Genomic DNA, 144179 nt, shown 5'->3' with positions numbered 1-144179 from the left:
TTTATTTACCGGTACGTTGTAAAATTTAAATTGTTAAAGATTATGTTTGTTGTTCAATGTATTATATAATGAGTGTATTTTGTATTGCATTTTTTGAGGTTTTTTTTTCAGAGATTTTTTTAAAATATATTTTTTAGTTTACCGTATGTTGTGACATTGTTTTTTAAAGATAATTTTTGTTGTTCAATTTAATATATTTCTTGCAGTTCAAAGCATCAAGTGTCTTGTATTTATCTTGTACTTACATTCATTCTTCATTTTTAATTTTTCTTAGATTGTTTCCTTAAATGAATGGTTGGGCTTACCTTGCATGAATTGACCAGTTAGGACCAACATAAGATCCTTACAGAGCCTACTTTAAGCCCATATGGGCATTCACGGTTGAATCCTGGTGCAAGCCCACTTTAAACCCCTTTAGGCAGGTGGGGCCCAAATGGGTCTGACACAAATTGCCCGGTTAAGACCCACATAAGACCCTTACAGATCCCACTTAAAACCCACCTGGGCATCCATGGCTGGCCGCCATGTGGATGCCGGGTGCAATCCCACTTTAAACCCCTTTGGGCAGGTGGGGCCCAAATGGGTCTGTCATGAATTGCCCGGTTAAGACCCACATAAGACCCTTACAGATCCCACTTAAAACCCACCTGGGCATCCATGGCTGGCCCCCATGTGGATCCCGGGTGCAAGCCCACTTTAAACCCCTTCAGACTGGTGGGCCCCAAATGGGTTTGGCATGAATTGCCCAGTTAGGACCCACATAAGACCCTTACAGATCCCACTTAAAACCCATCTGGGCATCCACGGCTGGCCCCCATGTGGATCCCGGGTGCAAGCCCACTTTAAACCCCTTCAGACTGGTGGGCCCCAAATGGGTTTGGCATGAATTGCCCAGTTAGGACCCACATAAGACCCTTACAGATCCCATTTAAAGCCCATCTGTGTAGCCATGTTGCAAAGCCCACTTTGGACCCCTTTGGGCAGGTGGGGCCCAAATGGGTCTGACATGAATTGCCCAATTAAGACCCATGCAGTACCCTTACAGGTCCCACTTTTAGTACGTCTGGGCTTCCACGGCTTGCCCCAATGTGGATCCCGGGTGCAAGCCCATAATGGGGCCCACATTTGCCGCCCATGAAGCCCTCATCTGGGCCCCACATGTCATTGCTGGCTGGGATAGTTTAGTCAAATAACATAAAAAAAGAACAGACCCCTCGATGCCTGCCTGTGAAACTTTTCTCCCTCAAACAGCACGCTAACGTTACTTCTACACTACAGACTACACACAACAATATAAACAACATATCTGAATGTTCTCACATCACATCGTTCTTGTAAAATAATAATAAGTAAATAAATTTCAAAATCACTTCGCTGAGAATGAAACACCATTTACCAGCTGCCGCGGTGTTGAAAATATCCCCTGGCAATTAAAAATGCACGTGCGGTGTGGGGAATCGTCCCGGTCGGATGAGGTCGTCATCGTCAGGTAAAATGTCATCATGTGGGTCATTTTATTTACGGCTAAATTATTATTAATACATTTTACTAATATTTAGACATTCACAAAAGGTCATAATAGAGGAAATTTTGCTATGACAAAAGGGCACTTTGAGCACCAAGGGGCAAAGGGGCAGGTGCTCAAGCTCACGCTATATTGCTGTAGATCATTAAACTGTTACGCTGCCTCAGAAGTCTGTCCGAAATCAATTTCGTGAGGTACCTTCATGCACAAACGCTGCCGTACAAGTCATTCTCTTATAAGATAGCGAGGCAGCAAGACAGCTACCTAGGTTTTCGGACGCAGCCGTTCTGTGCTTGACGCTTTGGCCGCTCTGAATATTGAGTGCGCGCGCGCGGCCAGGGCTCTCTCTCACTTCTCACAAGCAACTGACGTATCACGTACAAGGTTTTCAGCCAATCAACGATCAGAGAATACTGCAGTGAGAACGTTGTAAGGAGATGTAACAGCTGTGGGCCTTAAACTCCTCTCCTGTCATTAATACGCTGTGGTCTGTGGGGAGAAGAATGGATTTTGGCGTGACATTTCTTGCGTGTGCGTGAGAGCGTGAGATTGATGCTGAAAGCGTGAGTGTCACGCCAGATGCGTGAGAGTTGGCAACCCTGCCTAAATTTTCACCACTTCTAGCATTTGTGCAAAGTTTCATGAGTTTTCGAGCATGTTTAGGCCCTCAAAAATGCGATTCATTTCGGAGAAGAAGAAGAATTGACTGAACAATTACAACAGGGTCCTCACACCATTGGTGCTAGGGCCCTAAATATTCATTCTGTTTAAAAATACAACCTCTAATATTCAGCAAGCAATTTTCGGGCTATTTTACTTCAGGTTACAAATTCGCTTCAGCATAAAGACATTTTGGACAATTTCATGCTCCTTTGTAGGAACAGTTTGGGAATGGCCCTTTCCTTTAAGACATGGTACATAAAGACATGGATGAGCGAGTTTGTTGTGGAGGAACTTGACTGGCCTGCACAGAGTCCTGACCTCAACCCGATAGAACACCTTTGGGATGAATTAGAGGTGAGATTGCAAGCCAGGCCTTCTTGACAACATCACTGCCTGATCTCACAAATGTGCTTCAAGAAGAATGGTCAAAAATTCCCATAAACACACTCCCAAACCTTGTGAAAAGTCTTCCCAGAAGAGCTGAGGCTGTGATAGCTGCAAATGGTGGGCCAACTCCATATTAAACCCTACGGATTAAGAATGGGATGTCATTAAAGGTCATGTGCATGTAAAGGCAGACGTCCCAAAACTTTTGGCAATAGTGTATAAACATCTTTCATGTTCCCCTATTTTGTTAAAATTATTTACATTTTCACAGATTCTGCAAGTGGTTCACATACTCTTTCTTGCAACTGTATATATATATATATATATATATATATGAATGTTTATTCTACTGAAATCTTACTGATTTCACTTGCATAATAATTTGGAATCGTGTGTATACAGTTGCAAGAAAAAGTAGCATGATTTTTCACTTTTGGTTTGCTTGTTCTGTCCAATGGAATCGAAAAATGACACAGACTCACTTTCATAAGATGCATTTTAATATAAGCTGAAAAACAACTGCATGAAACTGTTTTTTCAAGATGTGTTAATAACAAATTAAGATGTGAGATATCTGTGATTAACAGTGCATGCGTTAAAACAACATGTTAATTATCATTCTTATTAGGACATCAGATTACAGCAGATACAACAATTACAAATTTAATATACATACAGTCAAAGTCTGATGATTTTTTTATTGTTAGTTTGAAATTATTCTGTACTTTAAAGGTTTGTTAGTGTGTTTGACTTTATTGTCTGTTCATATTTCCCTGAACAGAAATTCATCTTTGGCACTGGCATAAAAAACACATTGTAACAGACAATATGATTTGTCATCATAACCTGATTCATTCACCACTCTTCCAGGGCTCAGTTTGCACTGATGCTTTATCATAACTTTTGTCTATCATGAAACGAATCTGTACTCCAGGCGCAATGTCCAGTTTGGATTTGTACTGATAAATGTAATAATTCTCATTATCATCCTGCATCTTTTCAAACTTCACAGCATAGCTATATGTGTAATATTCATCATTCTTATTTTGTGAACTAGTGTAAAACCCCACCCATGAGTAGGAGAAAGCATCTTTCCAATCTGTGAAGGACTTCTTGATATAAAGCCGAGCAGAAGCTTTACCGTCTTCAGTGAAGAGCTGCAGACCAGCATCATCAAGCTCTGGTCCATAAAAGAATTCTGGGCCATTTAATTCAGGCTGAAGACTAGGATTCGGTGTGCCACAATCTGATGGTAATATTGTCACTACTTCAACACCCTCCCAGGGTGTAGTTTGTGCTAAAACATTATTATATTTTTTGTCCAGCAGAAAACGGATTTGAACTCCAGGAGCAATAGCCAAATTGAAATTGTACTGGTAAACATCATAATTGTGTGTAAAATGGTTTTCGGTCTTTGTAAACTTATAAGCATACTGATATGTGGAATAGCCATCATTTTTATCTTGTGAACTTTTGTAAAATCCAACCCATGATTGGTCAAAAACATCCTTCCAGTTACTGAAGGGTTTTTTGATGTAGAGTCGAGCACAGGCTTTCCCGTCTTCGGCATAGAGTTGGAGGCTAGCATCAAACCCCTTTATTCTAGTGGGGATCGCTCTATTAGCGCCATCAAACTCCGGTCCATACCAAATGTAGGGATTAGTGAACTGAAAATCGAAAAGTGATGGGTACAGTCGCAGTCGGGGTTGGAGACCAGCATTCAGGGAGACAAAAGTATCTAAATCCCCAGATGATTCATAAATAGTCAACCGTTTCCTGACCTCTGTATAAACTTCATTAGTATCACTGGAATAAGTATTTTGGCAAATTTCAGTGTGTACATATTTAGAGTTATCCATAATTTCAGCAGGTATCTCCCATACAAGTTTTGCATGTCCTTCCGTAGTTGCTTTTAACTCTAGTTTAATTCCCTCATATGTATTACATTGTAAATAGGGTGAGCGTTTTTTTCGGCTGAAATGACTGTGTATACAGTCAGTGCTGCTATATCCTGTCTTTGTCAAAAACTGGCGGCATCTGTCATATTCTGTGTCTTGTGTATTACGTGTCATTGTGTAAATAGTACCATAATTATTGTTCTGATCCAGAGTGCAGTTATAAGGGTTTCCGATCTGCAAGATCAGTGCAGGATCGATCTCATAAGTGTCAGAAGGGTTAAAGTCATTCTTGTGAAGGTTATGTGATGTAATAAACACTTTGAGTATCCTTTTTGGCTTATTTTGTTCCATCGAGACAATGAGCCTGTCCATGTTTCTTTGTGGGACATTGGTGTTTCTGTAATACCTCTGCACATAGGCTGGAAGTGCTTTGGCTCCAGGAGATTTTAAATTGCCAACTGAATAGTAACTCTGCAAAAAGCTCAATGAGGGGAGAATGCCCTCTTTATTTAAATACCGATGGAATCCATAGTCTCCTCTATGAGGGTCAAAATTCGAATCAAGGATGAGAACGTTGTTCTGATCAACATTCAGAACTTCTTGAGCAAACCAGAACAATAAGTGGAGTCCGTGACGTGGAGCAGAGTTGGCATACTTAATGTTTTTCAGGTCATCGATATTGTTAAGTTTTCTCACAGAAGAGACGCTCGCCAAGAAGAGGCAGAAGAGCAGGAAGCAGAGTCTCATGGCACCCATGGCAAAATCTTAAACAAAAATAAAACATTGTAAATATAAGCTGTAAATACAATTGGGCCATATGCTGATTTAATGGCAAAATATATTTTTATATTGAATTTAAGATTTTAATATTATTAATATAAAAAAAACTGAACATTTTCTGCTATTTTAATGCTTATATACTAAACAATGTTAACAATATAGAACTTCATTACAGTATTACATTTTTCTTAAAGGTGTGGCATATCTGTGGAGCTCCAGTCAGTAGACGCATAAATTTAAAAAAATGCGCAGAAATCTGCTTACAGTTATATCCACATTAAGATGGAAGAGGAGAAAATATTTTATCATCAAAAAAATTACACGCATGCATTTAACTTTGTTCATTTTAAATGTTAAGTACACATGATTCAGCATGATTCCTTTAATTGGCAATGTAAAGTCTAATAACTTGTGTTTGATATAAATGTAATATTTTGTATAAAATATCAAATTAAATGAAGGTTTAAATCAAAACAAACCAACTGCAGTTGAATTGATATTAATTGGAATGCACAACCAAAAAACAAGATTTTTGAAAAATTAAAAAAACGGATTTATCTCGTTTTGCAACGAAACTCTTCAAATATAATTTATAATCATACTTTATAGTATGAATTTATTTAAATTCTTTGACAACATCTATTCAACAGGCATAAACATTCATCCTACCTCAGATTGAAGTTCCTCAGTGGAAGAGCCTCTGCATCTAACACATCTCTTGGGTGTTTATTTATACTGGGACAGTACAGGGTGTGTCCCTTAGTTGTGGTCATTGGCGCCGATTTATATTTCTGCCGGTGGGTGCCCACACTGCACCCAACCTCTGCCCCACGTGCAAATATATTACCAACCAAATATAAAACGGGACCTCATTTGGTCTTGAAAGTACAGTAAATGTAAGTAAATTATATTTAACTTCAGTAACTCAGCTGCCACCAAAGAATTACTATTTCCTTCCTCAAAAATGCTCACTTAAAATAGAGAGTAATTCATGAGAAACTGAGTCTTTTGTGTGCTCACTTTTTAATGTTTAATGAACGTTTGCATGACTTTGAAAAAAATTTGAAGGACACACTGTCAATGATATGAAGTCACACATCTTCAAGTTAAAGCTTTCTGCAAATATTTGCTCTTTATGATTTGACTTTCACTTGTATTTGTTTATTTTATATAAATGTATATTATATACAGCACATCATATATTTTTAAAGTGGTATGTTTCTACAGGCCAAATATAAATTAGTTAAAATAATCAGAATTGAATTTGAAAAAATTACCCCTTTTTTCTAATCTTCCTAATTTCCACTGAATGTATATATTTAGTTATTTATGTTTAAATATACATTTATATACATTATGAGCTATACATTTGTTAAATTCTTGTATAATTACATTTTTTATCATTGTTCTGTGATTTTTTTTTTTAAAGAAGACCAGTCACAGCACCTACAATATGTTTTTTTTAAATTAATCTAACTTTTTTTTTAATTTGCAGTTGTTTTAAGAATTATAATAGTCTATTCTTAACATTTTATTTAAACTTTACAATATTAAAATGAGGCAATTGCCCTCTTTTAATATTTGTATTTACAGTCAGAGTTATTATGATATGACAAGCCATACACTGTAAAAAAAATCCCGTTGTTTCTACGGCAGCTGTGATTACCAGAACAATACTGTAAAAATGACATCAAACCGTAAACATACTTACGGAGTTACATGTGAATTTTACATTTTAAATATGTATATTTAACATTGGATTTCAGTACACTGTAAAAAAAAATCCCAGTAAAATTTACGGTAAAATAACATATTTCATTAGCTAATATAATGTTAATTTACCAACCTAATGAAGTACTAATATCTGTTTTGTATCTTTATAATACACTGACAGTCACCAAACACAGTGGTGATAAGAGTCACATGATGAATCAAAGTTCATCACAAGAAGCTTTTCCACAAGCTGAGAAGGACAACACTAACATATAGAAGGTGCACACAGTGTCATTCACACACACACTAAACACCATCATGGTAACATGCATGAAATTTAAAAAATGCAATAAACATTAATTTAACAACATTAGATGTAACATAAAACCCTAATGTACATGACTGATTAGAAAAAAATGAGAAAAGCTAAGAAGAAACAGTTATTTCAACAAAAATATATCAAATGTGAAGTGTCACGCAGGGAATTGTGGGAATGTCAATTTACGGTTTTTCACTGTAAATTTTACAATGAATTGTTATTTTTCACTTTCAAAAACTGTTTTTTACCGTAAAATTACATTAAATGTACCGTTAGATCTATTACAGTTATTCACCGTATATACGGAAACTTTCTATAAACCAATTGACAGTTTTTCACCGCAGCATTTTTACAGTCTTTTACTGTTAAAATCACGGTATTTTTTTACAGTGTACAAGTGCCTTTTTTCCCTCCCATGATGAGCAGGCTTGAGTTTTTCAGTAGGGCATGCATTATCATGGTTTTTATCCAGCATGAAACAAACTAAACTACAGGTTCAATGTCCAAATTTGACTCTTTGACTTGTTTATATGTGAAATACGGGTCATTGGCTTCTAGTGAACTGTAAAATCTGAGTTTTAGGAAACTTCTGAGGGTGTGGTCTTCTCAAAGATGAGCACCCTTTAGCGAGTTCAGAGTGACTTGTACTATATTTCACTGGTGACAGGAGTGGCCTCTGAAACAGGCTTGTATAATAGAACCCTAGTGAAAAAAAAAGTATACTTTATTGTATTTTAAATATATTCCCTTTTTCTATAGTACACTGCAAATATACTAACAAAAAATGTACTATCATTAAATATATAAAAAGTATATTAGTATCATATTTTCACAATGCAACTTTTAACACACTTTAAAATAATTGTACTTTAGTATATTTTCTAAAAAATATATTTTAGAAAAATATACTTGAAGTGTAAGTTCAGTTTATTTTTTAAAAGTGTATTTATTTGCACTTTATAAAAATATATTTGAGGTATATTTTAACAGTGTGCTGAAAATGATCATTGTAACAATGCACTGAAAGTATATTTAAAAAATACATTATTTAATATCCTGAAGTTGTAGTGTATCTAAAGTTAAATTTGAGTATATTTTTTAAGTTTACTTATTCATCCTTGGAATTCATTATATTAGGCTACTTGTGCTATTTATTTCAGTATGAATGCATTAAGCCCATTTAGTAAATGCAGTGTAGCCTATACAATTTCCAAATATGTGTAGAAATGTTTATTAAGTTTACACTGGCAGAATCACTTTACAATCGTACACACAAATCTATTAAACAACACACCAGCAGCACAAGTAGTTACTTGCGAAAAAATATGTCGAGTGGTTAAACTTGTCGGAATTCAAATGTCTCTTCAACTTGGTCTGTGACCAATCAGATTTTGTTGCTCACTGCCTTCAGCCAATCAGAGCTGCTGACGTCACGGTCGTCGTCTGAATCCCCTCGCTCAGCCACTCAGGTGAAGTATAATGTCGCAATGTATAATTTATTTAATAAAACACTCAAAGCGCAATACATCGCTCAATCTTGGGGATTCTTTCTGTCCAGTTCAATCAGGTGACATCACAGACTGACCGTGATGGCGACGACAACCGGCTAATCTAATGGTCTATGCGATCCTGAAAGAACCGGAGAAAAGTGCTGCTATTGGGAGGTGAATTGTAATCTACCAGTTAACAAACTTTATTGTTTTCTTTAACAAAAAGAGCGATATTTCGGCTTGATATCTCCTTTTTGAGTTTTTGTGTGGTGGTTTATGGAACATGTTTGAATGCAGCACCAAAACATTAATATGATTGGTCAAATCGGCCCGTATTCTGTACGATATTAATTCATAAAATGTTTTATGCTTGACTATGTACCTAAAATATCGATATGCCATTCTGATACAGTTCCTTCTGCTAATCCTCATTTACTGTTCAGACAGGCTATTGTAAACGTGAATAAAGGGTTGAACATATAAAGTGTCTTATATCTTTGTATATTCTGTCAACAGATGCTGTTCTTCACGCCATCAGACACAATGAGAAGCTCATCAGAAAATGGAATATAATGTGTAATATGTATTTGTGTACAGAGGGTCACTATGGTCCAATATTTGTTTTTTCTTTAATGAAAAACATGGTAAGTTATGCTGAATCTATGTTAAGTTTAAATAAATACTATTGGATTTGTCAATGAAATATGTCTCTTCATTAGTGATGTTCTTATATTTTATTTAATTGAATGGCCTTGAAAACAAATGCATTAAACTTTGGGAAAATGTGTTAAACTGTATTTAAATAGTAGCACAACTGTATTGTGTGAGATTATGTAATTCAAAGTACAGTAGTCAACATTTGAAGTGGATCAAAAAAGTTAGGACAACTTTGATTAAAGGTTTTGATCCGCTTCAAATGTTGACTATATTATACAAAGTATAAGTAATAACAAAGTGTATTGTTATTGACTGCAAAGTGTGTAATTTTTAATTTGGAATAAGCCAAAGGTGAAGACACTCATAATTATTTTGTAATGTACTTAAATCTCAAATAAAGGGTACTTATAACACAAAGTGTACTCATAACAGAAATAAAGTATACTTATAACACAAATAAAAGTATACTTATAACACAAATAAAGTCGATTTAATATCACTAATCAAGCATGTAATTAGTCCCTACACAGACATATACTTAAAGTGTACTAAGTATACTTGAAGTTGTTCCAATTTAGTACACATAAGTATACTAATACTTAAAGTTGTATTTTAATACTACTTAATTTCAACTTAAATATACTTAGTACAAAATTAGTTGTTTCAAAATAACACACTTTAAATGAACTAATCATTAACACACTTGAAATATACTAATAATTAGTCTTGCTGCAAGTATACTTAGTATACTTTTTTTCACTAGGGAAGTCAGGATCAAAGATCAGGATTCAGATTAACTAAAGTGTACTCTTTACACTGAACTTGGGACATTTCACAATTCATTAGCACTGCGAAAGTTATTGTTTTTGCAAACAGCCATGACGGCTATATAGTTTAGTACATTACACGTAAAGAATGATTTATTGGACAAGTTTTCATACATGCCTATAATTAAATTCTGGTTATTTATTTTTCCAATCAATTAATATTTATACATTAAAACAGTTATTTTTTTAAAAAAACATTAATCTCCACAGTGTTGGGTAAGTTACTCTAAATAAGTAATTCATTACACATGCTATATTTTATTGTATTCCAATGTCTATTTAATATTACATCTAAAAACTTATAGGCTATAGGCAGGCATGTTGCACATTAATTGTACTAGGAACTTCAATGCATATTTAAATGTTTGTGTATTTTTGCTACTTTATAATTCTGTTCTAGTTAAGGTCATTTGCAAAGTAGGTATGGCCCCAACATTAATTCAAGCCCGGGGCTCCCAGCCCCCTCAGTCCTGCCCTGGTTGTATTTATTTGTGCTATTGCTTGTAATTTGTTCATTTGTCCTTATATTATTACTAACTGTTTACTTGTTTTATATTTATTAAAATACTAATTACACTCTAAAAAATGCTGGGTTAAAAACAACCCAAGTTGGGTTGAAAATGGACAAACCCAGCGATTGGGTTGTTTTAACCCAACTGTTGGGTTAAATGTTTGCCCAACCTGCTGGGTAGTTTTATTTAACCCAACTATTGTTTGAAAATGACTATATGGCTGACTTAAAATGAATCTAAAATGAAATTAAAAGGTTCATTTATTAAAAATATTAATAAATGTTAATTTTCAAGATATTTTGGGTTCATTTTAAGTAAGCAATACTGTAATTTTTAAACAATAGTTGAGTTAAGTAAAACTACCCAGCAGGTTGGGCAAACATTTAACCCAACTGCTGTGTTAAAACAACCCAATCGCTGGGTTTGTCCATTTTCAACCCAACTTGGGTTGTTTTTAACCCAGCATTTTTTGGAGTGTATACAAATAATTTTTGCAGGGGAAGTAAAAATCTGAACCAGAATGAACCTTTAGCATTGAGATCTATAAATAGAGAGTCCCTTTCAAGACTGCCTCTTTTGTTATAAAATAAAAAAAAAGTTTTATTACATGGAAAAAATAAAATAATGTTAATTCTGGGCCCACCAGGAATTTCACTTACTTCCACCCTACATATCAAAGCTGGAGTCGGGCCTGCTAGCGACTGACATTAGAGGCTGCAGTCTTTAAAGTCCTTGTTAGTACATCTGCCTCTCATGCCAGAGACGCCGGTTCAAATCCCGCTCAGAGCAAGTCGATAGGACCAGTTACACATTCACATAATGCATCTCATAACTTTGTACTCCAGTTATATCAGATAAAAAACACATGACTACGTATTGCTTGAAACTTTATGAACAGCAGCTACACTAATTATTTTCCATTTGCTATTTTGTTTCTATTTAGAGATTACACAGCTCCAGTTTGGATCCAGCAGCCTCTTATGAAGATTTCAGATGACCCAGTACTTGTAATGACTTCAGATCACACCAACTCTGAATCAACATGCACCATTGCCATATTTTCTATATTTTGATGATGATCACAACTTGTAATAATTACTTTTATGAGCTCACTGTTTCCGTCTAAATGAATACACAATGTTTGCTAACTGCATGATTTGTATTATCTTAGAACTGTACATTTGGACATTACTTTGACACAGTCACCTCTGATAACAATGAAAAATGAACACAGGATTATCAGATAAACCCTCCTGTCAGTGCAGACTATGGTAATAACGCGTTGCACCATACAACTTTATACTGACACCTGTTCATCTGTTTCAGTCTCGTTGTAATGTGCTGGTGGCTGTAATAAAGCACACGGCACATGGAGAATTCAAATCAGTCTTTAATAAACAAAATCCAAAGGAATCACACAGGAGAATAAACAGGAAATCACAACTACTACAGATAAACGTAAACAAGACCAGACAAATTAACAAAGGAAACTCAGGTCTTAAAAACATGAAGGATGATTAGCGTAGGAACACGTGCGAATATAACCATGGAAACAAACTAGCAAAAGGAACATAGGCAAAACAGGAATAGAACATAGAAAACCAAACCAAAACAGAACTATATGTGACAAACATTTACTACTCATCTACCATGTTTATGACCATCAGATGGGCAAAGAAATTACAGTAAATACAAAAATCGCCTCGGTTACGTATGTAACCCTCGTTCCCTGAAGGAGGGAACGGAGACGTACGTCAGTAGTGACCGACGAATTGGGATATCGCTTAAAGAGCCCTATCATCTTCGTGTAAACTAAAACAAGCCAATGGAATTGGCGTGCGATATTTGCATAATGCGCACCGCCCCCGACAGGTGTATATAAATAGGAAGCAGATGCAATCGCACTCTGTTTTTCGCTGAGGAGACAACTGGTGTCCGCACTACAGCGAGGGTACAGAAACTGTGGCGACGGGACGTACGTCTCCGTTCCCTCCTTCAGGGAACGAGGGTTACATACGTAACCGAGACGTTCCCTTTCAGTCGGTCACGTTCGATGTACGTCAGTAGTGACCGACGAATTGGGATCCCAACTAAAGCACCACAGTTACGAAACCCCTTCCAGTGCCCAGCGCAAGCTCAGCCGCCCATAGCACCGGCTGGCGGTGAAGGGGGCGAGCTTACACCGAGAGAGTCTACTGCTGTCTACCACTACCCACTAAGTAAACTAGACACACTGGGAAAGCGAACCCGAAGGGACGCTGCGGAGACCACTACCTACCCAATGGGAGAGGAGTTTACGTGGGAATACACATATGGACTGGCCCGGGGGCAGTACGCATATGGAGTCCCTGGGATGGCTCCACCTGGTTAGGGAGACTCATCTGACAGGTGACAGCAGAGCTGGCTCTGCTAAGGGAAAGACACGGACTCGGCCCGTAGGGAGTTTTAAACCGTGGAAAATACACATATGGGACCGCTCACGTAGAGGGGTCACGACATATGGGCCCCAGCCAACAGACAGCGTCAGCGACGGATGTAGGCCTGGCATCAGACACTCCGCAATGTCCGAGCCGAAGGGGGAGGCGGAGGAACTCGACAGGGTTCGCCAAGCGGGGAACGCGACTGGAGTGAAAGTATGCACGTATCCGGCCAGAGGCGGGAATGGCATTGCAAGCCGACACTTAGAGTGGGTACAACACGTCTACCGACTAGTGGATGCGAGTACACGCGAGGATACCGGCTCTACACGTAGGCTATAAAACCTAGCGAACGTGTTAGGTGTCGCCCAGCCCGCAGCTCTACAGATATCTGTCAGCGAGGCGCCATGAGCCAGCGCCCAGGAAGAGGCCACCCCTCTGGTGGAGTGGGCTCTCAACCCGAGCGGGCAAGGCACGCCCTGGGATTCGTACGCCAAGGCGATGGCATCCACTATCCAGTGGGCCATCCTCTGCTTGGAGACAGCCTTTCCCTTCTGCTGGCCTCCGTAACAGATGAAGAGCTGATCTGAGGTCCTAAAGCTTCGCGTTCTGTCCACGTAAACGCGCAGAGCGCGGACGGGACAGAGCAAAGCTAGGGCTGGGTCTGCGTCCTCCGAGGGCAGCGCTTGCAGGTTCACTACCTGATCTCTGAAGGGAGTGGTAGGAACCTTGGGCACGTATCCAGGCCGGGGTCTCAGGATGACGTGAGAAGCACCGGGCCCGAATTCTAGGCATGTTTCGACGACCGAAAATGCATGCAGATCCCCTACCCTCTTCAGGGAAGCCAATGCAACCAGAAGAACCGTCTTAAGAGACATTAGTTTCAGGTCGACTGATTGCAAAGGTTCGAAGGGATGACCCCGGAGAGCAGTGAGAACCAGGGTCAAATCCCAAGAGGGTACGGAGGAAGGGCGAGGAGGATTCAGTCTCCTGGCCCCCCTCAGGAATCTGACGATCAGATCGTGTTTCCCCAGGGACTTACCCTCAACTGCATGGTGATGTGCGGCAATGGCGGCAACATACACCTTGAGGGTGGAGGGAGACAGCCTTCGCTCCAACCCATCTTGCAGAAAGGAAAGCACGGATCCGACCGAACATGATCGGGGGTCCTCTCGGCGAGAGGCGCACCATTCGACGAACAGGTTCCACTTCAGCGCGTAGAGATTCCTAGTAGAAGGAGCTCTAGCGGAAGTGATGGTGTCTACGACCGCTTGCGGGAGATCACTCAGAACCTCCGCATCCCGTCCAGGGACCACACGTGGAGGTTCCACAGATCGGGAGGCGGGTGCCACAGGGTGCCCCGTCTCTGAGTCAGGGTGTCCTTCCTCAGAGGAATCGGCCAGGGAGGTGCTGTCACGAGGAGAATGAGGTCTGAGAATCAGGTCCGAGTGGGCCAGTACGGAGCCACTAACAGAACCTGCTCCCCGTCCTCCCTGACCTTGCACATGAATAGTGCGAGAAGGCTCACTGGGGGAAGCGCATGTTTGCGCAGACCCAGGGGCCAGCTGTGTGCCAGGGCATCCGTGCCGAGCGTGCCGCCGGACAGGGAATAAAACCACTGGCGGAGGGCAGTTTCCGGGGAGGCAAGCAGGACTACCTGGGCCTCGCCGAACCGCTGCCAAATCAGCTGGACCGCCTGGGGGTGGAGCCGCCACTCGCCCGCAAGTAGATGCTGCAGTGACAGCTCGTCGGCTGCACGGTTGAGCACACCTGAGACACGAGTGGCCCGAAGGGACCTCAGATCCTTCTGACTCCACAACAAGAGATGGCGGGCGAGTTGCAACATGCGACGGAAGCGTAGACCACCTTGACGGTAGGTGTACGCAACGGCCGCAATGCTTAGTGAGCGGACTAGAACGTGCTTGCCTGACAACAGCTCCTTGAAGCGGGTCAGCGCAAGACGAACCGCTAGCAACTCGAGGCAATTGGTATGCCAATGCAGCTGAGGCCCCGTCCAAAGACCTGTCACTGCATGCCCGTTGTACGTGGCCCCCCATCCCGTGGCAGAGACATCTGTGGAGACCACAGCGTGCCTGGACACTCTTTCGAGGGGTACTCCGGCCCACAGAAACGAAGGGTCCAACCACCGGATAAGGGTGCGACGGCAGCTCGGTGTCACGGGGACACGGAGCGTGCCGCACTGCCACGCCCATCTCGGGACCCGGCCGCGGAGCCAGTGTTGAAGCGGTCTCATATGAAGCAATCCGAGCGGCGTTACCGCGGCTGCAGATGCCATATGCCCCAGGAGCCTCTGAAAATCTTTCAGTGGAGCCGCTGTCCTGCACTTGAGCGAGCTCAGGCAGTTCAACACCGACTGGACGCGCACCTCGGTGAGACGCGCAGTCCGTGCGACCGAGTCTAGCTCGAGACCGAAACAAGAGATCCTCTACCCGGGGGCGAGTTTGCTCTTGTCCCAGTTGACCTGAAGACCCAACCGGTTGGGAGCTACAACCATGTCGGGTAGGACTTTGTACTGACATGCCCGACCCTCGAACGCAGACCGACCTAGGAAGGGTCTGCGTCGAGGCAGAATCGAGACATGAAAGTATGCGTCCTTCAGGTCTATTGCTGCAAACCAATCCTGGGGACGGTCCAGGATTGGCCGTAGCCCACCGCCCTTTTACGGTACAATGAAGTAGGGGCTGTAAAACCCCGACTTCATATCGGCTGGAGGGACCGGCTTGATTGTACCCTTCGCCAGGAGGACAGCAATCTCCACCCGGAGAACAGGAGCACTGTCCAACGACACCGGAGTGAAGTGGACAGCCCTGAAGACCGGGGGACGCTGGGCGAACTGAATCGCATAGCCGAGTCTGATAGTACGAATGAGCCAACTGGACAGGCTGGGGAGCGTGCTCCACGCTTCCAGACACTGAGCCAGCAGGACCAAAGGCACCACAGACGCACCGGGGGTGGGGCAGCAAGGCAGAGAGGGACCCGACCCGGACGGCTTGGGGGCGGCCCGGAGTGGGGTCAGACTCTGCGAGGCAGCAGTGTGCATGGGAGACCGCGCACGGGACGCGGTCTGCACCATCACACTGCCACCTGCTGGCGAATGGGGGAGCTGTCAGCGGCGAGGTGGAGCCTGGCACACTGACAGACACCCCTTGTTGTGACCTGGAGTTTGAGGAAACTGCTCTTTTTGTGAAAAAGTGGGTACCGCTGGACTCCGGAGAGCCAGCGGCGGTAGACAGACAAACACAAATTCCCCCCGGCCCTCCTCCGGGGGTGGGAGAGATGGTGGAAAACTCTCCCGAAGAGCAAGATCCTTCCCCTCCAGGTTGCCCGTCTCAGTGCCGTGTTTTGCTCTTACGCTTACCACCGGGCTTAGCGGAGACGGGCTGGGCACCACGCCCGCGACCGGCACCCTGCTGTCTGGCTGGTGTAGGCTGCTGCTTTGCCGTCTTAGCAGGGGCGGAGGACGATGCAGGCGGGCGCCCTCGGCGACGAGCGGGCTGAGGCTGAGCCACGGGCGGCTGGGTGGAGGCAGCAGCGGACCGCCGTGGCATAACGTGACTGATAGCCTCAGCCTGCTTCTGTGCAGCGGAGAACTGATGGGCGAAGCTCTCCACCGCGTCGCCGAATAGGCCGACCGGGGACACGGGGGAATTTAGGAACCTCTGCTTGTCGGCATCCCGCATGTCCGCCAGGGTCAGCCAGAGATGGCGTTGCTGGACTACCAAGGTAGACATCGCATGACCAACAGCGCGTGCTGTCACCTTCGTCGCTCGGAGGGCGAGGTCGGTGGCAGCGCGCAGCTCCCCCAGCAGCTGTTGGTCAGGACCTTCCTGGGGCATTTCCGACAGCGCTTTTGCCTGGTAGACCTGCAAAAGCGCCATCGCATGCAGGGCAGAGGCAGCCTGCCCACAGGAACTGTAAGCTTTCTCAGTCAGACCGGCTGAGAATTTACAGGCCCGGGACGGGAGTCGCGGCTCACCACGCCAGCCAGCGGCCGTTGGACACAGTTGCATCGCAACAGACCGCTCGACTGGCGGGATCCTCGCGTACCCCCTGGCTGCCCCGCCGTCCAGGGAGGTGAAGGCGGACGGGGGGCCAGGCCTCGAACGAACACTATACGGTGTCTGCCAAGACCTGGTCACCTCATCGTGCACCTCCGGGAAGAAAGGCATTGGGGCGGGACGCTGGGGCTGGCCAGCGCGACCCGCCCCCAAATACCAATCATCCAGCCGCGATGGGCCGGGACAGGGTGGAGGGTTCCACTCGAGCCCGACACACAAGGCGGCCCGGGAGAGCACAGCCGAGAGTTCGGGATCCGATTCGGGACGGCAGCAGCGCGTCCGGATCTTGCTCCCCCGAACACTCAAACTCGCCTTCCGACGCAGCGATCGACATCTGATCCTCCGCCGGCGCACCAAAGGTAACGGCTGGACAGTCCGAAGAGGGCCCAGCGGAAACCAATGGCGGCAGGATGGGTTGCGGTGCTGATGAGGGGGCAGGGGCCCGCGGAGCGTTTCCGCTCGACGGGGGAGCCCTGACCGTTATCCTCAGGTCGCCCTCCCTATACAGCGCTGTACCGTCATTCCGGTTCCCGGGGCCGGAAAAAACGGTCGTACGCGGCATAGGAGAGGGGACTCCCGCTTCCTGAGACTTCAGGAAGGAGAGCCTCGACCTCAGCACCGCGATGGTCATGTTCCCGCAATGGGAACATGAACCATCCACAAACGCTGCTTCAGCGTGCTGCGCCCAAACACGAGATGCAGCGATTGTGCCCATCAGCAGGGACCAGGGAACGACCGCACCCAGTAACGCACAGACGAAATGACATACTGTCAGGGTTCGTCTGTAAAGCTCTTTTAGAAGGGGAAGTCAACTCACTCGTGCTGAAGCACCCAGGGAGCGACGCGATGTGTCAGGTACACCACTCCCTGACACACCGAGGAACCGGCCCAAATCGCTGCCTCACACACACTCTTTTTTGTGTTGCTGTGAAAACAGCAGTTTAGAGCTTATAGCTCGGCTCCTCAGACACTCGCGACCTCGCTGCACGTGCCCTCTTCACCAGCACCAAAGCTCGCTGCAGATCCTCTTCTGAGGCAGTGTTTTAGTAAGAAAAACACACGAAGAAAGGAGTCTTCTAAATAGGACACCAGTGAATGGCTCCGAAGCGAAAGACAGAGTGCGATTGCATCTGCTTCCTATTTATATACACCTGTCGGGGGCGGTGCGCATTATGCAAATATCGCACGCCAATTCCATTGGCTTGTTTTAGTTTACACGAAGATGATAGGGCTCTCTAAGCGATATCCCAATTCGTCGGTCACTACTGACGTACGTCGAACGTGACCGACTGAAAGGGAAATCAAGTTATTGTTTTGGCAAACAAATATAAATGTATAACCTCTATCAAGACAGAATTCACACACACAAATAAATAAATAAATAATGTAAGACAGTATTGAACTTTGTTTTTGAAACCAACATACTGTACAAAATCACTGCTAGAGAAAATATGGTTATTCACTTGTTCTGTCCTTTAGAATATCAAAGCAAGGACACAGACTCAACTTTCTTCAGATGCATTTAATAGATCAGCTATTTCATATTATTGATACATTTTTCTTAATTATACGTTATGATTTACATGTGAAGTTTATTGTTAACATGAATTTATCACATAGATATAGTATAATATTAGAATAATTAGTTTGGTAAGAACTCTACACAATCCTAGCCGAGGAATAAGAGTCGTATCTAGCGAAACGATCAGTCACACAGGAAAAAAAAAAATTACATTTATATACTTTTTAACCAAAAATGTTCGTCTTGCACTGCTCTGCGATCCGCACACATGACGTAATCACGTTGTAAAGGTCACGCGTGATGTATAGGTGAAAGTACTGATCCAGTGTCTACAAAGTGAACGTGCAAAGACTAGGTCAAACACCCTTTACAAAAAAAGATAAAACAACAATGTCAGACGATTTTGAACTTGGAGTAGAAAATGAGATTTTCACCCTACACAGCAAAATCTCCAGAGTTAAATCAACTCTGCTCGGAGTACATATGGTCCCTCTCTAAATAGTGTTAAAGTATAACACTGGAGCAGAGTTAAAGTTAATGAGATAATTAAACAATGATTGAGCATTAATGATGAACACCTGCTGTTAACAAGCAGAATCAACTGAAGATAAAAGACTTTATATATCTCATGATCTCAGAAGAGGAGGATTGTCTTTTCTTCAGTGATTCTCCTTGTTAACATTACTTAATTAATCTCTTACTTATCTCATTATATTTAACTCTGCTTTAGTGTTACTTTAACACTATTTAGAGAGGGACCATATGTAGTCCAAGCAGAGTTGATTTAACGCTGGTGATTTTGCTGTGTACCGCAGTACCTCCGCCTACGTCACACGTGATCTTTCCAACTTGATTACATAATGAACATCTTGGATGAAATGGCGGTGACTAAATTTTCAGGAAATTTTTATTCAGAAGTGAACTAATCCTTTAATTATCATGCTCATCAGGACATTGGCAGCAGATAGTTACAAATGTTGATGTACATGTATACATCACATATAAAGTTTCAAAGAGTAAAGTCACAGTTAAAAGGAACTTTAAAGTTTTTATGATTTGTCATCATAACCTGATAAGTTAATAAATGTTTTAACCACTCTTCCAGGGCTCAGTTTGCACTAATAATTTATCATAACTTTTGTCCATCAGGAAACGGATCTGTACTCCAGGCGCAATTGCCAGATTGGATTTGTGCTGATAAATATCAAAATTCTTGGTACCATCCATCATTTTTTTAAAATTCACAGCATATTGATATGCATCATATGCTTCATTGTTTTTTTGTGAACTAGTGTAAAACCCCACCCATGAGTAGTAGAAGGTATTTTTCCAGTTTCTGAAAGTCTTCTTGATATAAAGCCGAGTACAAGCTTTACCGTCTTCAGTGAAGAGCTGCAGACCAGCATCAAACTTTGGGATTTTAACAGGGATGACTTTGCTAGTATCATAAAACCCTGGTCCATAAAAGAATTCAGACCAGGGCGATGAGAGTTTAGGCTGAAGACCAGGATTCTGTGTTCCACAATCTGATGGTAATAATGTCAGTTCTTCAACATCCTCCCAGGGTGTAGTTTGTGCTAAAACATTGTAATATTTTTTGTCCAGCAAGAAGCGGATTTGAACTCCAGGAGCCATAGCCAAACTGGAATTGTACTGGTAAACATCATAATTGTCTGTGATATAATTATTAATCTTTGGAAACTTCACAGCATATTGATATGTGTAATAGTCATCATTTTCATCTTGTGAACTTTTGTAGAACCCAACCCATGAGTTTTTGAGAACATCCTCCCAGTTACTAAAGGTTTTTTTGATGTAGAGTCGAGCACAGGCTTTGCCGTCTTCAGCATAGAGTTGCAGGCTAGCGTCAAACCCATTTATTCTAGTGGGGATCGCTCTATTAGCTCCATCAAACTCTGGTCCATACCAAATGTATGGTTCGGTAAAATGATAATTGAAAAGTGATGTGTACAGTCGCAGTCGGGGTTGGAGACCAGCATCCAGTGAGACGGAAGTATCTAAAGCCCCAGATGATTTATGAATATGGAACTGTTTCCTGACAAGTGCATGAACTTCACTGGTATCACTGGAATGAGTGTTTTGGCAAATATCAATGTGTACATATTTGGAATTTTCAATAATGTAAGCAGGTATCTCCCATACGAGTTTTGAGTAACCTTGTGTAGATGCTTTTATCTGTAGTTTAACTCCCTCATATGTAATACAATGGGCAGAGGGTGAGCGTTTCTTTCTGCGGCTGGTATCTCTGTGTGTACATTCAGTGCTGTTATATCCTGTCTGAATCAGAAACTGACGGCATCTCTGATCTTCTTTGTAAATACCATAATTATTGTTCTGATCCAGAGTGCAGTTATAAGGGTGTCTGATCTGCAAGATCAGTGCAGGATCGATCTCATAAGTGTCAGAAGGATTAAAGTCATTCTTATGAAGGTTATGTGATGTAATAAACACCCTGAACATCCTGTTTGGGTTGTTTTGGATCATCGAGATAATGAGCCTGTCCATGTTTCTTTCTGGGACATTGGTGTTTCTGTAATACCTCTGCACATAGGCTGGCAATGCTTTGGCTCCAGGAGATTTTAAATTGCCAACTGAATAGTAACTCTGCAAAGAGCTCAATGAGGGGAGAATGCCCTCTTTATTTAAATACCGATGGAATCCAAAGTCGCCTCTATGAGGATCAAAATTCGAATCAAGGATGAGAACGTTGTTCTGATCAACATCCACAACTTCTTGAGCAAACCAGAACAATAACTGGAGTCCATGACGAGGAGCAGACTTGCCATAGTCAATGTTTTTCAAGTCATCAATATTGTTAAGTTTTTTCACAGAAGAGACGCTCGCCAAGAAAAGGCAGAAGAGCAGGAAGCAGAGTCTCATGGCACCCATGGCAAAATCTTAAACAAAAACAAAACATTTTAATTATAAGCTGTAAATATAATTGGATCATAATTTAGCAATTTAATGATGGCAAAATGTATTTTTATTTTGAATTTAATATTTCAATATTAACATTTAAAAAAAATCCATTTTAAACCAGTATAGGAGAAAATATTTTATCGGCCAAAAATGTACACACATAACCTTTAACACTTATATCCTGTTATTGGCAATATAAAGCCTATAGTTTAATCATTTTGTCTTAAATTTAATATTTTGTCATTTCAATAAATTCACAATAATAAATCATAATATGAATGTATAATTATAAACTTTGAGGCTATTTGTAATATTTAACAGACTTAAATTTAAAATGATCCTACCTCAGATTGATGGTCCTCATGTGGACAAGCCTCTGCATCTCTCACATCTCTTGGATGATTATTTATACAGTATGGAGGAGGCTGTACTTTACAGACAGTACAGAGTGTGTCTGAGACTGTCCCACAGTTGTACATCATTTTCACCTTAATGAACGATATTGCTCCAATAAACTGTAGCCTAGGTCTACTTGTTTTCTATAGAGACAACATGTCAATGAAGTATAGAAGCTTTTTTCCAACACAGAATAAAAAAATTAAAATATAATTACAACTTTTTACATGAGAAATAAGGCACAATTGTGAGATGGAAACTCACAGTTGTGAGGGGGAAAGTTAGGTTTGTGGGATAAAAAAAAGTTGCAATTACCTTTTTTTTTCTTTCTTTTTTTATTCAGTGGGACAAGCTTAGTGAAGACTTGAAATGTGAGATGTGATGTGTGAAAAAAAAATCAAATAATCAAAGTAATTATAAGTTAGTCAGAACATTTTTACTGAGTGTCATTTCTCAAGTTGTTTATCGGGCTTTAACTTTGTTTTTAAAAGATTAGTTCACAGGAACAAAATTTCCCAGAAACAACCGATTTATAGCCTAGTAATATTTGTAGATATATATTTTACATATAGATAGCCTATATATAAGCCTATCATATAGCCTTACTTTTATTTATCGCATTTAAGAAGCGTTTTGACAAAAATTCTAAACATAAGTGTCTTCAGAGGAGGAAGTATGAGCTCCATGAAGGTCACATCAGCAGTTTTCTTATCACTCAGAGTTTTAGTACATACTGAAATTTTAAAAAAGACACAATAGTGGTCAGATATGGCAACATCTAGTCTGTGGGTGGCTGATTATTAAGCCACATGAGATCACCAGATCGAGTGTGTGTCCATGTTTGTGTTTGGGGCCAGTTACATTTTAACAGTTAATCAGAGATTACATCCATATGGACATTATAATCACCAGTGATCAAAATATTCAAAACATATCATTTTTACCATAGGCTTTTTATAGGCTGGTTGTTTACACATCTGTATTCAAACACCATGTAAAAGTGAATTTGGCATAATATGTCCCCTTTAAAGTGTTGTGTTTCTATAAACCAAATAAAAATTAAAATAATCAGAATTTAATTTAAAAATGACCTTTTTTTTTTTTTTTTTTTTTTTTACAGTGCTCTACCTAATCTCCACTAAACTCATGTATTTCGTTTTTGATACCATTTTATTTTTGTTTATTTCATGTTTTTTTTTTTTTTTTTTTTTTTGCATGAAATAAACATTTATATACATTATGAAATGCACATTTGTTAAAATCTTGTATAATTACATGTTTATTGTTCTATGATCTTTTTGATTTTTAAAACTGTTGTTTTCAAAGAAGACCAGTCACAGCACATAAAATATAGAGCTCATCTTATTCAGTACATACATACTGTACATTTTGTACATGTTGAGGAAAAAAATCCATCTATATGTCTATCCAGGTACAGTTTTTTAAACTAATCAAGCTTTATACATTTTCAGTTATACAAAGAATTATAATAAAAAAGTATATTCTTAAAACGTTATTTCACTTTTTAAATATTTGAAGCATTGTATTTACTAAAGAGTGATTGTGATGATTATGATTTTTGCATTTAATTCATTAAATATTATATGTTAGAATTATATTTACCAGCACTAATATTATTTAGTGTCTAAACTGGTAATTTCATTGATGACACAATGATTACTTTAAAAAAGAAAGAAAAAGACTTTATTTAAATTTGATTATGTCACAAATTGGGATATTTAGAGGGATGGAATATCCCACTTTACAGCATACAAATTTAACTGACCTACTAATATTTAACACCCTGATTCTCCTCCGGCCTTCCACCCCCAGTGACACTGCCAAGTGGTCCACAGATTCCCCTCATCCACAAATTCCCCTCACAAACAGCTATATAATGTAGATTTTGGGGATGCTGTTCATCATCACCATCCTCAACATTGCTGCTACTGTCCACATAAATAACTTATCAAATACTTTTGATCAATTTCATTTTTCTGTTTCATCTATAAGTGTCTCTTATCCCTCTCATAATTAACAGACTCGTCCTGACGTCATTGACGATGCTGCTGCTGTTGCTGTGTGTCACTTTGAGTCAAATCAGTAAGTAAAACTGACGTTTATCATACATTCTCTTTGGTTTCAAGTGGTTTCAGAGCTTTGAATTCACAAGGCTATTCTTGAAATGCAACCATGCATTTTTAATATATTTCATTTTTACAAATTTGGGAAGGACACCATATCCCTGAGACTGTGCCATGCTTGATTATCAGGGCTTTTGCAACTGATTTGTGATGAATTTACATCCCAACTCAGAGGCAAATTGAATAGGCCTACTACTGTTTATCTAAAAACTTTGACATCTCTAACTTACCTGAGCTTCACTAACTTGATGTGGTTCTTTTTTTTTGTTTTGCAGTTGCATCACCTAATAAAATTTAGTCATTATTTACTAACTTTTATGTTGTTCCAAAACGGTATGTTGTTATTTTTTCTGTGCACAAAAAAAGTGAAATTTTAAAGAATATTAATTTAGCTCTTTTCTTCAAAATGGTCAATTTTGGCCTTTTTTCATAAGACTTGGTTCTAGCAATGTTATATTGGTTTCACAAATAAGTTACTATGCTTATAGAGATTCAAAGACAGAAACCCATTGGAATCAAATTAACATATTTTATTGTTAATTTTAAATGTACATGTATGTGTTTAGCAGATGCTTTTACCCAAAATGAAGAAACATAGGCAATTTGTCACAGAACCAACAATATCCATAATATGCAATGCCACGTTTACTACTAGGAAAGTGGGCGGTTTTGTGGATTAATGAAGCTTTGAATAAATCTATGGGACATGTTAGTTGGTCAGGTATCATGAACTGAGAGTCTGTCATGTGTTCAGGTCCAGTGAGGTGCTGTACCAAGTATTCATCACAGCCTTTTCCTGTTAATCGGCTGAAAGACTCCACCATGACCTGCAACATAGAGGCTGTCATGTGAGTAACAACTCTGGTTCTGTCTTAAATATATTAAAATTACATATCTGGGATATTAATGTTCTAATGTGAAAGAACAATCTGTGATATCTCTAATACTTAATCTAGAACATTCTCTCTCCTGCATTTTTACTACGATAAAGGACAGACTGAACACACACTTACATTTATGTTTCTTAAAAACAGTGTATATACTGAATGGCAGTGAGCACAAAACGTAACCTTAGTTGTGATTAAACGGGCAAACATAGTACTGATCCATTTCAAAGTTTTGTAATGTAATTATTTTTTAATGTCTTTATCTCCTCATGCTGAATATACTGGTAAATGAGAATTGAAAGTCAACCTAATGTCTAAACTGCCCCAAGCTGAACAAAGCAACTGTAACATAACTGATAACACATTGTTTACAATTTATTTTTGTAATTAATAAATTAATATGTTGTTCAACAACAATGTGTCTTTTTGTTCCCTTTCGTGGGAACTGTCGACGCTTCGTGGTAACGCATTGGGAACCTTCTGCGTGATGTCGTCACTGAAGCACTCATGTATCTAACCAATCGCGTAGTGAGACGTCAGAGACGGGTGACGTCACGGACCAGGAAACTATAAAGCATACCCGGATGCAGAGCACGCTAGCTTCTGTGTCTTCAACAAAGCGCTCTATGTTATCTTGTCTGTCTTATTTGGTGTTGTTTGTCCCGTATCATTACAATATCTCTTCGTCTGAGGACAAGAGTTGCAGAAACACACACATATATATATATATATATATATATATATATATATATATATATATATATATATATATATATATATAAATAAGACAATTGTAATGGCGGAGGAAAAACGTTTCAGGAAGTGTGTGCATCCCTGCCCCAGATACATTCCTGACGGGGACACACATGATATGTGCGTTTTTTGTCTGGGGCTTGAGCATGCCCAGGCAGCTCTCGAGGGAGCTGTCTGTGTGCATTGCGAGAGACTAACCCTCAGAGTGTTGAGATCTCGCCGAGCACTCTTCGAGGAGGGTGCCTCGGCGAGCGTTCCCCGCGGGTCGGGTCCTGCTGCTGCTGAGGCGCAGCGCCGGCTACTGTCGTGGGGTTCGCAGATGGAGCTGGCGGAGGGGGTTGAGACGGGCCCAGCCTTATCTCGCCCTTTACCCGCCAGCCCCAGTGTCTCTTCTCAGGCGGCGGAAGCACGCGTTGCGGTTTCTTCCCCCGGAGAGAGACACCGGCGCTTCACCTCTCTTCCTCCGAGGAGGTTGATGTGGTGAGCGTCGAGACTGGGGAAGAGGACCCGCCATCCTCTTCCCCAGCATATGAGGAGCTCCTGGAGGTAGTGACCAGGGCTGTGGCCAAGTTAAAGATTGATTGGCCAGCAGAGCGGGCAGAACCGAAACCAAAAAGTAAGCTAGATGAGCGCTTTCTGCCCGCTCGGTCGCTACCCCAGCGTCGGGGTTTGCCGTTTTTCACGGACCTCCACACCGAGGTGTCGAGGTCGTGGAAAAGGCCCGTGCAGCACCACGTATTCAGCCCCCAAACGTCTGTATATAGTAATATAGTGGGGTTGAAACGGCACGGTTATGCGGCGATGCCCCGGGTTGAAGAGACGCTTGCGGGCTATCTCTCGCCCGAGTCGGCATCGTCACTAAAAGCCCCGACGTTGCCCACCAAGCCCTTAAGAACAACATCAAGCTTGGTGGGCAAAGCATACACGGCAGCAGGTCAGGCGGCGGCATGTCTACACACCATGTCGCTGCTTCAAGCATATCAAGCAGACCTGCTGGGGGAGATTGATGAGAGCGGGGAGGCCACTTATGATTGTATTCAAGAGATCAGGATGGCAACTGATCTCGCTCTCCGTGCCACCAAAGAGACGGCCAAAGAAATCGGCCGGTCTATGGCAGCCTTGGTGGCTACGGAGAGACATTTGTGGCTGAACCTCTCGGACATAAGGGAGCGAGACAAAGCTGCCCTTATGGACGCGCCGCTGTCCCCTGCGGGCCTCTTCGGCGACGCTGTAAATACAGTCGTCGAGAGGTTCCAGGAGGCGAAAAAACAATCAGCGGCGTTCCAGAGGTTCATCCCCCGCCGCTCTATTCCCCCCGAGGCTGCTGAGCGGGAGCAGCCTCGGCCGTCCACGAGCTCCTCAGCGCACCACAGAGCGCAACAGAAAGTGAGCGTGGCCACTCGAGCTCCCCCACAAACAGCTTGGGGACCGGGTCGGTCCGCTCATAAGAAGCCTTCCAAGGGTAAAACGGACCTGCGGGCCGTTATCATCGCCAGGAAGGCTTCAAAGCGGTCCTGACATCTGTGGGTCAGGACCCAATGAGGGTGGTCCCCTCCGGAGGAAGCCGGGAAAAAATACATCTAATCCCCGCTTCCCTTCGGCACCCTCAGGGGGACAGTCCGTCAACCCTGCCACCCAGTGTGCGTCAGGGCACGGCGGTCCCCGCCGGTCCTTCGAGGAGGGCCGGCCACTTGATTCGGTTGTCTGCCGGCGCGCCGTGTCAGATCACCGAGCCAAGTGCTCAAAAAACACCAGAGACCAGTCTCGAGAGACTGGTTCCCTTAGTAGATTTTTTGGCAGAGTGGAAACTACTTCCAAATATATCAAATTGGGTGCTGCTCATGATAGAAAAGGGTTACAGAATACAGTTCGGGTCTCGCCCGCCCATATTCAATGGGGTCCTTCCCACAGTGGTGACCCCCGAGCAGTCTCTGGTGATGGAACAAGAGGTTATGACACTCTTGCAAAAAGGAGCTATAGAAAGGGTCCCTCCTCCCAGCAAGCTGTCAGGCTTCTACAGCCGTTACTTCATTGTTCCAAAGAAGGATGGAGGACTACGTCCTATCATAGATTTACGCGTGTTAAATCGCTCAATCCAGAAGCTCAAGTTCAAGATGCTTACACTCAAACAGATTATCCCACAGATCAGGTCCGAGGACTGGTTTGTGGCGATAGACCTGAAAGATGCATACTTTCATGTGTCCATCCATCCTTCTCACAGGAAGTTCCTCAGGTTTGCTTTCGGGGGCGAAGCTTTCCAGTACAAGGTTCTTCCGTTTGGCCTATCGTTATCACCCCGCACATTCACGAAGTGCGTGGATGCGGCTCTGGCCCCGCTAAGGCTTCAGGGCATCCGCGTGCTGAATTACATCGACGTTTGGTTGATTCTAGCTCAGTCAGAGCAACTGGCAGTCCAGCATCGAGATGTTGTTCTGCGTCACATGGAGAGGCTTGGGCTGAGGCTCAACGCAAAAAAGAGTGTGCTAGTTCCGGTTCAAACAATCACTTATCTGGGGGTAGTTTGGGACTCCACCACGATGCGGGCACATCTGTCTCCCGCTCGGGTGAGTGCCATTCTTATGGCTATGAAAGGGGTGAAGTTAGGCCAGTCACTCACTTTAAAACAGTTCCAGAGGCTGTTGGGTCTGATGGCAGCTGCGTCCAACGTGATACCTTTTGGCCTCCTGCACATGAGACCCTTACAGTGGTGGCTCAGGACCAGGGGATTCTCCCCGAGGGGAAATCCTTTTCGCATGATCAAAGTCTCACGACGATGCCTTCGTGCTCTGGTCATGTGGAAAGATCCCTGGTTCCTGTCCCAGGGACCCGTGCTGGGGACTTCTGGTCGTCGCGTAATGCTTACGACAGACGCTTCCCTCACGGGCTGGGGGGCGATCATGAGTGGCCATCCAGCTCAGGGCTCATGGGAGGTCCATCAGCTCTCCTGGCACATAAATCGGCTGGAGATGATGGCGGTGTCTCTGGCATTGAAACACTTTCTCCCAGACCTGAGAGGCCATCATGTGTTGGTCCGCACGGACAACACTTCTGTGGTCGCCTATATAAATCATCAGGGGGGTTTGCGGTCTCGCCAACTTTATTACTTGGCCCGTCAGATCCTCCTGTGGGCCCAAGGGAAGCTGCTCTCCCTGAGAGCAGCTTACATCCCAGGGCGCCAAAATATGGGAGCAGACGCCCTGTCGAGGCAGGGCCCGAGGCCCGGGGAGTGGAGACTTCACCCAGAAGTGGTGGATCTCCTATGGAAAAATTTCGGTCGAGCGGAAGTCGACCTATTTGCTTCGGGAGTGTCCACTCTGGTACTCCCTCACCCATCCAGCACCTCTGGGGCTGGATGCCATGGTACAGACGTGGCCGAGGCGGCGTCTGTATGCATTTCCCCCGATCGCCTTGCTCCCGGGAGTTCTGGAGAAAGTACGCCGGGAGGGGGTCAGCCTAATACTGGTGGCTCCCTTTTGGCCAACCAGAATATGGTTCTCGGACCTAGTGTCCCTACTAGACGGCTCCCCAATGGAGCTTCCCCTCAGACAGGACCTCCTGTCACAAGCGGGCGGCCGGATAATACACCCCCGCCCAGAATTATGGAAACTATGGGCCTGGCCTCTGAGGGGGCCAGGTTCGTAGATGCTGGTCTCCCAACTGAGGTTGTGGAGACCATATTAAACTCCAGAGCTCCCGCCACGAGGAAGCTTTATTTATACAAGTGGAATCTGTTCTCTGCCTGGTGCAGACGTATTAATGTGGACCCTGTCCACGCCTCTATTAGCCACGTGCTTACATTTCTCCAAGAAAAGTTCTCGGAGGGCCTATCCCCTTCAACGTTAAAGGTTTACGTTGCGGCTATATCTGCCTTTCATATTCCCCTTGTAGGTGGCCTTTCGGTGGGTCGAGACCCCCTGGTCACTCGCTTCCTCCGTGGCACACTGAGGTTGAGGCCTCCAGTGCGCACAAGGGTTCCGGCCTGGGACCTGGCCGTGGTTTTACAAGGGTTGGCCGAGGCGCCCTTTGAACCAATAGAGGAGGTTCCTGAGAGGTTCCTATTTTCCTACTTGCTATCACTTCTCTGAAAAGGATAGGAGATTTACAAGCACTGTCAGTTGCTCCCTCATACCTTGAATTTGCTCCAGGAATGGTGAAAGCATTCCTGCATCCTAGACCGGGCTATGTCCCTAAGGTCCCTACCCACGTTCCAGGTCCCATTGTGCTCCAGGCTTTCTGCCCTCCTCCTTTTAAATCTTCGGATCAGAAAAACTAAATCTGCTCTGCCCTGTGAGGGCCTTGGATACTTACGTCCACAGAGCTGCCCTGTGGCGTAAGACTGATCAGCTTTTTGTCTGTTATGGGTCCCCTAAAAAAGGGGGCCCTGCATCTAAGCAGAGGATGAGCAAGTGGGTGGTCGAGGCCATCACACTTGCATATGATGCGGCCGGACAGCCTTCTCCTCTGAATGTCCGTGCCCATTCTACGCGGGGTATGGCGGCATCAAAAGCCTTGATGTCAGGTGTCTCCATCGGTGACATTTGTGACGCGGCTGGCTGGTCATGTCAGCACACGTTTGTAAGGTTTTATAACCTTGATGTCGGCTCCACTCCGGGGTCATCAGTTCTGCCAAGATAACCTGGCAAGTATTTGCCGCTACGGCACAGTTGGGATAGCGTTCCCAATGCGTTACCACGCAGCGTCGACAGTTCCCACGAAAGGGAACGTCTCAGGTTACAGATGTAACCCTGGTTCCCTGAGTAGGGAACGAGACGCTGCGTCTCTTGCCGTTCCCCCTGCATACTTGCGAGCATTTGTCTCAGACTTATCCAGAAGCTAGCGTGCTCTGCATCCGGGTATGCTTTATAGTTTCCTGGTCCGTGACGTCACCCGTCTCTGACGTCTCGCTACGCGATTGGTTAGATACATGAGTGCTTCAGTGACGACATCACGCAGAAGGTTCCCAATGCGTTACCACGCAGCGTCTCGTTCCCTACTCAGGGAACCAGGGTTACATCTGTAACCTGAGACGTTTTGTCTGCTATTGTTTCATCTGCAACATTTCTAAAAAAAGGTTTGAAGTGTTTTCACAATACTTGATGTGCATAAGGTTTCTCTGGCATTACAACACTCTAAATAAATCTATACAGCAGTACACCTGGGGAAGATAGAAATATGTTGAATGTTTGAGAGGACACACACAGACAATAGGTGGCAGTATGTATCCACTTGCCAGTAGGTCAAAACCCAACAGCCCCCAAAATGCTTTTGACATTTAATGTTTTTGAATGATTGAAAAATTGTTTAGTGCTTGCAAAAGCATCTGTGTGGAGCTTAGTAGTAATTACTTTGGACTTTTTAACCAACTGCTCCCAGAATGTAATACTAGGAAAGTACACTTCATCAGTCTTACCCTGATGTTCCACAGGGATGTGTGTTGTGTCCCCTGCTTTTTGCACTCTTTAGTCATGTCTGTCAACCTGCCCATGTAACAAACACCATTGTAAAATTTGCTGATGATATAACAATCATTGGCTTGATCACGAACAATGATAAGTATACATACAGGGACAAATTACAAAATCTGACAGCCTGTTGCATAACAATAATGTCATCTTTAACACCAAGAAGACAAAGGAGATAGTGGTGGATTTTAGGAAGACAAAGAAAATTGCTTATAAATGGAGTGGCTCTGGATATAGTCCTCTGTTTTAAATTCTTGGGGTTGAACATTACAGAGGATTTTTCTTCAACTATCAAGGCTCTGCAACGAGTTACCAAAATGGCAAAGATATGTAGCAACTGTGGACGAACCAGACAAATGAATGATGATTCTTTCAAAACATAATTCTAATTCAGAATTGAGGTTCCGGCTCCGGACCGTCTGCAGATAAAGCCAGGCTGATTACTTTTACGACACATGCTTCCTGATAGCAGAAGCGACATACCAAAGGGTCACCCAAGAAGACAGAGAGACAATCCAGACCCTTTTGTTTCCTTACTTCACAGGAGAGCCAAAGAGACTGTTGAACAAATAAATCTGCTTCAAAATTGTTCCAACAATTTTAACGGACTTATCAAACATCTTTTAACTACATACATTTTGCATTATGTGTCCACAAGTACTACCTGTAAACAGTTAGGCTTTAGAAACACTCACAATTCATGTAAATGTGTTAACTCTTGACTGAATGACTGAAAGTATGCCTTATTTGGACTTAATTTGATTCTTTCTCCCTTTCCTCTATTCTGACTTGAATGAAATCTGTTTAAAATGTATTGTATTCCATTTAATAGCAATTATGTTAAAATGGCACTCTGCTAAAGCAGAGACAGACCGGGATGTGACACTTATGTTTTATTGGGGGCAGAGGAAGGCCCTCTTGAAACAGGACAATGTCTGATTGGCCAAGACTCCTCAGAGGTGTGACAAACAACTAAGTTTAAATGATCATATTGCAAGATAGTGAACGGAGAGAAGTTGGTTAGTAAACGAACTGGAGTTGGTTAGTTCTGGTAAGAGAAACCATGACCAGAGTACCAAGAACAATGGAGTAACAAGAAGAACAGACCAGCCGCTCATTCAAGCCATCCAACCTTCACTCACTTTTCTTTTCTTTACTTAATTTTCCTTTACCGCTGAAAGTCTCGTGTCCTACGTTTCGCCGCAAAGTTCAACCAACGACTTTTGCCGCTTCAACTCCAGCGACAAAGAGACTTCCTTCATTGTTCCACACGGACCTGATCTGGACCAATCATCGACTTGGGAAACCCCTCTCTGCACGACGAGGGAAATTCACCTTTAAGTCAACGCAAGCAAGTACCTCCAGACCAAAACTGAACTGGTGCATAAATGAATGATTCATGGTTCGTTCTGGTCCTTGAAATGCATTGATAGGAATTCGGTTAATCAGATCACTCTCTCTCTCTCTCTCTCTTTCAAAACTCTTTCTCTCTCATTTCCTTCTTACTGCAACGCGTATGAATGTGTGTGTGTGTATGTGCGTGCCTTTGTGTTAGATTAGTTTGTGTTAGAATAAATAAAATCTCTTGTAGATTTTAAAAGGAAAGTGTCTTGTATTATGTGCTTTATGATTTAATGTCTTAAACTGTGATCAAGTTACCGTGCTCTAATCAGTGTTTTCACGATTGTTGGATATTTATATCCGTTACAAGAGCTTATTACGGCTCGAGCAAATGAACGCTGGACGAATCAGTTGCTCGGTCGTAATCTAAAAAAACTCTTTATAATTCCCTAAATATTTCATTTGAGCTAATTTTACTTCCTAGGGTGTTTTCCCTACAGTAATGGTGGAGAATGCGGGCAGTTTAATCTAAATTTGGAGCACATATCAAGTCATTTTTCTTTTTATCAACGCAAATTATTAAACCCCTCAGTGTTTGTGTGACGTATGCAGCGCGCACGGCGCGGTCCGTTTGAACGAGTGCTTGAATGAGTGAGAGCAGTCTGCTGTCTTGTCTCTAAACTCCAGTCTGCAGTAAATTTAGATCTATATAACACATACTATAAGGTAAGAATTAAGCGTGTTCCTTAAATTCTAGAATGCCTTGTTTATAGCTATCCTGATGTCTGCGTGTTCCAGCGTCATTCAAATAGCTATAATAACGTTGTGTATCAGAGAGCTGAATTGAAACTAAACTGCAATAGTTAAAATACCTCTGTGTAGGACGAATACTCTCCTCACAGAACGGCAAGATTGAGCGTGTTCCTCGATCTGTTTCTATATATTTATAGCTAAAGTGTCAGTGCGTGTTCCACTGTACTCAATCTGCTATATTCTCCCTTTGTAAAACAGTAACGCTATACGCTTGCTTGTTTTATATTTATAGCTAAACTGATTATAGTGCGTGTTCCACTGTACTCAATCTGCTATATTCTCCCGTTTGCTAAACGCTACATGCTTGCTTGTTTGAGCTCCCGAGTGCAATTTAAGTTATTTGAAACTGATCAAGTGAAGCTTTTGAACCTGTTATATTTTGCACGCAAAGAGACCCGCCGAGGTCGCGATTTTTCCATCTATTACAGCAGAAAGCTATCACTTAAAGTTTAAACCCCACGTCGTAAAACAGCTACGAGTGGTGTCTCTTATTTATAGAGTTGAAATGCGCCGACATTTCACGTAACGCTTGATTGTACGTGCATGTGTCTTTCATTTGTACAGTTACATGTATTTGATGTAATTCACATGTTCGCCACTATCATTTAGTTTGGTCGCCATAGTTACAGTCGTGGCACGGAAGTCTTAACCAACGCTTCCGGAAGAACGTCATTGTAAACAAACCGCACGGTGTTGCTAAAGCTAACCTCTGCAGTTGTTTACATTGAAGTTCATATGATAAAGCCTTTAGCCTCGAAGCTAAGCTAGTTAACATCATTGTGTGAACGCAGTGTCTGTTTTAGCAACTAAGTGATTTAACCATTTAAAACACTTCAATTTTATGTACACTTGTTGGTCCGTCCTTCTTATTTTCCCCTTGACTTTCTCACTGATTACCTATATTTTACTTTAAATAGAAAAATATTGGTTTACAATTATTAATCGTTTTACCTGCATTTGACTTGAAAAAGAAATACTGGCTTACATTTTTTTAATTGTCAAATTTGAATTTAATAAAACTAATTAAATTTAAATTGAAACCCTATTTTTCTAGAAAGTAATTTTAAATGATTTCTACATTTCCAAATTTCCATTATTTCTAATTTCATAACTAAAATTATATTTTAGATCTATACTTCAGGTATGAATAAGCCTTGAACTTTAAAAGTTTAAGCAAACTTATTCCACCAAAGTTTTCCTAATTTTGACTCACATTTGTTCATTATTTTATTGCGTTATATCTTTCTTTTCCTTTTCTTGGTTATACACTTAGCCACTCTATTTTATTTATTCATTTACCTCTTTGTTTAATTCCCTTTTTCTTATCTCATCCCATTATTGTCATTTGTTTTCTCTTCCTTACCGTTTTCCTTTCCTCTTCGTATTCTAGCTTAGGAACGACACACCTGAGCCTCAATAGGAGACATTGATATCTTACGAGTTTCAAATCAATCAGAGACAACCCTCTCTTTACTAAAAATGTTATTCTCATGTGTTTAGTTGTTCATCAACTACCAATTCTATACTCGTAATTAGACAAAGGCTTCAGAGCCATTTGTGGATCTGGTCTCCTCCCCTTTCCTTTTCCTCACGTCTTTCCTGTTCTATCCTCCTTTCTTCCATCTTATTCTTCAGATTTGTAGGGATCAAGCTTGGACGAACCATCAATCAATTCTAAAGAAAGAAAAACACAATCTTTCCAAAGAAACAATTAATTAGGTATTTGATTTTAATCAAACCCTTTTGGGTTCTCCATACTCCCTGCATTTGTAAACGCAATTTAAATTTTGACATTTCCTCCAAGAACATTTAACAGAGACAAGTGTTGAGCAACCGTTGCCTTCACAGCATCCCTGGTAAGCAGTTCAACTGAAGGTGTGTGGTGTCAATCCTGTCAAACTAAGAAAAGAGGTATCAGCATTATTATTGTCTTATTGTCCTTGCGAACATAAACAATAATATATATATTTTCTTTTCTTTTAGTTTTAGAAACAGTTGTTCATTAATAGAAAATATTTATTTGAAATAAATATTTCTCTAAATTAAAAAAAAAAAAAAACGTACAATTTGTTTTAACATTTTCTCTCTTTTCCCTTTCTCAGTTGAGTGACAAAGTCCTCACATCACGAGTTGAAAACAGTTTTTCATTAATAGAAAATATTTATAGAAAATATTTCATCTATTGAAATTTGTTTTAACTTTTTCTCTTTCTCTCTCTTACTCAGTTGAGTGACAAAGCCTTCTCATCACTAGCCTACCTGTCTACACTCTGAGACCAACACGTAGCCATCACACTTCACGATTGGTGTACATTCACTGAACGACACTTAGCTGTTCCACCACATATAGGCTTGCACCCCACACAGATCTGTGTCAGTCTCTTCTCCCCAGCGTGCCAACATGTCGCAGACGGAAAACCCCACTGCCCAAGATGTGGACGCCTGGCTCAGCGGCATTACAAACTGCCTCATGCCAAAGACAATTGAACTGTTATTATTTTTAATAATAATCATAATTCTGAGAAGATTCCCGACGCATGATTCAAGCCAGAACCAAGACCACACTGAACTAGGCAAGATAACCAATTCTCTAAGCATTGCCTTCACAGCCCAGCTGAAACTAAGCGATAAGCACATCACCCACCTACAGGAGGAGCTGACACGTGCCCAGAGCCGCATAGACAAGCTGGAAGTGAAAGTCCAAGACGACTTCAAACGTCAGACCACTGAGTTCCTGAGAGAGCTGATGCACATCCAACGCTGCGCAGACCAGCACAAGGTGAAAGCTCAAGACAAACTTGTGGAGCAAGAAACAAAGGAACAAGTTGACAAGCTCCAAGAAGCCCTTGCAGTTGCGGAACGTGACAAGCAAGAATTAAAGACTGTCCAATGTCACCTGGTAAACCAACTAGAAAATGCCAATTCTGACATTAAAGATAAGAACTTTAAAATCAATGCTCTGGAAGACCATTTGAAATGGTACAGCACTGAAATGGACCATCTAAACCAACAATTAGACGATGCCAACGGCAAGCTCTACATGGTTAGAAATGAACTTAAACATGTTCACACCCAGAAACCAGAGTTAAGAAGGGAGGGGCCTCCCTCAGCATCACCACAGCTGAGCACAACAGAGTCCCCCATCCAAGAACTGCCATGCAACGGAAGAAGTGAGTGGCCACAACCCACAACATCACCGGCCTTCACTACAGAATTCTTCCCTGTCAACCAAAGAGAGCTCATCCATGCAGACCCCAAAGTTGCACACGAGATGACCCTTAAAGACCTTAACAAGCTGGCTAAGAACATCACACAGTTCAACCCGAACTCCATGGAGAACCACAACATCCAGACTTACCTCCGAGATATTGACTTCTACCTAGAGGTGAGACCCAATGTGACTGACAGAGACAGGTTGTATCTCCTCAGGTCCACATCCAGCCCAGAGGTACGAAGCTTCTTAGATCGACAACCTGTTCACGTTAAGCACAACTACCAGCTATTACGTGAGTCACTGATCAAAGAATTTACAGGCCCAGAGTCTGAACATGGACTGTTAGTCGCCTTGGAAACCAAACAAGGTCGACAAGAGACTCCCCAAGCTTACTACAACCGTTTCCGACAAGCCTACTTAGGTGCACATCATGAACCTGAACTTGAAGAGGATGTGAACTTCAAAACCCTCTTCCTGAGAAACCTGCACCCTGGACTAAGTCACCATCTTGGCGTCATGGCCTGCCCAAGCACAATGTCAATCCAACAGCTACGTGACTTGACACACAAGGCCTACATCAAACAGAAGATGAACTCAAAGAAAGGTTTGAAAACAGCCACAATTTCAAACTCCGGCAGCCAAGACTCAAGCCGTGCACTGCAAGACAGCCAGTGGCATGACAATGCCACAGCCTGTCATAAAGGACACGGAGAACGTGACCCCCATGCCACTGACAGCTTCCACACCGACAGCTGGAAAATGCCATGGGACCAGCCACACTTCTCAAGAAACCCACCAGAAAGAAACATCTGGGATCCAAACTGGACAGCCAAAGTCCACCAACCAACACATTCAAATGCATCCACTGTGGGTAAGCGACGGCGGAACCCACCTCTGCATCACTCAGTTAAACACAGCACTGAGAACAAGAACGCCCAAGAACAAGACAGTTCCACCTCAGAAGACATGGAACAACTGATGAGGCAAATTACAGCGTTCTTTGCAAACAACATAAACAGCGATGATCACAAGGATCAGTCACCCTCGTTATGACTAGAGACGGAACGGAAGGTCAGTGATCACCTGATCCACCTTCCAAATGGAGATGACTGCCACCTGTTCTACAACAGCACAGAACGAAGCGGCCTCTTGCAGCCAAACACCGCTGGAAACTCAATAGTACCAGAGAACACAGTTCTGGTCACTCATCACCCACCAATAAACCCAACGAGTTCCCATCTCAAGAACCATGCTTGTGCAACAGTAACAACAGTAAGCACAGAAGGTCAGACAGTCTGTCACAACCAGAAGGCATTACAAAAGGAATGCAACGTAGGAGACAAAGTTTTGCACCACAGCTCAGCACAGCCATGTCAAACTTCCTCCTACCTTCTGCCAAAGAACTTCCTGCCTAACTGGACTGACTCCCATCAACTTAGGGATGATCTCTCATCCCAAGTCCAAGATGCAAAGAGCCAATCTTCATCTAAGCCCTTCAAGAAAGGGGGGAGCAAGACAGACTGAACCAGATCTGACCATACATACACTGCACTACATTACATTTTACACTACATTACATTTTACACTACACTACATTAACATACTCACCAACATGCTCTTCCTACAGACAGATATTAGTTTCAGAACCTAGCTCAACATCGACTTAGCTACATTCACCATAAGAAACATGCAACCATCTGCCCAACAAGTAGAACACCTTTCATTAAGCTGGTACATGACATCTTAGATGCACGCAGTAGTGTTAGCCATACCAGGAAACACTTAAGTGTTTTATTTTGTTTTTTTTCCCTCTTCCTCTCTTTCCCTTCTTCTTTATAAGGTAAAATACCTGTCTGCCCCATAAGGGTCAAGGTCATGACATTAGGATTGACGCACCACGCCTAAGGTCTGAAAGCCATTTGAAAATTCAAATGTGAGCCCGAGAGAGCTCCATGATGGGTCACATCATTTTTACCACAAATGATGTCACCAGAACAACCTAGAACAATTTAGAAGATAAGGAAACAAACAATTTAAATCACACAATTTGATCCAAGCATTAACATACTGAGACAATGTAAAATAACAATCCCAAAATTGAACTTAATCCATCAGTACTCAGATAATCTAATGCCCTGCACCAGTATAGTGGTCAATCATGGAGGTGTTGTTTTGTTGTTGCTTTGTGTGTGTCTGCTTCTGTCCATTTTTCCACAGTGTCCGCCGATGTCTTCATCTCAACACATCGCCGAACAAAGGGGGGATATGTAGCAACTGTGGACGAACCAGACAAATGAATGATGATTCTTTCAAAACATAATTCTAATTCAGAATTGAGGTTCCGGCTCCGGACCGTCTGCAGATAAAGCCAGGCTGATTACTTTTACGACACATGCTTCCTGATAGCAGAAGCGACATACCAAAGGGTCACCCAAGAAGACAGAGAGACAATCCAGACCCTTTTGTTTCCTTACTTCACAGGAGAGCCAAAGAGACTGTTGAACAAATAAATCTGCTTCAAAATTGTTCCAACAATTTTAATGGACTTATCAAACATCTTTTAACTACATACATTTTGCATTATGTGTCCACAAGTACTACCTGTAAACAGTTAGGCTTTAGAAACACTCACAATTCATGTAAATGTGTTAACTCTTGACTGAATGACTGAAAGTATGCCTTATTTGGACTTAATTTGATTCTTTCTCCCTTTCCTCTATTCTGACTTGAATGAAATCTGTTTAAAATGTATTGTATTCCATTTAATAGCAATTATGTTAAAATGGCACTCTGCTAAAGCAGAGACAGACCGGGATGTGACACTTATGTTTTATTGGGGGCAGAGGAAGGCCCTCTTGAAACAGGACAATGTCTGATTGGCCAAGACTCCTCAGAGGTGTGACAAACAACTAAGTTTAAATGATCATATTGCAAGATAGTGAACGGAGAGAAGTTGGTTAGTAAACGAACTGGAGTTGGTTAGTTCTGGTAAGAGAAACCATGACCAGAGTACCAAGAACAATGGAGTAACAAGAAGAACAGACCAGCCGCTCATTCAAGCCATCCAACCTTCACTCACTTTTCTTTTCTTTACTTAATTTTCCTTTACCGCTGAAAGTCTTGTGTCCTACGTTTCGCCGCAAAGTTCAACCAACGACTTTTGCCGCTTCAACTCCAGCGACAAAGAGACTTCCTTCATTGTTCCACACGGAATTGATCTGGACCAATCATCGACTTGGGAAACCCCTCTCTGCACGACGAGGGAAATTCACCTTTAAGTCAACGCAAGCAAGTACCTCCAGACCAAAACTGAACTGGTGCATAAATGAATGATTCATGGTTCGTTCTGGTCCTTGAAATGCATTGATAGGAATTCGGTTAATCAGATCACTCTCTCTCTCTCTCTCTCTTTCAAAACTCTTTCTCTCTCATTTCCTTCTTACTGCAACGCGTATGAATGTGTGTGTGTGTATGTGCGTGCCTTTGTGTTAGATTAGTTTGTGTTAGAATAAATAAAATCTCTTGTAGATTTTAAAAGGAAAGTGTCTTGTATTATGTGCTTTATGATTTAATGTCTTAAACTGTGATCAAGTTACCGTGCTCTAATCAGTGTTTTCACGATTGTTGGATATTTATATCCGTTACAAGAGCTTATTACGGCTCGAGCAAATGAACGCTGGACGAATCAGTTGCTCGGTCGTAATCTAAAAAAACTCTTTATAATTCCCTAAATATTTCATTTGAGCTAATTTTACTTCCTAGGGTGTTTTCCCTACAGATATCATCGGCACACGGTTACCATCAGTTGAGGACATTTACTTGTCCAGATGTTGGAGCTGAACTCACTAACCCTGCACACTTCCTCTTTGATCTCCTCCCTTCTGCTAGGAGATACAGACGATTTACTCTCGTACTACAAGACTGAAAAATAGCTTTTTATTTGCCAGAGACGTACAACTACTTCCTGACTGGTTTCCTTCTATAAATTATACGTAATTGCACTGCAGTCTTTAAAGTCTGTTGCTTTTAACTCTACTAATTAGGGCCCGAGCACCGATGGTGTGAGGACCCTATTGTAATTGCTCAGTCAATTATTATTCTTCTTCGAAACAAATTGCATTTTTGAGGGCCTAAACATGCTCGAAAACTCATGAAACTCTGCACATGCATCAAAAGTGGTGAAAATTTACATCTGATATTGGGTTTCTGAATTAAGTGTGGCAAAATGGCTCAATAGCGGCACCTCCAAAATTTCAATTAAGCGCCCTTCACACTACGTTTCATGTACAGGTATAAAATTCGGTAGACAGATGTAACCCAATACCTAAAAAAAAAAATCCCCGGGTGCAAAATCTGAAAACCCAACAGGACGTGAGATATTTGGCCATTTCCAGACATTGTACTTTAACAAACTCCTCCTAGAGCTTTAATCAGATCAATGTCATATTTGGTCAGTCTAATCTAAAGGCCTTTGTGACGTTAAATTGCGAAGATCTAGAGTTTTCGCTGAAGGACGTGCCTGACAAGGTTCAAAGTTTCGCCATGAAACAGGAAGTTGTTGTAACTCAGGAATACAATGTCTGATCTGCCTCAAACTTCACATGTTTTATTAGAGTCCTGACCTGAAGACATCTTCATGACAATATTCAGTTACAGTCATAACACCACCTGCGGGAAACAGGAAGTGACATGTTTTACACTGTGATTAACTCCTCATAGAGATTTAATCAGATCAGCATAATATTTGGTCAGTCTAATCTTAAGGCCTTAGCGATGTTACATTGCAAACATCTTGAGTTTTCATTAAATAGCGTGTCCGTGGCGGCCTGACAAATTCTGATGTTTCGCCATGAAACAGGAAGTTGTTGTAACTCAGCCATACTATCTCTGATCTGCTCCAAACTTGACATGTTTGAGAAGAGTCGCGCCCTGAACATATCTATATGACAATATTCAGTTATAGTAATAGCGCCACCTGTGGGCAACAGGAAGTGATGTGTTTAACACTGTGATGCAGTACTAGCAACATACTAAAATATGCAATTGAGTGCTAAACATGCTACAAACAGTCTAAAACATGATAGCAACATGCTATTATCGTCATGAAACACGAAGTTGTTGTAACTTGAGCATACAATGTCCAACATGCCTCAAACTTCACTTGTTTGATAAGTGCCCTGGCCTGAAGACATCTACTCGCCAAAATTTAGTTACAGTCATATCGCTACCAGCTTGTAGCAGGAAATGTGGCAAATACAAATTACTGATGATGTCCTCCGATATTTATATACCTAAATGCATATTGCCCACCGTGCTCTGTTTTCCTAAAGCCACCGGGTGGTGTTGGCACGGGTGCGAGGGCCCTTTCATCACTGCTTGCAGCTTTCTTTCTTTTCTTTTCTTTTTAGTTTCCATGGTTAAAAAAGGAAAAAGGAATGGACGCAAAAGACTTTTTCTGCATTTGTCATCGAGGTTTTGTATTGTCAAGTACTGTTCTTATGACTTTCTGTTATTTCGTATCTCTTGTGGTTTTGGAAATTTGCCTGTCATTTGGATTTCTCTTTTGCCTTGCCCTTTGGATTATGTTTTGTGGATTTTGTTCTTACAAATAAAGCTGCACATGGATCTTTGTAAACCTAGTGTCTAAACAGTACCCAGCCGTGACACTTTGATACTCAATACCACCACAAAGTAGCCAAAAAGGTACTTAAGTACAGTAACTAATTACATTTACTTACTCAAATATTTTACACCTCTGCGTACAACTACTGAACACTTCCTGACTGGTTTCCATCTGTAAATTATATGTAATTGCACTGCACACTTTAAACAGTCTGTTGCTTTTAACTGTACTAACTGTTTTATCATATGTATCTTTTTAAAACTTTTAATCTATATTGACATTTTTATATTTATTGTTGTGCATTTTGTCTTTTTTTTTTTAAAGCTGTTGTTTTATCTGAAAGTTTGAGAATGTGGGATACCAACAATGGGACAATAACTTGTGGCCTTGAAACAGAATAAGTCTTTAGCTTTTACTCTGTTCTTCCACCAGATGTTGCGTTATTGGTTAGCATGATCACAACCTGCAGGGTGACAGGTCCAAACTGGAGAGCTGTTGTCAGCATTTTCATAAAACATCCTTGTTTTATGAAAGAGGTTCTTACAAGTTCCCATTACATAAAAAAAGGATCAGCATACTGAATGATTTGTAAGGGATTCGTCCAGTCAGCAGGCCCTTATTGCAAAATAACCCAGTCAGGATAATAAGGATGCAGCCACAATGGTGGAACTTTTGCAGAGGCCTTTGTGCAGAGTCTTGGCCTTACTTGACCAACCTGATGCCAATGTTGAGCATGCTTAGCACTGGTGGTGACATGATTCTGTAGCTGGATCCTCAGGAGGAGAAAGTCCTGGTTCTTGCTGGACACCCTGGGGTGTCCTGAAGCCTTCTTCACCACAGTTGAACCTCTCTCCTTGAAGTTCTTGATGATCCAATAAATGGTTCTTTCAGGTACAGTATTCTTTGAAGCAATTTCCTTGCATTTGAGGTCATTTTAATGCAATGCAATGATGGCTGCAGGTCTTACTTTGGAGGTAACCCTTTTGTAGCAATCAGTCTGCTCTTATAATCCATATGATATGATTAGTAAATTATGTTAGCTGGTCATTTTGTGCCAGGGTCAAAAACAGTGAAATTTGTGTTTTTTTTGGCCAATGAAGTTTATTGCAAAATGCATCTTATGAATATTTGCACAATAGAAATCTAGAAATAATGTGAATCAATACCACAACAGCTGAGGTGGCAAACTTTGCAAAACACAACATTTGTCACAAAATTGCATTTCTTTTTCTATCCTCGCACATTTTTAACAGCAAAAATGTGTTCTGTGTGAATGGCCTTAGGAACTCCCCCCATACTTACGGTGAAGCTTTGAAACATATGCAAAACGTTTGGTTCAAATTGAACCAATAATTCAGAGTGCCTACACATCAAATGCCTACATATGTGAGTTTTGATGGGTTGATCATGAACCATGCCTTCCTTTTTTCTTGTCCAAATCATTTGTTCTTTCTTGAAGTGACAGCCACATACGTACAACATATAGACAGCAATTCACCTCCCGAGATGAACAGCAATGTTTTATTGTTCATTTTACTAATATGGCTTTATAACAAAAGAGATTCCTACTATCTAAGGTAATAAAAACATAGGCTATATATAATGAATGAAAGTCAGTGACCTCTCAGATTCTGGAGGTCAGTTCATTTTACCATAGCCTATGTGGCTGATACAATTCAAAGAACATTTCAAAGAACAAACAATAATATAAGCATGAGGTGTGAGGCTGTGAGGCACTGTGCCTAAACAGTGGTTTAATTCTGTGAAGGTACTAAAGGGCATGGAAGAAGATGAGAATGATGTGGTGTCTCAGGATCATAACATCATACAACATGAGTGTTACATTTTGGCTAAGCACTTTGCTTCCATGTGGGATTATGCAAATCACACTTCTCTGTCTGAGAAAGAAATTACCTGTAAGTTGTCCATTACACCACCTCTGAGTGTTGGACAAGTTAAGTCTAGACTCCACAAAGTGAATGCAGCAAAGGCTCCTGATGGCATCCCTCCTTGTGTTTTAAAGACCTTTCTTGAGGAGCTGGCACCGGCGTTATGTGATATCTTCAACTCATGCATGCAATATAATATTTATCCAAAACAATGGAAGGAGGCTATAGTCAAGGCTGTTCCTTAAAAAGCAAAGCCCAGTTTTCCAGCAGATTACTGTCAGATTTCATTAATCAGCTGTGTTGTAAAAGTGTATGAAGGAATCCTCAGAGATGCCATTTTGGAGGATACTAAAATTGAATCAGAACAACATGGTTTTATGGCGAACAGATTTACAGACACTGCTCTGATTCAAATTTTGCAACACTGGCATGAAGCACTCAACAGCAACCCTAAATTGGATAGCTTCTAATGTGATCTCTACCTGGGCTGACTCAGAAGGCCTTGGATTCAGTGGCAGAATGGAGACAGGAATTTACATTGTAAGGCAGTGGACATGGTCATCAGTGCCAGGAATGAGGAAAATATTCCCTGCCCTTCTTCTCCTGTTATTTCAGGACATGTAATTAGCAAAGTTTACACCTTTAAACTGCTTGGAGTTCAAATTTCTTCTGACTTGTCATGGGAGTACATGATTTTGAAAGTACGTCCTAGAATCTACTATCTTTGGGTTGCTAAAAAAGCAGGTCTCGCTTGTGATGTTTTAACACAAATATATTTGACTTTAATATGGCCAGTTCTTGAGTACGCTAGCCCAGTATGGGGTGGACTACCTAAAGGTCTCTCTGATGAGTTAGAGAGGGTTCAAAAGGGTTCATACTTTTACTAAATTTATTAAAGGGGACCTATTATGCCCCCTTTTACAAAATGTAAAATAAGACTCTTATGACCCCAGAGTGTGTGAAGTTTTAAGTCAAAACACCCCACAGATAATTTTTTAGAGCATGCTAAAATTGCCACTTTTTGGGGTTGAGCAAAAATGCACCATTTCAGCTGTGTGCCCTTTAAATGCAAATGAGCTTCTGCGCTTTGCCTAACTGGGACACACTTAACGACTAGCTGAAACATTCTAAGACTGAACTCAACACTTTATATGATTTTAAATGCTGACTATAAACACCGACTGAATGCAACCACTTCTGACTTTGTGTGTTTGGGCATAATCAGTCATAAGTATCAAATTACATTCATAATCGGCCTTACAATCGTTAAGTGTGTCCTCGGCTTAAGAGGGCAGAGCTTTATAGCGCCTTTCCATAGCTCAAGGTCGCTTCACAAAGTGCTAAACAATACATTTGCACATCCACATACACAATACAAACACATAAGGCCACATATATCCATAAATCAACTCCGATGAACTGTAATAAAGTGCTCTCACCTTCATTACTGCCATATCTAGTATCACTTTGGAAGCTGTAAGCTGGATCACAAACAGTTTACTGATTTATCCTTGAGTAACACTTTTTAGCACAACCTCTGTTTTGTATTGTCCCTTTGCATTGACATTCGTTCACAGTTTGAAATAATTCGCACAGACATAAACAAATTTCAGTAGAGTTGAGAGAGCATTTTCTTCGAAAAAAAAAAATGAATCCACCTCGTCTTCAGCGACTCAGATTTTGTGAGTAAATGGAGAGAGCTATGTGGATTAATCCATCCAGCTACAGAACACCAAAAACTCTTGTCAGTGCAGCAATGGCGGACTGTGTACAACTTGCTGTGAACTCACTCAGGGCAATTTTATGTTACAGTTTTTTTACAATCACTTTGTTACTATTTTCAGAACCTTGCACATTTTTCAAAACTTTAACCCTTTTTTCAATTGCTTGGATACAATACACATGAAACTTAGATCATTTGTTCATTCAACAAAAATCATGTGTTCAATATGACACAACTTAACATCAAAGTACTAATATTTCAAAAGGCAATTCACACATTACATTTCAAATGAGTGTCTATTACAGTTTTTTCTGAATGCTTAAGCGCTAATCGTGATTCTTGTAGCACAATTTCTAAAACTATTAATACGTATAGCAAAACCACTCACTGAGTTTGCAAAACTAAAAGCACAAACACTGCTTTGCACTCAGTTTGCAATTTTGTAACACACACTTTGCAAAACTGTAGGCACAATTCACTGCACAACACTCTTTTTGCAGAACTTTAAACACAACTCACTTCTTACACTCAATTACCAAATTTCCAACACACTCCTAGCAAAATTATACACATGTATGGCTATCATTAACACTATTTTGCCAACTGTCTGGCACACTTTCACATGTGAAAACTGTTTTAGATAATTAGTTCACTTTGCAATCAGCCTAAGCACTATAAATAAGCCACAGGTAAGCTGTCTGTGTGGAGTACAATGGAAGGAGCAGTAAGAGTGAGAAGAGTGAGAATCAGAGGAGGCCGAGGAGGCCGAGGGAGAGGACATGGAGGTAAAGAAGTTGGAGGAAGAGGACGTGGAGGTGAAGAAGCGAGAGGGTTAGAGGAAGTTAGAGGAAGAGGATAAGGAAGAGCAAGAAGAGGACGAGGAGGGGAAAGAGGAAGGGTAAGAAGAGTAAGAAATAGAATAACTGATGACATCAGAGCTACAATAGTGGACCATGTCATCAACCATGGGATGACCCTGAGGGAAGCTGGCCAACGGGTTCAGCCTAATTTGAGCCGCTACACTGTGGCAAGCATCATTAGGACATTTCGAAATGAGAATCGGTAAGTACTTTGTAGCACTGCCATACTCTAATGAGAAACACAAGAGTACCATACACAAAAATACTGAAATTGTTACTTTACAGAATTGCTAGACGTCCAGATGTTGGGGCCAGAGGAAGAATGTTCACTCCAGAGCAAGAGACCCATATAGTGAACATGGTGATTGCCAATAATGCAAAAAGACTGCGCGGAATACAGCAGCGCATAATTGATAATGACACCACCTTTCAAAATATACACAGTGTAAGCATTTCTGCACTAAGTCGTGTACTTGCGCGCCACAGAATAAGAATGAAGCAAATTTACAGAGTTCCTTTCGAGAGAAACACAGAACGTGTAAAGCAACTGCGATATGACTATGTGCAGGTAAGCTATAGTGTCATTGGTTCTGAATTTGGAAGTGCATACTGTAGTGCTGTGCATGGGCCTGATGTGTTGCATTTGTTTTGTCTTGTCCAGAGAGTGATGGAACTAGAAGCAGATGCCATGGGACATGAGCTACTTTTTGTAGATGAGGCCGGTTTTACAGTTTTTTCCAATTGCTAACACACTAAAATGACATGCACAGCACAATTATTTAAACTGACACACAGAGAGCAAAACTTCTTCTCAAGTCTCCAAAAGTCTAAACACCTTTTCTGTTTTACACACAATTTGCATTTCAAAATAGCACTTTTTAAATTCACTAAATACAGTTCTCTGCATAAGACACAACAATCTGACATAAAGTCACATGTTTGCCATTTCAAAACACTGCCATTCAAAATGACACTACATGAGCTAATTGGCCAATTACATGTGCCACCTGGCCAAACACCTCAGTGGTTAATTGTTAACACTTCAATCAGGATGTAAGCACTATGAAAAGACCACAGGTGAGAACCTTTTTTTTTTTACAACAACAATGGAAGACATTGCAGAGAGAGGAAGAGGAAGAGGAAGAGGAAGAGGGAGGTTGAGGTTGAGAATAAGAGGGGGAGGAAGAGTGAGAGGTAGGGGTAGAGCAGGTAGAGGAGTTCATGGCCAAAGAAGACAAACACTTTCAAATGAAATCAGAGCAACCTTAGTAGATCATGTCATCAACCATGGGTTGACAATGCGTGAGGCTGGACAGACTTGAGCCGTTTTACTGTCGCCTCTGTCATCCGGACCTTTAGACTGGAGAACAGGTATGTAACCAAAATTTCATGTAGTACACATGTAGTATACCCCATGTCATAGTGTATCAGTTGGGTGACACCTGTTTACTTAGTGTATGACATCAGCCATTCATGAACTGTACAAGTTTCCTGTACAATGTACTCTACTGTGGGGGAAAATATTTAGGCCAAGCCCTATATATATTTTTATTTTATTTTTTCTAAAGGACTGAGAGACGACACCATGGTGGAGGAAGGGGCCAAATGTTCACCGGGGTACAGGAAGCTGCCATTGTAAACTTGGTTTTGGAAAATAATGAAATCAGATTACGAGAAATTCAAAGCCACATCATCCAAGACAACACCTTATTCAACAACATTCAACGAGTTAGTCTGTCCACATTGGCTCGCATTCTCAAGCGAAACCAAATCAGAATGAAACAACTTTATAAGGTGCCGTTTGAGAGAAACTCTCAAAGAAACAAAGAGTTCAGACGAGCATATGTGGATGTAAGTACTATATTGACTGCAGTACACTACACACAACATTGTTTCCCAGTGTACTGGATAACACCATATTGACTGATTTTTGTTCTTTGTTTTCAGGGAGTACTGGAAATGGATGCTCATGCAATCCCACATGAGTTCATCTTTATAGATGAGGCTGGGTTCAACCTAGCAAAGACCAGAAGAAGAGGGAGAAACCTCATTGGCCACAGAGCCATTATAGATGTTCCTGGCCAACGTGGTGGGAACATCACAATGTGCGCTGCCATCTCCAATATGCATGGTGTCCTCCACCGTCATGCCAAACTTGGACCATACAACACAGCCCATATTCTCACATTTCTGGACAGACTTCACAACATTCTCATACCACCAGAGCGTATGAATGATGCAGACCATCAAAGAAACCGGTACGTTGTAGTATGGGACAACGTGAGCTTTCATCGTGCAGCCCCAGTCCAAAACTGGTTTGCTGACCACCCAACATTTCTCGTGCAATACCTCCCACCATACTCACCATTTCTGAACCCCATAGAAGAATTCTTTTCGGCATGGCGGTGGAAGGTATACGACCGGCAGCCCTTTGTGCGCATGCCTCTTGTGCAGGCCATGGAAGAGGCATGTGATGAGATTGATGTGGGTGCAATTCAGGGATGGATAAGGCACTCAAGGCGCTTCTTCCCTCGATGTCTGGCAAGGGAAGATATTGCCTGTGATGTTGACGAGGCGTTGTGGCCAGACCCGGCTGTGCGGCAAGATGCTGCCTAATTATTTTTCTTGCCTTTTTTTTTAGTTTTTTTTTTTTACTGTAATATATTTTTTTTTCAGAAATTTTCTTTTTCAGTTTACTTTTTTTGTAAGAATATTTTTGTTCAGTCCCATGTAAATATATCTGCTGTGCTTATGTTGTACTGACTTGTTTACTGTAGTGAAGGAAAAAAAATAAAAATGTTGCAACAGCATGTGTGTGTATCTGCAAATATTTCTGTGCATGTGAACAATCTGATACATATTTTAGTATTATGGCAAAGCATACTAAAGATGGGGGTGCTTTTCATTATGCCCAACAGTGTGTAGGTGGTTAGGCAAAAATCTGGTAATATGAATGAAGTGTGTGCCATTTCATGCAAAAGTTTGATTTTGATAATGCTCTGTGTAGTTTCGGTTGCAGTGCTTCATTTTGCAGGATATATGAGGTATTTTGCAGTTTGGGTGTGTGGTTTTGTGAATTGTGTTAAGTGTTTTGATAAAACCAGACTAGTTTGAAAAATTGTGTGTTAGCAATTGGAAAAAACTGTAACCTCAGTAAAACCAGGAGACGTGGCAGGAACATTATTGGACACCGTGCCATCATCAATGTCCCAGGACAACGTGGTGGTAACATAACCATGTGTGCAGCTATAAGCCAAAATGGTGTTGTTCACCATCATGCAACCATAGGCCCATACAACACTGCACACATTATTGCATTCCTGGACACCTTACATGACATGCTCACTGTTCAGAGACCAGAGCATACCCGATATGTCATCATATGGGACAATGTTAGTTTCCATAGGGCTGCTTTGGTCCGCAACTGGTTTACAGACCACCCATCCTTCATGGCACTCAACCTCCCTCCATACTCTCCATTCTTAAATACCATCGAGGAGTTCTTCTCTGCCTGGCGCTGGAAAGTGTACGACCGTCATCCTCATCAACAGGTAGCCCTTTTACAGGCAATGGAGGAGGCATGTGGAGATATTGACCAGGCATCATGTCAGGCCTGGATACGGCATTCAAGGAGATATTTTCCCCGGTGCCTTGGACTGGAGGATATCGCATGCGATGTGGACGAAATTTTGTGGCCGGACCCAGAAAGACGACATGATGTAGGCTGATTGTCTTTTTTTTTCTTCTTTTTTTTTGGTGAAATTACTATTTTGTGTTCTGACTTTGTCTTGGTTTTGATGAGTGTGAATAAACACCAATACTTGAAGTTTGGATCCTTGTATGTTTACATGACACTATGACAAAAGTATGACCTCAAATTGACATTTCACAGAGAAAGCAAAAGCCAGATATGTTTTGTATTCATACCATCAGTGTGTAGTTGGCACATTGTGTGCTTAGTAGATGATGGCTTGTGTTTACTGTTTGATACGAAAACACCATTTTTACGAAGGTGTGAAGAGTTAATCTAGCTGTGTAAGCTTTTGCAAGAGAACTACAATTTTTTGATAATTGGGTGAAAGGTTTTCTTATTTGTGTGTAGAGTTTTGCAAAAATAGCCAATAGTTACAAAAAATGTGCTTAAGCAATCAGAAAAAACTGTAATTTCCTTATAATGATCTAACTTTCAATTCATACAACTGCTCAAAATGATAAGTAACTGTTGCATTACTCTTAATGCATAGTTGTATGGAAACGGACAAACAATCTTCCATGTTTACTGCAAATTATGAAAGTTTCAGGATAACAAGATTCATTATCACCAATTAGCATGGAGCATGAACCAATTAGACTACAATATCCATGGATGTAGCCTATGATATTTTATCATAATGCTTCATCAGACACTATGTCTATGGCCCTAAATACTTTACCACCTTTTCAGACTATTTACAGTATTGACAGTAGTGCACTGTATAGATGCAGGCCCTTGTAATTGCTTGTCCAATTTTGCCAACTCGTTACTGATGATTGAGTGCACATTGTGGAATGAGTATATACAACATTGCTTTTTCAGAAAAAAGGGGCATTTTCATCATCAAAACACCTTGAATTTTACTTTAAAAATGGAAAATATCACAAAAACGAGGCCATTTCATAACCTATACCTCTCTTCCCCCAAAATTATATTTTGCATAAAGAAAATGAGGCCTTCAATGAAGGTACTACAGTTTTTTTTATTCGCTTTGGTACTATTTTCACATCTAAGGTGTACATTTTCAAAACTCTTAGTACAAAAATCCAAACTGATCACACTTGTAATGCAGCTAGTCATTCTTTCAAAACCTGATGGAATGCTTTCAGTCAGTTGCACATGATTTCATTCCACATAATCATTGTTTCAAACACAAGATTATTGTAATATGTAATGGGAACATTTGGTTTAATCACTGAATCACAACAGTTTGATCTTATTTCAGTTTAGTACTTTTAACATTCAGTTAATTCAGTAGCAAACAATGTAAGATACATGTTTCAAATCACCCTTGATGCTGAAATAATTACATTCACACATATGAAACATTAGAAAATACACTTACATTACCTAAATTACATAATTGACATAATATTTGTAATAATGTCTATTCAGTGCCTTATCAAAAGGTGTGAAGTATGACATGGTCATGAGGTTTTGTGTAGAACAGAGTGTGCTGGCAATACAGTAAATGTTCTCACTGTACCATATGACTGAATCTATACTGTAGTTGATCTTTACAGATGAAGGGTGAGTTACAGTAATGAGGCAGTCTCTCTATACCATGGTAATACTCTAATCAGTCTGAAGTTATACAGTCAGTCCTTACAGTCAGTTATACAGTCACTCTATTCTGCTCTGTTCACAAATTTCAACACGCTATATACCGCTATATACACGCATATAACTATATATTATATCCCCTAACTCTAAACCTACCAACCTACCACAGAAAACATTCTGCATTTTTACATTTTATAAATATATAATTTTGTATGATTTATAAGCCGTTTTCCTCATGGGGACCAAAAAAAAAAAAGTCATGGTAAACCCTGCGTTGTGAACCAAATGTTCAAACCAAAAGGATGGTAAATAGCAGTAAATTTAGAACCAGTGGGGACATTTGGTTCACAACGCAGGGTTTACCATGACCCCACACACTCTGACAATTGTGGTCATCTAACATAAATTGCATATAATGTAAAAAGAATTAATTACATTTGATTATCCATATCGGAAAATGCAAACAAGTTCTATAGCAACTATGCCTATAGAATCAATATCTAGAGAAATCTATAGGTGTACCAAATGATCCATTGATTAACCATTAAGTCCAGTTGGATTACAGTTTTTTACAGACGCTAGGACACATTTCTCATTACTTAGGTCACTTTTGCAAAACTCTTCACACAGTTCTCCTAACCAACTTTCATTTTGGCAAAGCAGTTCATTTCACATTCAAAATGCACTAAATCTACCAAAACACTTTATTCAGGTCTCAAATCAACTCATTCTTCCAAAACACTAGCAAAGGTTGACAGCCGACAAACACACTTTGTCACCCACAAAACAATGACCTGAAAAACACTAACAACATGTAGCATTATACAGTGTTTTCTTGTGTAAAACAAGGACACATTTCTGATTAATTTACACCAATATATGGTACTGAAATGAATCAGACATGATGCAGAATTTGTCAATATTTTATGTCGTTTATTTATTTTTATTTTTTTGCATTGAGTAATTCCAAAATACAAGAATTTGTAACACACCATCCACTGATACAGATACAATTCAATTGTTTTTATAGCATTTAATTTTAAGATTTAAAATATATTTCATTAAAATATTACTGTAGGAATGTAGCAAATTGCTGTCTTATTCAGTTTTGTATTATGTTATTGTTTTGAACACAAGTTTAACAGTTTTGAAAACAGTATGTAAGCATGTGCAAACTGGCCTGTATGTACAAAGAGTTTTGGCAGTTGTTGTGTCTGAGTGAGAAAAGAATTCATGAAATTTGAGAGATGTAGTCATTGAATGCATTTTGTGCCAAAACAATGATAACTGATCCTCAGTTTAGCCCACATAGACTTCTGTTGTGCTCACTGTGTGAAGAGTTTTGCAAAAGTGACCTAAGTATTGAGAAATGTGTCCTAGCGTCTGTAAAAAACTGTAAATAATAGATAAATGTATTAAACTGAATGAGAAGAGATGCAAATCAAAAGTTCCCTTTCAAGGGAACTCGCGCTGCGTAAAAACGCTATGGGAACGCCTCTGCGTGATGTCGTCTGAAGCACGTATGCAATCTGTCAAATCAGGAGACGGAACGTCATAGGCGGGTGACGTCACTGACCAGGAACCATAAAGCCGGCCCGTAAAAACTGTCATTCAGCTTCTGTGTCTTCAGCAAGTGCTAAGTGTGATTGTCCTATCTATTTATTGTTCTCTGTTTATGACGAACAAACAGCATTTCAAGAAGTCTGTTCATCCCTCCCGCGTTTATCCCGGGATATGATACACATGGAATGTGTATTGTTTGTTTGGGAGTGCTCCCACCGAGCTCTCTTTGAGGAGGGCGGCTCGGCTTGCGTTTCTCAGGGCTTGGGTCCCGTTTCTGAGGCAGTTCGGCGCCTTAGGTCTTGAGATTCGCATATGGATATAGCAGAAGGGTTTAAGACGGGCCATGCCCTATCTTTGCTTTCACCTGCTGCATCTAAAAAAAAAAAAAAAATAGTATCTATTTCGGAGGCAGGAAGCACGCATTGCGGTTTCTTCCTCTCCGGTGGATACAGTCACGTTAATGGCGTCTAGTTCTGAGGAGCTGGATGTTGTTAGCGTGACTATGGGAGATTCTGAAGACTCGCCACTTCAATCTCCCGCAAGAGGTTTTACAGTTTTTTCCGACCTCCACACTGAGGTGTCGGGGTTGTGGAATAAACTTTTTCTCATACTATATATTTTACATCAAAATGTGTGGTTGTGAGAAAGCATGGTTATATGGCTGCTGGCGGGAAGCAGCTGTGACCAGGGCGCAGACAACACCAGACAGAGCATTGCTATCCGTATTTCCCCTCAGAGGAGTTGGAAAGCGGGGCAACGCTCGCTGGCGAAATTCTTTTAAGCAAGATGGGTCTGAGGACCGTCATTGCTGTTAGAACTTCACCAGAACCAAAGCCTGACAGTGTTCACCTCGTCATACGGTGCCTGTCTGTCCTTTGGTGCCCCCGAGGGGGATTGTGCTGATTGCACAAAACTCACCAGGACCCAACCTTGAGAGGCTGGTTCTTTGTGTAGTTTCCCTCCAAAGCCAGACGGCGTTTACCTCTTTATACGGTACCCGTCTGCCTTTGATACCCTCAAGGGGGCGCTCTGCAACCCCGCCGCAATGCCGGGGTGCAGTGATCCCTTGCGAGTCACTCGAGGGTGGCTCGCATTCTCTGTGACAGCCAGGCCAGTTGTTCCCTGCCGGTGCGCCGATTCAGGGCATTGTGCTGGCTGCACAATACACACTACCCTGATAGTGTTTTCTAGGGGCGCTCTGCTGACCCGCAACACAACGCAACATCCTTGGGTGACTCGCGTTCCTCTTGGTAGCCCAGTCAATTGTTCCCTGCCGGTGCGCCGATTCAGGGCATGTGCTGGCTACTTAAGAACATATCAGGAGCCAGTCTTGAGAGGCTGGTTCCCGAAAAAAAAAAAAAATAAATTTTGAGGGTGGTCCCTTCCGGAGACAGACAGTGTTCACCTCATTTTACGGTGCCTGTGAGTCTTCGGTGCCCTCAGGAGGGCGCTCTGCCAACCCCGCCGCAATGCCGGGGCGCAGTAGTTCCCTGCGTGTCACCCGAGGGTGGCGCGCTTCAGCAGTTCATGCCAGTTGTTCCCTGCCGGTCCGCCGCTTCAGGGCACTGTGCTGGCTGCTTATGTCACACCAGAGGCCAGTCTCGAGATACTGGTACCCCTAGTAGATTTTTTGTCAGAATGAAAATCTGTCAAAAGTATCTCAGTGGGTCCTGCGAACTATAGAAAAGGGGTATGCGATTCAGTTCGAAACACGCCCACCCTGATTCAATGGGATTCTATCCATGGTGGTAGATCCCGAGCAGGCTCTGGTATTGGTACAAGAAGTGCAGACACTCTTGCGAAAGGAGGCTATAGAAAGGGTCCCTCCTCCCAGCAGGGAGTCAGGCTTTTACAGCCGTTACTTCATTGTGCCAAGGAAAGACGGAGGATACGTCCGATTTTAGATCTGCGACAATTATATTGAACAGTAGCAAGGCTCAAGTTCAAAATGCCATGTTGTGTCACAAATCAGATCCGAGGATTGGTTTGTGACGATAGATCTAAAAGACGCGTATTTCAATGTGTCAATCCTTCCACATCACAGAGAATTCCTGAGGTTTGCTTTCGGGGGCGAAGCACACCAATATCGGGTTCTCCCCTTCGGCCTAAGCATTGTCACCCTGAACTTTTACCAAATGTGTAGATGCGGCGCTGGTGCCCTTGCGCATGCAGGGCATCTGCATTCTCAACTACATAGACGATTGGTTGATTCTCGCTCAATCTGAGCATATGGCGGTTCAACATTGAGGTGTTGTTCTCGCTCATATGGAAAAGTTGGGGTTGAGACTAAACGCAAAGAAAAGTGTGCTTTCTCCTGCAGAGAACCTGGCCTGGTATGGGACTTGGTGATTATGAGAGCCCGTTTATCTCCGGCTCGAATAACATCAATCCTCAATACCGTCTCGGACATAAGGCAAGGCCAGTCACTCACTGTAAAACAGTTCCAGAGACTGTTGGGTCTGATGGCAGCAGCGTCCAACGTTATACCTTGTGGCCTGCTGTACATGAGACCGCTGCAGTGGTGGCTCAAAACCAAGGGGTTCTCACCGAGGGGGAATCCATTTCGTATGATCAGAGTCACGTGGCGATGCTTACGTGCTTTAGACATATGGAAGCAACCTTGGTTTCTATCCCAGGGACCTGTGCTGGGGGCTCTCAGTCGTCGCATCACGCTAACGACAGATGCATCCCTCACGGGCTGGGGGGCGATCGTGAGTGGTCGCTCGACACGGGGTCTGTGGCAGGACCATCATCTCACATGGCATAAATTGTCTAGAAATGATGGCGGTATTTCTAGCATTGAGATACTTCCTTCCAGACCTCAGAGACAAACATATGTTAACAGACAACACATCAGTAGTCTCGTATATAATCACCAGGGGGGTCTGAGATCACGCCCGCTTTACAAGCTGACGAATCAAATTCTCCTGTGGTCCCAAGGGAAACTGCTATCCCTTAGAGCAGTTTACATCCCAGGGTACCTGAATATGGGAGCAGACATCCTGTCGAGGCAGGGGCCGAGGCCCGGGGAATGGAGACTTCATCCGGAGGTGGTGAAGCTCCTTTGGGAGAACTACGGCTAAGCCAGAGTGGATCTGTTTGCGTCTCGAGGGACGACTCACTGTCCACTGTGGTTCTCCATGTCAAACCCAGCACCTTTTGGGCTGGTTGCTATGGTACAGCCGTGGCCAAGGCTACCGCTGTACGCTTTTTCCCCAATCGCTCTGCTCCCGGGAGCTCTCAAAAGCGGGCGGTCTGATACTGCACCCCCGCACGGAGTTATGGAAGTTATGGGCGTGGCCTCTGAGGGGGCACGTCTCATAGATTCCGGTCTCTCAACTGAGGTTGTTGAGACCATACCCGCATATAACACGTTTCCTTCGTGGCACAATGAGGATAAGACCTGCAGTTCACGAGAGTACCGACATGGGATTTGGCCACTGTGTTACAGGGCCTATCTATGGCTCCCTTCGAACCCATCGAAGAGGTTGCAGAAAAGTTTCTACACTAAAAACAGAGTTTCTCATCACTATCTCGTCTCTCAAGAGAATTGGAGACATTCAAGCCCTGTCGGTTGCTCCATCGTGTCTTGAATTTGCGCCTGGTAAATGTAAGGCATTTCCACATCCCAATCCAGGATATTTTCCTAAGGTTCTCACTAATACTGCGATACCTATCATGCTGCAGGCCTTCTGTCCTCCTCCGTTTAAGTCTTCAGACCAGGAAAAGCTAATCTGCTATGTCCAGTACGGGCATTGGATGCGTATGTTGATGAACACCTGTTCGTATGTTTTGGTGCACCAAGAAAAGGTCTACCAGCATCTAAGCAGAGAATAAGCAAGTGAGTGGTCGAGGCTATCTCACTTGCTTATGAGGCGGTCGGGTAGCCTTCACCATTGGCTGTCCGAGCGCACTCTACAAGGAGTATGGCTGCCTCCAAGGCTTTTATTTCTGACATTTGTGAGGCAGCAGGCTGGTCCTCACCGCACACATTTGTGAGATTCTACGAGGTAGATCTCGGCTCCGCTCCAGGGGCACAGGTGTTACTGTGAGTTGTGCGCTTTGGCTTCACACGATCGGTCACTTGTTACTATGGCGACGTTGGTATGGCGTTCCCATAGCGTTTTTACGCAGCGCGAGTTCCCTTGAAAGGGAACGTCTCGGTTATGTATATAACCTTAGTTCCCTGATAGGGGAATATGCCCGAAAGCGACTGATTTTGAGAAGCTGAATGACAGTGACAGAGAAGAATGACAGTGTTTTACGGGCCGGCTTTATGGTTCCTGGTCAGTGACGTCACCCGCCTATGACGTTCCGTCTCCTGATGTGACAGATTGCATACGTGCTTCAGACGACATCACGCAGAGGAGTTCCCATAGCGTTTTTACGCAGCTTCTCGTTCCCTATCAGGGAACTTAGGTTATATACATAACCGAGACGTTTTATAGCAGTAGCATTATGAAAGGCAGTTACTGTGAATGAAACATTTGTATAGATGAAACACTTATTTTGAGAAGTGAAAACGATACTTTCTGATTTTGTGCATTGTACTAACACAATTGAAAATATGCTGAAATGTTTGAAAAAAGTGCACTTTTGATGATTTGTTGTGATATTAGTATTAAGAGTTTTGAAAATTTACCAGTTGCTTTTGAAAATTGTACCAAAGCGAATAAAAAAAACTGTATGACAGTATGTGTAATGACAATTAACCACATCTGTACTAAAAAATTCTCATTGATAGCTGATTACAGTACTCTTTTTTCTTTTCTATTTCATAGCTAATTATTTTTGCTTTGATTCAAATAAAGCTATGTTGTGATTTTACTGTAGTGTTTTGCATCAATATATTACAAACTTTGTTCAATGATTCCACTGTGTCTGTAGTATTCTCTCTACTACTGCAGTACTTTTACAGAGATGTATTTACTGTACATATAGTACCATAATGAAACCTGTATCACCTATTTTGTTCTACAATATTTAATGATTGTACGAACAATGACACAGTGAAACTATAGGTTGCTTGTGTGTGGGTGATCTATAGTTATGTTTCAATGGTATTTCACAGTAAATTTGTGTTTTGAACCAATGATTGTGCAAGTGCAAGATTTCTTTAAAGATGTGAATGCACAATGCAATGTTTTGAACATTAGACAGCCTGTGTTACAAGTGATAACCGTTTTGAGTTTTGTGTCTAGAGTTTTGAAAAATGACATCAAGGTGCTAAAATAGTAGCAAAGTGATTGTAAAAAACTGTAAAACGGCAGTGTCTGTCAACATTCATGGGCGGGGCCTGTGGCTAATGTGACATCACATTGCCAGGGATTTGGAAACGGCTTGTTCTGAGACACTGCTTATGATTTATGGGGATTAAAAAAAGGAGTGGGTGTATTTTTATCATTATAGGGTGGTTGCGTACACACACTGCCATCACACATTTATGTCCAAACACCCTTTAAGGACAGTTCATCACCTCTTCATTGTTTCCTGTCTTTGGCCCCAACACCTACTGCAGTGCAGAAAAATTTGCCATGTCCAGGAGTAAAACAAAAGACATGAACTTTCTTTTGTCCCACATGCTCTTAAATTGCTTTACAAATAAATTTTAGGTGTTTGTATGAACACTATTTCGGATTTTTTTCCCCCTGTGTATTTGTGCTGTATTACCTCACAGAAATCAATGATATTATTATTATGTCTGAATTATTTTATTTAACTTGCTTTTTAATTTGTTTTAAACCAGTCATATAGTGGTTGTTTTTGAGTATGTGTTGTGTTTGACACACTTCAGGGTTTTGTGCTGCAATATCCTGCCTTGACAAACCTTAAATAAAACTACATTTTATTAACAACAAATTAACAGTGATTATCAGCTAGGACACTTTAATAATTTGACACATGATCATTATTTTTGTCAAGATATGTATTTCATTCTTCATGGGTTAAATATAACCTGCAGGGTGAAGGGTCAGTGTCCATATGGCTGGCGAGCAGCTAGTTGTGGTTTTGTTCAAAATAAATGTAATTAATAAATATCTGTCAAGATCATTCTACTGTTCACAATCTCTTCATTAACTGAATGTGTAATGCTTTTGCTGTGAACATTTGTGTGAAGATGTGTTTTTGTGTGTGTGGTGGTGGGATAGTTTCCTTTCATGGAAAGTTGAAGTTTTTAGAATCAACTGCATCAAAATGAAACTGAATTGCTGCATCAAAGAATAAACCAGCTATTCTTACTAGAACAGAAAGCTGCTAAAAAGTTGTTTTGTCACCATGGACTAATGGAGAAATGAATGACTGATATCTGTAACTAAAAATAACTGTATATTTTTTTAATTGTAATGCAAAATATTACAATATTATATTTTTAAGTAAAAATAAGTAAGAATATTATAGAATTAGGTACACATAAAATCTACTTAAAACTAAAATTGTCAGAATATTACAAGCAATTAACAAAATGAACACAGGATTATCAGATAAACCCTACAGTATAGTGAGTGCAGCTAAGTTACTAAATAATATGCAGAAACTGTTGTATTATATAACAAACTGACACCTATTAATTTCAGTCACATGACTTTTCCTGCTCATCCACCACATTTATGACCATCAGAGAGGCAAAATACTGTAATGATGCTAAATGCAAAAATAATTTGAAAGTCATTTGTTTGATGAACAAATATTGCAATTAATAAACTATATAAATGTATCGCCTTTATAGCATGTGGAACAATGGAATTTACAAAATCATTTAAAACCAACATATAAAACCACTGCTAGAGAAAATACAGTTATTCACCTTTGGATTTTTTTTTCTTGAGTCTAGTGGAATATCAAAACAAGGACACAGACTCAACTCATTTTCATTTGAGATGCATTTTAATAAGCTGTATAAAACAAGCAAAGAAAGGCTATGTCACATTATTGTTCAATAAAATGTAATATTTTATAATAATGTAAATGGCAAGATTACTGTTAACATTTTACATCATTTAGAATAATTATTTTGTTAATAACAAATTAAGATACAGTATATTAGAGAGATCTGTGATTAACAGTGTAATGTTAGAATAATGTAAAATTTGTCATTCTTATCAGGACACAGACAGCAGATTGTTACAAATCATAACATATAAGATTGGATGAGCTCAGATTGTTAGAATGATATTATCCTGCTTTAAAGCTTTTATGGTTTGTCATAATCTGATTTATTAATAGTGAGTTTTTATCCACTCTTCCAGGGCTCAGTTTCCACTAATTTTTTATCATAGCTCTTGTCCATCAGGAAACGGACCTCTACTCCGGGTGCAATAGCCAATTCAGATTTGAACTGATAAACATCAAAATTGTTGGTACCATCCCCCATCTTTTCAAAATCCACAGCATATTGATATGTGCTGTAATATTTATGTGCTTCTTGTGAACTAGTGTAAAACCCCACCCATGAGTAGTAGAAGGTAGTTTTCCAGTCTGTGAAGGACTTCTTGATATAAAGCCGAGCACAGGCTTTACCATCTTTGGTGAACAGCTGCAGACCAGCATCATACATCTGTATTTTTATAGGGATGACATTGTTAGCATCAAAGAACTCTGGTTCATAAAAGAATTCTGGGTAAGACCAGGTTGATGAGGGTTTAGGCTGAAGATTCCCTTTGTCACAAACTGATGTCACTTTTTCATCACTCTCCCAGGGCGTAGTTCGTGCTAAAACATTGTTATATTTTTTGTCCAGCAGGAAGCGGATTTGAACTCCAGGAGCCATAGCCAAACTGGAATCGTACTGGTAAATATCATAATTCTTTATGGTAGTGTTGTCAATCATTGCAAAATTTACAGCATATTGATATGTGTCATAGCCATCATTTTTATCTTGTGAACTTTTGTAGAACCCAACCCATGAGTAGTAAAGAACAGTCTTCCAGTCACTGAAGGTCTTTTTGATGTAGAGTCGAGCACAGGCTTTGCCGTGTCCAGCATAGAGTTGCAGGCTAGCGTCAAACCCTTTTATTCTAATGGGGATCACTTTGTTAGCTCCATCAAACTCTGGTCCATACCATAAGTATGGTTTGTTAAATAAATAATAATTAGAACTTGATGTGTACAGTCGCAGTTGGGGTTGGAGACCATCATTCAGGGAGACAGAAGTATCTAAAGCCCCAGATGATTCATGAATTAGAAAATATGTTTTCCTGACCTGTGTAGGTTCTTGATCACTGGAATAAGTGTTTTGGCAAATATCAATGTATAAATACTTATAGTTTTTCATTATGTCAGCAGGTATCTTCCATATAAGTTTTGAGTAACCTTGTGTAGTTGTTTTAATCTGTAGTTTAATTCCCTCATATGCATTGCACTGGGAATAGGGTGAGCGTTTCTTTCGACGGTTGTTCGGGTTTTTACAGTAGTTGCTGCTGTACCCTGTCTCTGTCAAAAACTGACTGCATCTTTTCTCTTCTGTATCATCATCTTCATTATCATTATCATGGTTTGAGGTGCTGGAAATACCATAATTAGTGCAAGAATAAGTTTGTCTAATCTGCAAGATCAGTGCAGGATCGATCTCATAAGTCTCAGAAGAATTAAAGTCATTCCTGTTTCGGTTATGTGCTGTAACAAACACCCTGGATGTCCTTAATGAACTGTTTTCTTCCAAAGAGATCATAAGCCTGTCCATGTTTCTTTCTGGTAAATTGTTGTTTCTGTAAAACCTCCGCACATACTCCGGCAATGCATTAGCATGACGATAATTTAGATTACCAACAGAATAGTAACTCTGCCTGGAGCTCAATAAGGGAAGAATGACCTCTCCATTTCGAAACAAATGAAATCCATAGACGTGTTCAATAGGATTAAAATTCAAACTGAAACGATTGTTGTTTTGATCAACAACCACTCTTTGGGCAAACCAGAAAATTAATTGGAGTCCATGACGTGGATGAGGTCTTCCATAGCCACTGTTTCTCAAGTCATCAATATTGTTAAGTTTTTTCACAGAAGAGACGCTCACCAGGAAGAGGCAGAAGAGAAGGAAGCAGAGTCTCATGGCACCCATGGCAAAATCTGAATCCAAAACAAAACATTGAATATCAAACATATAAACTGTAAATACTATTTGGATCATGTCAATTTAATGATGGCAAAATGTTGTCTTTTTATGTTGAATTTAAGATTTTAATATTAACATTTTAAAAAAACTGAACGGGAAAAATGTCTGCTATTTTAATGCTTGTACTAAACAAATACAGTAATACATTTTTATTATAATATTATAAAATATTATAATATAATATTTTAGTAAATGTAATTCATAGTCATATTTTTTATCTGAATGGATTTTAAACTCTTTAAAGATATTTGTAATATTCAGTAGACTTAAATTTAAACTCCTCATACCTGAGATTGAAGGTCCTCAGTAGACAAGCCTCTGCATCTCTCACATCTCTTGGACGATTATTTATACAGGAGGAGGCTGTACTTTACAGCAGGGCCAGGGTGTGTCTCTTGGGAGCCTGTAAGACTGTCCCACAGTTGTAGAGTCATTTTCACCATAATGAAAAATTTTGCTCTAATAAAGAATTCTTCTTTACTATAGAGAAAACACCAATGAAGAATATCCTTGAAATACTTTTATTTACTACCAAAAGTCGTATAAGAATGCCAACATGCAAAGGAACAGAAAAAAAAATTAAAGAAAAGACCTTAGCCCCAGTGCGAATCGTGTAATGGTAGTTCTGATGAGCTCCAGAAGGGGGCGCGATTGCTGCAGCTCCCTCCTCCGCCCCGGATGACAGCGCTGTCCACGGCGTGCGCGTCCTTCCGGTAATGGGATGAATTGCTTTGGTCCGGTGTTTATGTTTCTTTGAGTGTGTTTCAACAACCACATAGTAATGGCATGCAATTGCAAGAATGATAAAACTGGATTTAGATGCTATATCTTTGCTTCGATCTGGCTGTGTCATTTATAGCCGCCAGCAGCATGTCTAACCCTTTATCAACCCAGCTGACCTGACGGTAACGTATGTCTGTATGATTTATGATTAGGCTAATGCTGACTCTGATGCTTGATATCTGAACATGTTCATCACTAAAGAAAAAAAAAATCCAAATAAAGACCGTCTTTAACACGACTAGCGCAACTGGAAAACAACTTGTCGTTTAGGACAATTTAGTTTTCAGCTATTGATTTACTGCTTTGAGTAACACATTTGCAGAAACTAGCAAAGACAGTTAGGTTATGATAATGGTCTCACTGACAGTCTTTTGATGACTTTTAGTCTTAAAAGTAAAACGCAAAGCATGCCCATGTTATCACATGTGTGATTGTTACTGTTAGCGTTTCTTATGAGAAGTGAAGCCGGTCTGGTTGCCATGGAGACGGAGACTGAGCACCATTCACTGTTTGTGGACCCGGACTTTCCTGCTGATGACTCCTCAATCTTTAGTGACTACACCACGCCGCTCTCCAAATTGGTGGGTGATGTCACGTGGCTCCGCCCACAGGTAACATACAAAAGTCATTCTTTCTTTCTTTTCCGGTGAGCAGACATGAAGACCTTCTTTAAGAACTGACTGTCATATAGCTTGGCGTCTATCACAATTTTAAAGACTGTGTGACATCAAAATGAAAGTTTTTAACGTTAGTGGTTTAGCTATAAGACTATCTGTGCCAGAGTATCCCCCAAACATTCTTTTTCAATAGGAAATGCTTAAGCATATGGGAAAAATGCGCTCAGTAAGTGAATACAAGACTACAGATTTTCACAAACTGGCTTAACAGTGTGTGTGTGTGTGTGTGTGTGTGTGTGTGTGTGTGTGTGTGTGTGTGTGTGTTTGTGATTTATTACAACGTAAACATGAAATACGAGGACATTTCATGAGTCATACTTAAAATAGCTTTAAAAACATACTAAACAATGTTTTATTAAAAATGTAAAAATGCTGAATGTTTTCTGTGATGGGTAGCGGTGGTGTAGGGGGATAGAATGTACAGTTTGTACAGTTTAAAAAACATCACGCATATGGAATGTCCTCACTCGGATAGCAAAACAAACCTGTGTGTCTGTATCCCCCAGGTGATGCAAAAACTGATCCAATGAGATCCAGGCAGTCCAGCAAGGATTATGTCAGAGATCAAATTTGAATAAGGAATAACAAATGTATTAAGTAAAAATGTAAAATTATAGAGACAAACAAATTAATCAAGTAAATAATAGTTTATAATAAAATCCAGAGTACTGTATCTAACAGATGAAGAGTGAAGATCATAGAGAAGGAACAAACTTAAGATATTTGCTGAATAAAATGAGAGGTTGAAGAGATGAAGCAGAAGCAGAAAGTAGAAGCAGAAGGCAAACAGCAAAAAGTAGAAAAGAGCATAAAGAGCAAAAAATAAAAAGTTAAACTATCGAAGACCCAGTCAGTTATATACCATAAGCATAGGAAAACTTACATTCCACTTAAACTTATGTTTTGGTCTAATAAGAAAAGGTTAAACAGACATATCCAGTATGTCATAGTTGGTGTAACGTCATGTGTAGGTCAGGGTGACTGGTAAAATGTCAAATATAGATGAAAATAGATACAAAAGGTGTTGTTTTGACACCTTTAAGAGAATATAACATTATTGCATGTCTGCAGAGATGGAAACACGTATTTTCATACAAAGGTACATCAAGTTCAAATGAGCAACTAATTCTGAAAACATCATCACTTCTGCAGTGCTTGGCAGATATCCAGTAATATAACCACAAACTTGTCATAACCTGCCACATTGGAACACTTGAACAATTGAATAGAGCAAGCATACATACTCTTAAAGATAAAAGACGATACAATGAAGAATAACCATAAATGAGTACAATAAAGAATAAATACTTGAAAATATAATGATGATTAATGGAGTAGGAGTACATGAATATATGAAATCAAAGATAATGTTGATAAATCATAAGCCATAAATAATTAAATGATTAACATGAATTTTTACCATTTTGAATATGAATAAAATGCATGAATATGAATATTGACCATTTTGGTTCCACTACAGGACATCTGCAAGCAGCCTCAACTCTTCCCCAATGACCCTGTGGAGGCCCACCCAAAGCAAGGCATTCTGGGAGACTGCTGGTTACTCTGTGCCTGCTCCATGTTACTCAAGAACCAGCATCTTCTGAACAAGGTGAACACTGTCAGGTTTAATGTGTGAGATGTTTTACCACAATGTTTAGAAATAAAACCTACACTCAGCACTTCTCCCTTCAGGCTGCAGTACTTTTAAGAGAGTACAAGAGTCGGGTTCCGGAAAAGATCCTATTTATTTTCTCCATAGAGGAACTGATTTTTAATGATAACATATAAACCTTAAAATCCCAGTGAAATGTTTTCATTTTTTAGCTTTTAGTATGAATATGTTAGCCTTAAGGCCCCGGTATACTTCAAGCAAAGTTCTTTTTCGTTCTTCATTTAGGAGTAAAACGAAGTTCGAAATACGTGAGCTGCGATATACTGTAAACGAACATCTGACGCCGCCCACACTGCTGAGAGCGACGTTTAGATGAATATGTAAATATGTGAAAACGGCAAGAATTTTTAGAGAGCATTTATAGAAAGCACAAAGCATCTGATCATAACAACATTGGTGTGTTAGTACGAGCTCTGCAAATTAGCACTCAAGTCACGTCACATTTATTTATATAGCACTCAAACATGAAAAAAATATCAAACATGAAAAACAATGTCAGTGCCTCATTCATCACAAGCACAAATTCCTTTTGTACTATAAAGCAGCTACCCAGCGTGTTCATGTTTTCACCCGCGGAGATCTTACTTTAACAAACTCTAGTAATGAAATGAGTCAGAGAGAAGGGTTCCACGTGAAAAAACAGCGTACACCTCCTGTTTCGTTATCGGCACGGACCAATACTAAGTACTAAGGTGTTTTGCAGCTGGAACAAACTTTTCCTGAGAGTTTGCTTTGGCAAGCCGTTATGAATTCGCAAAACAAACACAAAACAAACTTAATTTTGGCCTGATATTGTTCAAAATGACATCACATCAGTTCATTCTTCAGTATCGTTTGAAGTTTATAAGGGCCTTTAAGGTTATGAATAAGCTGTGTGTTCCAAACTTACAGTCTCTCACTTCTGCTAAAATGTATAACAGATTTTCTTGACATCACCACGCACTTCTCATCAGATCTTCTGTCAAATTAAATGCTCTCTAGAATCTGAAGTCCCGGCTCGTCCTACACAAGAAACTGACGCCGAAGCTGCAACTGAAATGGGTCATTTGTTCACACATTTAGTAATTTCTATATGGTGAATGGCTATATAGAGGTGTAAATTAGATTTTTCAGACAGTGTAAATTTGCCTTTCATTGATGTGAATGAAGTCTGTTTTTGCATTAGTGTCACATGAACCGCTGCAGCGCAAGCAGTCTGCTCTAGGGATGTGCAACGATTAATCGTTAGCAAAATAAAAGTCTTTGTTTACGTAATATATGTGTGTGGTCTGTGTATAATAATCATGTATATATAAATACACACACATACATGTATAAATTTAAGAAATATATGCAGGTTTAAATAATTTTATAGTACATGTAAGTATAAATATTTTATATATAAATCTAACATTTTTCTTAAATATATACATGTATGTGTCTGTATTTGTATATACAGTACAGTCCAAAAGTTTGGAACCACTAAGATTTTTAATGTTTTTAAAAGAAGTTTCGTCTGCTCACCAAGGCTACATTTATTTAATTAAAAATACAGAAAAAACAGTAATATTGTGAAATATTATTACAATTTAAAATAACTGTTTTCTATTTGAATATATTTCACAAAGTAATTTATTCCTGTGATGGCAAAGCTGAATTTTCAGCATCATTACTCCAGTCTTCAGTGTCACATGATCCTTCAGAAATCATTCTAATATGATGATCTGCTGCTCAAGAAACATTTAATGTGTACAATTGTACAAAATATTTGTGTACAATATTTTTTTTCAGGATTATTTGATGAATAGAAAGTTCAAAAGAACAGTGTTTATCTGAAATCTAATCTTTTGTAACATTATAAATGTCTTTACTGCCACTTTTAAATTGATTTAATGCATCCTTGCTGAATAAAAGTATTACCTTCTTTAATTTCTTTTCAAAAAAATTAAAATTCTTACTGACCCCAAACTTTTGAACGGTAGTGTATAATGCTACAGAAGCTTTGTATTTCAGATAAATGCTGTTCTTTTGATCTTTCTATTCATCAAGGAATCCTGAAAAAAAAAGTACACAACTGTTTTCATCATTGAAAATAATCATAAATGCTTATTGAGCAGCAAATCAGCATATTAGAATGATTTCTGAAGGATCATGTGACACTGAAGACTGGAGTAATGGTGCTGAAAATTCAGCTTTGCATCACAGGAATAAATTAATTTGTCAAATATATTTAAATAGTACACAGTTATTTTAAATTGTAATAATATTTCACAATATTACTGTTTTTACTGTATTTTTAATTAAATAAATGTAGCCTTGGTGAGCAGACGAAACTTCTTTTAAAAACATTAAAAATCTTAGATATAGATATATCCTGTCCTGTCTTCCTGTTTCAGTTGAAATTATGTTAACACATTCACTTCAGTGGGCATTTTAAACAACCTATAAAGTTGTTTAATTATGGTGTATCAGCCTGTGTTATTTCAACTTATTTTTAAAATAATGATGTTTCAAATTGGAATTCCTCATAAACTAAATCACACTGTGTCAAAATCAGCCGCAAGCAGCGTGACGCTTCAAAAGCAAATAGAATTCATCATAATCAGTAATGTTGTCTACACTGGATGCGGTGCGGCAAATTCCAATTATCTGATGCCCCTTTCAATTTCTGATGTACTTCAAACGCTCATGCTACTTCTGACACGGGAAACCAAGGCATTCGCAATGATCACTTTGTCACGTCCAGTGTAGACACGGCGTTAACTATGATTCTCCAATCAGACAATCACGACAAGCAAATCGCACCAAAAGATCCGCCCACTCCATTGAAGCCCTGTGAATGATGTAACAGAGTCTCCTTCTGAAACTGCTTACTGTAAATATAAAGACAAAATATACTATTTTTATATATGAAAAAACATCTTTAAATCAACAGTTTCATATTTATCCATTTCTAATGCGATTATGTCATTCGGTTAGGAATTAGAATTAAAGTAATTAAAATTAACATTCTGCTGTTGTTATGTAAACCACAGCACTGCTCAGTGCATTAAATCATTGACCAGATTAATGATCGATCAGTCAACAAATTAAACTCGCTTATACTGTCAAAAATGAATTAAATGTCATTCAGATTTGACAAATAATCACGTTTTTTGTCCCATTAATACAGGGGAAATTGTAATATGAACTGCAGCAGTGCTAAACATCATATAATTAACAACACACAAACTATCAATGTATGAATCAAACTGCCGACAGTTTCTTTTCCACGCATGATTTTATTATGTGGGGTTTTAGTCAAACCATATAAAACAATGAAATCACTCCTGAAATTTGTCCTGTCTTACCTGCTGCACTCGAGACGTTGACGTGAGCTCCACAGTCTTCACTCCTATTGGTTGTCACTCGCGAGATTCGCTTTTCATTTGCGTAAAGTTGAAATTTCTAAACTTTTGTTTGTTATCAGGTATTTCCACTGGAACAGCCCTTGTGGGGTGACTGTGCTTATCACGGTGAGTTCAGGTTCCGGTTCTGGCATAACGGGCACTGGATAGAAGTACGGGTGGATGACCGGCTGCCCTGTGTCAATGACACTCTCTGCTTCTCACGATGCCAGAGCCCTAGGGCATTCTGGGTAGCACTTTTGGAGAAAGCATATGCCAAGTATGTGCTGGTGCAAAGATGTCTGTGAATATATAAAATTTCATATTGATTTGATGTTTGAACTAATAATCATAATAATTGAAGCATTATTATGATTTCATACTAGGCTACATGGTTCATATGAGCATTTGTGGGCAGGCCAAGTATGTGAGGCAATGGTGGACTTGAGCGGAACCATAGGGGTACGATGGAGTCTAAAAGGGGCGGAGTCACCACAACAACCCAACGACACCCAGACTCAACACACAGCTAATGGGACGAGTCTATCTCAACTCTCACTGGAGCTGAAGGAGCGATGTGCCATCAGCTGCTGTGTCCACAGCGCTTCCACAGGTGAGGGAGAAAAGTAACCACTGACTTTCTTCTCGCCGAATTCCCCATAATCCCAATCTTCAAGCAGAAAAAGCTGAAATGAACATTTTGAATAATATCAGTCCACAAAGACTGACCTTTGATGCAGTCTGTAATCATAAATCACACTGTACTTGTTCATTTATGCCAGAGGAGAACTGGCCTTCCGCCTGAGCCTGGTTTCTTTTAAAGGTTTTTTTTTTTACTCTCTCTCCACTACTGTCACCTGTTGGAGTTTTGGTTTATTGCCGCTGTCGCCTCCGGCCTGCTCAGTTTGAACTGAATTTAGCTGGATGTTTACACTAACTTTTAACTGACAGTTATTGAACTGACCTGAAACAACATTGAACTGACTTGATCTGAATAATGACACTATGTGACTTGCCGTGACAAATAAGTTACTGTTGTTTGACACAGCCAGGCAATGTTGTTTTAGTATTATTACTGTAATATACAATTACAGTATTTTTTTTATTCGATTTTATTTTTATATTTTCAGTTTTCATTTTAAAGTTAAAGTTTTAATCACTTTGTTGTCATTCTTTTTTTCTTCTTTTTTTATATTTTGGATTATTTTTATTTCAGTTTTAGTAATTTTAGTACTTTAACTTAAGCTTATTTTATTTCAGGTAGTTGCCAAGGCAACATATCTTATTTGAGTATTTTTTAATCTTTTATTTCAGTTAATGTTTATTTTATTTCAATTAACAAAACTGTTGTTTAATAGTTTTAGTTAAAAATAACACTATTAGGGAGTGATTTATAGACTTTCACAGCAATTGTTCATATTTAGGGTTAGATTTTAGAATTTCCCTAATTTATACCGTGAACTTTTTGCTGGCAACTTTACAATTCACAGAAAATCTTTCACAAAATACCACAGGAAGTATTAGAGGAAGGTGCTTCTTCCTTATGCCTCACTGTTTTTAATGAGGAAAGAGGTGAGAAATATTGCAGTATTCATTTATGCATTAAAAATGGAAAAAAAAATATCTGCTAGTACATTATAAGGTGTTTTATAAAGAGGTACTTTTGCCTCATTTTGCCTCTCTCAGTCAGGTATGATGTACTGTATTAGCTGTAGTAATGGGTTTGTTCTCTCTCTCTCTGCAGGCGTCCCAGAGCTTGGCCAGTTCCACGCCATGAGTGTGATGGAGTGGACAAATGTGACAACGACTACAGGTGAACAAGTGGAACTGATCAGGATACGAAACCCCTGGGGGAGGAAGAGCTGGGCCGGGGTCTGGAGGGAGAGGTATGGAGGGAAATACATGCTGAATGATCACATACTGGTCCATTTTTTGGTTTATTTTGTGTACATATATTCCATATATGTATTATAAATAGATGGGTTTTTTTTAACAATTTATTATAATTGTAAATTTTCATATCTGTTTAGATTGATTTAAATATATCTAACATAATAATAAGGGTCTTCATAGCAATTTTTTTTAATCTATTTTACTTTTATTAGTTACTTCAGTGCTGTGTGTTGCTGGAAGTCATTCTTTTATAATGGTGAGCAGTACTATTTGAGCTTTGTATGCGTTGACTTATTTGAACTTCTGCGGTTAGACTGAATGCAACTGCCAGACCTAATCAAAATTATGATGTTATTGAAGAACAAAGTGAGAATTAACTATATTTTTCCACTAACATTTTATTCTTTAAACTCTGCTTCCGTAAAATGAGTGGTTATGAATAATTATGTTTGAAATAATTATTTTACCTTGATTATCTCTAGAAACTAGAGGCTACAGTGTTTTTCTTTCAAAATTTTTGGTGGTCATTTGTTTTGTGTGGATGGATAACATTATTCTTTTTACCATATGAATAAATATAGGAGAAAATGCTTTACAGCCTATTTGAAAGTTCCATGCGGCTTCCACTAGGGGGCGAAACGCGACAATCACACTCAAATACAGTGTTGAGGGTAATGCATTACAAGTAACTTGTGATTAGATTTGGAATAAGTTACGTAATTAGATTACTTTTTCAAGTAACTAGTAAAGTAACGCATTACTTTTTCCGTTTACAACAAAATATCTGTTACTTTTTTAAATAACTAACGCAAGTTACTTTTTCACATTTATTGACTGACAGCTCTCCTGTCCCCATGTTGAGAGAAACAGAGTAAGTGCAGTGTAATTCTAGACTAAATGTGAACATGCATTTGCTCATCTTACTTGCACAAAAACATTCAGTATTCCTCGAAATGAATAAAAACAGTGAAATGCAATCTCAGAATTGTACACAAACCTGTAATAATTCAATATATTAAAATACACAAATATACTTTGTTTTTAATCTCACTTTATTAATTAACCAATATCTTTGCTGCTGACCTTCAATGATCCAATTTAACCATACTAATAAGAAAGAACTACTTTAGATTTAGAAATAAGAGTGTTGAACTTCCATCTCCTGTATCCTGTTCTTCTTTAATCCAGAATGAAAGCACAGCTGAAAGGTTAGTTTGAGCTGCGCCCTCTACTGTACAGGTGTAAATATGCATTTCCTTCAGCCTGAGGTTTATTCATTTCACTTTTGGTTTGAAAGGTCCTTAACTTTTGCCAAAATTAGAGCTTTTTTGTTATTAAAAAACAAACAAGCAAGCCCAGCCCAGGTGAGATAAAGTAAAGCAAAAGTAATGTAACACATTACTTTTAATAAAAAGTAACGCAATTAGTTACTTTATTAGGGAGCAACACAATATTGTAATGCATTACGTTTAAAAGTAACTTTCCCCAACACTGCTCAAATGTTGGCGATAATGGAAATGAAGCTTCTGTCTGAGAGGTTCTGTCTGTCTCTCTCTACAGCGGATCAGGGTGGGCTTCTCTGGAGGCCTCCTGCGCTCAGGCTCTACTGGGCCGCACAGCAGCGGGGGAGTTCTGGATGGACCTGAAAGAATTCCAGCAGGAATTTGATGAGGTCACTGTGGGCTATCCCATCAGTGATGCAGGACACCTCCAAAGCATCTACACAGGTATTGGCTATACATTCTTAGAGCATTTACATCACCAGACCTTTTCTGTTTTATAAATTATATATCTAGTGAATAATTTGACAGTTTAAAAATAATAATTTTTTATATTATAAAATAATATATATTAATGTGTCATTTCCCTTCATGTAGGAAGCTTTCTAATCCACAGCCACCAGATTGGAGGCCGCTGGGTTAAAGGTCACTCTGCAGGCGGTTGCCGAAACAACAGCACTTTTAGCAGCAACCCTAAGTTCTGGTTGAAAGTGTGCGAGAGAGGAGAAGTTTTGATATCTTTGCTTCAGTACGGACGCCCTGAACGACCAGCAGAGGGCGGCGCTCAGCAGCATCCGCACCTCCAGGCCATTGCACTACATGTGTGGAAGGTTAGAGAGTCACAAAACAATAATTTTTGAGTGATTGAACATATTACATTATGACGTATGTTATATTTAATATGTTTAGGTGGAGAAGAAACACTTTAACTTGGTGCGGACACTGAACAAGCCTCCGATTGTGTCACACACGCATGCGTATGATCGGGAAGTGGTTGTAGATACTCACCTGAATCCTGGTTTTTACCTGCTGGTGCCAAGTACATTCCTGCAGGGAGCAGAGGGCCGCTTCCTCTTGAGAATTCATTCATCCTGCTCTACCTCTCTCAGGTCATTGCACAAAGACATACTTACTGAACTGAACCTCTTGTACAGTTCAAAAGTTTGGGGTCAGTAAGATTTTTTTAATGTTTTTAAAAGAAGTCTCTTATGGTCTCGGAGGTTGCATTTTTTTTTTTTTTTTTTAATCAGAAATAATATTTTAATATATTTTAAAATGTAATTTATTCCTGTGATGGTAAAGCTGAATTTTCAGCATCATTACTCCAGTCTTCAGTGTCACATGATCCTTCAGAAATCATTCTAATATGCTGATTTGGTGCTTAAGAAACTTCTTGTTATCAATGTTGATAACAGTTGTGCTGCATAATAGTTTTGTGGAAACCATGATTTTTGTTCATGAATTTTTTAATAGAATCATTCAAAAGAGCAGCATTTATTTAAAATAGAAATCTATTGTAACAATATAAATACTGTCATTTTTTATCATTTTAATGCATTCTTGCTAAATAAAAAGTTTAATTTCTTTAGAAAAATCTTGCTGACCCCAAACTTTTTAAGGGTACTGTATAAATATACTATATAGTAATGACACCAATTATTAATGGCCATATCAAACTGCATCTAGATATGCGATATGATGCAATAAAAACATCTTATTGGCCTAAAATGCCTGCTTTTTTCTCTCCAGTGTGATGAAATCAACTCCTCCTCCTCTTCAGCACTGTTCAGAGGCTGAGTGGGAAACCATCAGCTCTCATGGCTCTTGGTCCGTTGGTTCTACTGCTGGAGGAAGTCGCAACTTCGCCACACATGGACACAACCCCCGTATACCCCTTACTGTGACCTATGACCCTGGAGGTAACAACATAAGGGTCACTCTACGCCAAAACAGGCCCGAAAATGCCCTCCATGCCATTGGCTTTCATATTTATAAGGTCAGTAATTATTCATTTCTAATTTTCGAGGCATCTAAACTGCTAAAAAGAGTTGTGTTTATTGTGCTAAAAGTGTTCAGTTTTAATCATAATTGTTCTAGTATTAGTTTGGTGAAGGTGTCTAACATTCAATATTGATTATTTTTTGGTATGCCTTCATGATATTTTAATGTGTCCAGGTACCTGACAGTGGTTCTGGCTTCCTGTTAACCCCTGGTTCCATGTGTCCTGTGGTTAGTTGTGTACCTCATGCCCACTCCCAGGAGGTCAGTGTGTTTTGCCATCTACAGCCGGGCGAGTATGTCGTAATTCCCTCCACCTACCAGCCGGAACTCAGCGCTCACTTCACTCTTACTCTTCTTCGCAGGATACATCGGTAAGCACTCTGCCTACACTCTGTAGTACGGAGCCTCTAAACAGACATGGTAATGAAAAAAATATCAGATGGGTGGAAAAACGCAAACTCAAAAAGAACACAAAAGCATTGAAAACGCAATGCAAGAGCGGATGTCTCTTTATCATAGCTGAAGCGAAGCCAAATAAAGTGAAGATGAAGAACGAACGACAAGGAAGAACAAAAAATGAACATACAGTACACAAATATATATACAAGCAAGAGTTGGTTGTTAGTCGCTAGCAGCACAGATGACACTAAAAACTGCCCTGTTACTATTGCTGGCCTTACAACAACAGCACATCTTGGTTCTGTGAAACAGCAAAACCAATATTACTCATGTATGGAGCAGAAAATACACAACCTCTGTGTCCATTTTCAGGCCTTCCCGCTGAGGTCTCTTCAATGCTGGAAATCTTTTCTAATATTGACGGTCCTAAAGCTCTTTCCTGATCATAACTGTGCCTTTTCCAGTGATATTCCTCTCATCTTTTCTCTTTTGTAATGCCTATCAACCTTCTCTTTTTCTTGCTCACTGCTGATTGGCTACAAGTTGTGGTGTTCTGTCCAGTCCACTCTCAACAGCATTTCTTGGAAATTACGTACTGCACCTTTAAGGGGCTTCTTACTACACAACATTCCTATTATATACAAAACCTGGAAATATTAGGGAGTTTTAAGTTTTTGATTAAGGTCATGGATGTTTATAAAATCTTGTGTATATATAGCCATTCTTCAATTAATGATGTTAACTTGCTGTAATTAGAATTTAAAAAGACCAATGCTGTACAATGACAAATTAAAAACAAAAAACATGTACAATATTTTTTCATGTTAAGAAATGTTTGCTGCTTGACATTGCTGGATGTGAATCTTTGGCTCTGATTGAGTAAAGTGCTAATGTTGTCAACCTCCTCAGGAAAGCAATGCAGAGTCAAGAGCTTCTGGGCCATGCCGTGCAGGAGGTAACAATCTTTCTCATCAATCTCATTTTCAGTTCACATTCAAGCCATGAGCTTTTAGCTACTAGGGCTAGTGTAGCTTTAAATAAAATTCGACTCTAAATAAGAAACTAAAACTGCTAGTAGGTGGCGGTAAATGTCTTAATGGTTAAGTCGTTCGTTCATTCATTCATTTGATTCATTCAAACGGCTGATTCATTCAGGAGTGAAATAAATAGTTCTCTTCAGGCTTGTTGGATTTGTGTATGATTTGTTATCAGTGTATGACATCGAAGTAACGCGAGAGCAATTAGAGAGCAGATGGCTCTGTTTGCTTTTGAATCACTCTGGCTGTACTTTGAAGTCACACACTGATCGGTCTGTGTAGCACCGCTTCTAGTCTAAGTCTTTTATGAATGGTCCACTGAATCATTGGTTTCACGGATTCAGAAATGAAAAACACTGCTGTGCATTGGGCAGAGATGAACAGTTCTGCTTTGTCTTTATATTTTTATTGGCAAAATTGAACAAAATACACAATAAAATAACACAATATTAAGTTCTTATTTACTGAACTGTTGTATAAAATCAGTATTGCATTTGTACTTTTTTATATTGGCTATGGGATAAAAACAGCACTCGTGTAATAGTGCACTCGCTACTCGTGTGATATTGCTTAACACATATGATCTAAATATGAGACGACAACTTGAACAGGGCATTTTTGCCCCCATGTCTTGAATTTTAGTTACATTCTAACTATATTCTACTGGCTTCATCGTGCAGTGAGTTGTTGCCCTGCTTCATATTCGCCATCAATCAACTGTATGAAATGTTATATGAACTACATAGGGGCGGGGCAAGTGCGTTAAAGGTGCCCTAGAACTTTTTTTTAAAAGATGTAATATAAGTTTAAGGTGTCCCCTGAATGTGTCTGTGAAGTTTCAGCTCAAAATACCCCATAGATTTTTTTAAATTCATTTTTGGGGCATAATTAGAAATGAGCCGATTCAGGGTGTGTGGCCCTTTAAATCTGGTGCTCCACGCCCCAAGAGCTCTCGCTTCCCTAAAAAACATAAAAAAAAGTTAATATAACCCTCAAAATGGATCTTTACAAAGTGTTCGTCATGCAGCATGTCTAATCGCGTAAGTACAGTGTTTATTTTGATGTTTACATCTGATTCTGAATGAGTTTGTGGCTATGCTCCGTGGCTAACGGCTAATGCTACACTGTTGGAGAGATTTATAAAGAATGAAGTTGTGTTTATGAATTATACAGACTGCAAGTGTTTAAAAATGAAAATAGCGACGGCTCTTGTCTCCGTGAATACAGTAAGAAACGATGGTAACTTTAACCACATTTAACAGTACATTAGCAACATGCTAACAAAACATTTAGAAAGACACTTTACAAATATCACTAAAAATATCATGATATCATGGATCATGTTAGTTATTATTGCTCCATCTGCCATTTTTCGCTGTTGTCCTTGCTTGCTTACCTAGTCTGATGATTCAGCTCTGCACAGATCCAGACGTCCTGCCCTTGTCTAATGCCTTTCATAATGTTGGGAACATGGGCTGGCATATGCAAATGACTGTTACGTAACAGTTGGTGTTATGTTGAGATTCGCCTGTTTTTCGGAGGTCTTTTAAACAAATGAGATTTATATAAAAAGGAGGAAACAATGGTGTTTGAGACTCACTGTATGTCATTTCCATGTACTGAACTCTTGTTATTCAACTATGCCAAGGTAAATTCAATTTTTGAATCTAGGGCACCTTTAAATGCTTTAAAAATTTAAATGCATTATTTTTTACCATAATTAATTAATCAATCTAATTAACGCATTAAATCGACAGCATTAATTTATGTTTATATGTTTTTCCCCCAGCCTGCTAAATAACTACTTATTTGCTTATCTGTTTGTACCATTTCTGTAATTGACAGTTCTGTATTTTGTTGTACTTCCACTGCTCTCCACTGTAAGTAGTTTCATGGCAGCTAATGTACCATTAGTTTTGTAACATCTCTCTTCTTTCTTTCCCTTTCCTCTCACAGGTCTCCTGTATCTCTGTGATGAGATGATAGTCTGGGGAAATGGATCAGATGCTCATGTTGAGATGAAAGCACATGAGAGGGTGTGTAGCGTGTAGCCCGAGCATAGTCTTGTCCACTGGGAGCCGTTGGTGCACTCACCACAAACATCTACCAAAAACCATCAGCAGTGGATATATAACATGTAGGGATTTGTCACACTGGTCGACTATTCTTCCAATAACCACTCCCTTACAAACATGCCAGATCTGGGTCATGTGAATCTGAAACCAGCCTAATTATACAGGATTAGTGGACTAGTGGTTCAGGCAACTTTGTCACAAGGTAACTTGGCACATTAATATAGCATTCACTGATGTGTGATTTTACTCAGAATATTGTGTTGGATTGATACATTTTATAAGATTATTATAAAAACTTTTGTTTTAACTGTAATGTACTATAACTATGTGTTGATGTCAGATTTATTTATTATGAATGATCACAGATTTATGATTAATGATCTTTTCTTTTGGTTTTTTTCCAAGCTGCAAAGCAGATGAAAATAATCAAATGAGAAGTACCTTTTATTTTTAAGTGTTTTGTTTACTAGATTATCTAAAAACAGACATTACCATGTGGTTATTCACTTTGTCGAATTTCTTGCTAAAATTTGTACTATTTGATATTTAAGGTTACTGTGAAAGATAGACCAGAAAGAGAGAAATGCAAAAATAATCAGATTGTTCGGAAAAAAAAGGATGCAGAGGATGAATAAATATGGGGGTGTTATTGGCAAAAGAAGGGTAGACATTGATTGAATAAAGAGTCCACGGCTCTTTTGAAGCTCCAGCTCTCTCTGAAGTGTGTTGCAGAAGTGGAGCGCCTCACGCAGGCACTGCCCCGTCGGCCTCCATGAGCGCTAATTGTTTGTGTGTGTTAGGATCCGCAGGCCTGTTAGTGCCGCACTAGTGATGAACTTGCCGCCCTGGTCCAGCCCTTGGAGCCGCCACACAATGACTCGTTATATGAAGCAAATATACTGTTGTGTGTGTCTGTTATGTGTGTAGCAATAGCCATTAAATTATTTTGAATTTAAATACTTGAATCTTACTTTATTTGTCATTCCTAAAACAAATAGGATTATTTACATGCATATAAATGACAAGTCTATATACAACTTTCTTGTATAAACTATTCATACTTTATGTAAACAGAACATTTTATCATCTATTCCCCAAAGACTTTTCTTACACAACATTACATGGCATTACTTGGCCTTATAAACAAAAAAAGTTGTTACTTTTTTAATATGTACTGTCATTGTGGGGAAAATGATTAATTTAATAATTCATGGATAACCTTTAGACAACTTTTTTTTTTTTACATTAGCTATTTACCAAAATGTTTATTAGACTAGGATAAGTTCCACTCTGCAACAAAATACAGATATTCACTAAGTGAACAGCGTGCGCGTCACCTACCACGGTGCTATGCGCGCGCCCGCCACCACCACTAGTGCGCGCCGCCGTTGCTGCGGAATTGACGGGGCTGCCGTCGGCGCGAGAGCGGATATAGACACTCACCTAGAAAATAATGAACAACAAATTTGACGCGTGAGTAATAAAAACAACGCAGCACGTTAGTGGGGTTTAGCCGTGCGTGAATGCAAACGCATGCGTTTCAAGTATCTCTTTAACACGGAGAGAGAGAGAGAAAAGAGAGAGGGGGAAAAGAGGTGTGTCTAGAAGCTTTGGCATGGGCTGGGAGGGTCACTATGTTTAGTTGTATGATTGGACTCCTACGTTTTGTGGGCAGATGGATTGTGTTTTAATTCATGCGGTGAATGCAGCATGCAAATAACCTCTTATAAAGCCAGATCTGCATGCACAGGGCCTCCAGGCCGAGTACGGATCACCGGGTTAGGCGTGTGTGTGAGCAGCGGGGGCAGGTGCTCTGCGACCCGGGCTCAAACTCTGCAGCCTGCTGGAATGACATGTGGGGCTGTAGGCTGCGTATAAACACGCGAGGGGTTGTGCATAAGCGAAGCACGCTATACATGGCGAGTGAATACGAAACTACAGTAGATAATCATCTGTTACATAACCAGCGTACTTTATGATGTTTGCAAACTTTTCATGCGTGACCACTGACCATTATAATTGCAGGGTCAAATAAGGTAGTTTCTTCTGTCTCTGCAAACTCAGACAGGGCCTCTGTCCTCTGTGTAATAAAGCTGACGATTATAACAGAAAAGTACAGTGGGTGTTATAAAGGACGTTACAAAAAGTATGTATAAGTTTAAGCTTATACATACATATTTATGCTTTATAACATACTTTTTATATAACATATTATTGCCATTTAAAATATGTTATATCTATCTATCTATCTATATATATATATATATATATATATATATATATATATATATATATATATATATATATATAATATGCTCAACAAACATGTATTACTATTATCAATGTTGAAAACAGTTGTGTACAATTTTTTTTCAGTATTCTTTGATGAAAAGAAAGTTCAGAAGAACAGAATTTAACTGAAATAGAAAGCTTTTGTAACATACACTACTGTTTGGGGTCAGTAAAAAAAAAATTTTTTTTTTTAAAGAACTTTAAGAAATTAATACTTTTATTCAGCAAGGATGCATTCAGTTGATCAAAAGTGACAGTAAAGACATTTATAATACAAAATATTCTATTTCAAATAAATGCTGTTCTTTTGAATTTTCTAGAATCCTGAAAAAATGTACATAACTGTTTTTAACATTCATAAAAATAAATGTTCAGCATATTAGAATGATTTCTGAGGCATCATATGACACTGAAGACTGGAGTAATGATGCTGAAAAATCAGCTTTGCATCACAGGAATAAATTACATTTTAACATATATTCACATAGAAAATTGTTATTTTAAATGGTAATAATATTTCACAGTATTACTGTTCTTACTGTATTTTTGATCAAATAAATACAGCCTTGGTGAGCAGAAGAATGTTAAAACATTAAAAACTGAATTTAAATATATATATATATATATATATATATATATATATATATATATATATATATATATATATATATATATATATATAATTACTTATGAGTTCAGTTATATATGCTTTAGTTCCTAATTGAATTATGAATTATTGCTCTTGATTGAAGCCACAGTGATAAATAACATATTGTGGTTGAGTGGTATTGAGAGTTTTGTTTCCATTTAAGCCTGAAAGATGATGACAGTGGAGATCACGACCAGGACAACGGCTCACCGAAAGACGGGGAGAAGGAAAAAAATGACGACGAGGAGAAGGACTCTAACACTACCAAAAGAAAGGTATATGGATGGATGGATAGATGGATGGATCAGGAGTGATAGATACAGTAACTGTGAACTGCTCTACTTCTGCAGGCCGTGGTCCCAGGGGCCGGAGAGCACCCTCTTCAGTACAACTACACGTTCTGGTATTCTCGTCGTACACCAGGACGGCCGGCCAGCACACAGAGCTACGAACAGAACATTAAACAGATCGGCAGCTTTGCTTCGGTAACCTCACGCAAGAAAACTCACATGAACATGTTAATTCAGACCAAAGTCCCTTTCAAGGAAAGTCTGTTCACTCTGCGGCCATATTTGGGGCAGCTATCTCAGGCATCCAAGACCAAGTCCTATCTATTTAAATGGGGGAATCCTGAAATCTCTTGTAGAGGTCAGGTGAACTCACAATTAAATAACATGCTTCAAATCAGCAACAAAACCTGACATGAACCATACCGTAAATGTTGTTTCTTATGCTAAAATAGCATTAAAATCTCTTATTTTTTAGGCTAGAAGAGCCAATGTGCATGTGCAGTCCCAGTCTCAGGTTTCTATAAGAACCGGAGCCTCTAACGGCAGCTGCAGTGTCGCAATGACTTTACCAATCAGTGATTGGCTCTTTTACTTAGTAAGCGGGACCTATTCCAGCATATTGCGCGTTGCAGTTTCTCTCATTAATAACTGGTTGGAGTGAACAGTCTTTCTATATCAATAGTCTTTGTATAGACTAAGTCTAACTTCAACCCCCACATGCACAGTGGGGATTGAAGTTAGATTGCCTTGCGGTAGGTCACATGATTGACAGTTCAACAGCTGTTTTATGTTTGTAGGTGGAGCAGTTCTGGCGTTTTTATAGTCACATGATCCGACCGGGTGATCTGACTGGTCACAGTGATTTCCACCTGTTTAAGGAAGGAATTAAACCCATGTGGGAGGTGAGTTTGGTCAGATTATATGTATGTAAGCAGCTTTTCTAATGGCAGCTAATAGAATTTCTATTGTATTGGATTGTATAGGATGATGCAAATAAGAGTGGAGGTAAATGGATCATTCGGCTGCGTAAAGGCCTGGCGTCACGCTGCTGGGAGAATCTGATCTTGGCAATGCTGGGCGAGCAGTTCATGGTGGGCGAGGAGATCTGTGGGGCCGTTGTGTCTGTTCGCTTTCAGGTAATGCAGTTTACTTTGTAGGACAGGAATTGATTGGATGGTTGGATCATATGTGGTTTGCTATTGCTGTGATGTCATGTGAGTGAGTAGAAGAGATGATGCTTTAAGAGGGAGGGGAAATAATTTTGATTAAAGATTACAAGGGGCACATGCATTTAAAAAATAATGATGTGCACAGATAAATGATGTATAACGATTACTGCAATATTTCATACAAAATTAAAAATGATCAATTTTGATTTCATGGTGACTAATAATTATGTAGTTGAGTCTCCTTGTCAATTTTGAGATTTTAAAATCAAATGACTGCTATACTGCTCTTGCTGTAGTATATTAGCACTTTGCTTATTCTTAGCACTTTACTTAAGTGTTCTGTATTGAATAAATATTTGTGTTTTTGTTTGAAGGAGGATATAATTTCTATCTGGAATAAGACAGCCAGTGACCAGGCCACCACTGCTCGCATTAGAGACACTTTACGCAGAGTCCTCAACCTGCCTCCCAATACCATTATGGAGTACAAAACACACACAGACAGCATCAAGTGAGTTACTTTTATTCAGCAAGGATGCACTAAATTGGTTAAAAGCGACAGTAAATACATTTATAATGTTACAAAAGATTTCCATTTTAAATAAATGCTATTCTTTTAAAATTTCTATTCATCAAAGAATCCAGAAAAAATATGTCATGGTTTCCACAAAAATAATTACAACCCTTTTCAACATTGATAATAAGATGAAATGTTTATTGAGCAGCAAATCAGCATTTTAGAATGATTTCATTCATGTGACACTAAAGACTGGAGTAATGATCCTGAAAATTCAGCTTTGCATCACAGATATAAATTACAATATATTCAAATAGAAATCAGTTGTTTTAAATGTAAAAATATTTCACAATATTACTGGGTTTTATTTTGTATCAAATAAATGCAGCTTTGTTGAGCATAAGAGACTTTTTTTCAAAAACATCAAAAAAAAGTTACCGATCACAAACTTTTGGATGATAGTGTATATGCATATATTATTAAATAGTAAAAACTCTTATGAGTCTATCAATTACAATAAATATAGAGTTAAATAGGGGAGAGAGTCTTAAACCAGCAAACTATGCATAAAGCTTGACATGTGATGTGACCATCATACCATATATGACTGTGAGATATATACATTTACTACATGTCAGACAATATGAGTTTTATGTCAAATTAAAAGGATAGTTCACCCAAAAATAAAATTTTCCCATGATTTACTCACCCTCAAGCCATCCTAGGTGTATATGACAATATTCTTTCAGATGAACACAATCGGAGATATATTTGCAAATCAAGTCATCAAAGGTTCATAATGGTTGTGAATGGGGGCCCATATTTTGAACAAAAAAAAAAATCATCCATCCATAATCAAAGTAATCCATACGGCTCCAGTGGGTTAATAAAGGCCTTTTGAAGTGAAGCGATGCGTTTTTGTAGGAAAAATATCCATATTTAAAACTTTATAAATTCAAATAACTAGCTTCCAGCAGACGACCGTACGCATACTGTGCAAGTCGATTTGGGCGGAAGAGCAACCTTTGACCTGGATGCAATGACAAACGTGGAGGAGAGAGCAAAACAAAACACTGGTCATGAATTAAAAGTCTAAAACAAGAAATTTTAAAGAGAAATGTCAGAGGATTTCGATATAAGAGAAGAGGAGCTTGAGTTTGTTGCACAGCCCTATTTGTTTGAACCGCGAGAGGCTTCTAAGATTACACTACTCCTACATCCTGCGTCATGCATCCTGTCACGGGTTACTCATTTGGCGCAAGTATGCGTACGTTCATCCACGGGAAGCTAGTTATTTGAATTTATGAAGTTTTGAATATAGATATTTTTCTTACAAAAATTAGGGATGTAACGATGCATCCGGAATCGGTTGAAAATCGATCAAAATATGTAACGATTCAAGTCGGTTGAGATGCAAAATGAATCGCGATAAATGTTCCATAAGCGCCACCTGCTGTCAAGTCAGTGAATTTGCGTTCTCATGCAGCCCGTCTACTTTAATGAAGTTTTATGTAGCATACTTTCACAAAGCTAAAGTCTGAAAATTCTTTTTTTTTCTTCAAATGTTAAAAAGTATACAATCTAATTTAAATTAAAAACTGTTCATGCTGCATGTATGTAGCATCTTTGTTGGGATCGTGATTAAAATGCAGTGGTTGCTTCTAATTTTAAATGGCTACAGATAGTTCAGCCTGTAATAGAGCAAATAAACATCTTGTTTATGTACTCATATGAAGAGATTTCTTTTATTTGTATTATTCATTTAATTATTTGATTTAGGATTTGTTTTAAAATTTCAATTCAGTTTTGTTATAAAGATATTTCAATTTCACAAAGAAATATGCTCTGCATTTTGTCTGAGAAATAATAAATAGACACTTTCTTATTTAAATCTAATTTTGTTAAAAAAAAAAATAGTGAGAAAATCGTATCGTGAAACTAGTTACGTGAATCATGAGTTGAGTGAATTGTTACATCCCTAACAAAAATGCATCGCTTTGCTTCAAAAGGCCTTTATTAACCCACTGAAGCTGTATGGATTACAACCATTATAAACCTTGGAGGACTAAGGATATTTTTAAATATACCTCCGATTGTGTTCATCTGAAAGAAGATAGTCAGATACAGCTAGGATGGCTTGAGAGAGAGTAAATCATGGGATAATTTTCATTTTTGGGTGAACCTTTAAGTCAAATTATGCATTAGTAAATAGTTTTTTTTTCTTGTTCTTATAGTTTTATATACTTGTATTAATATATATATATATGTTGTGTGTGTGATCTTTCAGAGCTTGGGAGGATTTCCATGGTCTAGTGAATGCAAGCGGAGGCCGCTAGTTTTTCATCCAGAGAGTGTTTGACGGGTATAAACTCACGACTGACTGACACATTATCACTCGCACTGGAGCTGCTCCATTCTCATTAGGAGATTCCCATCATGTTCGTCACTGTGTAAAAGTGTTACTTTTTTCTCCTCATCTAGATTATCAAGTTAATTTTCCCAAGGAAGAGGACATTTCCGAGGATGATAACCCGAAATTGATCTGTTTTTAAAAGAAAAACAAAAGGGACGTCATGAAAAGGGTCAGCATGAGACTTTTTTTATTATTGAAGACTTCTGGCTTGTGTTTTTATAATCATCCAAACACCACATCACCTGAAAACTCTCACAGAAGAAGAAGGAGCCAAATCATCACCATGCGAACGAATGTTTTCCAGTCATCCATTAGGCTGAGCTATCAGAGCGGGACCACATAGTTCAGCCACTGTGACATGAACTAATGGCTGGAAACTGCCACCGTTTTCCAAAAAAGAAAAACAACATGCCCTTGTGTAGTACGGTCACGTACTCACGTTTACCTGAATTATCATCTGAATAATAAAGTCTCGTAAAGATGGCCCAAGCAGGAAGACAGAATTCATTTAGGTCACATTATTTACCAATGAGGATGCAGGTTGATGGGATATTTTACTATAGTTCAGTATTTTAGCTACAGTGTTGAGTTGTTTTAACATAGAACTGTTGTACAAAAAAAAAAAAAAAATTATATTTCTAAGTGTATTTGGAGAGATCTATAATGGCAAACTTTTTATTTCTCCTGAGTTTGAGAGAGTGTAAACCCAAAGGACAGTGCCCTACCAGGGATGGGTGCCATGCTGCCTGATTCACTGTGCCTGGCCTTCGCCTCCGGCAAAACACTGATTTCCAAGATCGCTCAACATCCGCTGGAGTCGTCGACACTGGAGAAATGACTCTATTCATAGGACTTCAAGCCCTGTTTTAAAAATCACTCGGACATTATTCAGATATCCTAACTAACAAACACTGATAGTTAAAGGGGGCTGTGGATCAACACTTTATACTGCCTGAAATTCAGTGCTGGTGCTGGACAGTTGTATTTGAGGTACATAAAAAAGTGGAAAGGAAAGGGTGTTTTTAATTATGATTGATCATAGCAATAAATGTTGATTATGCATCTGCTGCTAATTTTCAGCTCTGGTGTGTCTGTTTTATTGGTAGTAAAGAACATTAATTACACGTACATCCCTGCTGATGATACCTGCTCTTAAAATGTTCACATCTAGCTAGGTCTCTGAAAATTTCTAATGAGGACTGAATCTGGGCTTTTTTAGCCCATGTCCTTAACTATCTAAGATATTTTTCCAGTAAATTTTGTTGAAGAAAAAGGGCATTTTTATACATCAAAAGATCTTTTTCTTCAGACTAAAAACTTTCTGTTAAAGGGTGGAAATCCTCCATGATGCCTTTTACACAACAGTCCAATATTTTCGAAACATTTTATGATTTTAGGAATCTTTACTACTCGGTTGATTCATTTGAAAAGATTTTAATGAAGTGAGGCTTGATTTAGTTGTAGAATATTTTAATCAAAGATAAACTTTACAAAGCTTTTTTTAAAAAAAAAGTTTTTTGTTTTTTTTCTGTTATTAAAATATTAAGTTTTTTTTTTTTATATATTTTAACCTAAGATTACATTCTGACAGCTTGTAAATTAATGAGATTTTATTAAGTCAAGTCACCTTTATTTATATAGCGCTTTTTACAATGCAGATTGTGTCAAAGCAGGTTTACATTGATCGCTGGTATATAATTTTGGCTGCACAGCAGCGCTTAAAGAATAATGTCAATGCAGGCAGATCAAAGCACTGTTGAATAAATGTCAAGTGTCAAGTCAAATGTCAAGTGTCCCCAACTAAGCAAGCCAAAGCCGACAGCGGCAAGGAACCCAAACTCCAACAGGTGACATCAGGTAGCAAACAGGTGGCAAATAGGTGTTAAAATGGAGAGAAAAAAAAAACCTTGGGAGAAACCAGGCTTAGTCGGGGGGGCAGTTCTCCTCTGGCGAACAGTGCTTTGTTACGATTCAGGTTGCTATCATATAACAACTACTTACATAATATACATATAAATATCAGTTGTCACTTTATATCTGTCAATAATATAGTGTCTTAGTGAGATGTTATTTAAATGCTTTGTTTAATTATCAAAGCTCTAGATTTTATTGTAGTGGCAAAACATAATGCAATGCAATACAATGATAATAAGATATACAAATAAGCATTCCTTAAAAGCCTGGTGCATCACATTTGATATACATAGGATTTTTCTAAAAACGTTGCTTCAGTCCAGTTAGTGTTCATCTCGAAATATCACTAACAATATAAAAGTTATTCTTATATTTACTTTTTTAAAATCAATAAAGATTTCAGATCAAAAAAATACTACAACCCGAAGAGGAACATTTTTACAATTACACTAAAAGGCCTTTTACTTTCTAAAAAAGTGTGAATTAGCAGACGACGTAGGCTACAACAGGTTTTTCAGCAAAGTTTTCATCACGTTGATAATTTAGAGGCCTTAGAAATGTGCATATTAAATATGATAGTATAGGCTATATAGGGTAAATATGTTCTGTGGAAATTAATACTCAACCTTTAAATCCTACTTTAGTGTGTTTAGTTTGCAGAGAGGCTCTGTATAGGGATTCCTGATGTGTACTACACTGTACAGTTCAGAGCTTTAGAGAGTTCTACTGTATGTTTCTTGCAGTTTTCATAGAAACAATGCAGTGCTCCATCTTGGTATGAGTCACCTATTTGCTGGGTTCACACTTCACTTCAGAGGTGAAGAAAGATGTCTTTTATGTAACAGAAACTTTACCATTTCCTCTTAGCTCATCTCAAAGAACATATGATTCTGCAAACAGAAAAAGATAAACAATAAAGCTGTTACATATTAATAAAATACCAGCATCTGTGTGGTTAGCTTACCAGCAGGAAGGTAGCAGCTAGTAACAGCACTTTGGTGTTCAAATTCATCCCTTGGGGTACTGAGAGAGAAAGAGATGTTCTTAGTCACTACTGAAGCTGTAGCTGCTGAATTTGAAATAGTCACACTATTATCAAAAATAAATTGTAGTTGTAAAAGAATCCACAAACAATCCAGTAATTAGTCTAGTCTATGTATCTGGATGGTAGGCCTATACGTGCTTCTCAGAGTAAGAATGCTGGTCTAATATTTGTAAAATTATACAGCTAGCAAGAATGTTCGTCTAATATTAGTAAAACTATACAGCTAGCTGGCTAGCTAGAATACTGGTCTAATATTAGTAAAACTATGTAGCTAGATGGCTAGCTAGATGGTTAGCAAGACTGCTGGTCTAATATTAGTAAAACTATACAGTTAGCTGGCTAGCTAGATGGTTAGCAAGACTGCTGAGTTGACGCACTATACACTCTGCACTTATACACTATGTACTTGTGCACTATGCACTCATCCATGTAGTGCGTGAATTGTACAAGGTTATTTTGTCATTTAACAGCGGAGTACGATCCTCCCTTCCCCCCACTACGTAATTAAAGCTGCGACAGTTGAGTGCACGAAGTGTCCAACATTCCACACTTCGTTTTTTCCGTTAATTTAGTGCATCATCCGGGTATTTAAAGTGTACTTTTTCTTTTTGGAATTTTCAGTGTGAACGCAATACTCACACTATTTATACTTAAAAACGTCATAGAATAGTGCATAAGTACACGAATTGGGACGCACCTCTGGTCTAAAACTATACAGTTAGCTGATAGATAGATGTCAACTAATTCTTATTAATTTGTAACTACACGCAACTCTCGTACTATTAGGAGATTGTTGGGTTAGTAGAATAAGTTGACATGTAGTTGCAATGTTACTTATAGTAAAAGAATGTTTGAATATTAAACAGCACAACTGTTTTCAACAATGATAATATTTCACAATATTGCTGTTTTTACTGTATTATATGATAAAAAAAAATATGCACAAGAGACTTCTTTCAAAAGCATTAAAATTCTTACAAACCCCAAACTCTTGAACGGAAATGAATACAGAAACGTGATGATATATAAGGAAATATTTAAGATTCTGCTCTATTTCTAGGTCATTAATTGTCATGTTGATAACATAATGAGTGATGAAATAATTTTTAAATGTTAAAAAAAGGAAAAAAAAAAAAAAGAATGAAGTAGACCACATGATATGAATGTGGATATTAATCTTACCATCCAGTCCAAAATACTCATGATCCATGTTACATTCCTCATTATATCCAGGCCACCTCTTCCATATGCGCCCAACACTCTCACCAATATTGGAAACCACCTGATGCCCACAATAAATGAGAAAAGAGTATGGGAAGGGTATGTAAATGGTGTGCATTACAGATAGACTTCTGGGCGGTTTCTGACCTGCAGTTCTTGTTCAGAAAGACATCGTGTGTTGCAGCAGGAGCCCTGGATCCTCACGGCCGAGACGCCCTCAGAGTCACAGACCTCAAAATACGGTGTGAACATACTCCACCTGACAAACACCTCAGAGCTTATACACACTCTTAATGCAGTGGATTTTGCTGTAGAAGAGAGTTTTCTCTAGACTGTTGGCCTAGTGAATGTTCATTTGTGTGATATTATAGCCTGATATAACCTAATGCTGAAAGGATCTAGTCAAACAAACATGGCATGGTCTTTGTTCATGGCTGTCCTCAGAAGGAGGTCATGTTGATGGTTTTGCACTACAAAGTTTAGCACATCTCTCCCTATTCAGTCTGAGAGAGGTTACTGGAGGGCTTTTTCTCTGACACAGTAGATACACAATGGTGACCTTATCTGACCCTGCAGAATAGTTGGCATCAAGATGAAACATGATGTGGATGGCTTTGTCTGCATAATAGATTTACAGAAGTTTACCTCATCCGTTACACAACAGTTCGATCCGGTCGACTAATTTAATTGGACAAGCAGCACTGCAATATTGTTATCAAACACTGGGATGTTCATATCTGTATATCCTGTATAAACTGCAGTTAAATGCTTATCATGTCGATCAGATGGCTTTTTCCTGTCTAAAAGTGGATTCCTAACTTTTTTTCCCCAGCTGAACCCCTTTGACACAAAATATATTCTTTGAAGTACCCCCTTAAATTTGAATATTTCAATAATTTAACAGCACATCTGTGTGTTAATAATACTAATAATAAAGTATACTGTTATAAGTATATTATTTTTTACTCTAATTAGTGTATAAAAATGAAGACAAAAATTAATTTAATTAATTAATTATTAGCTTCTCATCAACTACATGGGACAAAGATCTGGTTTGCTGTTGATGAGTACCTTTGGTGAACTGTCCCAATAAACTCTCTCTCTGGTGTATAAGCACTTATTTCCATCAGGCAGCAGCCGAGCCAGCACATCTCCGCTCTCAGGGGCCTCTCAAACAGGAAGACACATTCTGCGTCCTTATCAAAGCCTTGTAGTGAACAGGATCGAGCTGGACCACAGCATTGCATACACATGCATGAGCTCTCTAACAGAGATGGGGAAACACAAGAAGAGTTTTTGTGGTGTATATCAGTTGTATATCAGGTGTATATCAGTCTACATGTGGCTTGGACACTGTAAATAAGAGTAAAATCATCTTAAATTGCCTCTATTATGTTTTTCGGACACAGCCTTTTATGTAGTGTATAATAAATGAAGTTATTGTTTCCTAAAAGAAAAACTGCTTCTGCCTGAAGTGAGTGGCTAGTAATTCCGGTCTTACTTCCTGCTTGAACCTACATAGGTTTTGCATAATGCCAGCCTATGGTCTTCATTGGCTCCCTACAAACAACGCCTACTTTGATCCTCAAACATTGTAGTTGGAGCTGAGGCCTGGAAGAGATTGGTTCATGCTGTTGACATATCAAGAAGATGCTTTCTACTGCAAATCCACTTTGCAATGACTTCCAAAGAATGAGGACTCAAAATGATTTGGTAAAACTGGCGCTATTGTTATTGTTCACATCACCGTGTGTGTCAAGTGTTGAGGAAGCCTCTGGAGCTGAAATTCAGATATGGTAATGAGCGTTTCGTTTCCGACATACGCTGTAAGCGGTAGATCAATCACAACAGACTGGGCCATCTGACCAATCAGAGCAGAGGCTTTCAGTAAGGAGGAGTTAATTATACTAATATTTACCTTCCACAGCCACAAAGAGCTGATCACTGGTTTCTGTGGAGATGCTGTATGTTCTTCGGGCGACGCACTGTGGACCTGAGATATTACATAAATATATAAACCTCCATTAAACCTTTTTATATTTACACAGGAAATTGTATACTGTGAATACTCAAACCATGTCCATGCTATTCCACATCACCCAATAAAAATACATTAGTGACAAAACGTAATGTACAGAGGGGATGTTGGTTTTTTGACCCTACATGCTCAGTTAAATGATCAAAATACAAGAGAAATATTTTATATTTTTTCAGTATTTTAAATATGAAGGAAAAACAAAACACTAAACTTAGCTAAGGTATTTATCTGACAAAATTATTTGGCAAAAAAAGGCCAACTACAGCTACGGACATCACTTTTAGTATATAATATTATATTTTAATATTATAATATGTTGATCATGTCTCATTAAAATTAACCCTTTGAGCGGTACGGTCCCACATATGGGATTTTTATTTCTGTGCCCCTGGGCGTACGGTACGTTACCACATATGGGATTTCGAACGTTCAGCGACGTCACATAACTGCCAGATTCAAACTGTGCTTTCGCGCTCTGGCTGCGAGACGGACGCGCGCAGCTCTTGTCATATATCACAGCTATGCAGCGTTTTCAGCCACATAATGTTTCTTTTAAGGTTTCAGACATTTAAATATCCATAAGCACCATTAAAACAATACATTAAGAGTTTTATAAAATACACACTGATGTCAGACATCAGTGGAAGCAGCAATAACAAATATAATTTGCCGACATTTATTCATATCAGACGCACATAATGGACCTAAGTAACTATAAAGTTTACTCTTTTATTCTTCCAGTTCACCAGCCACTTACTTGCATATATTTCGGGAGAAAATGATGAATTCACCTGCTGTAAATCCGACTGACAGGACTCTGTGAACTGCAGCGCAAAGATGGCGGCGCCCATCTCGCATTATAGATCAAGATAAAGATCATTTATAAAGGTTTAAAAACGACAAAGCACACTCATTTACACATATTTGAGAATCGGAATATCATATAGTTGATGACATGGTAAGCAATTTTGCGAATATTTCAAATATAAAAGGAAAAACTAAATAATAGCGATCCATCTGTCATACAGTGTTATTGTTGCTGCGTTCAGCGCTCGTGACACGCAAGACGCGTCGCCATGGAAACATTAAAGGCAAACGTAATAAAATAACGGTCGCCTTAAAAAAACTCAATCTGGGGGGACAGTTAGAATATTTTAAACTCACGATCGAAAGGGGTAATAAGAAGCTTTTGAATCATTTTCTGTTTAAAGAGATAATACAGGAACCTTAAAATCTCACATTTTTTGTTAAATGTTACCTTTTAAAGGTATTATTTTTTAATTAAAAAGTTTTTTATTGATTTTTATGGATGTTTTATTCACCTCGTAGTTCTGGTCTGGCATTAATGTGGAGTCTTGTGACTGTTCTCAGAACAGACAGTTTTCCCAGTTTTTTACCCTCACTGTCCATCTCTTTCCCTCCAGGTTCCTCGTCCTCTCCTCTCCTGCCTGTAGGCTGGAGCACAGGTGTGAGGTCCTGGCTGTCTGAAGTAGGTCTAATCTGCCTGTGGAAAGCTCTGAAGAGCATGTCAATATGTCTCTCCCTTTCCAGACCAAAGGGAAGAGGCTGAGCGGTCACAGATGGGAAGGCCTGATCAAGGGAGAGAGAATGCGGGAGGTAGAAACATTGCATTTGAAATTTAAAAATATTACTCAAATGTCACTGAAAATCTGTGAGAATTGCCATTTAGGACCCATTTTATTTTTTATAATACGATGCATTTCATGTGTGGGGGGGGATGCAGGGGCACCACAATGCGACCACAAAGGGCACTTTCACTTTCGCGATCTTTTGGGTGAACTAACCCAGGTAGCAACATAGTGTGGCCCAGATCTGGTCCGCTATGATGTGGGCCAGATCTGGGTCGACACTATGTTGCTGTCAGAGAACCCTTTGAAATTTCAGTACCAACTAGGTAAAACTCTAGTTGTTTTTAAGATATTTTTTTCTGTGCAGTAAGCATTTCATAACCAAGATTGTTTCATAATACTTGCAAACAATAAACTATAAAAAAAAACCTATAAAAAATAGCAACAAATTTAAGAAAAGGGGGGAAATTAAAAAATAAATAATAAAAATAACAATAAAAAATGTTATTTAAATGTATTTTGAGAGGAAACATTTTATTTAATATTTTTTATTAGTATTACGTAAAATAGATCCAAAAATTTTTTTTAACATTATTTAATAACATTACTTATTAAATATTAAACATCAAATTATTTATTTTAATATTAATATTAGCTAAGCTGACTCCTTTTATACACTTAAGTTGACTGAGTTGACTGATTTTATACACTAAAAGACCAGAAAATAAATAAGGTCAAATGTATTTTCTCTCTCTCTCTCTCTTTCTTTGCAAACAGCTTTTTAGGAAACACGAAATAATGAATAAATGAAATAATATTCAATCGTGAGTCTTTTTGTTTCATTCACCTCTGTATTTCTAGATTTACATCTTTCCAGACAATCCTTGAAGATTCCATTTATTTTCCTTTCAATATAAAAGTTTGTGATTAAGCCATAATAGGGCATTTGTTGTGTAACTATGCAAAGACATTTGTCATTAAAGGGATAGTTCACCTAAAAATTAAAATTCTGTCATCATTTACTCACCCCCAAGTTGTTCCACACCTGTATGAATATCTTTCTTCTGCTGAACACAAAAGATGATATTTTGAAGAATGTCAGTTAACAAACGGTTGATGGGACCCATTGACTTCCATAGTATTTATTTCCACACTATGGAAGTCAATGGGGTCCATCACCTCTTTGGCTACCCATATTCTCTGAAATATCTTATGTGTTCATCAGAAGAAAGAAATTCATACAGGTTTAGAACAACTTGAGGGTGAGTAAATGATGAAATTTGTGAACTATCCCCTCAAGACATTAACCAATACCGATAGAACAGAGATGAGAGAGAGATGAATTCTTACCATTTCAGGTTCTGAGGTTTTAGGGGCTGTTGGGCAGGTGCAGTATTGATGAAATGAGGGCTTCCTTTACTGAGAAACAGCTTCCAGACAAGCTTCAAATACTGTGTGTTAGTAGTTCAGAAGCTAGTCCTACACCACACACCCCCCTTCTGCCCCACTCTCTCCTTCCCGGATCTGGTCTTTGTCAGACAGAAAAGTAGCAGTCAGCCATGTAATTAAGATCCTCCTCAAGTTAGTGGGGGGTGGTGGAGTGATATTACATAAACTGAACCAATTCACATGATTCCATGCAGAATATCATCCTTTAGCTCTAAGAAAATGTTATCTTTTTTATTTTATTTTCAGAAAATCAACTGTTGAATCACTACACAGTATTAAAGCTGACTGACAAGTGATGACAAGCAAATAAAATCACATTCATAATTATGAACAACTGATCAAAGTCATTTTATGTCTCAGATGGCTTTAGATCCAACCAACTCTCTTCTCTGGAGACCTTGAATCACTTTCAGTAGGCCCACAGCACAACTGAGAGTTCCTTTGCCACAGTACAGCAAAACTGTTGGCTTTTTATCTCCAGAGTATCTTCAACAAAGTCCTCCAGCTTTTCAAAGCTGCGTTTTCTCTGAGACTTGTGTTCAGCCTGTGATGTCTCCAGGTGAGATTTCAGGCAGGTATTTTTTGGGGTCTCCAGGGAAGGGCTGGGACGGCGCCTGGTTAAAATGTCCCATGAGGAAGATTCCGATGGTGCCCAGTATAAACAGCAGCGCCATGACGATGAAGCACATCCTGTCAATCACCCTGGCAACCAGAAACCATTCTTCATTTTCCTGCAGAGCGAGAAAAAGGATGTCGGGAATGCAGACGTCAACAAGTTTTTCTGGGACTGTAAAGTTAAACCCTAACACAAACAAACTGACGTTTATTTTGTAAATGAAAGACACATTCAGCCTCATGTTTAAAGAATTCTGGAACAGCGACTCACACTTTGAAAGTCATTTCGATGCTTGGCAGTTTCTGCAATGTGTTTACAGGAAGACACGCACTGCTGCACTTCTAATGAAGCCGAAGCCAAACTGGATTCCAGATCCTGTGTTGTGTTTCCTCCTAGACCATTTTCTGAGGTCAAACCACAAAACAGCAAATTAATGCCTGCAACCATTTGGGGTAAAAAACAGCAGAAAATGTTATTGTATTTGTATTTGTAGTTGTATTTAATAGGAAACATTTTATTTAATAATATATAATTATTTAAAATGTTCAACATTATTTAGTATTATTTTTTTATATATTATTTATTATATTTATTGATATACTATTAAATACCAGTGTTATTTTAGTTTAGTTTCATTACAGTTGTTAATATTTTGAATTAGCTTTAATTTTTAGTTCATTTTAATTTTGTTTAGTATATCTGCTTTTTTAATATTTCTCTTCAGGTTTAATTTATTTTTATTTCAGTTTATGTTTTTATTATTATTATTATTATTTCCATTTAATAACTTTAGTGCTTCAAGTTAAACTTTTTTCAGTTTATTGCCAAGGCAACACTTTAAAAAATGCTGGGTTAAAAACAACCCAAGTTGGGTTGAAAATGGACAAACCCAGCGATTTGGTTGTTTTAACCCAGCAGTTGGGTTAAATGTTTGCCCAACCTGCTGGGTAGTTTTACTTAACTCAACTATTGTTTAAAAATTACAGTATTGCTTACTTAAAATGAACCCAAAATATCTTGAAAATTAACATTTATTAATATGTTTAATAAATGAACATTTTAATTTAATTTTAGATTCATTTTAAGTCAGCCATATAGTCATTTTCAAACAATAGTTGAGTTAAATAAAACTACCCAGCAGGTTGGGCAAACATTTAACCCAACAGTTAAAACAACCCAATCGCTGGGTTTGTCCATTTTCAACCCAACTTGGGTTGTTTTTAACCCAGCATTTTTTAAGAGAGAACATTTCTAATTTTATTTTATTTTATTTTATTTTATTTAACAATGTTTTAATACTTTCAATTCGTCAATGATACTAACCTTGTTGAATACTATGGAAGCCCGTTTCCGCCACTAAAAAAAAAAAAAAAAAAAAAAACTCCACAAAAAGTTATAAAGTCAGAATTCTGAGATATAGTCGCAATTGCGTGATATAAAATCAGAACTGCGAGATATAAAGTCGCAATTGCGTGATATAAAGTCAGAATTGCGAGATATAAAGTCGCAATTGCATGATATAAAGTCAGAATTCTGACTTTATTTCTCGCAATTGTGACTTTATATCTCAGAATTCTGACTTTATATCACGCAATTGCGACCTTATATCTCAGATTTTTTAATTTATAACTCGCAATTGCGACTTTATATCTCAGAATTGTGACTTTTTATCACGCAATTGCGACTTTTTTATCTCAGAATTCTGACTTTTTATCAGGCAATTGCGACTTTTTTATCTCAGAATTCTGACTTTTTATCACGCAATTGCGACTTTATATCTCAGAATTCTGACTTTATAACTCGCAGTTGCGACTTTATATCTCAGAATTCTGACTTTATTTCTCGCAATTGCGACTTTATATCTCAGAATTCTGACTTTATATCACGCAATTGCGACCTTATATCTCAGATTTTTTAATTTATAACTCGCAGTTGCGACTTTATATCTCAGAATTCTGACTTTATATCACGCAATTGCGACATTATATCTCAGATTTTTTAATTTATAACTCGCAATTGCGACTTTATATCTCAGAATTGTGACTTTTTATCACGCAATTGCGACTTTATATCTCAGAATTCTGACTTTATAACTCGCAGTTGCGACTTTATATCTCAGAATTCTGACTTTATATCACGCAATTGCGACATTATATCTCAGATTTTTTAATTTATAACTCGCAATTGCGACTTTATATCTCAGAATTGTGACTTTTTATCAGGCAATTGCGACTTTTTTATCTCAGAATTCTGACTTTTTATCAGGCAATTGCATGTTTTTATCTCACAATTGCGAGTTATAAAGTCAGAATTCTGAGATATAGTCGCAATTGCATGATATAAAGTCACAATTCTGAGATATAAAGTCGCAACTGCGAGTTATAAAGTCAGTATTCTATCTCAGAATTCTGACTTTATATCACGCAATTGCGACCTTATATCTCAGATTTTTTAATTTATAACTCACAATTGCGACTTTATATCTCAGAATTCTGACTTTTTATCAGGCAATTGCGACTTTTTTATCTCAGAATTCTGACTTTTTATCACGCAATTGCGACATTATATCTCAGAATTCTAACTTTATAACTCGCAGTTGCGACTTTATATCTCAGAATTCTGACTTTATATCACGCAATTGCGACCTTATATCTCAGATTTTTTAATTTATAACTCACAATTGCGACTTTATATCTCAGAATTGTGACTTTATAACTCGCAATTGTGAGATATAAACACGCAATTGCGAGTTAAAAAGTCAGAATTCTGAGATAAAAAGTCGCAATTCACTTTTTTTTTTTTTAGTGGCCTTTTTAGTGGCTAAAAAAAAAAAAAAAAACTCCACAAAAAGTTATAAAGTCAGAATTCTGAGATATAGTCGCAATTGCGTGATATAAAATCAGAACTGCGAGATATAAAGTCGCAATTGCGTGATATAAAGTCAGAATTGCGAGATATAAAGTCGCAATTGCGAGATATAAAGTCGCAATTGCGTGATATAAAGTCAGAATTGCGAGATATAAAGTCGCAATTGCATGATATAAAGTCAGAATTCTGACTTTATTTCTCGCAATTGCGACTTTACATATCAGAATTCTGACTTTATATCACGCAATTGCGACCTTATATCTCAGATTTTTTAATTTATAACTCGCAATTGTGACTTTATATCTCAGAATTGTGACTTTTTATCACGCAATTGCTACTTTTTAATCTAAGAATTCTGACTTTTTATCAGGCAATTGCGACTTTTTTATCTCAGAATTCTGACTTTTTATCACGCAATTGCGACTTTATATCTCAGAATTCTGACTTTATATCACGCAATTGCGACTTTACATATCAGAATTCTGACTTTATATCACGCAATTGCGACCTTATATCTCAGATTTTTTAATTTATAACTCGCAATTGTGACTTTATATCTCAGAATTGTGACTTTTTATCACGCAATTGCGACTTTTTTATCTCAGAATTCTGACTTTATAACTCGCAATTGCGACTTTACATATCAGAATTCTGACTTTATATCACGCAATTGCGACTTTATATCTCAGAATTCTGACTTTATATCACGCAATTGCGACTTTATATCTCAGAATTCTGACTTTATATCACGCAATTGCGACCTTATATCTCAGATTTTTTAATTTATAACTCGCAATTGCGACTTTATATCTCAGAATTGTGACTTTTTATCACGCAATTGCGACTTTTTTATCTCAGAATTCTGACTTTTTATCAGGCAGTTGTGACTTTATATCTCAGAATTCTGACTTTATATCACGCAATTGCGACCTCATATCTCAGATTTTTTAATTTATAACTCACAATTGCGACTTTATATCTCAGAATTGTGACTTTATAACTCGCAATTGTGAGATATAAACACGCAATTGCGAGTTAAAAAGTCAGAATTCTGAGATAAAAAGTCGCAATTCATCTTTTTTTTTTAGTGGCTTTTTTTTTGTGGCGTTTTTTCTATGGGCTTCCATAGAATACAGTAATTATTTTAAAAATATTTATATTAATATTAAATTAAAATGTTTTTGAAAAAAGTATCTTATGCTAAGGCTTCATTTATTTGGTCAACACAACAGTAAAAAATTTTTTTAATTAAATATTGTAAAATATTAGTACAATTTAAAATAAATGTTTTCTTTTTTAATATATTTTAAAATGTAATTCATTCCTGTGATGCAAAGCTGAATTTTCAGCATCATTACTCCAGTCTTTAGTGTCACATAACTCTTCAGAAATCATTCTAATATGATGATTTGCTGCTCAAGAAACACTTGTTATTAATATCAATGTTGAAATTATCAGCTGTGCTGCTTAATATTTTTGTGGAAACTACGATAAATTCAAGATTCTTTGATGAATAGAATGTTCAAAAGAACAGCATTTATTTAAAATCAAAATCTTTTGTATAACCTTGTCTTTACTGTAACTTTTAATCAATTTTATGAATCATTACAGAATAAAAGCATAAATGTCTTTAAAAAAAGAGGAGGTAATCTTACTAACCACAAACTTTTAAATGGTAATGTATAAAGTTTGTACATAACTGTTTACTCACGTATTTTCTCCAAAGTATTCTTGAGCAGCCCCTTCCTCTCCTTCAGTCGACTGAACATCAGCTCAGAGCGTGCTGTTCTGAACATGTATTCATCAGCCTTTGCTATTAACCCCAAAGAGCTGCGTCTCCTGCGGCGAAGCGGGGTGCCGTTACCCAGGGCAAACATTTTAAAATCCCCTTCCTCCTGCTTAGGTGTCCAGCGCTGCATTGTCATCCTCAGTAGACGGGGAAGGATGTTCAGCAAGACCTGAGTCACCCCAAAATGGAGGTGAAAGTGATTATATACCTTAGCACTACATGTATGCATTTGGCAAATTTATGCTTCAAGATACACACAGTACATTTCCTGGGAATCAAATCCAAGACCTTCACGTTCCCAGCTCCATGTATAATAATAACTTACTTACTCATTCTTTCCTTATGGATTGGACAAAAAGCACAAAGAGGTTAGACAGTTCTGCTGTACCTTTCTGATTGTGTTGCTCATGGGGTGGGTGTTTGGAGTTCGCAGAGAGACGTTCAACACAACCACACAGTTCATTACAGTTATTGTGGTCATGGACATCACAAACATCAGATACCTGCCAAAAAAACACATGTTTCTCAAGGGGATTTCACTACCTGAATTAGCTCTTATGCTAACCTTTCCTATAGACCACAAACACACAGACATAGCACATCCACAGATCTCCCACAATCTGTTCACTAAAAAATGGCAAGCACTTTCTCAAACTGCCAAGCTCTAATCTGATTGGCTGGTTTGAAATATGAGCAAACTTTCTACCCGTGTTGTGGGTAACGCATTTCAAGTAAAGTGAGTTACGTAATCAGATTACTTTTTTTAAGTAACTAGTAAAGTAACACATTACTTTTAAATTTACAACAAAATATCTGAGTTACTTTTCCAGTTTATTGACTGACAGCTCTCCTGTTCCTGTGTTGAGAGAAATCGGGAGTAAGTGTAGAGGTGTTGTGTGTGCTGTGTAACATGATGGTTATTCTAGACTAGTTCTAGACTAAATGTGAGCGTACATTTACTCATTTACTTCTCCTGCATCCTGTTCTTCTGTATTCCAGAATGGTGGCAGCTGAAAGGCTTGTTTGTTTGAAATGCGCCCTCTATTGTACAGGCGTGAATTTGCATTTCCTTCAGCCTAAGGCTTATTCATTTCAGTTTTTATATATATTTTGAAATGCAATTCATTGCTTTGATGGCAAAGCTGAATTTTTAGCATCATTACTCCAGTCGTCAGTGCCACATGATCCTTCAGAAATCATTCTATGATGATTTGATATTCAAGAGAAATTTCTTCTGATTTTAATGTTGAAAACACTTGTGCTGCCTAATATACTATTTTTCAGGATTCTTTAAAAAACAGGAATTTCAAAAGAACAGCATTTATTTGAAATAGAAAACTTTTGTCACAATGTAAATGACACTTTTGATAAACTTAATTCACCCTGGCTAAATAAATGTATTCATTTCTTTAAAAGGAATCTTACTGACCCCAAACTTTTGAAAAATACTGTATGTGTTATCTTTTATTACATACAAAGAATACAAGTTTACCTAAAACTGCTGAAAAGGTGTGATGAGTGAATAAAAGCACAGACTCACTTTCCAATGAGAGGAACAGCCTGGGAGGTTTCTGGCACTTTCTTGGCGATAAGGAACAGGAAGACAGTCTGACCGAGGAGGATTGCAATGGTCATTGTGCATTTCTGTCCTCCAGCTGATAAAAACAAATAATTGAATCATCAATAAACACACTGATCATAACCCAGTCAGTCAATTGTGAACAGTCGTAGAGAATGAGGGATTCATTTCATAACTAAATGTCTCATCATTTGATTAAATAGATCTCTTACTGTAAAAGTTACTAATTCACTTCAGTTTGATTATCAAAATGCAAATGAATTAATGTTTATCATCAAATGGATGAAAACATTTATTCACAGGTTTCTCCATCCTGATCAATGGCCCTGCATGACATCACTAGAACCACTTCATGTTTAGTTAATTTCTTTTGTAACTGTTGGATTTCGACCATGACATCTGTAGCATTCGCTATGGAGTCTGACCTTTGGCCGGCAGGAAGTAGACGAGTAGCCCAAGAGATGAGAAGAGGACACAGGGCACGATAATATTGATGACGTAGAACAGGGGTTTCCTCTGGATTATGAGGAAGAAGATGATCTCCTGGTGCTCCAACTCATCTGGGCTGTATCGCTTATTCACTATCTTCTTAGCAGGACGGTGCTTAATAATCCATTCCCCATTCTCTGGCCAATCAGGGCACAGGGCACAATTCATGTTAATGAGCATAATGATAATACTAATTATAGTTTGCTAAGGCAAACATTACTATAACGATTCCTACTTGTAATTAACTCTGAATCAACTTACAAAACTGCCAGCTTTTCCATATATTTAAATATATGGAAAAATTAAATATATATATATATATATATATATATATATATATATATATATATATATATATATATATATATAATATAAAATGAAAATAAAAATAAAAATTTTAAAATAAAAAAATTTGCTGAAATTTCACTTTCAGGGCTTGACATTAACACCCGCCAACCCGCATTTATCTAATGTTAAATAATCTGAAAAAAGATTATTTTTAATTTACTATTGTTTTTGTAACTTGCTTCTTTGTTCTTTTATATAGCCTAACACAAATAACTTATACAATTTCTCATATTAGCCCATGCTCATATTGTCCACCTCTTGCCCACCTGTACATACCAGCTGATATACAATGTAGTCTTGATTTGGGTGATCAATCTGCATTTAAAAGTTTGAAAGTGTTTTAAATCTTCTAAATCAATTAAAATGACTCAAAATAAAGTAATTTAAGTATAACACAGTCAACTTTAATCATATAAAATGTAATTTACCAACATCAAAATTGTGGCCAGGGAAAAGGCTCAGTATACATATATATATATAAGTCACTGTGAAATAAAGTGAAATTTCAGTACATTTTTTTTTCTATTGTGACCACACAAAGGGATTCTTCAACCAAAAATGAAAATGATCCCATAATTTACTCACCCTCAAGCCATCCTAGGTGAATATGACTTCTTTCAGACGAACAGAATCACAGTTATATCCTGGCTCTTCCAAGCTTTATAATAGTTGTCAATAGGGCTCAAGATTTTGAAGCCTGAAAAAGTGCATCCATCATAAAATAATCCATACAGCTCCAGGGGGTTAATAAAGGCCCTATGAAGTAAAGCAATGGGTTTTTGTAAGAAAAATATCCATATTTAAAACTTTATAAACTATAATATCTGGCTTCCAGCAACAGCCGTATACAAGTCTAATTCCGGCGGAAAAGTGACCTCTGACCTTACGTATGACATAGGATGTAGGAGTAGCATAAGCTTAGGTAAGAGTAGACACCTCTCATGGTTCAAGCAAAATGGGCTGGGCAACAAATTCAAGCTCCTCTTCTCTTATATCGAAATCCTCAGACATTTCTTTTAATTCTTGTTTTAGACTGCTAATATGTGACTGGTGTTTTGTTTTGTTTTGTTTTGCTCTATCCTCTGTGCTTCTGGTGTCCGTCAATACGTCATGCTCCTTCGATGGAACTAGACTCGTGTACAGCTGTTGCTGGAAGCCAGTTATTATAGTTTATAAAGTTTCAAATATGGATATTTTTTCTTACAAAAACCCATTACTATGCTTCAGATGGACTTTATTAACCCCCTGGAGACGTATGAATTACTTTTATCATGGATGGATGCATTTTTTGTGGGGAGCTTCAAAATCTCATCCCCCATTCACTACCATTTTAAAGCTTGGAAGAACCAGGATATTTTTTAATATAACTCAGATTGTGTTTATCTGAAAGAAGATCGTAATATACACCTAGGATGGCTTAAGGGTGAGTAAATCATGGGATAATTTTCATTTTTGAATGAACCATCCCTTTAACAAATTAGCAATGCTTTGGCATTCAGATGCATTTTTCTGACATGGACAGAAGTGGAATATAAATTTTAATTTTACTAAAGAGGCTTACAGGAAATTACTGACTTCCACAGCAGTTAACCACAGTTAACACCCAACAACTGAATTTTACAGAAAGAGCAATGACTTGACGAAAAAATAAGGCCCTACATGAGGTTTAGTACCAGTAAAAGCTTCTGGATCGATCTCAATCCATTCCATAGTGACGTTATCCTCATCCGACAGCATCAGTTTAATTTCATTGGAATTGTATGTCTGAGACCTGCCAAAGCAATCAGAGTGAAACCCAGCATAAAGCTACTCATCCTTTTTTCATGTATTTCCACTAGTGCTATCAAATCGATTAATCACGATTAATTGCAATTAACCACATATAATAGTTTGTAAATATACACACCGTGACATAGCACCGTGATTTTGCAGTGAAAAACTGTCAATTGGTTTACAGAAAGTTTCTGTACTATATACGTTGAATAACTGTAATAGATCTAACGGTACATTTACTGCAATTTTACAGTAAAATACCGTTAAATTCACATTTTGGAAGTGAAAAATAACAATTAATTGTAACATTTACAGTGAAAAAACGTAAATTGACATTCCCACAATCCCCTGCATGACACTTCACATTTGATATATTTTCGTTGAAATAACTCTGTTTCTTCTTAGTTTTTCTAATTTTTTTCTAATCAGTAATGTACATTAGGGTTTTATGTTACATCTAATGTTGTTAAATTAATGCTTATTGCATTTTTAAAATTTCATGCATGTTACCATGATGGTGTTTAGTGTGTGTGTGTGTGTGAATGACACTGTGTGCATCTTCTATATATTAGTATTGTCTTTCTCAGCTTTTGGAAAATCTGCTTGTGATGAACTTTGATTCATCATGTGACTCTCATCACCACTGTGTTTGGTGACTGTCAGTGTATTATAAAGGTACAAAACAGATATTAGTACTTCATTAGGTTGGTAAATTAACATTATATCAGTTAATGAAATACGTTATTTTACCGTAAATTTAACAGATTTTTTTTTTTACGTTGCTACTGTATTTTTTACGGTAAAGTTCTGGCAACCACAGCTGCCGGTTTTTTACCGTAAATTTTACTGGGATTTTTTTTACAGTGCACACACACACAAATTTTTATGTTAGGTGCGATTAATTGCGATTAATCTATTTGACAGAAATTTCCACCAGTCACCACTGTCGGACAGACAGATCAGCCGTACCTGAACACCATGCTGCAGTTCTGCCAGTCGAAGGGGAAGTAGTTGACTTTGATGCCACAGGAGCTTCGGTAGATGGCAGGGGGCAACCAGACCACGCTACCGTCTGGATCTATCAGAGCGTTAGTGTAAAGCGCCACCTCAAAACGCCCATCCACACTTTACACATAGTACACACACAAAAAAAAGGTGTGTCATATTGGATGGGCTAAAATACTCAGATTTGTGAAAAGGTTCACTCACTTGTTCTCCAGGCCCACATCGGGCAGCCAGATGGCTTTAGAGGGAAGACGCATGCGGGTGATGTTCTCATAGGCCTCAAACCCTGTCCTGTTAGCCCAGCGGAGTCGATAATCACGCCATTGCTGGACAGAGAGAGAAAGAAAGAGATTTTGCTCTGAAATCACTATATACTGGACAAATACACAGATGCTATTTTACTTACCATCTCAATCCAAACGCAAGTGGTGAGGGTCTCCTCTTTCTCATTCTGAACATGAAAAAAGATGATAAACCATAGTGTCACATATATTTACACATATATTTACCTTGTGTAAACACAGACAGAGCTTTACCAGAGAAATGAGGTTGGTGAGGGTCATCTTGATCTTCACATCAGTGATGTCACCGTAGTGCTCCATAGGTCGTATGTTTTTGTTGTATCCTACCATTAGATCTCTGTGCAGAGATCCCTCCAGATTACAGACCACATCTAAAACAGACAAACGTACAGCATTATACTGTCAATCTAATCCATTATTTTATTATTTGTGAAAAAAAAAAATTGTACCTTTCTAAAAAAAATCAAAAACTTGTTCAATTAACTAAATTAAATTAAGCAAAAGTTGAGGTAATTTGCAAAAAAAGTATGTTTTGTTGAATAAACTAAATAAATCTAGGTTCCTGTGTCAGGTACTAACTAAAATTTCAAATCATGACAACTCTCAGAGTGTTTGGCATGGTAATGGGTATGACAATGTTGATATGTTTGGTCTTGGCGGAATAGATCTACTACGCTGCTGCAGCTGCTTTTATTCAAGTACGGGACACGACACGTTGCTGTGAGCAAGTAGACATGCTGCTGCTGTACAAAAGCATACATGAATTACCAGTGTCAGATCTATACAGGTGGAGCTGGGGAAGTTCATTGGTTACTGATACAGCATGAAACCAATCAGCTGTGCCCTATAGATAACGATGTGATTACGAGCAGGTTGAGTTAAAGGACCTATTAGTCTGCGCCATCTAGAGTTTCATGACAGAACTGTATTAATACTAATATCTACAACTTGTGTTTTCATTCTGTAGTCAAGCTGAAGTACAGTAAAATGGTCTGATGTCAATGTTTTTTTATAGTTAAACACGACCTTTAATGTAAAATTGCTAATAATTGCATAAAGCACAACATGTGATTTGAACTTAAAGTGCTAAAGATGCAGCTATTATTTACATTTAAAGGGAAAGTTTAAAGGTGCCCTCGAATTAAAAATTGAATTTATCTTGGCATAGTTAAATAACAAGAGTTCAGTACATGGAAATGACATACATTGAGTCTCAAGCTCCATTGTTTCCTTCTTCTTATATAAATCTCATTTGTTTAAAAGACCTCAGAAGAACAGGCGAATCTCAACATAACATCATTAATATGTATGACCCCAATATTTGCATATGCCAGCTCATGTTCAAGGCATTACACAAGGGCAGCCAGTATTAACGTCTGGATATGTGCACAGCTGAATCAACAGACTAGGTAAGCAAGCAAGGACAATAGCGAAAAATGGCAGATGACATGATCCATGATAACATTATATTTTTAGTTATATTTGTAAATTGTCTTTCTAAATGTTTCGTTAGCATGTTGCTAATTAGGGCTGCACGATTAATCGCATGAGATTGTCATGCGTGTCTCGTCAGTAAAGCCGGTTCCCTGATTACCGCTAAATCGCCATCACCTGTTTTTAAACGGAGCGCCTTTTAATAGACGGAGCCGTAGTTCACGGACAAACCACGCAATATCGCGTTCATTATCGAAGGCGATTCATCTGCGATATGAACGCGATATTGCGTGGCTTTTCAGTGATCTACGGCTCTGTCTATTAAATGCCGCTTCATTTGAAAGCAGGTGATGGTGATTTAGCGGTAATCAGGGAACCGGTTTTACTGACGAAATGCGCGTGAGAATAGCATGCGATTAATCGTGCAGCCCTATTGCTAATGTACTGTTAAATGTGGTTAAAGTTACCATCGATTCTTACTGTATTCATGGAGACAAGAGCCTTCGTTATTTTCATTATTAAACACTTGCAGTCTGTATAATTCATAAACACAACTTCATTCTTTATAAATCTCTCCAACAGTGTAGCATTAGCCTGTTAGCCACAGAGCACAGCCTCAAATTCATTCAGAATCAAATGTAAACATCCACATAAATACAATACTCTCATAATCCCTTTAAGGCACACTTAATAATGCCTGAATGCCTTTGCATTAAGTAACAAAATATGAAAAGCAAGTGGTATTTAAAGGGTAATGCAAGCACAATTTCAAGATTGTAAATGATAAAAAGATATATTTTGTGCATAATAATTTGAAATAAAAATATGAAGATCTACACCAACAGCTTATATTCATACAAAATTAATGGGTAATTAAAGGGCTTATTTATTCCTAGGGTTCAAAGTTTTGAGTTTTTTTTTTTTTTTTTCTCAGAACAGTCTTCCTATTGAACTTTAGTCTTATGTGTATATGCACACATCACACCTTCAGAATTAAACGTTAAACAATCTCTTATAGTAGATTAACATTTATAGACATGACAAGTTTTATGTAATGCTTGTGTAAAGCAACAAAGATTTAACACCCTATTTAACACCCTGTTTGACAAGCTGACACTCAGTAACTTTAACACTTAACACATAATAGCAGAATATGATCATGTATATGAGACCACTGATGCCATAAAGGATTTACTCTGCCAGAATTTAATTACTTTTCCATTTGCTTTCTACAACACATTTTTTTGTGTGTGTCAATCTGCATCTGCATTGTCCAATCTGGATTAGTTCACTCAGTAGCTGGATTTTAAAATTAAGCTTTAGAACAAACCCATGAACTCAGAAAAACACATCGTCTTACCTGAGAAGAAAAGAGATAGGAGGGACCATATCCAGATAGATTTTGATGGGGAGTTCTGATCCATGTCTGATATCCTCAAAGAAGCATTAGTGAAGAAAGGTTCTCCAGCATCTGTTCAGTATGTGAGGGGAACACAGTTGTTTAGGAACAGGAGGAGTTACGGGAAAAATAGGTGTGGTTCCAAACTTGAATCCTCATTGTTATTTTCAGAATGCCCACAGTCTGTGCCCATGCAATTCCTCACATTGTCAGCTGTTACTATACACACATGCACTAGCACACACACACACATGTATCAAAGACCTCAAAGCGAGGTCACAGGAACTAGTTGTATTCTCTCTATCTGTCTCGATTTCTTTCTCTGATGTAAAGCAGAAAGATAGGGTAGGGTTACAGTATTTCCCATAGGTCAGTGCACAGATGGTGTCCCAGGAATGATTTGTGAATGGACGTGTGTCATCAGCTGTCCTGTGTTCATCACTGTCTAATGATCGTTGTCTGTGGAGACAAAGAGGATCATAACACCATACATTCCTTCATTTAAAAACAGAGGTTGGTTTTACTTCCAATGAAGATCTTAAGATGTTTTAGTGAAGATATTATGCATGTTAGAAAACTAACAGTCTTCTGTTTTCTGGAGTATTTGAGTGTGTGAGGAGATCTGTGATAAGATCTGCTTATCGTTAAAATAAGGCCCAGAGTGTTTTAAAGAGAAGGTCAAAAACAGCATAGAAAATAGCTTATTATTTCTAAATTCAGATGCTTTTTATGTAAAAATATTGATAACATTATAAGTGGACCCCAGAGAACATGCATAAAATAAAAAAATTGCAGTTCAAGACCCATTTAAGATGAGATGGATTAATAATACCTGCCCATTTTTCTAGTTGAGTCTTTTACTCTCAACTGATTTGTTAAAAATATCATATGTTAGGAATAATAATAATAATAATAATAATAATAATAATAATAATCCTTACATTTATATAGCGCTTTTCTGGGCACTCAAAGCGCTTTACATATTGAAGGGGGAATCTCCTCAACCACCAACAATGTGCAGCATCCACCTGGATGATGCGACGGCAGCCATATTGCGCCAGTACGCCCACAACACACCAGCTTATTGGTAGAGAGACAGTGTGAGGAAGCCAATCAGTGTATTGCAGTGGTCGCCAACCCGTCGATCGCGATCGACCGGTCGATCTTTATCACTGTTCCAGTAGCTCGCGAAAATAACAGAAATATGTACAAAAATACATTACATTTCTCCAGTCTTTGTACTGTATTTTTGTATTTATTTTTATGTTATTTTCTGGAACTATTGGGGCAGACAGATAAAGGTAAATAGCCCACATAATGTCCGAGTCTGTAAACGGCCGTTAACAAGAGGCCAGAGACGCTGAAGACGGACGCGAAGAGGAGAAAATTCTGTAGCAGGCAGAGCAGCTCACTGTTCACGATGCTCAAAATATACGAAGAAAATATAAATATTGAATTGGGGGTGAGGGATTAGGAATTCATCTCTAAAAGGAGATCAGTCTTCAGGAAGATTTCGATGGCAATGGCATTTTATTTTCCTCTTACCACCGAATAAAGTAGCTAATAGCGCATTTCAGCTTTGTTTACAGCGGTAACCAAGGAAACACTGTATCACTGCTGCTCCATAAGCGACACCTGCTGTCAGAGAGTGAATCTGCGTCTCATTCAGCCTGCTTTTTTTTTTTTCATGCCTTTTTTGTGTGCCTTTTTTTATAATTTCACAAAGATAAAGTCAGATCGTACTGTTTTTGCTTTAAATCCTGAAATTAAATCTAATTCAAATAAAAACCCTGCTGAAAAATCCAGCTAAAACCAGCCTAAGCTGGTTGACTGGTCTTAGCTGGTTTAAGCTGGAAGTAGCTGGTTTTAGCTTGTCTCCCAGCCTGGGTTAGCAGGTGTTCAGCTGGTTTAAGCTGGTCAAAAGTCAAAACCCCTCTAAAACTAGCTATGACCAGGCTAGGAGACCAGTTAAAACCAGCTAAGCCAGGCTGGGAGACCAGCCAAAACCAGCTTGACCATCTTAGGCTGGTTTCAGCTGGATTTGTCAGGAGGGAAAACAACTGCTCATGCAACGTGCGTAGCATCTTTGTTTGGATTGTGATTAAAAAGCAGTGGTTCCCTCTAATTTAAAATGGCTATATATTTTTGTTTTTTATTATAATATTAATAATAAATATCTGCAACCAGTATCAGAATCAGCCAATTTACTTGTAAAAAAAAAATAAATAAAAAGGCTAAATAAATCAGAATCTACATTCACCACGAAAAAAATACTAAATACAATCTGGGCTGTCTTTTTCTATGAAGTAGATCTTGTCTTTCAAAAAGGTCGAGGTCAGGGATCTTGGGCTTTAAAAGGTTGGTGACCACTGGTGTATAGGGATGATTAGGAGGCCAAGATGGACAGAGGCCAATGGGCAAGTTTGGCCAGGATGTCGGGGTTACACCCCTACTCTTTTCGAAGGACATCCTGGGATTTTTAACGACCACAGAGAGTCAGGACCTCGGTTTAACGTCTCATCCAAAGGACGGAATATCATGCATTGCCCCCTGCACCACTACAATCCTCCACCGTTAAGTGTTGAGGTTTATTTTTAATACTTTGGAATTCTGAAATGATGGATTCTAGACTGGTTGTTTGTTTAAGGATCAGAGATACAGTCCTTATTCATTCAAAATTAGCAGCCCAGTTTTAGTTAAACTTAATTCAAAATTATTCCATGGAATAGAGTAGAGTAGAATGGAATACTTTGTTCCATCTGGTACTACTGTTGACTGAGATTGCCAAGAGATGGATTAAAATGGGATTCTAAAAAAAAGTGTGGGAGGAGCTAGTTCATATAATCTTGTCAATCATTACTCAAGAAACAGCTGTTTGCATTACTAGTGTGCCAGTTCTTCTGGCATCCCTCTATCATCACATCTACTGCATCATTTCTATTCATTCATATGTCCAGGGGAGCTTTCAGTACTCAAATTGAGTCTCAAATCATACTCAAGGATTATATAAACATGCAAACCCATGAAACTGCAGTTGGTTGGTACTAAAAGTAGATTTATATGCTCCGAATAAACTACTTAAGCATACTTCTTAAAGGGGACATAATAGGTGGGAACATGCAAGGACCTGCAACTGTCAATACCAAATGACAATGCAGCATGGAGTATTTTAGTGTCCCTTTAGGATCCTCTGAGTGCTCATTCTGAAAGCCCAAAGGATTGTCATCAGCTCCAAATAAAGAATCTGCATGACTTTGTCAGTAATTCAGAGACACCTGTCACAGAGCGGCACAATTAGCACAGTTCCCGTACACTATAACACCTCATAAATGCTCAGAAATTAAATCTGAGCCAAACAAAAAAAGCCCCCCTGAGTTTTCCAGCGCTGCTTCCTGCTGACAGCGATGTTCAGCTGTCACAAGCTGCCAGTTCAGTGGAAGTAAACAAGCCTCTAAATAAGGCGATTTCTCACAGCAATTACTTCCCATCCCCAGCTAATAAATCTGAAATATGAATGTTATATGAAGGTTAGTGACAGTGCAAGGAGAAATATAACAGTAGCAAGTAAAAGAAGGGATAACAAATACAACAGGATGAAAAAATGAGAATGAACGGCTGGAACGGTGTGAAAAGCATGCCTGACAAGAACATAAATAATAAAAAAGACAAAATGTATTTAATTTTTAGAATTTGAATGATTTGTTTTAATATAAAAAAATACAAAGTGTTACAAATAAATATATAACAAACATCAAAAATAATATCTGTACAGTTTGCAGCTCGGACAGGAGGATCAACCTCTGTCCCTGCCAAATAATTTAAGTCAGGTTGAACATAGTGTCAGCATCATTCCAGTCTCAGGTCTAGTGTAGTGACCAACTGAGAGCAGGAAAGTGTCAGCTGTCACTAGAAAGTATGTCCCATGCAATAATTTCCATAGCAGCACATGATGTCACATTAGAGTTTAGGATGTCACAATGCTCAGTGTCTGGGATTCCATTACAGCTCAAGTATCATTTCAGCAGAGTGTATGAGTGTGAGTCAGTTCCTCTTATGTTTTGAGAGCATCGATGGCCACAGCAATGATGCGTGGCATGCTGCGGTAAAACGCCTCGTTCTCCAAACCCACCAAGCTGTAAAAGGTCAAAGGTCGTCCACCAACAGTGGCCTTGATCCGTGACTGGTACAAACCACGTTCATTCTTAGTATTCAGGTCAACCAGCACCTGAGATGAAAAACACACACAATGAGATATACAGAACGAATTAAAATACAACACCAAACATAAACTACATAGATAGAACATCACACAAACATTACCATTCAAAAAGTGTTTTTTTAAAGAAATGTATACTTTTTTTTTTCAGCAAGGATGCATTAAATTGATCAAAAGAGACAGAAGATTATTATAACAAATATATGCTGTTTGAATTTTCTATTTTCAAAGAACCCTGAAAAAAGTATCGTAATTCCACAAATGCGGCAATAGAAGTGGCAAGTTTTGCACATGATCAGATGCAGTCAAATCATTACAATCATTACAAATCATACATAATGACCAACACAATCTACCAAGAGCAGTGCAAATTAGCATTAATTATTTACAAATTAGCACAAATAAGCAGAGCTGATGCTCATTAGGTGTGGGTCGACACAGGCTCAACTTGTTACATGTAATCTGACAAACATGTACATACACCAGGGGCGTTTCCTCCGAGTAGGCAAGGGAGGCAGTGCCTCCTCAAAAAATAGGATGAGAAAATAATCCATATTAACTATAAAACAACACAAATATTACAAATTATGACATTAAAAAGAGCGCAAGTCACGCGTATTTCTTAAGGAACACTGCCCAACAGCGACACCCGCAGGTAAAGTTACACAGAGGAGTCATGCCTCCCTTTCCTCTCATAGGAATCTATAGAAAATCATCAGAACCCTGGCGTGCGGTGGGTTTTGTGGGGGGGGTAATTGAGAATGAATGGGGGAAAGTCAGAGGAGGCAATGTCTCCATCGCGCTATGATTGGATGTAATTGGTTATGATTGGATATGATTGGTTTGTGCGATAAATCCCGCCTCTCGTTGACGTGCGCGGAACAAATGATGTCGTCAATCGGAAGACTAATCGAAAAGTAAGTAAACAGATCACCCAGTTAGATATATCACTGCTTTATGTTACGTCAAAATCAAACTTGAAATGGACTGAAAGCATGATGACTGTGGGTTTTTTTTAGTTCAATCAGCTTGGTGAAATTAAAAATGCAATTCGTGTCTGTGACAGACGGTGTTAATGGAGCATGACTGATGATCCAAAACATTCTAGGTTGACAATTAAAAAGAAAAACCGCAATAAACAAATAAAATATATTGTTTAAATTATTATTGCCTTCAGTTATTATTTTGGAATGAATGTAGAAATGCTTAAAACACTCGATGCTTGATGAGATTGACTTGGTTTTGATAAATAGAACATTGCATTGTTAATGTAAAATTACAAAATAGAGTTGTATTTTTTTTTTTTTTTTGATGTACTGTAAAGTAATGTTCATTTAACAAGGAAGATTTGTCAACTTTAAGAGTAATGCACATGAATTTACAATGATTCATAAAAAAAAAAAGAAAAAAAAAAGTGCCTCCTTATTTCAGAGCATCACTGCACGCCACTTACATACACATATATAGGGCCAACATGGCTTGGCAAATATGTTCGGATAACGTCTTCCTCTGGTATTCCAAAGAAATTAATACGAGTGGAAAATATTTTCTCCCTTTTACCACACACTCTCTGTTCTCTGCGGTGTCTCTTCCTAGCAGCGACAATTGCAGCCATGTCGCAAAATGGGTTAAGTCATGCTTTTTTGGCGTTAAATAAAGGCGCATATGCAATAAGGTCAGCCTCAAAAACAGTGTTTTTCAGCGTTAATTTTGCACTGTTTGTCTTTAGTAAATCCTGACAATAGTTTTTTAACGCCAAAAGAGGGTTTGTGCTGGCACAAGCTGTTGGTAAATCTGGCCTTTAGTATGATTTGAAGCCTAAAGGATTAGTTCACTTTCAAATTTTCAAATTTCCTGATAATTTTCTCACCCCCATGTCATCCAAGATGTTCATGTCTTTCTTTCGTCAGTCGAAAAGAAATTAAGGTTTTTGATGAAAACATTCCAGGATTTTTCTCCATATAGTGGACATTCTCCAATGGCCTTCAAACGATTGAAGGTCAAAATTACAGTTTCAGTGCTGCTTCAAAGGGCTTTAAATGATACCAGATGAGGAATAAAGGTCTTATCTAGCGAAACCACTCATTTTCTAAAAAAAAATTTTTTATACATTTTAACCATAAACGCTCTTCTTGAACTAGCTCTCTTCTTCTTCTCTATTAGAATTCCGGCAGTGTAGATGCTGCTAAGTGTATTACTGCCCTCCACAGGTCAAAGTTTGAACTAAATTGTCATATACAATTACAATTAATAACAATTAATTCAAACTTTGACCTGTGGAGGGCAGCAATACACTTAGCCGTGTCTACAGTGCCGGAATTCTAATAGAGAAGAAGAAGAAGAGAGCCAGTTCAAGATGAGCATTTATGGTTAACCCTCTGGAGTCTGAGGCTGATTTGGGGCCTGGAGAACTTTTGACATGCCCTGACATTTGTGCTTTTTTCAGTTGTTCATAAACATATTAATGGAAAAAGTGTCATTACACTGTATTCAGCACAAACTAGGCTACAATAATATGTGAGGAACATGTATGTACATGTTTGTGTTTTTGAAGGAATAACATTTATGCGTGGTTGTTGAAAAAACAAAAAACTTAAGTCACTGAAATAAGGCCAAAAAAAATATAATAAATCTGTGTTCATAAGACTTTAGGGTATTGGAGGTTGTAGACTAGAGTTTTTGCTTCAAAATTATGTAAAAATTATGCTGCCTACTCCTTCATATAAAACAATATATTGATTTAGTTTTTGTAAGACACTTTTTGCCAAGAAACACAGTATGCGAGGAGGCGTGAATCACCACTGAAAATGGGCCATTCTCACCTGAGAAGACAAAAGAATTGGATAGTAATGAGCTGAAATGACTTGCATATTAATGAGGCATTTCAGTCAGGTAGGCTGTGAAAAAAAACCTTCTGTGATGTCTCAAGCTCATTATGATATATGAAACATACAGAAAAATATTATTACAATATAAAGTAATGGTTTTATATTATACTTTAAAATATAATGTATTTCTGTGATGCAAATAGTCTGAATATAGACTTTTAGTTTAAAAGCATGCACATTTGGAGAAATATTGGATTCTCATATGCTTATGTCAATTTTCTATACAGAGGAGTTATATTAATTTAATATTCATTGTCATTACTATGAGCGCTGGTGTTTTCAATTCATCCTTGAAGTCGGAGGGCGCTCTGCTTTTTTAGTCCACAAATTCATCTAAAAGAAGAAGAGGCTATTCCATGAATGGAGTTTCCAATACATACAGCAGCCGGAGGGCGCTAAAGAAACAAAAACTCATCTAAACTTCATCTGTAGGAGACAAGTAAACAGGAAGTAACTGCATGTCTTCTAGAGATCGCTAACCATGACTTTTACATCCAGATAAACACTTTTCAAGACAATAAATACACGATTGATTTAATAAATGCATGTATTGACTGAATTAGCGTCTGAATAGCGCTTGCTCCGTGGGCGTGGCCGCATTAGCAGATAATGAGCTGAATCACGGATTTCTGACATGGCTCTCTTTTCATACAGATTACATAAACAAAGAAGGTTTGTTTTCGATTTGACTTACATGATTTAAAACCTGACATCTTAACGTTTTTTTAGACATAAGTGTAATTTTTTTGTCATTAGTATTCACTAAGTTACAGTTCATTTTCTGAGAACTATCAGATTGGAGTTCGTTCAGAGGGAGAGGAGAAATCACGCATCATGTTAGTTTTCTTTATTTTACAAATAGCACAACATTGTGTTTTTACTCTGAGTGTACACAAATGAAAGAAGATATTCCACAGATTAAAATGGTGTATAACTCTTAATTGTATGTGCAACATTGACGGAGTATTTTGAGTCTCTTTCACACTGATAAGAAAAAACCACGGTGGTATCGCCGGCGATACCGTCAGACCTCAGAGTGTTAAAAACGTATATCATTTTTAATTTATTAAAAAAATGAGCGATGGTTTCTTTAGATAAGACCCCAGGAAATTTTCATTTGAAAGTGAACTAAGCCTTTAAAGACCAAAAATGTCCCCACAAGGCCAAAGACCCAACCCCCCAAACACACACACACACACACCTCCTGGAAGATCATGTTTATGTTGTTGGATGGAACAGCCAGGATCCAGTTGTACATCTCTTTGGTGGTGCTGACCAGCTGAGCTGATTCAGTTACTCCTGAGCAAACTACAAAACACAGAGAACAAACCCTTAAAAACAGATTTAAAGCTTATATTCTTTAATATGAATATTAATATTAACCTAATATTCCTTTTTAGATCGCAGCTAAAGTGTTCCATAACAAAATAAGCTAGATAGAACTTGTTTTATTGCTTGAGAATATAAATAAAAAATCTGCTAAAAATTAATCAAACGAGAAACTGTACCTTTGTCGTTGGCTCCTCGTATTAGTCGCTTGTGCGGGTCTCTCTTTCTCCTCTGCAGGAGCTCTGAAATAACAACAGAAGCGGATTTTGTTTTTTATTAGACTGGACATTCATGGTTTAACATCATAATACTACTGCTAATAATAATAATGTCTTATAATTTCTTTTCTTTCGAAAGTTGGTCTAAAACCACAGAGAAGTTTGTGAGACAGTTTGTGCAGTGCTGTGCTGTGTCTCCATGCATGAAATAAATATAATGTATTTGAAAAGATTTTTTCTGTATAAAAAATACGAAAAAAAATCATACCACTGATAATGTCAGTTACCACAGAAAATAGTCATCCTTTTAAAAAAAATGTAAAATAAAAGGGGCGATTTGAGGGTTTGTATGTTTGTTAAATCACTTTCATAAATTCTTTAAAATATGCATTATTTGAGACATACAGTGGTCTAAATTGTCATTATTGGGGTAGGATGACTGTTGTAGGTAAAAAAAAATTCTAGTTATTTCAGAAAAATCTTTTTAGAACTTTTTCATGGTTTCCTGATTTTCCTTCCGTATATACTGCTACTAAATTACTTGTTATTAAACATTATCCTGTTTTCCTCTTACTTTTAAAGAGTGGCTGTTGAAGCTGGGGCATCTGGGTAGGGACAGAGCGTTTTTCGAGGAGTGTGTCAGTATCCATATCATCCCGAGGGGATTCTGTCATCACCGGATGCCCTGTGACACTTTCTGTGCTGGTTCCTCTGAGAGCTTTATATATCAGAGAAGTCCAACTGCTAACTGACAGTACAAGCTCCCTCGAATGGACGCTATTATCCTGTTGCTGTTTTTCAGTTGTGGGAATGGTGAAATCCCTCTGAAACAGTTGGTGGTCCAATTCTGGTATGACAGGAATGCGCAATGATTCTAGTTTGGAACGCAGGGCAGAAATGGAGGAGCGCAGCGCTCCGTCGAGCTGCTGAAGAGGTGCTGTTTCACTGTCCTCATCCTGAAACTTTCATCAAAAAAATGAATTTAGTAAAAGCATTGTTCATTATATGAAATATGAAAAGAATCATGTCATATTCACACTACTGTTTAAAAGTTTGGGGTCAGTAATGTTCTTTAATGTCTCTCATGCTCACCAAGGCTGTATTTATTCGATTAAATATACAGTAATATTATGAAATATTATTACAATTTAAAATAACTGGTTTCTATTTGAATATATTTTAAAATGTATTTTATTTTTTTGAGCACATCTGAATTTTCAGCATCATTACTCCATTCTTCATTGTCACATGATCCTTCAGAAATTTTTTAATATTATCAATGCTGAAAACAGTTGGATGAATATTTAAAATTATAAAGGTATTTACTGTCATTTCTAGTCAATTGAATGCATCTTACTGACCCCATTTTTTGAATTGTAGTGTATTCTTATTTTATTGTTAACTAACGTCTGTGTAAAACAAACAAAAAAATCTAGTAAACATGCTGCTGTATCACAGATTTGATCTGAAATGAGAAAAGCTTACTGGCGTGAAGAGTTGTTGCTCCTGAGACAAATTCTTTGAATTCTTTAGTTCTTTGTGTTGATCCAGATCTTCAGCAATGCCTCTGAGGTAGCTTTCCCAGTCGTCCACCAGGGGGCCCACTTGCTGGAATAGTTCTGGCAGGCCTACCTGCTCTTTGAGAATAATATGTTGGTTAGAATAACAATATGGAGAACGATGTATATGATGTACATGAATAACAATATAGAGAATGATAGGAATGATTTCCTGAAAAATACTACCTTCTGGAAAGCATTGTATATCTTCTCCTTAGCCCTTACTGAATGTACATTTAGGGTGCTTTCACACTTGGCTCGATGGCCTGGTCCGAACCCGAGCTTGATTGTTTCCCCCTCCCCTGCCCCCACTGGATTGTGTTCACATTTTATTATTTGGGTCATAAAGTCATAATGTTGCGAGTTCAGAGTTCAGAAAACAGTGTTCATATCATCCAAACTAACCGAACTCTGATGTCAGTCAGACTCGGGTGCACACCAAAAGTGCTAGTGTGAAAGCACCCTTACGTTGCAGAAAGTTTTAATGGCTCTACCTGTTTCAAGTGCATTTCTGCGTCTTCGTGGTATATGAGCAGAACTGTACACATTCTCTACCAACTGAGGAAGAGTCTGAGTGAAGAAGGTCAGATCGACTTTATCTCTGATATAGTCATCGGCCCTCTGAAGCAAGTCCAGCAGAGTCTGCAGAAAGGAATGTAACTCTGTAGAGAGAAAGACATTAATACTTTTATTCAGAAAGGATGCATTGATCAAAAATGAAAGCAAATACTTTTAAATTGTTACTAAAAAAATCTATTTCAAATAAATTCTGTTCTTTTGAACTTTATATTCATCAAAGAATCCTAAAAAAACAACAACATTGATTTTACTGTTTTTAACATGTTTCTTGAGCACCAAATTAGTATGTTAAAATAATTTCTGAAGGATCATGTGACACTGAAAACTGAAGTAATGGATGCTGAAAATTCAGCATTGCCGTCAAAGGAATAAATGTAATTTTAGTATAGAAAAATAGACAAAAGTTATTTTAAATTGTAATCATATTTCACTGTTTACTGTTTTACTGTATTTTTGATCACAAAAAAATGTAGCCTTATTAGTACGCCAAATATACTTCTTTAAAAACATCTAAAATTGAATGGTAGTGTAAACTGCAAGTCATAGTTTGGACATGAGTTAATTTATGATTAAAATTTCCATTAACTTTGAAAGAATTCTCTTATGCTCACTAAGGCAGCATTTATGTAATCAAAAATACAGTAAAAACAGTAAACGGTATGATATGAATTTTTGTACAATTTAATTTCATTATTTTTTTAATGGATGAACGTTATAAGCTATGTTTCCATCACCCTGTTTTAATGAGCATTTTGAAGTATTGCATCACAAATGAGTGATGGAAACAGCAAATTTAGAAAAAAAATTTGCAAAAAAGTTTTTACGCTCACTTGAGCTGGTTTTTAACTTGTGCGAAAAAGAGTTAATGTGAATAACGGGAGTTGGAAATGCATTTGCAAATTAAATAATGATGTAGTGAACATTAAACCCACGTGACTAATTGGCTGTTTCTGCTGATGGTGTTTTATTTACTGTTGGTTACTAGGTTACCAATACCAATACCACCTGAATGAGCAACTTCGCACCTAATTCGCATTTGTGTGTTTTTTTTTTTGTTTGTTTTTTTTTGGGTGAAATTGGAAAAGATTCGCTTCACGTTTGGATGGGAACCCAGCTATAATAATGGATGAGAAGCCATTGAGTGCCCAGCATTCATTTGAACTCCTTAAATATGGTTTAAAAGCGTCCCAGGATTCACCTTCTCATGGTGCAGAGCTAGTCAAGGGGACTTCAAAGAATCTAGAATATAAGATTTTTATTATTATTTTTGGTGACTATATAATTCCCTTATTTTCATTGCTGTAATTTCATTGTTCGATGACTTTACTATTATTCCAAAATGTGGAAAATAGTATTAAGAATAAAAAAAAAAAGAGTATGCACATCCAAACTAGCAGTTCAATAAAGGTAAATTGTTGAAATATATATATATATTTATATTTATATAAAAGATGTCTGGATAACTTACGACACTTCTTAAATCGGCTTTGGCATTTGTCCTGAGCGAGACGCTGACAGGCAGAGGAGTCGAGGGTCGAAGAGCAGGATAGTGTGTAGAAGTGGCAGAGTGTGCTGAACTCTGACATCTGCTGTTCCTCAGACAGCTCAGTTGTCTTAAGCAGCTCAGGACATGTGGGCTCTCGACTCCCGAACGACTCTGGAATTTGGACAACGGAATGTAAAAAGCTTTTGCAGGCTTTTCACTGAGCAGAAAGTGTGGGAGGGTTTAAACCCATGGTGGTGCAGATATTCTTTGTTTCATTAGTGTGTGCAACACATTGAGTTACTCACTCTGTATCTCTGTCATGACCCAATCAGAGAAGGCGGTGACCCGTGTGTAAACGCCAGGCTTTCCCCTCTCTCCACAGCCATCACCCCAAGAGGTGATGCCAAACAGCTGAAATCGCCCTGATAAACGGTCCTGGAAGATCAACGGCCCTCCAGAATCACCCTGTACACATGCAAAGTGACAAATTCAAGTCAGATTAATGTAAATCAGATGCAATGTTTATAAAGCAAATATCATCGCTGTCTGACAGAAATCTTGTATCTCCATATTTTGTAATTTTAATTTTTTTCATAAATCATCCTTTTAATAATATGCAAGTCACCGTTTACATCTGTCTGTGTGTTTTGACAATATGTAACCAATGAAAAGTTGAGGTTTTGGACATACAAGGTTTCTGTCCGACAGCGACGATATTATGTTAAATGCAGGTTTGTATGATAATATGGACATACCTGGCATGAGTCAATGCCCCCAGACAGATACCCAGCACAGAACATGGTATTAGTGAGCAGCTCCTTCCCCAGAGCACTGCGACAGGTGGTCTGAGAGAGGAGGGGCACCTTCGCCTCCATCACCACATCTGCAGCCGGACCATCTACACACGTACAGAAAATCAAGACAAACATAAATAGAAAACACTTTACAGCATTTTAAGCTAACATTGTGTGCTGTTTTGCTAATACATGAGTTCAGCAACATATTCTCTTACCCTCATACAGAGAGCCCCAACCGGCTACTAAACAGGGTGTGCCAGCTGGTGGATCGAGGTCAGAGGGCAAGCAGACAGGTGTGACCCGTTCAGACAGAATTACTGGAGAACTCAGCTCCACCAGAGCAATGTCGTTATTGAAAGTCTTTGGGTTAAACTAAAACAGCAGATAAGGATGGGACATGGAAGAGACATTTAAAAATAATAAAACTCTGTATTCATTTATTTATTTAATTAAAAAATGCATATATATATATATATATATATATATATATATATATATACAGTCCAAAAGTTTGGAGCCACTAAGATTTTTAATGTTTTTAAAAGAAGTTTCGTCTGCTCACCAAGGCTACATTTATTTAATTAAAAATACAGTAAAAAACAGTAATATTGTGAAATATTATTACAATTTAAAATAACTGTTTTCTATTTGAATATATTTCACAAAGTAATTTATTCCTGTGATGGCAAAGCTGAATTTTCAGCATCATTACTCCAGTCTTCAGTGTCACATGATCCTTCAGAAATCATTCTAATATGCTGATCTGCTGCTCAAGAAACATTTAATGTGTACAATTGTACAAAATATTTGTGTACAATATTTTTTTTCAGGATTATTTGATGAATAGAAAGTTCAAAAGAACAGTGTTTATCTGAAATCTAATCTTTTGTAACATTATAAATGTCTTTACTGTCACTTTTGATTGATTTAATGCATCCTTGCTGAATAAAAGTATTCATTTCTTTAATTTCTTTTCAAAAAAATAAAAATAAAAATTCTTACTGACCCCAAACTTTTGAACGGTAGTGTATAATGCTACAGAAGCTTTGTATTTCAGATAAATGCTGTTCTTTTGAACTTTCTATTCATCAAGGAATCCTGAAAAAAAAAAGTACACAACTGTTTTCAACATTGAAAATAATCATAAATGCTTATTGAGCAGCAAATCAGCATATTAGAATGATTTCTGAAGGATCATGTGACATTGAAGACTGGAGTAATGATGCTGAAAATTCAGCTTTGCATCACAGGAATAAATTACTTTGTCAAATATATTTAAATAGTACACAGTTATTTTAAATTGTAATAATATTTCACAATATTACTGTGTTTTACTGTATTTTTAATTAAATCAATGAAGCCTTGGTGAGCAGACGAAACTTCTTTTAAAAACATTAAAAATCTTAGTGGTTCCAAACTTTTGGACTGTACTGTATATATATATATATATATATATATATATATATATATATATATATATATATATATATATAATATATACTGTATATATAATATATACTGTATATATGCATAAAGCAGGGATTTTTTTGTTGCATTTACCTTCGGATGAGTGATGATGCGATTGACTTTCATGATCTGCTCATCAGGGTCAGTTTTTGTGAGGTCAAACTCTCCCACTACAGCTGTCCAGTAACTCTCACTGCGGCTCCTATTTGGGAAGTTGAATTATTTAAAAAAAAAAAAAAATGAGCAACACTTACAAGTGTGTGTATTTCTGGTATTTTACAACAGCTTCAAAGGTTGCTCATCTATGTGTTTTATAAAAGTGCACAACAATTTCATGTTCTCAGTAGAAAAATTATTTTAAAACAAATGTTTTTACATCACATAAAACTGATATCAATTCTACAATCAAAAAAGACATTAAAGATTGCAAAGATTTTGAAGTGCAAAGGCAACACACTATCTCACTTCACATGAGAATTTTTGCTCTTACCCAGCAAAGCAGTGGGCAGCAGTGAGGACCCAAGAGCTGTCTACCAGCACGCCTCCACACATCAGAGCCCCGTTCAGCCGCAGGTTCACCAGCCATGGCCAGCTGCCCAGAGGGGCAGGAGATCCCCCCATGATACGAGTGCGAGGCTGTGTCAGGTTTTGTGTGACGGAGAAACGTTGGCCACACACAGCTACATCAATATCGCATCAAAAAATGATTAGAATATAACATAATATTAACCTATAGATAATAGCCTATAGTGTCAGTTTTATATATAATTGTATTCATTTATTAATAATATGTATACTACTAGTCCAGTAAATCATTAGGATTATTAGGATACAGTAAAATGGCAAAATTACTAAATATGATTAGAATTTAAAGAACTGATTTCCATTTTAATATACTTAATACTTAATATAGTGTAATTTATTCCTGTGATAGTTCAGCTGAATTTTTTAGCCGCCTTTACTTCATTCCTCAGTGTCACATGATCCTTCAGAAATCATTCTAATATGTTGATTTGGTGCACAAGAAACATTTCTTATTATTATCAATGTTGAAAACAGCTTTTGCTGCTTAATATTTTTGTTGAATCAATTATAAAAAATGTCAGGATTCTTTGATGAATTGAAAGTTCAAAAGAACAGCGTTTATTTGAAATAGAAATATTTTTGTAACATAAATTACATTGTTCAAACCAGAGTCAGACTTTGATGGAGAGACTCAGGAAGAAGTTACAACTTGAATGCAGCTGGACGCTTCTGAACGTTTCTCATGTGATTCAACTCATCGACTTGACCCTCATTTGTGAAGCAGTCCGGTGTAAAATGACAGCATAGCAACAGCACTCTTCTACAACAACTCTTCCTCTTCTCTAAAGCAGCCCAACATGGCCTCACCCCCTTTGTTGCGTGTTCTCGGGGGCAGGGTTTATGTAAATTTTAGGGTTATTGATGCCCTAACCCGGGAAGAAGCTCATTGTAGTTCCTATCAGCCATTTGTTGTAGCCCTTAAACAGCGAATTCATTAAAAGAAATAACTTTGCAGATGTTGTTTGTGCTCTAACAGCAACATTAAACACTAACTAAAGTTAAAAAAGTTTAATCATAATCAACCACCCCCTTAAAGCATCCTTGCTGAATAAAAGTATTCATTTAGGCTATTACGGTTTCCAGTAAAATATTAAGCAGCAAAAAGTTTGACTGGTAGTGTAGTTTTACATAATCTACAAAAAACCTTCAGTTTTTAGGAACAACATTTTTTATGTTCGCAGTATGCTTACATAACACATCTTTAAAGGTGTATGTCTTTACCCTGTGCCGTGGACTGTGTGGCCGGCTCCAGGTTCTGCATGGTGTTGAGCAGACTGCACTGCAGGACACGAGCACTGCAGCTCTCTCCCATGACTCTGACGCACATGTCTTTGTTCACCTGTGCAGGTGTGCAACGGCGTTTGTAGAAGCCACAGGCCTGACTCAGCAGCCAGCTCCTCTCGCCTTCATCAGCTTCCTGCTGAGCGCGAGAGATGACCTCACAACTCGGCTCCGACTGCGTTTCCTCTGAAGACGCTACGGAATTACCAGCACCATCATTATCATCAGCACCAAGAGTCCTTGTAATGAAGCATGCGTGTGTTCAAGCTTACCACAGGCGCCTTTTCGCTGTCCACAGTCCTGAAACAGACAGGGCACACACCCTCTGCAGCCTGCCTCAGCCTTGCTGCGGTCCGACACGGCAGCATCTACGGCAGACAGAGCGCGGGACAGAGCGGCCTCCATCACTACTGTCCCTCTATCAGAGAGCGCTACAGAAAGATATGTAGGCAAAAGTGAGTACATGCCTCAAAACAACTGTTGAAAATATTAAAAGCAGGTACAAAACATGAAATATGACACATTCATCTTAAGTGGAGAAGAATTTTGCGCTGATTTGGTCTTTATGTGAGTGAGAGATGACATACGCTCTTAAAAATAAAGGTTCTTTACTGGCATTGATGGTTTCATGAAGAACATTTATCTTTCCATTCCACAAAAGGTATGACATTCTTTATAGTGGAAAAAGGTTTAGATTTTCTTCACAGAAAAACATCTTCAGTTCTTTTAGGAACTGTTCAGTGAAAGGTTCTTTGGGGAACCAATGGTTCTTCTATGGCATTGCTGTGAAATCCCCCTTTTGGAGCCTTTGTTTTTAAGAGTGAATATTTGGTTCAACGATAAAATGGTCAGATATATGAATACAAACAAATACAAAAACGAATACAAAACTACAAGGCAGAGAGAAAAGGAAACATCTGCACAGAAAACAAACAGTCTGAAATAGATTTCTACAGTAAAACTAATCAAATCCATTGGGAATCTCTCAACACGACGGGCTGTGTGGGGTACTTTATCAGTCATGGTTTTTCCATCAGGACAAGTGAGCAAACTCATGTTCAAAGCAGTGCCGAAGACACCAAACACAAAGTTCAAACACACCGAACATCATTCAGCCGTCCCCTCTTCTCAATATCCCAAAGAGAGAGAGAGACTTCAAAGCTGATTGAGACCTTAATTAACGGCCTGAACTATGGCCTCTATGGTGACTACACTAAACTCCTTTACACAGTCTCACTGTGACAGCACACAAAAGTTGAGGACTGATTCTTACCAAGAAAAATACTTCATATTTACACTGTGGACAGAATAAAAGTACTCCATGACTTCATTAGGAGAAGAAGTGTTCAATTTCAATCAAATGTGCGAATATGTAATGACAATCTTAGAGTATGAGATTTGTGGATAAAGATCTTGGATATCATATCTCAATGAAAGGATAGGCTTTAACATTTAAAGCAATATCAAAAGATGATGCAAACCATTTTGACATGCAAATCATATTAAAAGCAGCATAGTGGTAAGAATGCTACAAAACAAGCAATTCCTCCTAAATAGACAGTAATATATATATTTTTAAGTTGGCCTGAAAGTACAAGCTAAAAAGAGGAGTAGGCATGACTCTGCTTTAGATGGAAGAATCTGTCAAACGCATGAGTGTAAATGTCTTTTGAATATGACACATGCTTATAACAGTCAAAGAGTTTATACTTAGAGAAACTCAATGTCAAAAGTCAAAGCAAGCTAGAGCTCTGGCATCTCTGCTAACAAAATTCTTACATTAACGGAAAGGCTTTTCATCTTTTGGTTAAGTGTACATGTTTTTTTAGAGAAGTTCTACGCATTACCGTTAGATTGGATAGACGCAACAGTCAAAAACATCCAAATGTCAAAATATCTGGCCTACCTTTGAGCGAGCTCTGTGGCATTCTGTACACCTCTCTCACCGGTGGCGCTCCACCACACCAGCCAATCACCATCAACAGCAGCAGTGACATCACACCCATGACTTCACTTCACCTGTCCACAGGTGAGTCTTCCAAGAGAAAACCGTATTTTCTAACAGCCTTAAGAAGTTCCACTTTTCAAAAGCACAGGCGCATGGACACAACTCCTTTCGCATCAACAGTGAGGGGCGTCTGTGTAGTACGAGTGTCTCCCACGTCCTAACTGGCTTAGCTTTCTCCCACACTCCCTCTCGGAGTATGCGTTAGTGACAGAAGCTGATGGAACAATGGAAGCGCATGGAGCAGCCCTGCAGATATATGCAAGAGCACTGGACCACTCTCCAAGGGGGTGGGCATCAGGGCCAATGCACTCCCAGTTGAATTCATTAAGACGATGAGAGCAAATCACGAGGAACTTGCCAAGGCTGGAAATGATTTAGTTCTGTGGTGAGAGAAAAAGAGTGAAAGAGAAAGAGAGCTGGATGGGTAGGGGGCGGGTTGTTTGAATTCATTAACATTAGAGAGAGACAGAGAGGAGGGGGTGAGAGAGAGTGAGGGAGAGAGAGGGAGCATCTGTCATTCAGCCAATCTCTGAATGAGAGCATTGTGCTCCTCCCTGAGAGTTCAAAGCCAGCGAATGTGGCGATCACAGGCACGCCGACCTCCTTGATCACTTTCACGCTTTTATGTGCTCCATTAAAATATTGTCAGTTCAGATTATTGCATCTTTCTCAGCTCGGCATAGCCTCATTGCATAAATACATACAACATTAAAAAACAACAGCTCATCATTTGTTTACTCGTTACTGCCTGAAGATTCGTAGAAAACAATTTGTGTTTTGCTTCCTAATTTGTTGGACAGTCACAGAAGCTGCTTTCCAAAACTTTTTCGAAAACAATTTCAGTGACATTTCAAAAAGCAAAATCAAGTTCAATGTTAATTGTCCTTTTTTAATAGTTAATAGACAAAAATAGAATTTGATAGTATCATATTACTAGAATATTGGCTGTTTATTAGTACTTCAAAGCACATATTAATGCCTTATTCTGCATTACCATATTATACATCCCTATTCCTACCCAATTCCGACCCAATACCTAAACTTCACAACTACCTTACTAACTATAAATAAGCAGTAATTAGGAGTTTATTGAGGCAAAAGTCGTCGCTTCATAACATTAATGACGTCGCTTTCTATGGGGGATAAAAAATCTCACAGATTTCATCAAAAAATATCTTATTTAGTGTTCCAAAGATGAACGGTCTTACGGGTTTGGAACAACATGAGGATGAGTAATTAATGACAGAAATTTCATTTTTAGGTGAACTAACCCTTTAATAGTTAGTAAATAGTGAGAATTTGACCCTAATCTGAAGTGTGTCCAAAAAAACATACTATGTGTTAATCGGTACAATAAACTGTTCCCTCATAACTAATAGATGAATCATCACAAATTTTTTTTTCATTATAAATTTAAACAACCAACAACAGACCTCTATGACTCCAAGGCCCACCAGTCTACAACAATATCCTTATTCCTTTTCCAGTTTTACATGATTTACTACAATTCTATGGGTGAAAATGCCTTGATGATGCCAGTGGTCAGAGGAGAATGGCCAGACTGGTTCAAGCTGTTAGAAAGGAAACAGTAACTCAAATCACCACTCATTACAATCGAGGTCTGCAGAAAAGCATCTCTGAATGCACGAAACATCAAACCTTTAAGCAGATGGGCTACAGCAGCAGAAGACCACACCGGGTGCCACTCCTGTCAGATAAGAACAGGAAAATGAGGCTACAATTGGCATTGAGCACCAAAATTGAACAACAGAAGAATGGAAATATGTTGCCTGGTCTGAAGAGTCTCGATTTCTGCTGCGACATTCAGATGGTAGAATTTGGCATAAACGACATGAAAGCATGGATCCATTCTGCCTTGTATCATTGGTTCAGGCTGGTGGTGGTGGTGTAGTGGTGTGGGGGATATTTTCTTGACACACTTTGGGCCCCTTTCTGATGGCTACTTCCAGCAGGATAAAGTGTCATGTCACAAAGCTGAAATCATCTTAATCTGGTTTCTTGAACATGACAATGAGTTCACTAGACTCAAATGTCCTTCACATTCACCAGATCTCAATCCAATGGAGCACTTTTGGGATATGGTTGAACGGGGGATTTGCATCATGGATGTGCAGCCGACAAATCTGCAGGAATTGTGTGATGCTATCATGACAATATGGATTAAAATTTATGAAGAATGTTTCCAGCACCTTGTTGAATCTATGTCATGAAGAATCAAGTCAGTTCTGAAGGCAAAAGGGGGTTCAAAGTGGGAATCCTAGGAAATCCCAAGTAAAAGAAAAAACACTTGTTGAGTAAGAAATATTTTGATTTTCAGTTGTTTTTGCCTATTTTAATGTCTTCCAGAATCTGGCAGTACGTGGAAGATCATTTTTATTCCATATCTGCAAGACGGATTTTACTAAAAATGAACTCCCACACCTTACTACCAAATTCTGGAAGATAAATTCTTCAAACAGTGGTACAAGAGGATGTGGTGCTGGTCACTCTCAATCTGTGTGTCTATAAAGCCCATAAAAAAAAAACAGTATTCATGTATTTTACAACACTTCAGCTTATGATTCTTATTTTTTAGGATTCTTTACCTAACCTAAGTCTCTAAGATCCTGACACCCTGCACTTCTGGAGACTCCAGGTAGGTTGTAGTTCTGGAAAATGGTGGCGCTGGAGACTAAATGGTTCCTGATGGTTTCAAAATTAATTCTTCACCTTAATTCTTAATTCTTTTGCAGTTAACATGCGTCTTTTCTCCTCCACCTGTTTTTGTCTGACCCAATGAGCTTTTTGCAGTCCATTGTTCATGCCTTAAATTTGCAATTTCAAGTATTGCATTAGTATTGCATCCTTCTCATGGGCATTTAATAATTTTTGACTTTTCAGTCTGAGTTAAATCTCTTTTTTTGCTCATTTTGCCTGTAAAAGAAAACCTGCCTAATAATATTTAAAAAGTATATCTATTGTTTTATTATTTTAAATTTAATACTGTATATGTGTGTATGTGTGTCAATTATTTTGTTTTTGAGCCATTTTTAATACAAATTTGATATTTAATGCAATGAAATGAATACACATTTAAGTGTGTCAAGTGTTAGATGAGACAAGTGAGACTTAGTGGCCTGATTCATGAAATAATGGCACATGACAATTGAATAACTGTTCTTCCCTCAAATAAGGCAGGACATAACAATCAGAACAAAGCGAAACATAAAGGAGCGAATGCACAGCCAGATATGCTCTTCAATTCATCAGTGCTAATGAATGATCATTTTAAGCTGTCACATGGTATCAGGTTGGTAGCGTCTCTTTGATGTGGACTCATGACAGGCTTTGTAAAGAAGTGTGGAGAGATTAGCGAGTCCAACTAAAGGACAAGACAGGAACATTGTGTAAAGTACGTGTGCTGAGTCTGCAGTCAGGATGAGAGACCCAAATTGGAGTCATCTTTGAGCCAACTGAGCACCCGAACACAGAGAGGGCAGGCGGAGCGGCAGGCCACTTTCAATGTGCTTCACACAAGGCCTATACTGTATGTACGTGTGTGAAAAAGAGCGACTAAGAGAGAAAAACCTCTTTGAAATACAGCGGCACACGAGACAGAAAGTGTGGGTGTTGGTCAGAGGAACAAGACAGGAAGGAAACAGGCATCAGAGGGTGAGCAATATTTAAGAGTTATGCTGGTGAACAATGTTTTAAAATACTCAAAAAAAGACAAAAAAGTAAAGAGATAACAGGACAGAGATGAAAATATAAAAGAAAGAGGGACTTCCAGAGCAAGAGTCTCCCTATCTCACGTTCTCCTCCTCTTTTGGCACGCAGAATAAAAACAGAAGCCGACAGTGTGTTCCAGGCGTTCTATGTGGCCCCTGCACAATGGTTTGGCCATCCTACTGCCAACTGAAGCACTGAGGGATGGCATGGAAGAAAAAAAAAACAAACAGGCGGCTGGTCTTCATTCATCTTTTGCCCCATTCCCTCCCTTCGCCCTGTTGCTCTCTTTGATGTTTCCCTGATTAATCTGCCCTCCGCTCCCTACAGTTTCTCTTGTCCACTTTGTGGTGCTCCGCCATGAACAAGATGCTGATCACAGTGCTAAAGGCAAAAGCGTGATTCAAGGAAAAGTTCGGGAGAGAGCATGTGAGGATAATTTTGGATCCAATTCTACAGTGTTCGGTTAGAAAGAGACAATCATAAAGACAAATTCATTTTGAAGCAAAGTTCTGGGTTAATCTTTTCAAGATATACAGCATGCCATTGATTACCACAGAAATGATTTAGAATTTTTCCTTAGTGTGTGAAAAGCAAACAGAAAGCATGTATAAAGTAATGCACTTGTATATAGTGGTAGTCTGTGGGGTAATGTGTTAGGTTAAGGTGTGAAGCTCAAATGTTATTAAAGCTGCAGTAGGTAACTTTTGTAAAAAAATATTTTTTACATATTTGTTAAACCTGTCATTATGTCCAGTAGAATATGAGACAGATAATCTGTGAAAAAATCAAGCTCCTCTGGCTCCTCCCAGTGGTCCTATTGCCATTTGCAGAAATACACCGCTCCCGGTAAGAACCAACCAATCAGAGTCAGGAGGAGTGTCTTAGCAGTGTCAATCAAGCTCGTGTGCGCGCTGATCACACTCCTGTCATGCACAGCCATAGTGCAAAACGTGTACAGGCGTTCAAATTCAAGATTACGGGTGTGCAGCAGCTTTGCTTATGGCGGACAAACAATCCAGTTTCGTACGTATAATACCCCATAAAGTGCGTATCATACGCACGCGAAAAACATTTTGGTGTATATATTCTACGAGATTACAAACTCGTACTATTGATACGCATTTTCGTGTGATCGGGCTCTATTAAGTCATGATATGCAGTTTTAAGATTTTTTCAGGCGAGAATGTGCTGGTTTAAAGCTCAATTTTGTGGTTAATTGATAAAGATAGCGCCTTTCTAACAATTTGATCTGACGTTGTTGGAGTTTTGAGATCCAGGCGATCACCGGACTCTCAGCACAATGTACCCAGCCGAGAGCAGCCTTACCTCGGCTAATCCTTCTGACGTTTGCCGCTGGCTCCGTTTTGGCTGAGGGCAACGTGACATTTCATAAATTTATATAATTTATATGGCTATTTAACTTCTGAATCATACTAAAGCGCTGATTTTGTACGCTTGACTGAATTGTTTGCTTTATTTCTTCCGCTTAACAGTGTCCGAGGAGGCGTGAAGAGAAGCACACAACAAAACAAATCCGTTTCAGGAACTTTACTTAGCTTATTAAACCACAACTTTACAATAGCGGGGGTTTATGCTCTTGCCCAGCGCTGATGGGTTTATACACAACCATCCGCACCGAAGCCTGCGAGCATACTGATCTAAACATAACAACAAAACAGTGAACTTGACCCCCCCGTGATGACGTAGCCACATCTGATTGGCTAATACAGAACTTATTGTGAATACATGAAATAATTGTAACAAACAACTTATTTTTATTAACTAACATTATAACACCCCCCCCCCCCCCTTTTTTTAGCTCTGTAGAGTCCCTTCTGCACCACTGAAGGTGAACAGTTAACTTTTCTTTTCCACTATTTTATTTGTATTTTTATTTTCAGTCCATATAACGACTTGGGGCTCGAACAAGTCGCCCTCTTTTTGTCTTCGTCCCCTCATTTCCACAGGGACTAGGATCAGAGTTAGAGTCCATTACAAGAAGGGTCGGAGGTTCTTCCGACACAGTGTTGTCAGAGGATGTAGGGTTTGACACTTCTGCCTCTATGGCTACAGGTACCTGAGCAGTTATTGGAATCCGGGAGTCTTCCTCTGTGCAGGTGTATTTGCGTCGCAGACGCTGCATCCAGGAAGGTATGTGATCACTTAAATAGGGTTGCAAGCGATTATGATGCAGTACTTTCTCATTTCGTCTGTCCCTGACTCGGTAGAGCACTGGTCCGAGGCATGCTGTGATGACGAATGGCCCTTGCCATGGGGCTTGGAGTTTTGGACTGTAGCCTTTTTTCCTGCTACTAACTCTTACTAACACAAGATCACCTACTTGATAGGACTTCTCTCTGGCTCGTAAGTCATAGACTTTCTTCTGGCGTATCTGAGCAGAGTGTAAGTTCTGGCGCGCCACTTGATGAGCCTGCTGCAGATTAGCTTGCAGTTCCTGGACAAACTCAGATGTACCTTTAGCTCCTCTGGTAACCTCAGCCGTCCTTAACCAGATGTCATGTGGCTGGAAAACTTCTCGCCCCAGCATCAGCTGATTTGGTGTGAAACCTGTTGCTGAATGCACAGTGCTCCTGTATGCTGCAGTGAGTAAGGGAAGATGTTCGTCCCAATTACGCTGACTTTGGTCCACGTAGCATCGTATCATCTGCAAGAGCGTTCTATTGAATCTTTCCACTTGCCTGTTCGAAGCTGGATGATATGGTGTGGTCCGGGTCTTGGTTACTTGTAACAGGCAACAAACCTCTGTGAACAGCGAACTCTCAAAGTTCCGTCCTTGGTCAGTGTGAATCTCAAGGGGAGCACCAAAGCGTGAGATGAAGTCAAACACCAACCTCTTTGCTGTTGTCTCAGCTCCTTGTTCAGGGACAGGGAACGCCTCTACCCAGCGTGTAAACTGGTCGATTATAACAAGGATGTACCTGTTGCCTGACTTGGATTCTGGGAATGGTCCTAGGGCAGCAAGGTGGAGTCGATCCATAGGCACTCCAGCCTGGTAGTTCTGGAGCTTGGCCCTTCCCATTGGACTGGTTGTTTTACAGGAACTACACTGTGGGCACTTCTTGACAAAAAGGCGTACGTCGCTCCCCATACTGTACCAGTGGTAACGCCTGCGGAGACGCTTAAGCGTCTTTTCCTCCCCTACATTACCTGCTTGAGCTGGATTGTGACAGGCTTGGAGAACCTCTTTCTTTAGGGAAACCGGAACAAGTAAGCGCAAAGATGACATACCTCCAGTGACATCATCCCAACGGTAATAGAGGACCCCCTCTTGCATCTCCACTTGAGACCAACAGAGCCAGTACTTGCGAACCGCTGGGCTCTGCATCATGACCTCTTCCTTAGCAGGCAAGGAACCATCAGACATCCATTTATGGAGAACAGAAAGGTCTGGGTCAGCTAATTGTTCTTTCCTGAGACTTTCGAGGCTCAGCGGTTGCAGCCAGTTTGACGAAAGACCCGAGTTGTTATCACCTGCTTCATTAACAAGAATGGGAGTGTTAGTACAACTAACCTCATTCTGACAGTTAAGAGAGTGTGTGCGTCTTACTGCTAAGGGGATAACATCATCAACATCTTCATCGAATCTGGCCCATTGATGGTGGAGCTTTCGACAGAAGGAACAGCCCTTGCATGGCAAGCTATCTAGCTCTCTTCCTGCTTGATAACAGTCACAAGGTTCCTCATCCAGAGTCCTTCGGGACAGTGCGTCAGCGTTGGCATGGTGTGTACCCGGCCTATGCTCGATGACAAAGTTGTACTGGCTGAGTTCTTCAAGCCACCTAGCAAGTTGGCCTTCTGGTCGCTTAAACCTGTATAGCCATGTTAGACTGCTGTGATCTGTCCTTAAAATGAAGTTAAACCCCAGCAAATAGTGGCGGAACTGTCTTGTGAATCTGACAACTGCTAGGAGTTCTTTACGTGTGACACAGTACCTCTGGTGTGCTGGTGTGAGGTGACAGCTGGCGAATGAGATAACTTTCTCTTCCCCCCACTGTAACTGTGAGAGTACTGCTCCAATGCTCTGGTTGGACGCATCGGTGTCTAGGACAAACTGTCCTGATGCAATTGGGAACACCAAGATGGGTGCAGTTGTGAGGCTCCTTTTAAGATTTTCGAAGGCCTTCTGCTGCTCCTCTTCCCAGAAGAAGGGAGTCCCTTTCTTGAGTAGCATTGTCAAGGGTGTTGTGATTTCAGAAAACTTGGCAACAAACCTCCTATAATAATTGCACAGACCCAGGAAAGACTGGAGTTCCTGGACACTGGTTGGGGTCTTCCAGTACCTGACATCATTAATGAGGGCTGGATTGGTCTTAATTCCTTCGCCGCTCACAACGTGACCCAGAAACAGGACTTCATCCCTTAGCAGCTGGCATTTCGAGGGCTTAAGCTTCAGTCCATATTCCTGCAGCCTCTGAAAAAACCTCTGCAAGCCGCTCTATACACTGTTCCACATCTTCACCAAAGATGATTATGTCGTCCAGGTATATCAGCAAAGTGTCCCACTGCAACCCTCGTAGAACCAGCTCCATGGCCCTCTGGAATGTGCTGGGTGCATTACACAGACCAAAAGGCATCCTGGTGTACTCATATAGTCCATACCTTGTCACAAAAGCAGTCTTGGATCTGTCTTTTTTATTCATTTCAATCTGCCAATATCCTGACTGAAGGTCAAGTGTCGAGAATGTCTTTGCACCACCCAGCACATCCAGGCATTCCTCTATTTTTGGTAGGGGATGCGCGTCTTTAATGGTAAGATCATTAAGCTGGCGATAATCTACGCACCAGCGGACCCCCCCGTCTTTTTTCCTTACAAGGACAATAGGGGATGCCCATTCTGAGCTTGAAGGGACAACAATACCTGAATCAAGCATTTTTTTGAGATGTGTTTCCTCCTCATTCCAGAGTCCTAAAGGGGTACGTCGTACTGGCTGTCGAATAGGCTTACACAATCCAGTGTCTATGCTGTGCTGCAGGGCAGAGAACTTCCCAAGATCATCATCAGTTGCTGCAAAAACTGCTTGATGTTCACTCAGCAGAGCCACTAACATCTCTTGTTGCTGTTCAGTGAGTGTTTCGCTCGCAGAAGTGAACAATTGTCTGAGGTGCTCTGGAAGGTCAAGAGCATTTGGTGACGACACCCTTCTTATGTTGTGCTCATCTGGAGACTCACTGTCAGGGTCTTGTAGCACTGAATCCCCACCATTTTCATGTAACTGAGTGTCGACTGAAACTGAGTAGGCTCTCTTTCCCTCCTCTTGAGCATCAGGATATGCTTCGATGAGCACACCCAAACAGACTCCCCGTGATAAGGGTCTACTGGAAGCTGTGACATTGCATAGCCTAACATGGATCCTCTGTTCCATGTTAATCATTATACTGCCAGAAGACACTCCATCGGCCAGGCTAACAGGCTCTAGAACAGCAGGGAGTTCTGGTTTCGGGTCATCTACCACACCCCAAACTAGACATTCACACTCTGGCGGCACAGTGACATCACTCTCTAGCATCACTCTCGAAATTGCATAGTCTGGCCCCTTGCCTTCAGATATATAGGCTGGGATGAGTTCAGAGCCCATGAAAACTTTACCAGAAGCATGTATGGTGAAATCAGCAGCCTTTAGGAAATCTAAGCCCAGGAGCAGGACATCCCGAATTGGTGCAATGCAAACTGTCCACTCCAACACTTTTGTGCCGATTCTGAATTCCCCCTTCACTCCGCCTTTTGCTGACATCTCCCTTCCGTTTCTGCATTCCGAGGACACACATTTTTCAGTCCTGAAGGTGATTTAGTGGGTAATTTGCTGTACGTCTCTTCAGACATGATTGTAGCCTCAGCACCCGTATCAATAACTGCATTAACTGGTACGCCATCTACAGTCAGCAAGATCATTAAACTGGGCCCTCGACTTTCAGCTCTGCTCACATGTACAATAGATGGACTCTGCTCTGAATGTTCAGAGTTATTTTGACTTGGGGGCTCCATTTTGGTCACAGTATTTGCAGGGGGACTTTTAGATGGACTGGGGGACCGTGAGCAGTTTCGTTTGTAATGTCCCTCCTCCCCACACTGGAAACATGGCCCGCTAGAAGCTCTGGTAGGGCTGGTATTTGGCTGTCTGTATCTGTTTGGCTTGAAAGAGGTCTGAGCTGCATGTCCCCTTTCTGACTGGACTGCCATACTGGAATTTATACTGGCTAGTTGGAGCTTATCGACTTTATCAATGAGTGTTTGCAACTGGTGCTGTGTAACATAGCCCTGTGACTGCACTCTGCGTGATTGCAACGCCTGTGGCTCTTCATCGGAGTCCATGTTTTGATCAGCCCAGGATATTCGACGTGTTCTCCCCCTCTGATCGAAGTCTCGTCCAAGTGTGGCTTTAAAGTTGTGTTCATAAGATGATACTAGCCGTTGTGCTTCATCCAGTGATACAGGGTCACGGTTCATAACCTCATATGCCACTTTTTGGTTGCGCAGCCCTTTGAGAAAAGCATCAGCAGCGATATGCTCCCTGAGCTCAGTGTCAACCCCAGGATAAGCCAAAATGACCAGCCTGTGAACCTCCTCAGCAAACTCTGAAACAGTTTCTTTAGACTGGCGCAGTTCTCCAAGTCTCCTCCGTGCTGTGGTGGGAGGCTCTTTGTGGCCAAATCGGAAAGCCAGCTGTTCTTTCAGCAGAAAGTAATCTTCACGTATGTGTTCGGGTAATGAGCACAGATATCTGATAGCAGCTCCCCGTAGACATTCATGGAGTTTATCCACTCTTTCTGCTGTACTCCATCTGTAAATGACAGCTCTGCGCTCAAAAGGAATGATGAAAGAGTCCCAGTCATCTGTACCATCATATGTGTCAAGTTTAGCTTTAGGTCCATCTGGAGCTCTACCACGAGGGGTTTTGAGGTGATGGGTGGGCACTGAAGAGGTTAAAGGTGTGTACATGTTTGGGCCCAAGTTGAAATAGCTATTATAATGGCTGGGTCCCTGTGCACGGCTTCTGGGTCTCACATCAGTGCCAGGTGTAGAGAAAGTTGGACTAGTTGGGCTCCGTGCATGTCTATCAATGACTGCGAGCTCAGCAGCAAAAAGCCGTTCAGCATCTGAGGGCCCTGTGGCATCTCCGTCCGTCACAAGGGTTTTATCAGGTGCAGCTGCGAGTGTGGCAGTGTCTTCATGTGGGTATGGACCACGGGTTACTTTGCTGGCATCAGGCTGCTGCATGAGAGCAAACAAACTGGCCTCTGTCGCTTCCAGTCTTTGGAGCAGAGATGAAATGGCATGTTGGAGTTGCTTATTTTGTTGTGACAGCACAGCCTGTAGCCATTGTGGGGGGTCTGGAGCAGCTGATGCACCACGTTGGACTTCTGGCTCACTCAGATCCATTTGTATTACAATTTAACTTGAAAACTCACTTACACTTACACAATTTTTTTTTTTTTTTCTTGTTTTCTTTCTTTTTTTCTTTGAATTCGTTTTCTTTTCTCTTTTTTTATTTATTTATTTTTTTTTTTTTAGTTTGATTTTTTTTTCTTTTCTTGTTTTCTTTTTTATTTATTAATACTGAATATATTCTGTGACTTGTGAGTTTCAACGTAGATTTGCAGGGCTGTTTGATACAGCGTCCGTGAAACTTGGCAGGCAGCCAACAACAGCGCTGGATTTGGCAGACTGCCAGCGCCACGCCTCTCCGCTGGGGGAAAGGGAAACTCCGTTTGCTCGTATCTCCGTGAATTTACAGTTAATGCAACGACTAACGTGGTCAATCAGTCTTTAATACTTCTCCACAATGGCGTTTTGCAGTGATTAAATATGTCCATCGACTCACAAAGGATGTCCCAGCGGTTAACCACACTCACAATTCACTGATGACTGTCAATCGCGCTCCACTTCTGACACCACTTGTTGTGCTTTAATCTTCCGCTTAACAGCGTCCGAGGAGGCGTGAAGAGAAGCACACAACAAAACGAATCCGTTTCAGGAACTTTACTTAGCTTATTAAACCACAACTTTACAATAGCGGGGGTTTATGCTCTTGCCCAGCGCTGATGGGTTTATACACAACCATCCGCACCGAAGCCTGCGAGCATACTGATCTAAACATAACAACAAAACAGTGAACTTGACCCCCTGTGATGACGTAGCCACATCTGATTGGCTAATACAGAACTTATTGTGAATACATGAAATAATTGTAACAAACAACTTATTTTTATTAACTAACACTATAACAATATAATTGCAGATAATTAATCACTCGTTGCCTGAGGCTATTAATATGTTTTTGTTTGTTTCTTTAAATAAAACGAAAAGAGGCAGAGTGGTTTAATAACAATTTTTTTTTTTTATTCTTGGCTAAAATATACATACAGAGATAACCGGAGAAGCCAGTTATTTGCGTACTGTAACATTACCGTTATATTATCTTACTAGCAATTTATTACTTATAGAAAGAAATAGTGCATATACGTCATATAGTTACATTACATGTATTGCAAAATACGTAATGTTTTGAGGACCAAGTTTGTAGTCAAAGTATGGGAAGGCCATAGTCAATGTAAATCATATTGTTGATATTTTGTTCGTATCAGTGAATGTGCCATAACTGTTTATCCGCCGTCATCGGTCCTGCTTGCTTACTAGCCTGCGCGTTCACGGCAGGCTCCATTGTGATGGGGGAGGAGCTGTGGAGGGAGGGCTGTAGCGCAGCAGAGAGCAAGAGGGAGTGACCTGTGAGTTGTGCTGGTTCAAATTTTCAGGCTAAGTCAATGTTTTCTAAAAACTCCCTACTGCAGCTTTAACAGTAATACTAATTATTTCTTGCAGAAAATGTGTATTTGAATTGTAGAGGTGTCCTTTTATCCGTATGTATGTGAAAACAGGTTTTGGATGAAATGTGTTAGTTGTAAGCAGTCCTTTGTGGATTGTTACGTCCTGTTCTGGTTTCCTTGCCTGTTTCAGTGCAGATGTTGCTGAGTTTACTGGCTTTATGTAATAGGAGTTAAAATACTGGATTAAAAAAGTTATTGAGCAGTTTTATCACAATTGTGTAGTCTTAAAAGGTATGGCATTTAAGTTTTGGGTCTACTTGTGGAATAAAGTGTATTTTAACATTCTGGCCCAGTGGTTTACCCCACAGACTTACACTACGATTAAAAAAGAAAAATATATATTTGAAAGAAAAAATTTATAAATTTATTCACCAAGGACACATTAAATTACAGTTTCTCCTTACCAAAATTCAGTTTGGAACAGCAGTTAATTTCACATCCAAAATGCACTAAAATTAGGTTAAAACTTACATTTACACAAAATGTAAGAATTAGACTGACAACACCCGTGCCTGAAGAGCAGGGATGTCCAGTATGATAAAAGCTGGCCTCCGCACAGAGACTCCGCTGGACCAAGTCCTAGAGGAGGCCATACCTCTAGTGAAGTGGGCCCTCATTCGCAATCCATCAATCCATCAAAACTGGCAGGCCTTTAGTGTGGCCTCCGAAGCTGATAAACAGCTGCTTTGATTGACAAAACTGGCTAGAGCACTCAATACACTCTGAGAGCTCTTAACATTTATGAGGTGCCTGTTTGCCTTCTGCGAGGGGAAGAGCTAACAGCGCAATCACCTGTGTTTCTAAACGGGGTAGAAAACACTTTTGGCACAACCCTTTCTTGACCTAAGGACCACTTTACTGTCGTTAAGGCCGAACTCCAAACAGAAAGTTTCCACAGATAGAGCCTGCAGGTCTCCAACTTGCTTGACTGATGCAAAAGAGCAGTCTTGAGCGAGAGGGACTGAAGATTCAGCCTCCTAGCCCCTATGAGAAATTTAATGACCAGGGATCAGAGATCAAAGTGTGGTTTACCGTGACGGCTGCCATATACACTCTGAGCACCATCCAACAGTTCCTGCAGGAACGTGAAAACTGACACAATCTCGCAATTAGCAGGGTCTAGATTCCGAGCTGAGCACCAGCTAGAGACCATTTCTGGCAAATTACTCCCCCTGCCTGAGAGAGGAGGTCCCTCCTCAGCGGTATGGGCCATGGAGGTGCTGACAGCAGTTGCATCAACCAAGGCTGGTTTCGCCAGTGTGGTGCCACGAGGGCTGAATGTTTCTTCCCTGATCCGTCTGAGGAGCTGCGGGAGCAAGCCTACAGGGGGTAAGGCGTAAAGGCGCAGACAAGGCCACTTCTGGACCAGCCATCCATTTCCTTCGAGAAATATGTCTGGCAGTGGGAGTTCTCTTCCATCGAGAAGAGATCCACATCTGTCGCCCATGAGGCGAAGGCTATTCTGCCGTTTGTATAATGCTACCTGTTGTTTGTGTTTTTAGTACGAAATTTGGTAGTTTCAGAGCATTTTGAATGTGAAATTAACAGCTGTGCCAAGCTGAAAATTGGAAAGGAGAACCTGAGTGAAGAGTTTTGAAAAAGTGACCTAAGTATTGAGAAATGTGTCCTAGTGATTGTAAAAAAAAAAACGAAAAAAAAAAAAAAAACAGCATATTAGAATGATTTCTGAATAATAGAGACCACAGTAATGGCTACTGATAATTTAATTGTGCTATTATAGAAATAAATTACATTTTAAAATATATTCAAATAGAAAACTATAATAAATTAATATCTCACAATATTACTCTTTTAACTGCATTTTTAATAGAATAAATGCAGCCTTGGTGAGCATACACTATATTGCCAAAAGTTTTGGGACGTCTGCCTTTACAGGCACATGAACTTTAATGGCATGCCATTCTTAATTCGTAAGGATTAATATGAAGTTGGCCCACCCTTTGCAGCTATCACAGGTTCAACTCTTCTGGGAAAGATTTCCACAAGGTTTAGGAGTGCATCTATGGAAATTTTTGACCATTCTTCTATAAGCGCATTTGTGAGGTCAGGAAGTGATGTTGGTGAGAAGGCCTGGCTCACAGTCTCTGCTCTAATTCATCCCCAAGGTGTTCTATCGGGTTGAGGTCAGGACTCTGTGCAGGCCAGTCAAGTTCCTCCACACCAAACTCGCTCATCCATGTCTTTATGGACCTTGCTTTGTGCACTGGTGCGCAGTCATGTTGGACCAGGAAGGGGCAATCCCCAAACTGTTTCCACAAAGTTGGGAGCATGAAATTGTCCAAAATGTCTTGGTATGCATTAAGAGTTCCTTTCACTGGAACTAAGGGGTCAAGCCCAACCCCTGAAAAACAACCCCACACCATAATCTCCCTTTCACCAAATTTTACACTTGGCACAATGCAGTCAAGCAAGCACTGTTCTCCTGGCAACTGCCAAACCTAGACTCTTCCATCGGATTTCCACACAGAGAAGCGTGATTTGTCACTCCAGAGAACACGTCTCCACTGCTCTAGAGTCCAAGTCAAGTCAAGTCATCTTCATTTATATAGTGCTTTTCACAATAGACATTGTCTCAAAGCAGCTTCACAGTGACAATAGGAAAATTATTATCGAGCTAATGTTGGTTTTTGATTGAATCACTTCCATTGTAAAAAATTTTAATTATTACTTTAGGGGCCACACAAAGTTTGGAGGTCTGTAGCTATTGATTCTGCAGAAAGTTGGTGACTTCTGCGCACTGTGCGCCACCGCATGCACTGACACCGCTCTGTGATTTTACGTGGCCTATCGCTTTGTGGATGAGTTGCTGTTGTTCCCAATTGCTTCCACTTTGTTATGATACCACTAACAGTTGACCGTGGAATATTTAGTATTGAGGAAATTTCATGAATGGACTTACTGCTCAGGTGGCAACCTATCACGGTACCACGCTTGAACTACTGAGCTCCTGAGAGCGACCCAAGCAGTCTGCATGCCTAGGTGCTTGATTTTATACACCTGTGGCCATGGAAGTGATTGCAACACCTGAATTCAATGATTTGGAGGGGTGTCCCAATACTTTTGGCAATATAGTGTTTGAGACTTCTTTCAAAAAATTAAATAACTGAGGGACAAATGATTTTCTGTGGTAACTGACAGCATGTCAAAGTTTTACTTGTATTTAACCCAGAACATTTCTTTGAAAGAAATCATCTGTGAGACAGCAGCCAAGGCTAATCGCAGAAGACAACACTGTCCTTATGCAATTAAGCTCTAGTTGCGTGAGTTGAAACTTTCACAGACTGCTACTCATTTTCTCTTTCTGCTGTAAGGACAAGCTTTGCGTGTGTCGTTGGTTGAGCCCTGAATCAGTGAAACCACTCATGTCGTCACAGCCTTGGGGTCTGACGCACAATTGGAGCCAATGAGAGGGCAACTTGAGTTTGTGTGTGTGTGTGAGAGAGAGAAGTTGTCGGCCTTTTCAAAATTACAGGGGGTAATACAGGGAGGTTACATAAAGACATGGCACACACACACACACACACACAAAAACACACCCAAACAATCCCTTCACAATAAAAACCTGCACAACCATACTGTTGAATAACACACAGGTATTGTGTACTACTTATGAAACCATTTGTCTCTATTGTCTGGTGCAGAGAACAATTGAAATGTGGGTCAGTGGGCTGAAAAAAAATCAGCTCCCAACATTTCAGTTTGAGCAATTTTTTTTTTCCCAGAGAGCTTTTTCTGCGTGACATGCACGACCCCATTAGCTCCCTTACCAAACACTTTCAGAACACAACCTCAGTGAGGAAGACATCTGTCTGTATTAGATGTTTTTCTCACTAAGGTTATAATGTTAGGTTGTTTTGTGCAAATAAAGAATAAAAAGACGATAATCTTTAAGTCTCTTATACCTTTGTGCCTTTGTGACTTAATTCAAGACAGTTTGCTGTTGGGTCTATTATAGCTAATGTTGGGTTTGCACTAATCCATTTATCAATAAATAATAATGTAAAGTCGATACATTTATGTTAAAATGTGTCACACAGTCTCCCGGTTTGAGCTGTTTTAACTGAAAGCATCTTGCACTGACATATCATAAAAAATGTCAGTACCACTGTTTTGTCCCAAGATGAACACCAGTAGTGTTTTTTTCTAAGGCACATTTATAAAAAAGCTACTTAGATGTCCTAATTGAACTAAGGTCTAATCCTGGCTAAGAATAAGCCCTGTCTGTGAAACCAGGCCAAAGTGTTATGGTTGGATTGAAGTGATGATGTTAAATTTAAAGTCCCCCTGTGGTGAAAATCAAGTTTTTAATGTTGTTCATATGTCTATCTAGTGTTTTTAACATGCTTTAAGACAAACCATGTGCAAATTCATAAGTCAACAACACCATTGCTGAGTATTTTCTATTTAAAACTGCAGTAAATCAAAGACAGTCTCAAACCTGAGCATTGAAATCGCTGGTGTTTTTGACGTCACAAACTACCTTGTAACCAATCACGTCAAAGTGCTGGCGGGCTTTATCATTTCATTAACTGACAACATAAGGGAGTCTCAAAAGAAGGCTATCCCCGTATATTTTTCTGTTGATATGATAAATCGGGTAGATTTAGCAACATGGCGGGTGTATTATGCATATTACGATGTTATGATGAACTATATGCCTTTTTCCACTGACGTTCTGAGTTGTTCAAAGTGTTTTTAAGGATACTGATTTTAAGAAGGCAGCTGTCTGACATGTGAATGTGAACATGGTTTGTGTAACATTAGCAACACATTATTAGCTGTTTGATAATGTAGTCAACCAAAACGCTAATCATTTTAATTACCGTTATGTGTCTGATGCTTTAAAAAGTGATACCATTGTGCAGCGTTTACCTCAGTAAGTTGACCGAGACACAGGGTGGATCTCGTCTGAGCTTCTGCGAGTGAGTGGATCATAGATCCGTGTATATTAAATGAGGCAAGAGTGTAGAGTTA

The 144179-nt window shown here is 39.1% G+C and overlaps 6 protein-coding genes across 9 annotated transcripts; 2 read left to right on the top strand and 4 right to left on the bottom strand.

The window, feature by feature from the left end:
* Positions 1–3057: 3057 nt before the first annotated feature.
* On the bottom strand, positions 3058–6079 carry LOC137002803 (uncharacterized). Its single transcript, XM_067362703.1, has 2 exons — positions 5923–6079; positions 3058–5237 (listed from the first exon to the last, which is right to left on the bottom strand). The coding sequence occupies exon 2, from the start codon at positions 5227–5229 to the stop codon at positions 3427–3429; it is 1803 nt and encodes a 600-aa protein (XP_067218804.1). The 5' UTR covers positions 5230–5237; positions 5923–6079; the 3' UTR covers positions 3058–3426.
* Positions 6080–60581: 54502 nt separating this feature from the next.
* LOC137003388 (uncharacterized) lies at positions 60582–63152 on the bottom strand. The gene is made up of 2 exons (XM_067363524.1): positions 63113–63152; positions 60582–62779 (listed from the first exon to the last, which is right to left on the bottom strand). The coding sequence occupies exon 2, from the start codon at positions 62769–62771 to the stop codon at positions 60945–60947; it is 1827 nt and encodes a 608-aa protein (XP_067219625.1). The 5' UTR covers positions 62772–62779; positions 63113–63152; the 3' UTR covers positions 60582–60944.
* A 374-nt stretch (positions 63153–63526) lies between these two features.
* On the top strand, positions 63527–78941 carry capn10 (calpain 10). Of its 3 annotated transcripts, none has more exons than XM_067363302.1 (13): positions 63527–63730; positions 64066–64219; positions 65766–65897; positions 69409–69605; positions 69712–69938; positions 71070–71211; positions 72779–72945; positions 73096–73328; positions 73408–73607; positions 74248–74494; positions 74674–74870; positions 75808–75853; positions 77892–78941. In XM_067363302.1, the coding sequence occupies exons 2-13, from the start codon at positions 64088–64090 to the stop codon at positions 77916–77918; spliced, it is 1947 nt and encodes a 648-aa protein (XP_067219403.1). In that variant the 5' UTR covers positions 63527–63730; positions 64066–64087; the 3' UTR covers positions 77919–78941. The 3 variants fall into 3 exon arrangements, with proteins under 3 accessions (XP_067219403.1, XP_067219401.1, XP_067219402.1); XM_067363300.1 differs by having other exon boundaries at positions 64053–64219; XM_067363301.1 differs by having other exon boundaries at positions 63527–63735; positions 64053–64219.
* A 428-nt stretch (positions 78942–79369) lies between these two features.
* Positions 79370–86400, top strand: eif4e2 (eukaryotic translation initiation factor 4E family member 2). 2 transcript variants are annotated; one of them, XM_067363304.1, is made up of 8 exons: positions 79370–79483; positions 81115–81226; positions 81302–81436; positions 82039–82143; positions 82225–82377; positions 82785–82921; positions 85215–85289; positions 85409–86400. In XM_067363304.1, the coding sequence occupies exons 1-7, from the start codon at positions 79464–79466 to the stop codon at positions 85261–85263; spliced, it is 711 nt and encodes a 236-aa protein (XP_067219405.1). In that variant the 5' UTR covers positions 79370–79463; the 3' UTR covers positions 85264–85289; positions 85409–86400. The 2 variants fall into 2 exon arrangements, with proteins under 2 accessions (XP_067219405.1, XP_067219404.1); XM_067363303.1 differs by lacking the exon at positions 79370–79483 and adding an exon at positions 79499–79605.
* Positions 86401–87041: 641 nt separating this feature from the next.
* LOC137003624 (phospholipid scramblase family member 5) lies at positions 87042–94623 on the bottom strand. The gene is made up of 8 exons (XM_067363830.1): positions 94498–94623; positions 92881–93148; positions 91439–91513; positions 90592–90784; positions 89668–89779; positions 89482–89581; positions 88219–88277; positions 87042–88144 (listed from the first exon to the last, which is right to left on the bottom strand). The coding sequence occupies exons 1-8, from the start codon at positions 94498–94500 to the stop codon at positions 88118–88120; spliced, it is 837 nt and encodes a 278-aa protein (XP_067219931.1). The 5' UTR covers positions 94501–94623; the 3' UTR covers positions 87042–88117.
* Positions 94624–95135: 512 nt separating this feature from the next.
* Positions 95136–108245, bottom strand: chrng (cholinergic receptor, nicotinic, gamma). The gene is made up of 12 exons (XM_067363292.1): positions 108160–108245; positions 105600–105736; positions 105470–105514; positions 105268–105389; positions 105028–105183; positions 103959–104056; positions 101874–102074; positions 101410–101524; positions 100258–100372; positions 99792–100038; positions 95483–95616; positions 95136–95327 (listed from the first exon to the last, which is right to left on the bottom strand). Exons 1-12 carry the CDS (start codon positions 108221–108223, stop codon positions 95136–95138), a joined length of 1626 nt encoding a protein of 541 aa, XP_067219393.1. The 5' UTR covers positions 108224–108245.
* Between the last annotated feature and the right edge of the window lie 35934 nt (positions 108246–144179).

This window comes from Chanodichthys erythropterus, chromosome 16 (genome assembly GCF_024489055.1).
Source record: "Chanodichthys erythropterus isolate Z2021 chromosome 16, ASM2448905v1, whole genome shotgun sequence".
NCBI lineage: Eukaryota > Metazoa > Chordata > Actinopteri > Cypriniformes > Xenocyprididae > Chanodichthys > Chanodichthys erythropterus.
This window is presented reverse-complemented; position numbering and strand designations above follow the sequence as displayed.

Coding starts and splice junctions, on each gene's coding strand:
- eif4e2 (XM_067363303.1), top strand. CDS start 79,544: ATGCGTTTCAAGTATCTCTTTAACACGGAGAGAGAGAGAGAAAAGAGA. Junction 81,227..81,301: donor CTAACACTACCAAAAGAAAG/GTATATGGATGG, acceptor CTACTTCTGCAG/GCCGTGGTCCCAGGGGCCGG. Junction 82,144..82,224: donor GAATTAAACCCATGTGGGAG/GTGAGTTTGGTC, acceptor TGGATTGTATAG/GATGATGCAAATAAGAGTGG.
- chrng (XM_067363292.1), bottom strand. CDS start 108,223: ATGGATCAGAACTCCCCATCAAAATCTATCTGGATATGGTCCCTCCTA. Junction 105,390..105,469: donor CTTGCGTTTGGATTGAGATG/GTAAGTAAAATA, acceptor CTCTCTGTCCAG/CAATGGCGTGATTATCGACT. Junction 100,373..101,409: donor GCTGTTCCTCTCATTGGAAA/GTGAGTCTGTGC, acceptor TTTTTTTGGCAG/GTATCTGATGTTTGTGATGT.
- capn10 (XM_067363300.1), top strand. CDS start 64,061: ATGAGAAGTGAAGCCGGTCTGGTTGCCATGGAGACGGAGACTGAGCAC. Junction 69,606..69,711: donor TTGGAGAAAGCATATGCCAA/GTATGTGCTGGT, acceptor ATTTCATACTAG/GCTACATGGTTCATATGAGC. Junction 72,946..73,095: donor CCTCCAAAGCATCTACACAG/GTATTGGCTATA, acceptor CCCTTCATGTAG/GAAGCTTTCTAATCCACAGC.
- LOC137003388 (XM_067363524.1), bottom strand. CDS start 62,771: ATGGGTGCCATGAGACTCTGCTTCCTTCTCTTCTGCCTCTTCCTGGTG.
- LOC137003624 (XM_067363830.1), bottom strand. Junction 89,780..90,591: donor ATTGGGACAGTTCACCAAAG/GTACTCATCAAC, acceptor GGTGTTTGTCAG/GTGGAGTATGTTCACACCGT. Junction 88,278..89,481: donor TGAGTATTTTGGACTGGATG/GTAAGATTAATA, acceptor TTTCTCTCTCAG/TACCCCAAGGGATGAATTTG.
- LOC137002803 (XM_067362703.1), bottom strand. CDS start 5,229: ATGGGTGCCATGAGACTCTGCTTCCTGCTCTTCTGCCTCTTCTTGGCG.